The 142,039-nt window shown below is 43.3% G+C and overlaps 10 protein-coding genes and 2 non-coding genes across 16 annotated transcripts; 9 read left to right on the top strand and 3 right to left on the bottom strand.

Moving 5' to 3' along the window:
• The first annotated feature begins 16,952 nt into the window (after positions 1-16,952).
• On the top strand, positions 16,953-21,706 carry LOC140371829 (claudin domain-containing protein 1-like). Its single transcript, XM_072459040.1, has 4 exons — positions 16,953-17,397; positions 18,269-18,376; positions 18,660-18,797; positions 20,051-21,706. Exons 1-4 carry the CDS (start codon positions 17,106-17,108, stop codon positions 20,269-20,271), a joined length of 759 nt encoding a protein of 252 aa, XP_072315141.1. The 5' UTR covers positions 16,953-17,105; the 3' UTR covers positions 20,272-21,706.
• Positions 21,707-21,782: 76 nt separating this feature from the next.
• LOC140371831 (N-acyl-aromatic-L-amino acid amidohydrolase (carboxylate-forming) B-like) lies at positions 21,783-25,452 on the bottom strand. Its single transcript, XM_072459041.1, has 7 exons — positions 25,362-25,452; positions 24,829-25,061; positions 24,063-24,258; positions 23,895-23,988; positions 23,320-23,427; positions 23,137-23,249; positions 21,783-21,995 (listed from the first exon to the last, which is right to left on the bottom strand). Exons 2-7 carry the CDS (start codon positions 25,059-25,061, stop codon positions 21,783-21,785), a joined length of 957 nt encoding a protein of 318 aa, XP_072315142.1. The 5' UTR covers positions 25,362-25,452.
• Positions 25,453-26,744: 1,292 nt separating this feature from the next.
• LOC140371405 (oxysterol-binding protein 1-like) lies at positions 26,745-39,615 on the bottom strand. 3 transcript variants are annotated; one of them, XM_072458519.1, is made up of 17 exons: positions 39,071-39,615; positions 38,271-38,442; positions 37,955-38,163; positions 36,658-36,817; positions 36,383-36,494; positions 35,917-36,100; positions 35,694-35,817; positions 35,529-35,586; positions 35,255-35,416; positions 34,249-34,494; positions 32,850-32,970; positions 32,566-32,669; positions 32,394-32,489; positions 29,482-29,669; positions 28,788-29,029; positions 28,389-28,427; positions 26,745-28,296 (listed from the first exon to the last, which is right to left on the bottom strand). In XM_072458519.1, exons 2-17 carry the CDS (start codon positions 38,405-38,407, stop codon positions 28,154-28,156), a joined length of 2,325 nt encoding a protein of 774 aa, XP_072314620.1. In that variant the 5' UTR covers positions 38,408-38,442; positions 39,071-39,615; the 3' UTR covers positions 26,745-28,153. The 3 variants fall into 3 exon arrangements, with proteins under 3 accessions (XP_072314620.1, XP_072314618.1, XP_072314619.1); XM_072458517.1 differs by lacking the exon at positions 28,389-28,427 and having other exon boundaries at positions 39,071-39,614; XM_072458518.1 differs by lacking the exon at positions 28,389-28,427 and having other exon boundaries at positions 35,529-35,583; positions 39,071-39,614.
• Positions 39,616-39,734: 119 nt separating this feature from the next.
• On the bottom strand, positions 39,735-39,822 carry trnar-ucu (transfer RNA arginine (anticodon UCU)). Its single transcript is given in 2 exon segments — positions 39,735-39,770; positions 39,786-39,822. It is a non-coding gene; the product is annotated as a tRNA-Arg (tRNA).
• A 1,820-nt stretch (positions 39,823-41,642) lies between these two features.
• Positions 41,643-45,799, top strand: coro1b (coronin, actin binding protein, 1B). The gene is made up of 10 exons (XM_072458513.1): positions 41,643-41,871; positions 41,948-42,070; positions 42,270-42,399; positions 43,025-43,206; positions 43,286-43,405; positions 43,526-43,630; positions 43,714-43,859; positions 43,932-43,989; positions 44,067-44,396; positions 44,748-45,799. The coding sequence occupies exons 1-10, from the start codon at positions 41,671-41,673 to the stop codon at positions 44,868-44,870; spliced, it is 1,518 nt and encodes a 505-aa protein (XP_072314614.1). The 5' UTR covers positions 41,643-41,670; the 3' UTR covers positions 44,871-45,799.
• A 1,360-nt stretch (positions 45,800-47,159) lies between these two features.
• Positions 47,160-47,925, top strand: LOC140371402 (uncharacterized). Its single transcript, XM_072458514.1, has one exon. The coding sequence runs from the start codon at positions 47,163-47,165 to the stop codon at positions 47,787-47,789; it is 627 nt and encodes a 208-aa protein (XP_072314615.1). The 5' UTR covers positions 47,160-47,162; the 3' UTR covers positions 47,790-47,925.
• A 1,890-nt stretch (positions 47,926-49,815) lies between these two features.
• Positions 49,816-49,887, top strand: trnaa-cgc (transfer RNA alanine (anticodon CGC)). Its single transcript has one exon. It is a non-coding gene; the product is annotated as a tRNA-Ala (tRNA).
• A 271-nt stretch (positions 49,888-50,158) lies between these two features.
• Positions 50,159-58,459, top strand: dtx4a (deltex 4, E3 ubiquitin ligase a). Its single transcript, XM_072458650.1, has 9 exons — positions 50,159-50,312; positions 50,496-50,710; positions 51,786-52,965; positions 55,713-55,774; positions 55,896-56,057; positions 56,144-56,205; positions 56,587-56,907; positions 56,994-57,083; positions 57,168-58,459. The coding sequence occupies exons 2-9, from the start codon at positions 50,503-50,505 to the stop codon at positions 57,396-57,398; spliced, it is 2,316 nt and encodes a 771-aa protein (XP_072314751.1). The 5' UTR covers positions 50,159-50,312; positions 50,496-50,502; the 3' UTR covers positions 57,399-58,459.
• A 2,548-nt stretch (positions 58,460-61,007) lies between these two features.
• On the top strand, positions 61,008-62,678 carry msantd1 (Myb/SANT-like DNA-binding domain containing 1). Its single transcript, XM_072459244.1, has 3 exons — positions 61,008-61,663; positions 61,742-62,035; positions 62,207-62,678. Exons 1-3 carry the CDS (start codon positions 61,278-61,280, stop codon positions 62,496-62,498), a joined length of 972 nt encoding a protein of 323 aa, XP_072315345.1. The 5' UTR covers positions 61,008-61,277; the 3' UTR covers positions 62,499-62,678.
• A 1,902-nt stretch (positions 62,679-64,580) lies between these two features.
• On the top strand, positions 64,581-96,200 carry rgs12a (regulator of G protein signaling 12a). Of its 3 annotated transcripts, XM_072458593.1 has the most exons (17): positions 64,581-66,350; positions 67,178-67,270; positions 81,346-81,367; positions 83,031-83,191; positions 83,825-83,917; positions 84,158-84,301; positions 85,571-85,753; positions 85,833-85,980; positions 86,090-86,187; positions 86,429-86,614; positions 86,885-86,958; positions 87,059-87,185; positions 87,627-87,726; positions 87,824-87,882; positions 88,133-88,241; positions 88,594-89,103; positions 95,905-96,200. In XM_072458593.1, the coding sequence occupies exons 1-17, from the start codon at positions 64,581-64,583 to the stop codon at positions 96,192-96,194; spliced, it is 4,167 nt and encodes a 1,388-aa protein (XP_072314694.1). In that variant the 3' UTR covers positions 96,195-96,200. The 3 variants fall into 3 exon arrangements, with proteins under 3 accessions (XP_072314694.1, XP_072314696.1, XP_072314695.1); XM_072458595.1 differs by lacking the exons at positions 64,581-66,350; positions 67,178-67,270 and adding an exon at positions 72,219-72,481; XM_072458594.1 differs by lacking the exons at positions 64,581-66,350; positions 67,178-67,270 and adding an exon at positions 78,748-78,894.
• Positions 96,201-98,823: 2,623 nt separating this feature from the next.
• Positions 98,824-116,777, top strand: LOC140372166 (hepatocyte growth factor activator). The gene is made up of 14 exons (XM_072459447.1): positions 98,824-98,943; positions 99,138-99,186; positions 99,310-99,403; positions 106,842-106,915; positions 107,627-107,764; positions 108,232-108,363; positions 109,355-109,465; positions 109,760-109,934; positions 111,277-111,374; positions 112,658-112,907; positions 113,357-113,496; positions 113,773-113,913; positions 114,736-114,878; positions 116,553-116,777. The coding sequence occupies exons 1-14, from the start codon at positions 98,824-98,826 to the stop codon at positions 116,721-116,723; spliced, it is 1,836 nt and encodes a 611-aa protein (XP_072315548.1). The 3' UTR covers positions 116,724-116,777.
• A 446-nt stretch (positions 116,778-117,223) lies between these two features.
• LOC140371904 (protein Dok-7-like) lies at positions 117,224-136,713 on the top strand. Its single transcript, XM_072459139.1, has 12 exons — positions 117,224-117,426; positions 117,526-117,571; positions 118,362-118,592; positions 120,802-121,002; positions 125,266-125,385; positions 128,671-128,769; positions 128,850-129,739; positions 131,156-131,204; positions 132,539-132,621; positions 132,742-132,811; positions 134,310-134,489; positions 135,737-136,713. The coding sequence occupies exons 1-12, from the start codon at positions 117,373-117,375 to the stop codon at positions 135,871-135,873; spliced, it is 2,160 nt and encodes a 719-aa protein (XP_072315240.1). The 5' UTR covers positions 117,224-117,372; the 3' UTR covers positions 135,874-136,713.
• The last annotated feature ends 5,326 nt before the right edge of the window (positions 136,714-142,039 follow it).

The following is a 142,039-nucleotide window of genomic DNA, read 5'->3' as shown; positions in this document are numbered from 1 at the left end:
ACGGCAGCCCCTACCACAACAACAGCTGCTCCCACAACCACCACAGCAGCCCCAACCACAACAACAGCTGCTCCAACAACAACTACTGCAGCCCCTACCACAACAACAGCTGCTCACACAACCACCACAGCAGCCCCAACCACAACAACAGCTGCTCCAACAACAACTACTGTGGCCCCAACAACAACCACAGCTGCTCCAACAACAACTACTGCAGCCCCAACCACAACAACAGCTGCTCCTACAACCACCACAGCAGCCCCAGCCACAACAACAGCCGCTCCTACAACCACCACAGCAGCCCCAACCACAACAACAGCTGCTCCAACAACAACCACGGCAGCCCCTACCACAACAACAGCTGCTCCCACAACCACCACAGCAGCCCCAACCACAACAACAGCTGCTCCCACAACCACCACAGCTGCCCCAACCACAACAACAGCTGCTCCCACAACCACCACATTAGCCCCAACCACAACAACAGCTGCTCCCACAACCACCACAGCAGCCCCAACCACAACAACAGCTGCTCCCACAACCACCACAGCTGCCCCAAACACAACAACAGCTGCTCCCACAACCACCACATTAGCCCCAACCACAACAACAGCTGCTCCCACAACCACCACAGCTGCCCCAACCACAACAACAGCTGCTCCCACAACCACCACAGCAGCCCCAACCACAACAACAGCTGCTCCTACAACCACCACAGCTGCCCCAACCACAACAATAGCTGCTCCCACAACCACCACAGCTGCCCCAACCACAACAACAGCTGCTCCCACAACCACCACAGCAGCCCCCACCACAACAACAGCAACTCCCACAACCACCACAGCAGCCCCCACCACAACAACAGCTGCTCCCACAACCACCACAGCAGCTCCCACCACAACAACAGCTGCTCCCACAACCACCACAGCAGCCCCAACCACAACAACAGCTGCTCCCACAACCACCACAGCAGCCCCCACCACAACAACAGCTGCTCCCACAACCACCACAGCAGCTCCCACCACAACAACAGCTGCTCCCACAACCACCACAGCAGCCCCAACCACAACAACAGCTGCTCCTACAACCACCACTGCAGCCCCAACCACAACAACAGCTGCTCCAACAACAACTACTGTAGCACCAACAACCACCACAGCAGCCCCAACCACAACAACAGCTGCTCCAACAACAACCACAGCAGCCCCAACCACAACAACAGCTGCTCCCATAACCACCACAGCAGCCCCAACCACAACAACAGCTGCTCCCACAACCACCACTGCAGCTCCAACCACAACAACAGCTGCACCCACAACCACCACAGCTGCCCCAACCACAACAACAGCTGCTCCCACAACCACCACAGCAGCCCCAACCACAACAACAGCTGCTGCTCCAACAACAACTACAGTTGCCCCAACCACAACAGCTGCTCCAACTACAACTACTGTAGCTCCAACAACAACAACAGCTGCTCCCACAACCACCACAGCAGCCCCCACCACAACAACAGCAACTCCCACAACCACCACAGCAGCCCCAACCACAACAACAGCTGCTCCCACAACCAACACTGCAGCCCCAACCACAACAACAGCTGCTCCCACAACCACCACAGCAGCCCCTACCACAACAACAGCTGCTCCCACAACCACCACAGCAGTCCCAACCACAACAACAGCTGCTCCAACAACAACTACTGTAGCCCCAACAACCACCACAGCAGCCCCAACCACAACAACAGCTGGTCCAACAACAACCACAGCCGCCCCAACCACAACAACAGCTGCTCCCATAACAACCACTGCAGCTCCAACCACAACAACAGCTGCACCCACAACCACCACAGCTGCCCCAACCACAACAACAGCTGCTCCCACAACCACCACAGCTGCCCCAACCACAACAGCTGCTCCAACAACAACTACTGTATCTCCAACAACAACCACAGCTAATCCCACAACCACCACAGCAGCCCCAACCACAACAACAGCTGCTCCCACAACAACCACAGCAGCCCCAACCACAACAACAGCTGCTCCCACAACCACCACAGCAGCCCCAACCACAACAACAGCTGCTCCCACAACCACCACAGCTGCCCCAACCACAACAACAGCTGCTCCCACAACCACCACAGCTGCCCCAACCACAACAACAGCTGCTCCTACAACCACCACTGCAGCCCCAACCACAACAACAGCTGCTCCAACAACAACTACTGTAGCACCAACAACCACCACAGCAGCCCCAACCACTACAACAGCTGCTCCAACAACAACCACAGCAGCCCCAACCACAACAACAGCTGCTCCCACAACCACCACAGCTGCCCCAACCACAACAACAGCTGCTCCCACAACCACCACAGCTGCCCCAACCACAACAACAGCTGCTCCTACAACCACCACTGCAGCCCCAACCACAACAACAGCTGCTCCAACAACAACTACTGTAGCACCAACAACCACCACAGCAGCCCCAACCACAACAACAGCTGCTCCAACAACAACCACAGCAGCCCCAACCACAACAACAGCTGCTCCCATAACCACCACAGCAGCCCCAACCACAACAACAGCTGCTCCCACAACCACCACTGCAGCTCCAACCACAACAACAGCTGCACCCACAACCACCACAGCTGCCCCAACCACAACAACAGCTGCTCCCACAACCACCACAGCAGCCCCAACCACAACAACAGCTGCTGCTCCAACAACAACTACAGTTGCCCCAACCACAACAGCTGCTCCAACTACAACTACTGTAGCTCCAACAACAACAACAGCTGCTCCCACAACCACCACAGCAGCCCCCACCACAACAACAGCAACTCCCACAACCACCACAGCAGCCCCAACCACAACAACAGCTGCTCCCACAACCACCACTGCAGCCCCAACCACAACAACAGCTGCTCCCACAACCACCACAGCAGCCCCTACCACAACAACAGCTGCTCCCACAACCACCACAGCAGTCCCAACCACAACAACAGCTGCTCCAACAACAACTACTGTAGCCCCAACAACCACCACAGCAGCCCCAACCACAACAACAGCTGGTCCAACAACAACCACAGCCGCCCCAACCACAACAACAGCTGCTCCCATAACAACCACTGCAGCTCCAACCACAACAACAGCTGCACCCACAACCACCACAGCTGCCCCAACCACAACAACAGCTGCTCCCACAACCACCACAGCTGCCCCAACCACAACAGCTGCTCCAACAACAACTACTGTATCTCCAACAACAACCACAGCTAATCCCACAACCACCACAGCAGCCCCAACCACAACAACAGCTGCTCCCACAACAACCACAGCAGCCCCAACCACAACAACAGCTGCTCCCACAACCACCACAGCAGCCCCAACCACAACAACAGCTGCTCCCACAACCACCACAGCTGCCCCAACCACAACAACAGCTGCTCCCACAACCACCACAGCTGCCCCAACCACAACAACAGCTGCTCCTACAACCACCACTGCAGCCCCAACCACAACAACAGCTGCTCCAACAACAACTACTGTAGCACCAACAACCACCACAGCAGCCCCAACCACTACAACAGCTGCTCCAACAACAACCACAGCAGCCCCAACCACAACAACAGCTGCTCCCATAACCACCATAGCAGCCCCAACCACAACAACAGCTGCTCCCACAACCACCACTGCAGCTCCAACCACAACAACAGCTGCACCCACAACCACCACAGCTGCCCCAACCACAACAACAGCTGCTCCCACAACCACCACAGCAGCCCCAACCACAACAACAGCTGCTGCTCCAACAACAACTACAGTTGCCCCAACCACAACAACAGCTGCTCCAACTACAACTACTGTAGCTCCAACAACAACAACAGCTGCTCCCACAACCACCACAGCAGCCCCCACCACAACAACAGCAACTCCCACAACCACCACAGCAGCCCCAACCACAACAACAGCTGCTCCCACAACCACCACAGCAGCCCCCACCACAACAACAGCTGCTCCCACAACCACCACAGCAGCCCCCACCACAACAACAGCTGCTCCAACAACAACTACTGTAGCCCCAACAACAACCACAGCTGCTCCTACAACCACCACAGCAGCCCCAACAACAACCACAGCTGCTCCCACAACCACCACAGCAGCCCCAACACCAACCACAGCTGCTCCTACAACCACCACAACTGCCTCCCCAATCACAACATTCAAAGTTAAGGGAACGTTGAAATTTGAACCCTTTGTAGCAGAATTATTAGACCCTAACACCAAAGAACACAAAGATCTTACATCCAAAGTTAATAGAAACGTAAGTAGCAAGCATTTTAAAATGTAATCCCTAACTTTAATTTAATAATAATATTGGTTTTTCTTTTCAGTGTAAAGAAAAACTCGACGAATCCTTTAGCATTCCAGGTTCTACTTGTAGTGCAAACCGTTTTAGGTAAGATTTTTCTAATCTGTATTTTATTTTTATTTTTTCAAATATTAGGTAGATTAACCAATTTTTTTCATGTCTTTAATTGCACATTGCACAGTAGACGTAGGCTTTTATAATAATTCACATGACTTTGGTTGATGTTTTTGAATACAGTCGTTCTTCACAACAAATCAGAGCCAGTGCCACTGACGTAGATATGACAGTTCAATTTCCACCTTCAGCGTCAAGTCCTCCATCAAGTTCTCTTCTTGCTCAATCTCTCGAGAAAGGGAATAGCACTTTTGGACAAATTGTTGGTATGTATAGCAAAATCAGCGTAAACCAAAAATCTCACAGTTTAATGAGTTACCTTTTTTTTCAGCCACTCCCGTAGTAATTACTACTACAACTACAACAACAACAACAACAACAACTACTACTACAACCACGGCATCTCCCACATCAACCACAGGTGACATAATTTACTCATTATTTTATTATTGATTACATAAAAAATATTTAAAAAATACTTAACCATTGAATAAATCTCCTAAAATACATTATGTGTTGCAGCTTCAAGTGGAGGAAAGCTCAAGATCAGCTTTGTCAATACATTTTTTGCCATATTTTTTTCTTATGTACTGTCACGTCTTTTGAATCTGACATGATCCACTGGCCTCGCCGACCACCACCAATCACTTACATGTCACAGTCAAATGGCAATGTAGGTAAAGTGTGTTGCCTAAGCACAAAAGGACAGTTTGCGTTACAGCCACTGCTGCACCCAATATTCCCAGCAGTCTCCCATTCTCCCATCCCCTGCTTATCTTCTAAGATCTGACTAAATTGAGCATTTTTAAATCGAGCATTACATCTCAAGTGTGATTTTTGCTGCATACAGCATACAGTAACCATATTGTAATTTATAATTGTAATGTATTCTGTGATGTTTTGTTACATTTGTCAATTAGGTGTTTGTTATTATTTCCAACATACAATGACCAGAATACAGACATTTAATCTTTTTTCTCTGTGTGATTTTTACTACTAACTCTGTGGAGCGTGCCCAGTGCGCACGAGATTTAGTCACTTGCCACTTCCTTATTCTTGTATTTTTGTACTTCACAGCAGCTTTCGACACCATCAGTCATTTCATCCGCCTCTCCCACCTCAAGACCTCCCTAAATATCACCGGCTCCACTCTGTCCTGGCTTCAGTCATACCTCATTAACAGCAATTCATCAGCATCACATTCCCTCCTACTCCAATGAGCCACTGTCACAATGATCCCTAATGTTTCGATTCTTGACCAACTCCAAATTAAATCTGTACATTTCCCCACTTGGCAGTATTATCTGCTGTAACGGCCTCCTTTTTCCCTGTTACGACGACGACGACGACGACGACGACATACAGCTCTACGTCTCCACTTCATCCATGAACACAACCCACTCAACTGCCATTGACATAAAAACCTGAAGCCACACAATTTCTTCAAACTAAACAGTGATTATAATCGTTGGTCCAAAAACCCTCACAAATCCACCTCTAGTTTCTTACTACCACAACTCAGAGAATGCTCCGTCCTCACCACCTTCAGCAAAACCTCAAAACATAGCAAAAGATGTTGATTCAACATTCCTTCATGGTCAAAGTTGTTAATTTTGGTTTAGAGTGAAAAGTCAATGTTAATTCAATGTTGAATCATAGTTGATTAGTTGATTTAACATAATATTTTAGGGTTGCAATACCAACATTAATTCAACATTGTTTCAATGATGATACATGACCCTGAGGTTCTGCCGGTGCAAAAAGACGGGAAATCTTCACTTGTCACATGACCTAAAATGTATCTTAACAGCTCAGCCTCAGACGCTCAATGAGAGTCGACAGCCACATCTCAGAGTCCTGAGATTTAAGTTCAATGGGATCAAATGTTAGCTGTATTGGGAGGTGTTTTAATACCAATTAAAGTTTTAGTGTAAATAATTTTGTGTGTGTGTGTAACGTTTTAGCTAATGCTAATGCTAAATGCTTAGCATTTTAACTGACTTCTCTGGCTTTAGTCCTGGTTTAATCAGTTTAGGTTTGGTCTAGGTTTAGCGCAGTCACTAACCTTAGTTTGGTACTAGTTTAGTTTTAATTACCTTGGCATTATATTGGACCAGGAGGTCTCATTTTATGTTAATTTTTTTTTTTACTATCGTAATGAAACTTATTTTACCCTTGAAGCCTGCAAACGTTTGGTAATGCCTTATACATAAGTGCATCGGCCAAATGTCTGAAATCATTGGATACTGTATATATTGTGGGAGGTATACCCATCACTGTGAACCACTTTGCCAAGGCTGGATGGCCTTCTTTGGGTGCCAGGAGGTTTACACATTGGACGCTTTTAGTGTATAAAGTAATATGTGGCTGTGCACCTTCCAACTTGTGTGCTCTGGAGCAGAGAGCGGATTGTCATTATGCCCTGCGCTCACATGGTTTATTGGTTTGTTTGCTCCTCGCATGAGGACTTTTCACAATGCTGCTGCTGCAGCAGCACTTTGAACTCTTTTCAGACTGAATTGAGATTGTGTGACATGGTCTCAATCAGGGATTTTCGTTTGATTTAGATTAGATTGTCTTTCTAAATCTCTTTTAAATATGTAATGTTTTAAAATGTGTGTGCTGTTATATCTTTACTCTGCCCTAGGTTACACTGGAAAAAAGGATTCGATCTCAATGGGTTCTTACCTGGTTAAATAAAGGTTAATAATGAATAAAGTTTTTTTTTAAATGTCTAGAACCCTTTTTATTTCTGCGGGGACTCATAGATTGAAGTAGTTCTAGCCAAGGGAAGTCTAAGTCTGCCCTAAGTCTGCTGTGGCACAGTTATGGTGCTTTTTGAAATAACTTTACTAGACAGTGCTTTCAACACTACACTGCTTTAATTACAATGAAGTCACAATTCTCTTTTCCTCTCCAGCTGCTGGTCATGACGGCACAAGAACAGTTCCTATCCCTCTGCCATGGACTCAACACCTGCCACTTTCACAATTATTCAAACCAAACCGATAACCATTCATTGCCCTGTTCATTTCTGACCATCTGTAAATTGTGTATATATTCAGACAAAGTCTATTTTATTTTATTTGTAAATTTTAAATATTTTGCTAATATTAATTAACTGTTCTACATTGCACCTAAATGCCAATGCAAGTTTCTAGTTTGTGAATTCTGTTCACTGACAAACCCCTTTCTGATTCTGATTATGTATATTAATATCATATAGCATGAAACCACTTTGGAAAAATCAAGTAAAGTCGAGAGCAGTACATCTGTGTAAGACTACTACATCAGTGTACTACATCTTTGTAATTGTACCGAATTGTGTAAGTACTAATTTCGTTAATTGTGAAAGTGTATAAGCTGTGGAAAGGTGAAAATGTGCTGAAAGTATTCAACACACCAATGAAAGTGAATGGAAAAAGTACACATACTTTTACTTTTACAAGTACTTCAAAAAGTAAAAGATGTTCACAGTCACATAGAGCCATGAATCTCCTGGTGCTACATGAAACAGTCTTTGCACAAGTGCAAGAAGTGCATTCATATTGCCAACTATTTTAATGATTTTTTTATAAACAAAATAGAGGACATAAAATTCAAATGCCCCCTGCTGTGAATTATCAGACTCTTTCAATTACAAAAAATTATACAATGTTGAAAAAGAGCTGTGGTTTTGTGTTCAAAGCCATCACTATAAATTAAATGGAAAAGCTTCACCTGAGTATAAAATGTGATACTTCTAAGCAAATTATTAGAGGCCATGTTTGAGCAAATACAGAACTATTTTACAAGCAACAGTCTTAACTCAGACAACCAGCATGGATATTCAACAGCCACAGCACTGGCAGCTCTTTCTGATGAGTGGCTAAATGAAATAGACAAAAACAGCTGGTTGGTGTGGTCTACATTGATTTCAGTGCCGCTTTTGATGTGATTGACCACAGACTTAGTAACCTGACTGCATACGGCTTTAGTAGCTCTGCAGTATGTTGAATGAAGAGCTATCTTGCGGATCAACAGCAATGTGCAATGTGTTCTTTTTGTAAGTAAGTACATTTTATTTGTATAGCACCTTTCACAAACAGAAGTCACAAAGTGCTTCACAAAAACACAGAATAAAATAATAAAAACACAGAGAACTTACAGTGAGCATTACACATACAACAATATACAGTCAAATGAGTCCCTAAAGCAAATGTAATTAAATGGCCTGACTGAATAAAAAAATTTGAGCTGACCCTTAAAAGCAACAACAGAGTCCAGTGACCGTAGGGAGAGCGGAAGATCATTCCAGAGTCTGGGCAATACTTTGCTTGTCCCATAGGGTTAAAATTGTTCTTTCAGTTTTTTAAATTTCCTTGCTAATAATTTAGAGAATTTTGATCCCCTCTCATAATATCTTTGTTTCGTAAAGGGCATTTTCTTAACGGCTTCTCTGATCTTTGTAATGTACTGTAGCATCTGAGTATTCCTCTTCTTGGACGAATGAGGGATTACACCGACTTCACATTCAAAACTTTGTTCAAAAGCTTTTCGGTTTGAACTCATCATTGCAGCTCTCCTTTTGTGTTTGCCTCTGTTTGATGTGGTGAGTTTTTGATGTTCTATGTCACTTGAATGTGTTTCTTGTAAATATATAATGTGATTGAATGTGTGATTGGGTTCAATATGCTGTTAATGTTAAAGGAGGCCATTAGTTGGTTGTATTGATTCTGTCATTGTTAATCTTTTTTATAAAGCTCTCTGGTCAAACACGACAAAAGGATTACAGAAACACAGAACAGATGAAAAGATAACAACAACAACAAAAGGGTTCATGCCACCGAACCCAAAACCTCATTTATAAGGTTTTGGGCAGGCAGGAAGTCCATTCCTAATGAAGCCCCCCCCCCAAAAAGCTCCTGGAACCAACCCTCACAGAGAACTGCATGCAATACCTCCCCAGACCACCACGCTTCTCCGCCACCGTCTACATGTATTTTTCCATTTTCCCACAAATCCAATTTCCCACAAATCCAATCTCCCACATTTTGCACTCCGATAGGGCGGATGCAAATAGGCACAGAAAATATGTACAGAGCAGACTGCCAACATGGAGCTTAAAGTCAAATAGAGTCACAATCATCAGTTTCTTCAAATCAACAGAAATGTATTACCATGTGACCACAACTTGAACTCACACAACCCACAATTTGTGTTTTGCCTTTTCCTGAGGAGCGCCTCTGCCTCTCCCGGTGTTTTGATCATGTGTTTTTTTTACCTTCAAAAGTCTCCAGAAGTGTCACTGGGAACGGAAACCTTTGTCTGTGTTTGTCTTTGTAAATATGTTATGTCTGTGAGTTTTATTTATTAGTGTTTCATCATTAATTTATTGTATTTATTTTTTATTTGGTTGAAAAATAATTGTAAATAAAGTACCAGTTTGTGACGAAAAAGTGAAAAATATGTTGAAAATGATTGCCAATTGCTTTTAAATCTCCTTTTCACTCACAAAACGTGGAGCTAGGCGCTGTGAGAGATAAGTGGAAAAAACAAGGGAGGTAATGCTTCAGGAGTTAAAGCCTCGGCGGAAAATAGGTCTTCTTACAAGCTAAGGAGGTTAATGCTAGCTCGGCTTCAGAGGGGAGGAGATGGCAGGCGTGTCACTGAGGTGGAACAACGTGTTTCAGACAATACGGATGAGTTGTGGGAGCTGAGAGCCGAGGTGAATAAACGCTATGAAGAGCAACATGGAGGGAAAAAAGAGAAGATAGACATTATATATTAGCAAGAAACCCATTAAAGTGATAAAGAACATCGAGTTTGAATATAAAGACAAAGATAGCAGATATGCACTGGTTAAAGAACAATTATTGGAAAGGTTTTTACAAACATTTGGATACAGCTGTGGGCGATATGCGTGTCTAAATCTCACGCATAGCCTCCTTGATAAGTTGACAGCTATGGGCCAGTTTTCTGTCATCAACAGAAGGGAGGGCTCTGGGCTTATAGTTTGTGAGAAGCCGGAGCCCACTCCACACAGAGGCCGGGTTGTTGTTTGAGAACTGCTTCTTCAGACGTGTATTGTAACGGGTTCTAGCTCTTGACACCTCCTTGCTAAATCCGTACTTTGCATCTTTGTAGCGTTCTCTGTCGCCCGCCCTGTGCGCTGCCTCCTTCTGCCGCCTCAACTGTCTCAGTTTTGGGTGTGAACCAGGGTTTGTCATTGTTGAAGGTGACTCTGGTGTATAATGCAGTCCTCACAGAATCGAATGTATGACGTCACAGTGTCCGTGTACTCATCAAACTATCTGTGGCAGCTCTTAAAACCTCCCAGTGTGTAAAGTCCAAACACACACGCAGCTCCTCCACGGCCTCATTGGTCCACCTTTTAGAAGTCCACACTACAGGTTTGGAGAGCTTCTGCCTCTGTCTGTACATGGGGATGATGTGAACTATGGCGTGGTCCGACGAGCCCAGTCCGGCTCGGGCCACGGCGCGGAAAGTACAATACGTTAAAATGTAAAACAAGACGGTATAGATTAAGGGCCAATTAAGAACGAAGGTTAAAATATAACACTGCTCCCTCCAGCAAGATGCACGTCCTCTCTCTCCCAAGTCGACTGCTGTCAGTGGACAACCTAAACACACCAGCACCAGCAGCAGCAGCAGCAGCAGCACCAGCATCACCAGCACCAGCAGCACCAGCAGCACCAGCATCACCAGCACCAGCAGCACCAGCAGCACCAGTATCACCAGCACCAGCAGCACCAGCAGCACCAGCATCACCAGAACCAGCACCAGCAGCAGCAGCAGCAGCACCAGCACCAGCAGCACCAGCATCACCAGCACCAGCAGCAGCACCAGCATCACCAGCATCACCAGCATCACCAGCACCAGCAGCAGCAGCAGCACCAGCACCAGCACCAGCATCACCAGCAGCAGCAGCAGCAGCAGCAGCAGCAGCAGCACCAGCAGCAGCAGCAGCAGCACCAGCACCAGCACCAGCATCACCAGCAGCAGCAGCAGCAGCAGCAGCAGCAGCAGCAGCAGCAGCACCAGCACCAGCAGCACCAGCAGCAGCAGCAGCAGCACCAGCACCAGCAGCAGCACCAGCAGCACCAGCATCACCAGCAGCAGCAGCAGCAGCACCAGCATCACCAGCACCAGCAGCAGCAGCAGCAGCAGCAGCACCAGCAGCAGCAGCAGCAGCTAGATATAATTGTAACCAAACAAGACCAAATTCAATAATCATCTACAATCCCCCCCTAAATTTGCAGAACAGCTGTCACATGTGCTGTGTGCTGTCACGTGTGTTGTGTGCTGTCACGTGTGCTGTCACGTGTGCTGTCACGTGTGCTGTGTGCTGTCACGTGTGCTGTCACGTGTGTTGTGTGCTGTCACGTGTGCTGTCACGTGTGTTGTGTGCTGTCACGTGTGCTGTCACGTGTGCTGTCACGTGTGCTGTGTGCTGTCACGTGTGCTGTAACGCGTGCTCTCACGTGTGCTGTCACGTGTGCTGTCACGTGTGCTGTCACGTGTGCTGTCACGTGTGCTGTGTGCTGTCACGTGTGCTGTAACGCGTGCTGTGTGCTGTCACGTGTGCTGTAACGCGTGCTCTCACGTGTGCTGTCACGTGTGCTGTAAGGCGTGCTCTCACGTGTGCTGTCACGTGTGCTGTGTGCTGTCACGTGTGCTGTGTGCTGTCACGTGTGCTGTCACGTGTGCTGTGTGCTGTCACGTGTGCTGTAACGCGTGCTCTCACGTGTGCTGTCACGTGTGCTGTAACGCGTGCTCTCACGTATAATGTCACGTGTGCTGTCACGTGTGCTGTCACGTGTGCTCTCACGTGTGCTGTCACGTGTGCTGTCACGTGTGCTGTGTGCTGTCACGTGTGCTGTCACGTGTGCTGTGTGCTGTCACGTGTGCTGTGTGCTGTCACGTGTGCTGTCACGTGTGCTGTCACATATGCTGTCACTTGTACTGTCACGTGTGCTGTCACGTGTGCTGTGTGCTGTCACGTGTGCTGTCACGTGTGTTGTCACGTGTGCTGTAACGTGTGCTGTGTGCTGTCACGTGTGCTGTCACGTGTGTTGTCACGTGTGCTGTAACGTGTGCTGTGTGCTGTCACGTGTGCTGTCACGTGTGCTGTAACGTGTGCTCTCACGTGTGCTGTCACGTGTGCTGTCACATGTGCTGTCACGTGTGCTGTGTGCTGTCACGTGTGCTGTCACGTGTGCTGTGTGCTGTCACGTGTGCTGTCACGTGTGCTGTGTGCTGTCACATGTGCTGTCACATGTGCTGTAACTTGTGCTGTCACGTGTGCTGTGTGCTGTCACGTGTGCTGTCACGTGTGCTGTCACGTGTGCTGTAACGTGTGCTCTCACGTGTGCTGTCACGTGTGCTGGGTGCTGTCACATGTGCTGTGTGCTGTCACGTGTGCTGTCACGTGTGCTGTCACGTGTGTTGTCACGTGTGTTGTGTGCTGTCACGTGTGTTGTGTGCTGTCACATGTGCTGTGTGCTGTCACCTGTGCTGTGTGCTGTCACCTGTGCTGTGTGCTGTCACATGTGCTGTGTGCTGTCACGTGTGCTGTCACGTGTGCTGTCACGTGTGTTGTCACGTGTGTTGTGTGCTGTCACGTGTGCTGTGTGCTGTCACGTGTGCTGTCACGTGTGCTGTAACGTGTGCTCTCACGTGTGCTGTCACGTGTGCTGTGTGCTGTCACATGTGCTGTGTGCTGTCACATGTGCTGTGTGCTGTCACGTGTGCTGTCACGTGTGCTGTGTGCTGTCACGTGTGCTGTCACGTGTGTTGTCACGTGTGTTGTGTGCTGTCACGTGTGTTGTGTGCTGTCACGTGTGCTGTCACTTGTGCTGTGTGCTGTCACGTGTGTTGTGTGCTGTCACGTGTGCTGTCACGTGTGCTGTCACGTGTGTTGTGTGCTGTCACGTGTGCTGTGTGCTGTCACGTGTGCTGTGTGCTGTCACATGTGCTGTGTGCTGTCACGTGTGCTGTCACGTGTGCTGTCACGTGTGTTGTCACGTGTGTTGTGTGTTGTCACGTGTGCTGTGTGCTGTCACATGTGCTGTGTGCTGTCACATGTGCTGTGTGCTGTCACGTGTGCTGTCACGTGTGCTGTGTGCTGTCACGTGTGCTGTCACGTGTGTTGTCACGTGTGTTGTGTGTTGTCACGTGTGTTGTGTGCTGTCACGTGTGCTGTCACGTGTGTTGTGTGCTGTCACGTGTGCTGTCACGTGTGCTGTGTGCTGTCACGTGTGTTGTGTGCTGTCACGTGTGCTGTCACGTGTGCTGTCACGTGTGCTGTGTGCTGTCACGTGTGTTGTGTGCTGTCACGTGTGCTGTCACGTGTGTTGTGTGCTGTAACGTGTGCTGTCACGTGTGCTGTCACGTGTGCTGTCACGTGTGCTGTCACGTGTGTTGTGTGCTGTAACGTGTGCTCTCACGTGTGCTGTCACGTGTGCTGTGTGCTGTCACGTGTGGTAGTCACGTCTGTACCATACCTGCAAATCAAAATTTTAAATATGATTTCAGAGAAGGTTATTATGATCACAGATCTAATAGAATAGAAAAAGAACAGAAGCACAAATGTGTCAAACAAACTAGAGGCCACAGATCTGCATCTGTAGTAATAATATAAAATAATAATAATTGACCTTTATGCAGGAATGTAGCAAGAATCTCTTCTTCAGGGGAGTCCTGGCCCCTATTGTACATGTTTTTAGTGGTAGAGGAAACCTTTGCAGACACAGGAAGAACATGCAAACAAGCTGTAACGCGTGCTCTCAAGTGTGCTGTCACGTGTGCTGTAAGGCGTGCTCTCACGTGTGCTGTCACGTGTGCTGTGTGCTGTCACGTGTGCTCTCACGTGTGCTGTCACGTGTGCTGTAACGCGTGCTCTCACGTATAATGTCACGTGTGCTGTCATGTGTGCTCTCACGTGTGCTGTCACGTGTGCTGTCACGTGTGCTGTGTGCTGTCACGTGTGCTGTCACGTGTGCTGTGTGCTGTCACGTGTGCTGTGTGCTGTCACGTGTGCTGTCACGTGCTGTCACTTGTACTGTCACGTGTGCTGTGTGCTGTCACGTGTGCTGTGTGCTGTCACGTGTGCTGTCACGTGTGTTGTCACGTGTGCTGTAACGTGTGCTGTGTGCTGTCACGTGTGCTGTCACGTGTGCTGTCACGTGTGCTGTGTGCTGTCACGTGTGCTGTCACGTGTGCTGTCACGTGTGCTGTGTGCTGTCACGTGTGCTGTGTGCTGTCACGTGTGCTGTCACGTGTGTTGTCACGTGTGCTGTAACGTGTGCTGTGTGCTGTCACGTGTGCTGTCACGTGTGCTGTCACGTGTGCTGTGTGCTGTCACGTGTGTTGTGTGCTGTCACGTGTGCTGTCACGTGTGTTGTGTGCTGTCACGTGTGTTGTGTGCTGTCACGTGTGCTGTGTGCTGTCACATGTGCTGTGTGCTGTCACGTGTGCTGTGTGCTGTCACATGTGCTGTGTGCTGTCACGTGTGCTGTCACGTGTGTTGTCACGTGTGTTGTGTGCTGTCACGTGTGCTGTGTGCTGTCACGTGTGCTGTCACGTGTGCTGTAACGTGTGCTCTCACGTGTGCTGTCACGTGTGCTGTGTGCTGTCACATGTGCTGTGTGCTGTCACGTGTGCTGTCACGTGTGCTGTGTGCTGTCACGTGTGCTGTCACGTGTGTTGTCACGTGTGTTGTGTGCTGTCACATGTGCTGTGTGCTGTCACATGTGCTGTGTGCTGTCACGTGTGCTGTCACGTGTGCTGTGTGCTGTCACGTGTGCTGTCACGTGTGTTGTCACGTGTGTTGTGTGCTGTCACGTGTGTTGTGTGCTGTCACGTGTGCTGTCACGTGTGCTGTGTGCTGTCACGTGTGTTGTGTGCTGTCACGTGTGCTGTCACGTGTGTTGTGTGCTGTCACGTGTGTTGTGTGCTGTCACGTGTGCTGTGTGCTGTCACGTGTGCTGTGTGCTGTCACATGTGCTGTGTGCTGTCACGTGTGCTGTCACGTGTGCTGTCACGTGTGTTGTCACGTGTGTTGTGTGTTGTCACGTGTGCTGTCACATGTGCTGTGTGCTGTCACATGTGCTGTGTGCTGTCACGTGTGCTGTCACGTGTGCTGTGTGCTGTCACGTGTGCTGTCACGTGTGCTGTCACGTGTGTTGTGTGTTGTCACGTGTGTTGTGTGCTGTCACGTGTGCTGTCACGTGTGTTGTGTGCTGTCACGTGTGCTGTCACGTGTGCTGTCACGTGTGCTGTGTGCTGTCACGTGTGTTGTGTGCTGTCACGTGTGCTGTCACGTGTGCTGTCACGTGTGCTGTGTGCTGTCACGTGTGTTGTGTGCTGTCACGTGTGCTGTCACGTGTGTTGTGTGCTGTAACGTGTGCTCTCACGTGTGCTGTCACGTGTGTTGTGTGCTGTCACGTGTGCTGTCACGTGTACTGTCACGTGTTCTGTCACGTGTGTTGTGTGCTGTAACGTGTGCTCTCACGTGTGCTGTCACGTGTGCTGTGTGCTGTCACGTGTGGTAGTCACGTCTGTACCATACCTGCAAATCAAAATTTTAAATATGATTTCAGAGAAGGTTATTATGATCACAGATCTAATAGAATAGAAAAAGAACAGAAGCACAAATGTGTCAAACAAACTAGAGGCCACAGATCTGCATCTGTAGTAATAATATAAAATAATAATAATTGACCTTTATGCAGGAATGTAGCAAGAATCTCTTCTTCAGGGGAGTCCTGGCCCCTATTGTACATGTTTTTAGTGGTAGAGGAAACCTTTGCAGACACAGGAAGAACATGCAAACTCCTCACAGAAGTGCCCCAGGCAAACAGAGGCCCTTCTTGTTGTGAGGCAACCACCGTACACTGTGTTGTGTAATTATTATAATTACTGTTTTTATTATTATAATTATCATTATCATTATTATTATTATCATCATCATTATTATTGTTGTTGTTATTCTTATTATTTATTATTATCATGCTATTATTATCTCTTGGGTTGTACATCCGGGCTACATCTCCATCGGGAGCTTCACATGATTCTTGTTGTTATCTGTAAAAATAGATGGTCTCTAAGTTACAAAAATGGCTTTGACGTTGGCGGAACCGGAAGAGGAAAACACAAGGATTAGTGTGATCCCGAGATCCTGGAAGTAGTACCAGCTTCAGCGCTGGCATGGATCTATAACATGAATTAAAATAGCCCGAGTCATATAAAACTTTGTTGCGTTTGAAACCCCCCCCCCCGGCGCCTCGTGCTGGTGCAGAACAGAGCGCGTGTGTGCGGACAAAGCGGCGCGATCTGTTGCGGGGCTGTGAGCGCCCACCACCACCATCTGTGGAAGTGGGACAGGGGAACAGATGGTGCCCGCGAGCCGCCGGGACCGTCGGGCTTCAGCGCGCACACGACGCTCCGCGATGAAGAGGAGTCCGATCGTCATTTGTCCGTCAAGTTGCGGTGTATTTGCCCGCGTGTGGCCCATGACAACGCCACTTTGAAGACGAAGCGGGCTCGTGTTTGGCTCAATATTGCGACTTCAGTAATAATCCCCCCCCAGTCTGGACGCGCCATTGGCTGGATGAATAATGGTTGACAACCGCTTCGCCACCGCTCTGGTCATTGCCTGCGTGCTCAGCCTGCTGGCCACCGTGTATCTGTCGGTGGCCATCGGGACGCAGCACTGGTACCAGTACAGCAGCCCCCCGGTGCGCGGCGAGGCCAACGCGTCCGACCTGCGCTCGCTCTACGAGGAGTTCATGGACGGGGAGTTCGACGAGAAAACCTACAGCGACACGCTTTTCCGCCTCAACGGGACCGTGGGCCTTTGGTGGCGCTGCGTGTCGGTGCCGGCCAACGCGCAGTGGTACAAGGAGCCAGGTAACCGGGGGCAACAGGCGTGCAGAGGACGCGCGGGGTCTCGTGTCGCAAAGTAACGCAAATAATTTCTGTGCAATTTATTTCTGTGCAGTTTATTTCTGTGCAATTTATTTCTGTGCAATTTATTTCTCTGCAGTTTATTTCTGTGCAATTTATTTTTGTGCAGTTTATTTCCGTGCAATTTATTTCTGTGCAATTTATTTCTGTGCAATTTATTTCTGTGCAGTTTATTTTTGTGCAGTTTATTTCTGTGCAGTTTATTTCTGTGCAGTTTATTTCTGTGCAATTTATTTTTGTGCAGTTTATTTCCGTGCAATTTATTTCTGTGCAATTTATTTCCGTGCAATTTATTTCTGTGCAATTTATTTCTGTGCAGTTTATTTCCCGAGTAGCTTATTCCACAGTAATAAATGCATTACACCATGATGTCACTGCCAACACATGCAGTTCACACAGCCCCAGTCATGCACAGACTGGTGGGTGGAGTGTGTTGCCCAAGGACATAAGGATAGGCTTAAAGGACATTGGATTGAGCTGCCAATGGTATTTCCTTATTAGTACTATCTTGTCTTACACTAGCTGTTTTTATTTTATTTTATCTTTAGTTTTCCCCTCCATTCCTTGAAATTTCCCCATGTGTGGACAATAAAGGAATATCTTATCTTATATCTTATCTTATCTTAAATGAGATAATCAATTCAGTAGATGTGGTTCTTAGGTAATCCTATACATTAATGTGGAAGTTAAAACATAATGGGTGAAGTAGTAGAGTAAGAATATGTTGTGAAATCAAACAATTAGAAAATACAGTACAATTGGGCTGTTTACATGCCACACAACTCAGATATGTTCTTGATATGACCTCTTTCAGATCCTAAGTTTGTTCTGGAGTGCCGAAGCTTCACTCTATCTCACCAGTTTATACCCAAGTACAAAGAGCCGGGCAATCACAACAGTGGAGAAGACCTGCTGCGTACCTGTAAGTTTGTCATATTTTATTATAATAAACTATCTAGCCACTTAAAGAATAGTATTGGTGAACTAGAGAGACCTTATCAAACTAAATGACTGTATGTTTCCTGGTTGAATAAAGGTTAAAAACGTTTTTCACAGTTTTAATCTGCAAAGAAGGAGATATTGCTAATTGACAGACATGTATCTACCTGCGTTGCATCAATGAAATTTCCCCATGTGGGACAATGAAGGAATATCTTATCTTATCTTATCTTATGTAACATTTTGCTTGTGCTTCTGCTGTGTAGACCTGTGGAGGTGCCAGTTCCTGCTTCCTCTGGTGTCTCTAGGTCTGATCGTGTTGGCAGCGCTTATTGGGTTCTGCGCCTGTCTGTGTCGCAGCCTCACTCCCACCTTGGCCATAGGAGTGTTTCACTTAATCGCCGGTAAGACCAGTTTTGAAGCAAACTAGTTTTTTAATCCTTTTTTTTTCATGTACAATGGGACATAATGGCTTGTGGACACTTGATGTGGTTAAACCACACATACAATAGCAAAACAAATACTCAACAATCAAAACTTAAGCATAAAGCATTGTATTGAAGCATAATACATTGTTTTTCTTTATTTGTCTACCAGAAGCCCACTTCTGGTAGACAAATAAAGAGAACAAATCAAAGATTGCCCGCTTCACTCCACCACAAAAAGCCCACGACCATTTCTGACTGTGACACGGCCGTGTCACGGCTGTGTCACGACTGTGTAGTTGGAGATGGAGGTCCCTTGTCACTGGCTTTGTTGTTCAGTATGACGAGGAGTATGTACGAGCCAAATTTCATTTCATAAAGATTTTCAAGGGGGACTGGGACATCACTACACCTTCAGCTATCCATGGGTTCCAGAATGATGAGAAGTTAGACCCGTTGCCATAGCAATTAACATTTTGAATGGGAAAAAAGTCCTCAAGATATGGCATAAAACAGGATCTTAAATCCATGGATACTGGGGCACAGGCCCCTCTAATTAATTCCTACATTTGTTGTAAAAATCTGAAGTACGTCTAACGCTCAGAGGTTATTTCTTGTAATCTGGTGGATTTTAGATTAATTAATCCAAATGCCTTATTTTAACCTACATATAGGCTTTTACTTGTAGTCTATTATAACAACTTTTCTTATTAAATAGCTGTTTTAATCTGTGTTTTACACATCTTTACGCAGCTGATCACTGGTGTCCATTTCTAGTGTCAGTAGTTCCTAGTGTTCCCCAGCCCTCTGTTGCCTCCCTTTGCACCTTCAGAGAAAGGTGCAGGGCATCTCAGTGCAGCCTCCAGGTCTGCAGATTCATACTATTGGAAGCTTGAGTTCAGTCTGCAGCTTCACCCTGTGGACTGTAGTTAGAGCCTGCAGAGTCCACACTAAAGCCTCACATGTTAAGTTGCTTTTAACTGGTAATACATGTGAACTATTGAGAGAAATTTGTGGATTCACGCGCTTTCATACATTTTAAAGTATTTATCAACACAAATATGAGGCGGATCATCAAAAAATATAAAATGATTAAAAGTGTGGGCTTTGTAGAACATCTGTATGGACTCTAAACTCTAAACACTCTAAAAAGTGGTTTTCTAGATATTCCTAAGAAAACGTTTTTAAATGAGTAAAAGACTAAATTCATATTGGTGTTTTGTGTTCGTCAGGTCTGTGCACCCTGGCCACGGTGTGCTGCTATCTGGCCGGCATGGACCTTCTTCACAGGGTGTCCATGCTCCCAGATAAGGTTGACGGCTCCTTGGGCTGGTCCCTGTATTTGGCCCTCATCTCCTCCCCCCTCCACATGATGTCCGCTGCTCTGTTGGTGTGGGCCGCCCGAAGCCACAGTCAGAACTACTACCGCATGAGCGCCTACCGGGTCGCATAGCTCGCTTCTCACACAGCGTCCCTTTGTCTGACTTAATACCACGCTTCCGCACCAAGATGTAAATGAAAATGATGTCAGAGCAGCGAGATGTGGGTTAATCTCTGCGTTGTACCCCCCCTGATGGATTAAAATGCATGTTGAGCACTCGAAATAACGACACTAGAGTTAGTGTACTAAAGAATACGTCTGGATCAGCATAAGCCTTAATCATTTCGATTACTGTTAAAGTTCAGTTGATTCTGCTCTGTTCTCCAAAGGGAATTGTATACATCTGTCAGGCCTATAACACACTTATTATTTTGTGGGACATGCCATTTTTTTTTTTGTGCTACCAAACTGTGTACGTCGATTGTTCCTAGTCATTTGTTTTTTGTCATTTCAATGTGATGTAATGTTGTAGCCGCCATTCGTCACTGACACATTTAGGCCTGTGACATCACACCCCTTGCATTATTCATATGCACAGACCACGCCCCTTCTCCGCGCTCCCCTTAAATCTTCTTCGACTGTGGCCGGACGGAGTTTATTTACTGATTGCTCCGTCAGAGAGTATTCTAAACTGCTCTTCTTATTCGTAGTTGGTCCTGGCACTTTGAATATTACGGGAGTGAAAGCTGGACTAAATGGGCTCATAACACGGAATCACTATTTGGTGTGTGCGGCGCTAAAGACATAGACACAGAGTCACTAATGATGAGCAGTTTGTCATATTTTAGTTGGCAGTTTATAGTTGGCCTGAACACTTTACTTTGCATAAATACCGGGCAAGTTGGTCTGATGAAAGCCTGAGCAATGCTTGATGACAAACACACCCAATGTTGTTTTTGGCCATCTAGAACTGCTTGAGAAGTTTTTAAGAACAGGGATGGTCAGTGGAATCCGGGAGTGGTTTTAGTTCCGCAGCTCAACAATGTCTACGTGCAGTTCTGTTGTTGGCAAACTTGTTTTGTCATTGTTTGCTTATTATTTTAACCTTTGCTTGTGTCGCTTTTTATACTTATTTTAGCGTTGCAAATTAGTGTATGCGTTATTTGTACTTGGTGTTTATTATATCAAAAGATCAGTGTACAGATCACGAATAATTTGTTTATTTGGATAAAAAAATACAGTCTAATCCAGTCAGCTTAGTATGAATGTACTTTAAAGGCCATATTGCGAAACGCTTCCTTTGCACTTAAATTATTTTTGAATATATACCGTGAATATTTCTCTAGTTGCGTAGTGAATTTCTATTTTTGACCCCAATGGTTATATTTATATGAAGGAATATCTCAAAAAATGTTTTTTATTCTAGTTTATGGGATGTTATTTTACATAATAATAAAGCCATCATGTATTCAGTTTGTGACAATCCAAATGTAATGCTTTTTGTGAATGTTGTATGAATATGTGGACAAGAAAACCCATTATTAAAGTATGCAATGAGACTGGTTCATTTCAAACTTTGTAAAAATTTAATTGCAGTCTTTGGTTTTTGACAACTGTTTTACCACCTCAGAATTACATTTTTATTATCTCTTGTTGCTGAGGTCCCGATGCGCTTGAACAGCAGTAATAGTTACACAACTCCTTCTTGACAAAGAGAAAGCAATACCCTTTTCATAGTAGGCACATTCATTTATGAAGAAAGGATAAAGAGCTTCACTTCCATTGTAAAGGATAGTTTCACCTGAGAAAGTCTGGAAAACAGGGTCCCCAGGATTCAGAAGGCAGAAGTCCTTGTCCTGAAAAGCAAACGCTCTTATTAGGTACTTCATAAAGAATGAATATATATGTCAGGTACACTAAACGTCTTAATGAAGGCTATGAGCAAATGTGAGCAGAAAGTAGACATTAGATCTACTGTGTAATGATTGTTACAGTGCCCACCAAACTCTGCGATAAGTGCTTTACAAAAATGAAAGCCCAAAATCATATTTTACGCACAGCCCAAGAAGCTACAAATCCCCAGGACTATAGTAAATGTAACTTAACATAATGGCAAATGAAAGAAATAACATAGCAAGCAACATTTTGAGGAAACATTGTTTCCATGTCAAAAGACAACTTGGATTCCAGTTTATCTTTAATTTTTAAATGTATTTTTCTCACAGTCTGTAGTAACTACACTTGAGCTTCCTGCACCTCAGTGAGCACAAATGCTAATTACTGCAGTTTGATGGGAAGCAATTAAAGTCTGTTTGTACAAGATGAATAGAATTAAATGCATATGTGGCAAATCTCTGTGCTCTTTACAATGGCATCGCCTGGTGAAACTGGTAATAATAGAGATGTCTCAGACTGATACCAAAACACAGCCAGCCAAAACATTCTAATGAGTAAGAAAAACAAATGCCCAAATTCTTTAATGACAATAGGTAGATTAGATGGACAAAAGAGCACATCAGGGAGATCAATCAATCAAAAAGTGTCTATTTATAGAATCTTTCTACGTCATAAGCAATCATGTGCATATTTAAAAGATCTAAAATAACTAAGCAATCTTTTGTGTGTGGGTATGTATCATTCAAATAACAGAAGACTTCCTGGCGACAGTCTCCAAAATAATAATACAATTATTTAGTCTGTTCTTCAGTTATGAAACTTAATTGACATTGAAGGAAAATCCCCATGTTTAATAAATGTAAAAGGTATGTAATGAGTGTGTAATGAGTGATCAGATGAGAGAACTATGTAAAGACCTTAACTGTAATTACAGTTCAGCCTAAATATTTTAACTGTAAGACATGCCATTGTTCTAATGTAGAAGTATTATGCGAGTAATCCAGAGGTCAATGTGTTGTACCCTACAGAGAATACAACTTTGAAATGTTTTCATTTGTATTGTTGTCTTGGATTTAAAGGGTTTGTTTTAAATGAACTCACCTGAAGTTCAGGATGAATGGCTGCTATAATATCATGAGTGTTACAGTCACGTGGATAGTCCACATGTTTAACCAGAGTGAAGACATTTACAAGTCCTCCTTCAAAAACTGTCCCTGAAACAGGAATGAAAGGGTCAAAGGTCCAGAAAATCTCACATTTACAATGTTTATGCAGTTGTTTTACCCGAGTTAAATAAATGGACCCATTGGAGCATGTGCTGAACTGCATTCTTCATTGTTGTGTAGGTATTGGACCTCACTACTCCATGGGGCTGAGGGCCGATTTCTATTGCTGTAAACACACACACAAGTGTATAAGACAAAATAATAGAACTACAAGTTTTCTCATTCTCACTTCATGGACAGGCCATGTCTCATGTTCAGCTCAGAACCTCCAGAATGTGAGGCTCACTGAGCTGCAGAGGCCATTGGGGGCAGAGGGCCATTTTAAGTTTGACTGGATTTAGTTGTAGGAACAACCTAAATGAGAGACACATGTCAGGCCATCATGTCCAATATTTTTGTAATTACAATATTACAATTGTTATCACTAAAAGCTATATTTGATTTGAACATGTTGACTTGGTATCTGGACTTTGATACATTTCAATTGCAGAGCTTTTACAATATTATGTCTAAGGTTCCAATTCAGTCAGTCAATGAATGCTGTGAGGACACACAGGTTTTCTATTTAGTATTAGCAGTGTGTAGTTTCATGACATCTGTGTAAAAAACAGAGAAAAGGAAAAGGACACAAACCAAAACCATGTTTTCCTACAGAATCCAGAGAGTAAGACTCGTCCGGTGGCAGATCAAAATGAATGTATCTCATTGGTACATCAGGAATACACCGCTGCAATTGAGACACAAGAAGTCATGACCTACAACAACTACAACACATTTTCACTACTATCTCCATTCACTTGCCTGTAGGTATTTGAATATGTGCATAGAAATCCAATCTGAGTGTGAAAATGTGATGAAACAGAGCCCTATATTGGCCGTGGTGTTGTGGAGGTCACACACAAGGTCCACAGAGTCTGCACTGCCTTTTGGACCAAGCAGAGCATTGAGTTCCCGGGACCGGATCACTTCAAATGGAGCACTATTGGATAAGGGAGAGCTGGAGGAAAACACAATGAAAGAACGTCATCGCTTTACAGTTACTGCTGATACTACTACTACTACTACAATACAAAAGCAGGGATGTCATTGTGATATTTGTCACAATCACCACAGCATTGAGAGGCCAATCATATTTAACACACGCAGATGTTTGTTCTAATATAGCAGGGTTTAAAGTCTAATCCCTAATAGAAATGATCAGGTTTGAAATGGATATGGATAACTGGACATTCATTTAAGTGTCACAACACAACTTAGAGCTCTAAACTAAGAAATATTAGACCTAAATGTGGTGCTTCTTTTCTGATGGTTTATGCCAAATTCAGTTTACCATTCAGAAAGCTCTAATCACATACTTAGAAGAGTGAACCAATTTTTGTTGTATGTAATGTAATTGAAAGTAAAATAAGGATGTAACTGTTTGGTGTCAGAAATTATGAATAATTGAAAAAGCATGATAATTCTCTCAGAATAATTGCAAATAAAATAATATATCTAGGGACATGACCTTCCTTTGGCGACCTTTGTCTCAGGACATTAGGGGTTGTATGAAAGGTCACGATCTTACTTGAGAGCATCCTGTGAGAAGCAGCGGTTCAGATCCACCTCGATGTATCTGAGGCACTGCTGCGCAGCTCGAGGGTTGGACAACACGAGCATGGGCTGGTGTCCATCTTCCTCCCGCTTGCTCTTCAACAGCTCTTTGATTAAATAGACTCCTGACAGTTCGTTCCCGTGGGTTCCTCCGCACACGGCCACGCGGGACAGCTTCGGCAGCAACACCACCTCCTGTGAGTCCATCTGGGACAGGGAGAGAGAAGAGTTTCAGATGAATGAGTCCCAAATGAAGATGGGCTGTGATCTGTCCCTGTAATCAGTTTTATTGGACTAAAAAGATGTCTCTCCTAAGCGTTCATGGAGAGGACTCTGTGTCAAATTAAGTGCTTTTTCTTGGCAACATTCAGTAGTCAAAGGAAGTACCAACTTTGAGTACATTTTGCAGGCCGTTTGCGAGGTTGCCTTCTGTACTTATTATAATTTGTATGTAAAACGCTGAAGCCAACACTGCAACAAGAGAGCTATTGATTTGCGAAACCTTACCTCTCAGACTCCTGGCTCTCTCTCTGCAGTTTGGGATTCTTTCCAGATGTGCAAGTGACAATTTTAAAGCCTAAATGTAAGAAATGTGATTATTTGCGTCAAAAATCGGTTCAGAAATGATGCCGTTTATAGTTCAGCAGGTTTTACCTCATCCTCTACACCGAGTCAGCACTCCTCTCCTCCCCGGGACCCTCCTGCCCTCCACTGCACTGCGCTGCACAGTTGTTTGTTGTACAAGAAGGGTGTGTCTCCACTTCCAAACGGAGCCCCAGGTCAGCCCCCTCCCCTGCTGCCATCTCTAGCCCATCTCTCCACCAACAGTGTAACAGTGTGTATGGGATGGTAGGTTCCAGTGGAGCCTATAGAAATTTGACTAAAAATACATTTGCTGGCATGACACAGCAAGCGAGGCGCCTTTTATGTGGGGAAGAAAGAGCTCTTCTGGCAGCGAGGTGAAAGCAAAACACATTTCGATTTATTCAATTTTGTGTCTTTGCCTTTTTTTTATAACGCAATATTGCATTTTTGCGGAAGCTCATTGTATTCATTCAAAAAAAAAAAAAATATTATCGTTTACTATTATCGTAAGTATTATATATAACGAGATAATTATCTCGTACATTTTTATTTAACAAGTTATTACATTTTAAGGTTTACAAAAGTAATGAAATGTTTGTTGTATAACCAAGTTGGATCATCATTTTATGACTGCGACACATTTAGGCATCCAGAAGATAAATAGTACAAGCCTGTGCTGCCGGTTTAACAAGCACAAGGAAAGAAAAGGAAAGAAAAGGCAGCGCTGCCAGCAATGAGCTACAATTAGGCTCTATTAAAAGAACAGTATGTTAATAGAAAAGATGATGTTTGATAACAACTGTTTAACATTATTATAGTCGGTACGGCAAATCCCTTTTGACTCAAGGAACAGTGGTGGAGCAAGTACTCTGTAAAGCACAAGGGCAAAGAATGACTCGAGTCAAAGGAAAATTACATACAAAAGTAAAACGTATTTCACACGGATTCTGCGAAATATTAAAATGTCAAATGTAGTTATCTTGATTAAAAATTGTGCTTATTTTTGGTCAGTAGAAGTAACTGAATTGATTTATTAGATTTCCTCGATTTATTTTATATTTCTTTCACATTAGTCAAAGCTGGGACTTAAACTCCAAACGTTTTGGTAGGTTGTCTCCATGTATGTACTAAAAACTATATATTTTTTCTACTTTTCAGCAGAACATACAGATGCCTGCTCTCAAAAGCAATAAAGTTAAAACAAGAAGTACTTAAGTAAAGTACAGATACCTAAAAGCTGTTACTTTCCACCACTGTTAAAGACCTGAGAATTTGTGTTTACCCATTTCTATGCATAATCCATAGTTCTCTACAATTGTCTTACCTTTTTTATTTATTCTTCATTTTAAGTACACTTACAAACAAAATCCGGACACACATACACTCATCCGCTCCTGCTTTTTGGTGTCAAAATGCACTTGCATAACTCAAAACTTTACTGTGGTGTGACAATCATTTCGCATGTCCATGTAACACGTAACACACAAACCACACCAGGAATCCCACTGTAAAAGCCTGAAGCATTATTTCATGGGAGCGTCAACTCCTCGACAGTTCCAGAAGAGTTGACCCTCTACAATTGCACCTTTTCTTCACAATGTACATTTGTGTGATGTCAAATAAAACAGCCTTTGCATCGTTCTTGTGGCTAAGGCAAAGAAAAGGCTATCAAGATTAAAAAAACAACATATTCTAACATAGTAATTTCATTTTTTTCTGAGGCCTTGATAAAATAAGGTATAATATAATAAAACACAAATGAATGAGGGTCAACCAGTAGGAAAATAGATTTTAAAAACACACACACCCAACTCCAATTGGAAGGTTCTGGAAGTGCAGATATGCGTCATACAAACTTGTCCAACCTTCAATTCATTAAATTAAGACACAAAATCAAAGAGCAACGTGACAGTTGCTAAAGTCTTGAAGGCCACTGGCTGACAATAGTATGCAAGTGTTATGATAATAGTGTCCAACATCAAGAAAGACATACAAAGAGAACTAGGCTAAGGAAATGACAGTTTGGTGAATGGTTCAGTCGAACGTGGAACATGTTGCCCGTACACAGTATTCTAGACTTAACACACGCAATTAAATATCTATTTAAATTATTAGTTTGGCCAAAGGTTAATAAAAAAACACTTTTCACCATCTCAATAAACTTAATTCACTTGTAACTTGATTAGGATTAAACAAACGCTTTTATAATTTTATTTTGTGTGCATGTGTATATTCTTTGAATGGAAATGACTTCACTTTCCACCATAATCTCTTCATTGAAGTGGGCCTCTAAACTAGAGATAGAATTAGAATATAAATCCATTCATCACAATATAATTAGAATCAACATAAGAACAAACATGTGGGCGACAACAGGGTCGACACGCAGACAACAGTGAAAGACACAGACTCTTTGTCTGAGAAACGTGAACAAAAACCAAGAAAGAGCTTGAAACTGAAATGTCACTGTTGTTCCAGCAAAATACAGTTCAGACAAACTCTCAGATGTGCAGCAGCAAAAAGGAGGTGGAGCATAAGACACTGTGGAAGAGTATGGAATAGACGAGGAGAGGCCTGCAGTTACAGTTTGTTTTCTTCCGTGTGGATGGACCAGCAGTGGTGAGGTCCTGCCTTTAAGACGGCCGCCCCGGGGAGCTCTATTGTTAGCTTCCATGTCTAGTCTCTCGTGGGCACTTAGCGCAAAGTGGCTGAGGTCAAAATATTTCAGGGCATCCCTCCCAGCTGTTGCGCTCCTTAGCCTCCCAGTAGCCTCCTTTGTAGATATGAACCGGCTCACCGTTAACGGGGTCGTCGCATCGATCAAACCAAAGTGCGTTGTAGTTGTCGTGAGGGGCGTCTGAAAGAAGACAGTGTTCAGTTACTAAATACAGGCACAGACAAGGGTTTATTAAAAGGATGAATTGATGAGTGAAAGCGAGAGGTACTTGCATTTCAAAGATGTATCATTTAACAAGTCCTCATCGATAGCTTTAGGGAAAAAGGGACCAAAGACAACATTTTTTACCCCTTAGATTTAAAACACACCCCGAGAAAGTAAAGGGCTGCGCAATATTGGGAATCGAGACCCTTTTAAACATATTTGAAGTATGTGCTGTACATGAAGCGTATCGGCATCAATCCCAACAGTCACAGTAACACATTCTTTAAGGCAAAGTGAGCGAAGCGTGTTGCTCAAGGACACAGCACAGCATGGAATTAATGCCAATGCCGAAACTGACTGAGGTGCTACCCCCAATATTGTGTTTGATAACCAAATAACTGCTTTACATGATATTGTGCAGCCCTGTCAGAAAGAGTGTACAGCTGAAGGGCCTCTATTGTACTCACGCTCGCCCTCGTCTGACTGGCTGGCTGTGCGCTGGCTCACTGCCTCCCTCTCTCGCTCGCGCCGGGCACTGCGCTGTTTCTCCTCCAGCCGCTGTTTCTCGGAGTTGGCCTCGTCCCAGCGGCCGTCCTCCATCAGGCGCTGGTCGGGACGGCGCCTGCTGTCGCTGGGTGCCACTCCATCTTCCATCTCGTTCAGGGTGAGCGCCAAAGAAGTGAAGTAGTACATGGTCTCGGCTCCGTCACTGCCAACAAGCGACACCCCGACACGACATGAGAATACAAGCCCTGACGCAATTACACCCGGGTCCAACAAGTACATACTAGTAATGCTGAAGAATACTGTAATGTCAAACTATTTTAGTAGGGTGATACTTGAGGTGTACAAGAGGCTACAAAAATCCAGTACACAAGGAAATATTTCAATCTTTCATGACTACTTTTATAATATTGACCTTTTTCAATATAATTTTGCAGCATCATCACAAGGAAAGTACCTAATGTGCTTTTAAAAGGTAATTTACTTCCTTTAATGTAATTTCTTCATCAATCAATAGTTGGAATGACAAACTTGAACTTCCAGTGCATGCCTAAACCGTGCTGCTCGTCAGACATTGGCATGCTTTGTGTTGAATCTCTAATAATGGTCCTCTATACGCACATTGTGACAGTGTGAATGCTTTCAAAATAAACATACGGCAGTGGGTTCCGCCTCCAGAGTTCTCGGGCTTTCAGTGTTTGGTAAACAGTTTTCTGTTTCCCCTCAGCGCCGTTCTCTCCTCCGCGACTACTCTGCATAACTCTGGAAAACTCCATCTTCTCGTCCCAAGTCCCAGACAGCACGTAGTGGGCCTTTCCGTCTTTGTCCGTGACCACACCGGTCACCTGAACACAACAGGGCACATCACGTCTGCACTTCCTTTCAGGACACAATCAGGACACATTTATGACACATTTATAGGCAGAGCACTTGAGGTTCTGATCCATGTAATAGAGCGTTGCATTATAGAGTAGTGCAGGGGTCACCACGGTCACCCACGGGCACCTGGGTGCCCTTTGGGCCTCTCTCAGTCACCCGCTTGGACCTACATTTAGAACAGCTCAGCCAGAATGTTTTTGTTTCACCAAAAACACTGTTAGGCCTGTTTATATGAGAGCTGGATATGTAGGGATGGCAACAGATGAGATGACCAGCTCCACTTTTTATTTTTTCAAAATACATCCAGTATTTAGTACTAGTTACGGGCCGCTAGAAAAGCGAAGGTGACGCATCCTAAATGTGCGTGCGACCAGAGCGGGAAAAAGACGTGTTTGGATCAGCAATGTTTTAATTTTTAGACTAGCAAAAAGACAAATAATGCAATATTCCTTTAAGAATGTCAGAAGAAGGCGGTTACAGAGAGCAGCGGAGGAGGAGCTGTCAGACCAGGCCCAACCCACAACTCAACCAGGTCTAACTCATGCAGGGCTAATGTTTAAATCAGGACTCACCCAGGACTGAACCAGGTCCAACCCAAACCAGGACTTACCCTGAACCAGGACTTATCCAAACCAGGACTTATCCAAACCAGGACTTATCCAAACCAGGACTTATCCAAACCAGGACTTATCCAAATCAGGACTTATCCAAACCAGCTCTAAACCAAACCAGGACTGAACCAGGTCTAACCCAAACCAGGACTTATCCAAACCAGGACTTATCCAAACCAGGACTTATCCAAACCAGGACTTATCCAAACCAGGTCTTACCCAGGACTGAACCAGGCCTAACCCAAACCAGGACTTACCCAGGACTGAACCAGGCCTAACCCAAACCAGGACTTATCCAAACCAGGACTTATCCAAACCAGGTCTTACCCAGGACTGAACCAGGCCTAACCCAAACCAGGACTTATCCAAACCAGGACTTATCCAAACCAGGTCTTACCCAGGACTGAACCAGGCCTAACCCAAACCAGGACTTATCCAAACCAGGACTTATCCAAACCAGGTCTTACCCAGGACTGAACCAGGCCTAACCCAAACCAGGACTTACCCAGGACTGAACCAGGTCTAACCCAACCAGGACTTATCCAAACCAGGACTTATCCAAACCAGGACTTATCCAAACCAGGTCTTACCCAGGACTGAACCAGGCCTAACCCAAACCAGGACTTACCCAGGACTGAACCAGGCCTAACCCAAACCAGGACTTATCCAAACCAGGACTTATCCAAACCAGGACTTATCCAAACCAGGACTTACCCAGGACTGAACCAGGCCTGACCCAAACCAGGACTTACCCAGGACTGAACCAGGCCTAACCCAAACCAGGACTTATCCAAACCAGGACTTATCCAAACCAGGTCTTACCCAGGACTGAACCAGGCCTAACCCAAACCAGGACTTACCCAGGACTGAACCAGGCCTAACCCAAACCAGGACTTATCCAAACCAGGACTTATCCAAACCAGGACTTATCCAAACCAGGACTTACCCAGGACTGAACCAGGCCTGACCCAAACCAGGACTTACCCAGGACTGAACCAGGCCTAACCCAAACCAGGACTTACCCAGGACTGAACCAGGCCTGACCCAAACCAGGACTTACCCAGGACTGAACCAGGCCTAACCCAAACCAGGACTTACCCAGGACTGAACCAGGCCTAACCCAAACCAGGACTTATCCAAACCAGGACTTATCCAAACCAGGACTTATCCAAACCAGGACTTATCCAAACCAGGACTTATCCAAACCAGGACTTATCCAAACCAGGACTTACCCAGGACTGAACCAGGCCTAACCCAAACCAGGACTTACCCAGGACTGAACCAGGCCTAACCCAAACCAGGACTTATCCAAACCAGGACTTATCCAAACCAGGACTTACCCAGGACTGAACCAGGCCTAACCCAAACCAGGACTTGCCCAAACCAGGACTGAACCAGGTCTAAACAAAGCCACGGGAGAAGAAACTGTTGGAATGATGAAATCTTCTATAATTGTCTTTTATTTGCTTTGAGCCTTTGCTTATATTTTGACAATTACATTAATTTACTAATTGAATGAGTTAGAAATATATTTAATAAAAAGTCATATTCTTTTAAACTGTTGTGTTCTTATCACTCACTGGTTTAAAATATGAATTAAGATCGGCTTTTCAAATTCAAAAATACACAATACACACAAATAAATGCCCCACACATGCACATTTATCAAATAGTGACTCACAGTTTAATAGTTATGTAATTTGGTTATGAACATAATTATAGGCCCATTTAGTCTAATTGAACAGGTAGACCAAGCCCGTGCTCATAAAGTAGCCCTTGACCCTAACAAGGTCACTGACCCCTGGAGTAGTGTTTGACTTGAATCCTACAGAGAAGATGTATAAATAATAATAATAATAATAATAATAATAATAATAATAATAATAATAATAATAATAAGGGTTGTGGAAGCCTCTCAAAGCATTAGACTGTCGCACGCAGACCGTCACGTCACCAACTCTCGCACGCACACCACATTTATATTGATGAAGGTGGTAAAGTGCCTAAGGACTTAAGGACAAAGCTTGGTCATGGCGGAAATCGAACCTCTGACCTTTGTTTTGGTGGACGAGTGCTCACCTTTCTGGCCACGTCTCTGGAAAAGTAACTGTAAGGGGCAAACTTCAGATGGCACCGGTCTCCAGTCGTGTGGTTTACAACATCTATTTCTCCAGACTGTGGGAGAAATGGTCAGATTAGACAACAAAACCTCTGAGTGAAATGTGAAAAATGATTTGGAACTGCCGTTTACCTGGTCAATCCATAGTTTTCCTACGATAATATTATGCACTGTTGTAGTTACTTTTTTCCACGTGTAGTGATTGTTGCCCTTTTCAAAAATTGCATGAATTGTTCCTGTAAATAGAAGATAGAACAGGGTGTACCTTTTTGTTATTGTAGCAGTCACAATTCTTTTAAGCCAAGACTAACAGAACAATGTGACTCATTTAAGCATTTATACGTTCACAGGTTTCACAGCATTATACGTCACTAGTTAGTCCTTTATTGATTTATTATTACAGTTTTGCGACCTACCCAATGGCATAATGGACAGATATTTGCCCCTAAACTTGCTGGCCACTGTGATTTCCTGCCTCAGTGTCCAACCTCGATCAGAAATGGCATGATGAGCAGCCGCAGGTGGGTGGTGGCTCACCTGGTAAGAAAAACATTGTTGACATACTGTAACTCACGCATGGGAACAATAAATCACAAAGACAAAACCGACAGATCATCGTGCTAATACTGCCATCTATTGATCGAACCACTGAAGTTCAGTTCAGTTCCCTTCAACTGCCGGAGAACAAAACTAAAGTAATACATCTTTGATATTAAAAGAACACACTGTTTTTACCATTTTGACCACCGTTATATCATGTTAGAAAGATACTCTGCTGGGTTTTATACCCAGGAAAATACCCAGGAATAAGATGTATAATAAGTTTCTCTCAAAAGAGGTTATGCTTTTGTTGGCACCAGCTTGTTTTCTTATATTGCAATTGTGATTACTTCTGGTTCTGGTTTGAAAAGTGACACAATGTAGGATGAATGTGTTTAAATAGTTGCCATTGTCATTTAATAGCGAAGAAGCCAAAAGGTATTTATTTATTAACCTTTATTTAACCCTTTGAAATCCAAACCTCTTTTTCAAGGGTGACCTGGGCGAAAGTAAAAATTGCCAAAATGGTTATAACATCTTGAAATGATTAGACATGTCGTCGAATTAGTAAATTCTTGGTTGACTTTTGTGTATCAAAAAGTTGGTGAAGTTGGTTAAGTGATCTGACCATGTTTCTGACCCAAAGCACATTCAGAAGATGTATTTATAAGGTCACAATTCACTCCAGCAACAAACTTCTTACTGCTGTAGTCCACACATATCCTTATAATCCTTCAAATCAATAAAATAAGTAAACCAGTATAAATAAATTAAAGTTTACAGCCCTTGAAAAGACAGTGTCACTATTATTTAACCTTATGTTGATTGGTAACATTTCTTCTAACAGGGAGAGCCTGTGTTTTTGTTGGATGGTTATCATGTCTTAATTGCAAACTGACAAAAGATTGACAGGTTGGTTGAGAAAACATTTGAATTAACGTCAGAGCATGGTTACTGCGGGGACAGCATTGTTTGTTTGTGTGTAGACGAGGACTGATCTAGTGTAAAGTTAGTAGGTAGATCGACAGAGTTTTCATTTTATGTCCATTATAATAATACAAATAACTTGGAAATGGTCAAATCAAGTCAAAAGAGCCACAACTATAAATTACAATGAGTGACACAAACACATAATTTCACTGGATGACCTCTTCAAAAAGGGAACTGAGGATCCCATAAAACTGCAGAGTCAAGTGATTCTAGAGAGCACTTCCTTCCTACATGTAGAGTTTGTGGGTTTCACTTCCTCTGTGCCTGCCTCGGCCTGTGTCTCACCTGCTCGCACAGAGAGCGGTAGCCGTAGTCTCTCCTGCGGTCCAGCTCGTAGGTCTCTCCCAGCAGAGGGTTGAAGGGCTTTCCTGTGCGGTGAACTGTAGTCGAGTATGAGGACACGGAGAACGCTGCGACATAACACATCTGCTCCAAAGAGCTGTGGCTCTTAGCTGCTTTATCCAACAAGTCGTAATACTCAAGATCCTCCGACAACCGTTGCAACATGGAAATGGGCTCATTAAAGTTAACCTGAAAAATATACATTTTAAGATATTTTTTCACAATTCAAGCGGTACTTATTTTTCATAATAAACAAAGACAGGTGAAAACACCCTTTACATTGACCCTCCTTTAGGGTTGTTAAGTATCAATACCCAGACACTACTTGATACTAAAACTAGAATCAAAACTAGTTACCAATTTGAAACAGTATCAATACTACAAAGAAAATACCAAATCTTGAATAGTATAATCATATTTAGAATTTCATATTTAGTCTTGGTCTATATCAGAATTAGTCAAAGACTAAATAGCAATATTAGAAAATACAATTCTTTTGGGTAAAAAAAATAAATTCTTTTGGCATTTTAAACTACATTTATTTAGGTTAATACCAATTTTATGGATATAATAATACATAGTGAGAATTTGCTATTGAATAATACCATTCATTATTTGCAGTACAATGTATAATTAGTATTTATTAGTATTCACAATAGGATGATTTATGCTTTAGCACAGAGTCACAATTCCAAACAAATCAGATTATTTGTATTATTATTACAGGTTTCCCTATCAACAACAGGTTTAACGACACATTTATCATTCCAGTCCAGAATGCTGCCGGACCAGTATTGTGGACTGATTGTTTGAACTGTACTAGCGTCACAGAAAACCAGCAATTGTCTTTTCATCTTATTATCATCAGTTGGACGTCAAATAGCATCTATTTTTTACATTTTACAGAGCTACCGGTTGGACTAAACAAATACACGATTGCAATACTTACAGGCATGGGAATTTTCGAGAGCTCTTTGCCAATGCAGTTTTTCATTATGCTCCAGAGGTTGAGGGAGTAGTTTGGTTTGTCTGGGATGCGGGTCCTCCTCTTCTTCAAAGGCACCAGTTCCTGCGATGGTTCCTGGCTCATTGTTAGAGGTTCCTCGTTGAGCTGCGAAATACAGTGACACTAATAATTAAATACAAAATAGATACGCTTCATGCCATACAGTGGATCTCAGGGAAAACAATAACGGAGGGGACATTTAAGTACAGGTACTGACCGACTGATCGTCTCCACCCATTTCACTGTTGAACCCGCTTACTGTGCTGCTTGATCTTCTGAAAAGAGAAATAAATTAGAATAATAAAAAAGGCACACACGAAGAACAGCAAATATATAAAAGAGTTGTGGTAAATAAAACAAAGATTGGACACCAAGCACTGACTTGTGGAAGTGGGGGTCAGCTGGTACAGTGATAAACTCTGGTGCTTCTTCCATGGCGTCAAAAAACTCATTATCGTCATCCTCGTCGCTGGCTTCACCCTTTCCTTGCCCTGGTCCAGCTGAACCTAAATGAATCAACTTATCATTTCCCTTTCTTTTTATTGTAGTGAGCTAATATCAAAAGGGGATTGTGCTCGTAAGTAAGGATGAAGAGTGTATTTTACTTTTATTGTCCGCAGTTGCATTGGCCTGCGCTGCTCCTCTGAACGCGCGCTCTAAATTATTATGTTGCTTCGCCAATGTCTCCAAAGTCTCCTCCAGCCTCATGCGCTGCTCCCGCTCGGCTTGCAGCGCCTTCTGCCACCGTTTGCTGTGAGCCTGTGCCAGCGCCAGGAAGTCCCGGCAGGCCTAAGGGTCAAAGTTCATTACGATTCTGTTATAGTTTTGTTTTAGTCTTAGTATCATTCTTTTTTGTCTTTTTCTAGTTTTAGTCAAAATATTTGCCATTTTAGTCAGTCGTTTCTGATTTTTGTGTATCATTTATTCAAGTAAGTTAGCAAAAACATAAGGAAATATTTTAGTCGACAAAATCAACCCAAGTCAAAGATTGAAAATGTGACTATAGCGTTATTTATAGAGCACCAACAAGTCTGTACAATGTAATGTTTTTGTGGAGAAGTTCAAACTTACATTAATCATTGCATTTGAGGTGATTCGGAACAGAGTAGCCCTTTCTGTCACCTGCCGAATCTTGTCCCCTGCTTCTCCAGTCAAACGCAAACTATCCAGTTCTGACAATGATCTGCAAAACACACAGAATTGTAATTGTTATATAAATTCTGTTAATAACTTCATTACAATTTGTATATTTATTCACATTATGCAGCATGCTGGGTGTGGTGAAAGGCTAGGCTGGGACAGGTGTGCCAGATGAAAGGCTGAGAGATAGAAAGTACAATGCTGACCTCTGGAGGGCAGATCCGTGCTTTGAAATCAGGTCATTGCAGGTGCTCAGATCCTCCACTTTGCTTCCTAATGTCCTGAGAGCGGCCTGCACCTCGGAGTTCTGTGCTCCCTGTCCAGGCAGTGAGTGAGATGGTGGGGAGAAGTCGTCCCCAGAATCATCTGAAAAAGAAGAGAACAATTATATTAAACTGTTTTTGCACGTATTGTATATTATGTAGTAGAGAAGCAGCCTAGAAAAGTATAAAAAAGGTACAAAACAGAAGAACGTTTACAATAATACGCAAAGAACCATTAGAGCAAATGCATTTCACAGTCAGATTGTTATGGTGCTAAAGAAACACATCCCTTTAGCATAATAAATCACATAAAATAATATAATAAATCACAATAAATCAGTGTTTTGATATAAATAGTACATTTTATTTAACCAAAAATAGAAGAATCCATAAGTTTTGATGAGATAATAAGATAATATAATAAAATAAATAAAATATAGTAAACACTGACCTTTAAACTTCTTCTGTGTTCTAATTCTATATTTGATCACAAGGATGTGGTCAGAAGGAACATACAGTACATTTCATCTGAAGTGTTTCTAAATGAATGAATTAATTAATGAATACACATTAGACATTAGGGATGTACTAAAGTTAAATATTTTATTATAATATAAAAATATTTACAATATATACTAATATTTGGTGATACAGTATTGATATTGTGGGCTTGTATTATTGTATTATTTTGTGAAAGCGCTACAATTATGTCGCTTGTTTAGAGACATATTGATTTTTGATTATTAAAATGAGTGTATTTCATATTAAAATACGTATGACAGGTTCTCATATTTTCCTAATTACTACATGGTTTGGTGGAATAGCACCTGTGGTTCACCATCAGTTAAACTACAGTTTGTGAAGAAACATTGACAAATATAAGGTTAAATGTACAGAAGTAGAGCCGAGTTCTAAAAAAATCCCTTGACATTCCATCAAAAACAAAGACGGTTCAAACAATCATTTAACAAAATACAGGTGTTATCAGGTATTATTACTTGTTATAACTGAATTGTTATAGCCTTGAATTATTCATCGCACACTGTCAATGAGAATTACAACATCAGAATGACAAAAGCTTTATTGCCATTGTCAGTGAACAAACTCACAACTCACTGTGCTTCGGTACACATGGATAAGATAGGGTATTAGAAAAACATTAACCTTTGTTCAAATATAAATACAAATATACAGCATGGACAGAACAAGCCACGCCATTTGCAGTGTTATTACGACATACCGGACTCCTGCTGCAGATGAGCCGCCTTGGCTTTGGCCAGTTCCAGCGCTGTGATCCATCGTTGCCGCTCCACCTCACAGCTGGCTTTGAGATGGTACGTTTGCGCACCACCATTGGAGATGACAAAGTTACAGGCATCGTCCACAGTTATTGTTGCAGTGGCAAGATTGATTGTACCCCTACACGTATGCCCCATCTCTGCTTGGGTCCTTTAGAGAAACAGCATAAGATTGAATTATATTATTTCCAATTGAGGGAATATTTGTACAAGTAAATTGAATCAAATCAAACCACCAAACTCTGTAGGATATCTTACCTGTAGTACGATAACAAGCCATTGCTCAGGACAAACCACCTCCTCTGATAACCCTTGATGTAATTTGTCCACTTGAAAACCCATCCTTTGTATGTGTCACCAGCAGGCGTTGGAGTGGGGGCTTTGGGATCGGACATTGCAGCCCCCGAATGGAAGGACCCAACTTATTACACTTAAAAGTTTGAAAACAAAACACGTTTAACTGATGCAGTTAAACTGAAATGAAGTAATAAGTAACTCTACTGAACAGTGTCAATGGCCGCAAATTACTGTGCTGTTAGAAATGATATTGATCTTTCTGTGAACTAGGAAAGGTTCAAAGGTTGACTGAGAAATCTACAGAAAATTCCGTATAGAATTCAGCCTTATTAAATCTCAATATTAAAAGGCTAGTAAACATTAACTTAATATTTGCCAGGTAAAGATGGTTAAAGAAAACAATGTAATAACGTCATTTTGGTAATACAGCAGTATTAATAATATGAAACGTTAGATGACAGCTGAAGAAATTAGACTAACCAGGGGCATTACATCCTTCAAACAATCCCAGGTAGTGTAAAATATGTTTAATTTGATCAAAAATCCAAGTATTATGAGCTGTCCGAAGGTAGCACTTTGGGTCAATGTGTCCACAGTGAAGCAAAATGTCAACCAAAAGTAAAATAAGCTGAAGTACAAATAACACATTACATATTTGAGGAAGTACTGTAGTAGACAACCTCTTATTATAGAAAAGTTTGGGTTTGGGGATGAAAAGAGGTGAGTTTTTCAAAAGCTAATAGCTAGCATAACATACTTACCTTGACGTGTCCAAAATGTAGAGCCAGGCAATCAGACACCGGGGAAGTCACAGCTAACTTTGACACCCATATGATGCAGAAGCTAACAGTTAGCAAGCTAACCGAGAGGTATACCGCTACCCAGACAGTCTATTAAAACCAGGACACTGGTTAAAAGCATGCAATATGTGTAAATGAATATGCCTCCAACACATCTCATGTATGCTCTGTAATGGTCGAGTGCATTGTCATTCTACAGCTGCGTACTGAAGCTAACGTTCGGTGGCTACAGCTCATGCTAATGATAGCTAATGCTAATGCTAGCTGGTTACACCCGGCGCAGCACCATTTGCTGTCGGCTAGAAACACAGAGCAATTTGTTTTTCATTTTCCCTTCCTCCTGCCTCCGGTCATATCAGTCAATTCATCGATTAGATTGCCATTCTAAATGTTAGTATCTACTACCGAGAAGAGAGAATAGAAAGGAACTAAGTGCATTATTACAGAATCATGAACTGATATTCCACTACCACCTCTACCGATGTCCCCTGTCAGAAATGACTCGTGTGTCACATCCGTTTAGTTAGGAATGAACAAACGTTTTAAGTTTTTGATCAGGCCCAAGAATTGATGAGTTTGTTTTCTTTCCAAGATACGCAAAATGATTGCGATAACTTCGAAAATGCGACTCCGGTGGGACTCGAACCCACAACCTTTGAATGACTCAGTTCATACCTAGAAGTCCAATGCGCTATCCATTGCGCCACGGAGCCAGCTGTTGTTGTGACAGAATTTAATGTTTAAATAACATTCGCAGCTAATAATGTAATAATGTTTTGTTTTTTGTTTTTAATTTACTCAAAAAATATCAAGAAAAACCTTACATGTATATTTGAAGTTTTTGATGCCTATCGTGTAAGTCAACAAAAGTACCACAAGATGGCGCCGGTACCCCACTTATCTAACACCGGTTCCGCTCAAATGAAAAAATAAAAGCATGTTCTTTTTCAATAAAACAGTACGCATCGCCCTTTACTGTTGCCACTAAAATGACCAGTAACCATAGATCCATGCCAGTAACACTCTTACAACATCATTATGGTAGACAACGTGTGCACATATCTTTTTGAGATAACAGCGGACGTATTTGAAACGCAGTTGGCTGAAACCACACAATCTATTCTGTATGCATAAAGGAGGCTCGCGCTGAGTCTGACGTTTTTTTGTAAAGCTCGCGACGCTTATGTTTCGGACTGTTTTCATAGGTGCCCTGATTTCCGGTTCGCGAATAAATGAAAGCGCTGTACTCTCTTGTCCCCTCCTAGTCTTTGACGCATCCATCTCGCTCCGGGCGGAAGTGTCTGGGACTCCCGTTACATCCATCTACTCCATCCGAAACTATCGTCGGCATCTCCCCCGCCACCATCGGCAGCTTGACTATTCTTTTCCTCCGCCCATCGCCTTGGATAAAGCGCCATGGACAGTGCATGCGTTATCAGGTCAGTCTTCCGCCACACTGGGCATTTTACCATCTAGCGCCGAACAACGGGACCAGGAATAGGCTGTAATTTTACAATCGCACACGTTTTTTTTTTATCATCATTGTCTTTTGCCGCAGGTCTGTGTTTTCGCCATGAACGCGTGCTTGGACACAGAGGATTAAGTTTCTGTTGCTGGCGGTGGATTATTTGATTGGCCTTCTCCTGTCGCGAGCCTTTGGTGATCCATTTTCCAATTAAGAAGGTCTGCGCTCAAAAAACAGTCAAGGTAATTTAGCCCGTGCTGCTAATAGACAGTTTATTACCAAGTCGTTCCCCCTTTGTTACACTGCTTTTACGCACCGTGAGCCCATCTCTTTGTTAGGTCATAGGCTGTTCTTCTTGTACACTACTGTAGGCCTATGGGAATGTGGATCTGTCAAAGCATTTACATATTATTTTATTTGGTGTGGTTCTTGAAACCTCATTGCAAATAAGTAAAGGTGAGAATGCACTACACCTTTCAATTATAGTGAACTGCAGATCAAATTCGTGGCTGTGTTGTGCTTTGACAAGTGCAACATAGGTGATTTCCACATAGTTTCTCGGCTCTCTGCTCCAGCTTTGTGCCCAGCCCCCCTTCCACATGACTGCTGCAGAATGTTTTGGACTCCAGCAGATCATGCCCTTTTGTCCACTTGAGCCCTGCTTTACTCCTCTATACCGGCTCTCACGCAGAAGTAACTTGAAAGCTCCCCTGTTTTGATCTGGCAATTTAAGGATGCTGGAGGAGGCCCGCTCGATGTAGTGTGGGAAAGCAGGATCTGTCTGGATTCAGTGGTTTGACACGGCAGCGACTCACTTTTAGTTAAGTTAGTGTTTTTTCAGCATAGAAAGTTTGAAAGATGTCCATACAAAATGTCTCATGGCGCTCAGATTCTGTTAATCTTATGATTTTGTACTTCTATCTACATTATTATTATTACTACCCTTTGCAACATTGTCAGATAATCATTGCATTTATTGTACCATGATATAGATATATATATATATATATATTTTTTGTATCATGAGTCGCAATTTTCTGCTGAGTCTTCTTGCAGTTGCATTTTAAATAATCATTCACTGATTTGCTTTTCAGCCATGTCCTTTCGGAGAGTTGTCAGACAGAGCAAATTCCGACATGTCTTTGCCCAAGCGTGGAAAACGGAGCACTGCCTCGATGACGTGCGAGTGTCCCGCGTTACATGGGACAGTCCTCTTTGTGCAGTTAACCCCAAATTCATTGCTGTTATCATAGAGGCAGGAGGAGGGGGCACCTTTCTTGTTGTCCCGCTTAGCAAGGTATTGTACTCTTATATTACATATTATTCTATACGTATGTTATCAGACTGCAGAATGACGTTTGTTGTTTTCACAGAGTGGCAGAATCGATCAGTCTTGGCCAACTGTATGTGGCCATCATGCTCCTGTGCTGGACATTCAGTGGTCGCCTCATGATGACAATATCATTGCAAGTGCCTCCGAGGATAACACGGTGAAGGTTGGTTGTCCTGTGGTTTCCTTTTCCTGCCATTATAGCCTCTATCTACTTTATGTGACACAATTAGCGGATTTTCTATGACTACTGCTGTCACTATTGCAGTAGAGGGTGATACTCAGCCTGACTACAGTGAATTAACATATTGCTTGACGTATTTGACTATTGAGCATAAACAAATATGTGCCCTGCTGTGTTCTAGGTGTGGCAGATCCCAGATGGTGGACTAACCAAGCCCATGACCGAGGCCATAGTGACTCTAGAAGGACACAGTAAAAGAGTAGGGATCATAGCATGGCACCCCGCTGCCTTGAACATCCTCCTTTCTGCAGGTAATATTCAATACAATATAACTTCCTCGTGGGGGGGGGGAACAATGGAAAATGAACACTTACAAACACTGTTTACATGTATTTGCAGAAATAATTATGCAAGTTACTGATCAATATAAATCCTGTTTTTTAATGTTATTTTTTTCATGTCATGTCATGCTCATGAAGCACATGCACTTGTTGAATAAAGACATAGAGATGTATTTTGAGGGAGAGTTGATGAAGAGGTCTTTTCTTACTGTGATGGTGTTCAATGACAGACACTACAGATACTACTGCATTATACACGTACGGCATGTATCACCTTCCCAGCAGTTTATGTCATGTAATGTAAGTTTAAACGAGGATCAGATTATCCTGAAAAATAATTACACTTTGCCTCTAGCGGTTTATTTGAAATTTAAAGTGTGATTTGGAATTGCCTATTGATGGTTTTGATGTATTATATTTCTGTTCTTTAGACGCATTACCTATTCATTACATTCAAAATCTAGTTGAGCCTTAGACAGTAGCAATAATTTTTACAATAACATACACATTAGCAGCATTTATTTGTTAAAATTATCATCAAAACCCACTATTGCACTAATGTACCTAATATATTTTTCCCTTTTCCTCATTGTAGGCTGTGATAATGTGGTTTGTGTTTGGAACGTGGGCACGGGCGAGCTTGTTTACCAGCTGAATGACGCGCACCCAGACCTCATCTACAGTGTCTGCTGGAACAAGGACGGAAGTGCAGTCTGTAGCGTCTGCAAGGACAAGGCATTGCGCATCATCGACCCACGGAGGGGCACTGTGCTTAAGGTTATTTCAATTTGATGCCTAGTTTTGTAATTCTAATGTGGGTATCCAGTCATCTAAAATCAATCTTTATTCCCACAAGGTGAAGGAGAAGGTGCACGAGGGCACCAGGCCCATGAGAGCCGTGTTTCTTGCCAATGGGAAGATCCTGACCACTGGCTTTAGCCGAATGAGTGAGAGACAGGTGGCATTGTGGGATACGGTACGTCCCATATACTGTAAATGTTTATAATTGTTTTATTTTTGACTATTATGCTAATTGTATAGCGACAGCTTTTCTTCAGTTCCACTGTCTACAAATACAGTTGTTATTTATACACAGAAAGACCTCTCTGAGCCGATGGCCGTGCAGGAGATGGACTCCAGTAATGGAGTACTATTACCTTTTTATGACCCAGACACAAACATGGTCTACCTCTGTGGAAAGGTATAGCCTCTTTACAATGCAATACATGCAAATGTATGTATGACATAGACCCTAATCTATGTATGTATTTGTTTTACTTATAGGGGGACAGCACCATCCGATATTTTGAGATAACAGATGAATCTCCATATGTTCACTTTCTGAGCTTGTACAGCAGCAAAGAGCCTCAGAAAGGAGCAGGTTTTCTTTGTAAAAGAGGTGTAGATGTCAACAAGTGCGAAATTGCCAGGTAAATACCGGTACAAATGTATTTTATATGTTGTCAATACAAACATAATAAACTCAAACTCTGAATTGTTAGGTTTTACAAATTGCATGAAAGAAAGGTGGAACCCATCTCCATGACTGTGCCACGAAAGGTAAGCATTATTAGAACATTCATCACACAAATTGACACAGGGGTTTCCCATTTACATGAGTTTTTTTGTCCCATTAGTCCGACCTGTTCCAGAGCGACCTGTACCCGGACACTGCCAGTCTGGAGCCGGCCCTTTTAGCAGAGGAATGGATCGCCGGGCAGGATGCTCCTCCACTCCTCGTCTCGCTGAGTGGAGGGTACAGCACCCCTTCATCAAAACATGGCCGGGACACCTTGAGAGTAAAGCCCAAACTGGTCTCACAAGACTCTGGGACTGGGACGACCACACCCTCGACACCCAGCAGCACCATTTCTACTACTGCTGCCAAGGAACACAAAACTGAAGAGACGCACCACTCCAGGGCAGCAAGAGAAACGGACGGAAACGGCGAACGACCCAAGAAAGAGGTGATGAGGACATACAAACACATCCATGGTAGAATTTACATTCACTAATTCAATTGAAGTGAAACTAGTCAGGCCGAACATTATGACCCCTACAGGTGAATTACATAGGGACCTGTTAATGAATAGAATATGTGACCCAACACAAAGGGACCATGGGGCCTTCTGGTTAGTGGTTAATGAAAATACACAATGCATCATAGTTTTAGCACATGGACTGGTGGTCCTGATATGTAGCTTGATAAATGTGTGTATTTACCCTTGAAATTACAACATTTACTTGACTAAAAACATTTCCATGCATCGTCCTTTCATGTTTGCCTGTTATTTATAATTCTTTATCTTTCATCGTAGGAGGACCTCTTGAACGAGTTACTAGCTGAAATGAAGGCGCTGCGTGCAGTTGTTCTGGCACAAAACCAGAGAATTGAGTTGCTTGAAAGGCAGCTCGCCCGGATCGAAGATGGAGATGTATGAAAACTCCTCCAAAAAAGACCATGGCCTTACTTGTGTCCTTCCAACTGCGCAAGTGAAATAGTAGCGTAGGCTCCTGGCAAAGGTTAATATGAAGAAAATAAAGCCTCAATATCTTATTGTAACAGTTTAGGAATATTGTAGCAGCAAATATGGTGTAGTGTAGCTTAACGCTAAATCCATTAATTAATTTTTGAAGGGCTTTTGAAGGACGTTTCAAGGCACTGTTGCCACACTAATGCACTAAAACATTGATCTAAAACAAAATGAGAATAAAAGTGAGTATTTAATTAACAATTAGGGCTAACTAATCAGGTAGTAAAGCTGCTGTGATGTTCATTGTATACCTTTTTTTTTTTTACTACAATGCCATGTAAGAGGTCAAATGTAGGCTATCTTCTGTTCATGCATCATGACAGTCGGGTCTGTGTAATGGAAGTTGAAAATGTCGAAGTGAAATGTGTGTGTTGTATTTGAGTGTAGTCTTAAAGTAATGGAAAAAGGTAGCACTTGTGTTTCAATACCTCATGTTTTAGAGATGCTCTTCTCTGGGACATTTTTTAAGTATATTAGCTTTAGCTGGTATTTGTCATTCCTGTCTCATTTTTTTTTTCATTTTTTCTCCAAGGACCATTCTGTACTTTATGCTAAACGATGCAATAACTCGTTTGAAATGACAGTCTGTTCTTTTACACTATATCCTAATGCAACTATTCATCATTGCAAATTGTGTAAAACGAGAGGATTTTAAGCTGTTGTGATTGCGTTTTGAAGATGGGGAGGTTACAAACTATAGCAGGCCATTATGGTACATTCCTTATTAACTTACCTCTTTCTTGTAATCATACTGTACACTAAATTTGGTTGAAGCCAGTAGCACATCAGTAGGACCACACTGTGTGAACCCAATAAACCATAATTATCTCTTTGTAGTTTGGCTTGATTTCTATATATGAACTTCTTAAGAGACCAAAAAAGTTGTGTATTTCAATAAAACCATCGGAAGAGCAGTGTGAAATTGTTTATCTTAAATTAAAAGCTGATACAAATTTAGAGAAATATATATATATACATACATATATATATATATATATATATATAGCTTGTATTCATTGAATCATAAACTAGAAAGTTGCTACAGTTTAGGTGCAAATACTTGATGCATGACATGTCTCGTTTCTCTCTACTAAACCTAAAACAGGAAGCAGGTTGGACTGAGGTCACTTTATAAAAAATCATATTTTGTTTAAGCAACATTTAAGTAAGACATGTGTTGTACATTCAAGGAAGCAGTGCTTTGTGTTGTATTTTGACTTATTTCATCAATATCCACAACTTGGTTATTTGTTATATATATTTTAACACTTACAGATTTAATAAAACGTGCAAAGGCAGAAAACGACTGAAGCCAATTCTACTTCCTCATTTTCACGGCCCACCCAGTCCCCTTTGATCATTTTGTGCTTTCTCACTTCTGTACCGACAGCTCACACAATCACACCATCTCTCACTTTACAACAGTACAGTTAAAACGGCTGCCGAGGCAACTGCTGTAAAACATACAGTTCATTGCGGCGTGAAATCTCACTTGGGTAAGTTTTATTTCTTATTTATATTATTTTAATGTTTTTGTATATTTAATTGTAAAGCCTACATTTTTATTAATGTGTCTTAATGATGATGATGTAAATAAATGACAAATATGTGTGAAAACTGTAGACTTTGTAAACTTTATCATCAAGATAATTGTCTAAAAAGCCTTCTGAAACATTGTAATTAGCATGTCAAACTGATGCTGAATAACTCTGACAGGAAACCATAGCTGCCTACAAGCTTCCTGCCGCTGCCTGTATCTCGTGCAAGCAAGGTTTAAGTTTTTCCTGTAACAGGTTGCTTCTAGGTTAATGTAAGTAACACATTTTTAACATACATTTTCATTGCATTGCATATTCCTGTCAATTCTTAATTGTTAATATTTTTGTTCTATCGTTTTATAGGCTACTTAAGCATTTTTAGTTCCTGACCAAGTGATATCAATGGATGAAAGTTGTTAGTTCAAAAAGCTTGTGTGAAAGAGAAGAATCAAAATATAACATGATGATATATGGTATCCTTAACAAATCTTTATTTATGCACCTAGTTTAATTTATTTAATATGTAGATTTCCATTTCATATGAGCTTTGGTGGTGTAAAATGTACAAATTGTTTCCGTATTTGGACATTGCATTCATTAGGCTATTGACTATTCAGACTATTCAGATGTTTTTTTTCTTTATTCAATTTCAGAACCAAAAATGACTGAAAAAGGGACATTCGAAGATGCCACACAATCTCACCCAACTTTTGTGGCTCTAAGTTTCTTCCTGGCTGCACTTATCATCCTGCTGTTTTTCCTGTACAAGTACTTAAACAAAGAGGCCAATGGAAAATATACTGTACAGCGCATTGTCTATAGAGAAGGGGGGTTGAGGGATAGGGCCAGAGAGGCAACAGTTGCCCTGGGAAACCGCCTGGGAATCCAGCTGTGGCCGCAAAGTGAAACAGATCCGGATGAAGCGAATGAAGAGGGTGAGGAAGAGAGACAGGAGAGTTCAAATGGAGATGATTGCAGCGATGAAGATGACTCCGTGAAGGTTAACATGCAGGAAAGTGATAGTTCAGCTGGACTTCACAACGCAAAGAGGAGTTCTGAGCCCAATTCAGTGGACAGCTCAGATGAGGAGGAACAACCTCTGGTCAAACATGAAGCAGAGCCAAAGGAAGAGGCAGGGAAGGCAGAGGAGCCAGCTGCAGATGAAGCACAGGAAGACAACAGGGAGACAAGTGGACCAATGGTCATCAACCTCAACCCGTTTGCAGGGAGTGTCCACTGGTCCGAAGAAGCTGGAGATAAAGATTCTGATGATGTAACAGAACTGTAAGAGAAAAGCAGACTGGACCAAACCAGAGGCATAAACCTGCATTTTGTTTTTCCAGAAAGAAGACAACAGGCTTTAGGCCTATTAGCATGCAGCTCTATGTTTAGAGCACGAGGCTCACTTGTTTCTTCTTTACTTTCAGAAAAAATGGTTTTACTGCCAAACGTTTTACTTGTTCGTTTAAAGTAGGCTTGCTATTACCCTATGTCTGACAAACTACAAAAACAACAACTGTCTATGTTAAATTTTGTTTCTAAATGTGATATGCTAAAGAAAGATGAAAAAGATTATAAAAAGGTTTGTTGTGTATTCTTGCGTCACATCTAGCTATGAAATGTATTAGGTTTGGATTCCATAATGCACTGGAAATATAATATGTACATATGCATGTATGTACACATGCACTCATGCACTCAGGCACACATGCACCCATGCACTCATGCACTCAGGCACCCATGCACCCATGCACTCAGGCACACATGCACCCATGCACCCATGCACTCAGGCACACATGCACCCATGCACTCAGGCACTCAGGCACACATGCACACATGCACCCATCCACTCAGGCACACATGCACATACGCACTCAGGCACACATGCACCCATGCACTCAGGCACTTAGGCACACATGCACCCATGCACTCAGGCACACATGCACATACGCACTCAGGCACACATGCACCCATGCACTCATGCACTCAGGCACACATGCACCCATGCACTCAGGTACTCAGGCGCTCAGGCACTCAGGCACACATGCACCCATGCACTCAGGCACTCAGGCACACATGCACATACGCACTCAGGCACACATGCACCCATGCACTCAGGCACTCAGGCACTCAGGCACTCAGGCACACATGCACACATGCACCCATCCACTCAGGCACACATGCACATACGCACTCAGGCACACATGCACCCATGCACTCAGGCACACATGCACCCATGCACTCAGGCACTCAGGCACACATGCACATACGCACTCAGGCACACATGCACCCATGCACTCAGGCACTCAGGCACTCAGGCACTCAGGCACACATGCACACATGCACCCATCCACTCAGGCACACATGCACATACGCACTCAGGCACACATGCACCCATGCACTCAGGCACACATGCACCCATGCACTCAGGCACTCAGGCACACATGCACCCATGCACTCAGGCACACATGCACTCAGGCACTCAGGCACACATGCACACATGCACCCATCCACTCAGGCACACATGCACCCATGCACCCATGCACTCAGGCACACATGCACCCATGCACTCATGCACAAACGCACCCATGCACTCAGGCACACATACGCACACATGCCATCAGGCACACATGCATCCCCATGCACATACGCACACATGCAATCAGGCACACATGCACCCCCATGCACATACGCATACATGCACAGATGCACACATTTACCCATGTACATGCACTCAGGCACATATGCACTCTAAAATCACAGTGTTGTGTACCAATGAAGCAATCTGGGAGGCCATAATGTGAGCCAGCACCCACTGGAAGCTGGTACCTCTCACGGCCCTCTTTGGACCCCTCAATCTGCTCCAAAGTGAACCAATCGAAACGTGCCTCAAAGTTCCACCTGGGGCCCAAGAGCCTGGCCCCAGCAGCCACAGTTGTCTACCGCTCCGGGTACAGTAGGCTACACAGAGGAAACACTTAAAAGGATTAAAATAACAAATACGAAATATTTTGAGTAGAAGCTCTGAAAACCCTGAAATAGCCAAAAAAAAATGTAGAAATAGTAATACTAGGACATGAATAGATAAATAGAAATAGTAAATAAATAAAGTAAATACAATCAATTAAACAGAAATTTAAAAAGTTTTCTTTTAGAAGAATATGTTTTCTGCCGTCCTTCCACCGACAGACGCTCCCACGACAATGGATATTATTATATTTCCGTGTATCTGATAGACTGAATATCGTCCTGGAGAAAAACACTGTTGTTAAAGCACTGTTGTTAAAGAACTGTTGCTCCATTGAAGCTTCTACGGGGATGTAGCTCAGTGGTAGAGCGCATGCTTCGCATGTATGAGGCCCCGGGTTCAATCCCCGGCATCTCCACTGTTTTTTCACCCGCTACTCAGTAAAACTGGACAGACTCTGAGTTAGTTACGACGTTGTTTTCAAATTTTCCCTGTTAATGTCAACAGTGACTGACTTAAATATAGTCAAGCCTTGATTACTGGTTTAACGCATTTTATATAGCTGAATTATAGGCTACATTTGTTTTAAACTTAGCCTAAATCCCTATACCCACCAAACTCCCAGAATTACATTATTCTCAAATGACTGCTTAATCTCAATCCAACTTGATAGTCGGGAAAAATGGTTTCAGTAGACGTCACTCATCTGCATAGGGAGTCGAAGATATGCTACCAGCATCCAGGAGGCTGTTCGGCTCTGTGGAAGGCGCAGGATCCTCTGTCTGCTCAAAGACACGCTCTGATAGCAGCCTATCCAACAAACTACCTAGCTAAAGATGGAAGGTAAGGTTTGCATGCATTGATGCATTTGTCTGTGCAAATAGTGGACACTTTGGAGCTGCAAAGAGCCCAAGATAGATGCAGCATCACGGTGTGAATGGATGCACGGACGTGACGGAGGGGGATTGTTTAAAGAGCATACCTACTTTTAGCGTTTTCAGTTTTCCTACCGTTTCACTCTTGCAGGAGTAGGATGTTACTAGCGCCCGCTGTAGTGGTATGGGAATGGCTAAACGAGCACGGACGCTGGCGGCCCTACAGCCCCGCGGTCTGTCACCACATCGAGGCGGTGATCCGGAGCGACCCGCGCTGTGTTAGTGTGGTCCTCGGACAGGTGGACTCTCGCCTCTCACCCTACATCATCGACCTGCAGTCCATGCACCAGTTCCGACAAGACACAGGTGAGAGGAGACAACAAGGCCCTGTGGAGGCCTGCTTAGCTTCATGTTATGATGCTTGCTATATTGTATTCAAGTGTAGCCTGACATTTGATGTAGGGTCCTCACAGTAATGACTAATAGTCCTCATACCAGCCGAGTGGAATCAACATTATTGCGCTTTTTGCTTAAAAAATCATTTAAACTATTATATCTCCGATTATGTTCTGAGTGCAGCCTGTGACAGTGGCTCTATTTATGTTGTTATGGGTGAATACTGCTGCAACAGGATGTACAGCAAATATTATGTTTAATCTGAAACGACAGAAACCCCTATATATGTACTATATATGATGCAGCTTTCTACTATCACTTGTGCTCTGGCATTCTGTGGGTCAGAGAAGCAGCATAGATGCATATTGCACACTATATTGCACACATATTGACTAAAATCTTTGTTGGCCTACATAAGAATAAGGGGCGCTCAGACCTCCCAAAGACATTGCAATGGTCGGTATTGTCCCATAGAAGGCTCAGTTGAGGATCTGATGAAAAGGTAACAGTGAGGATCGTGATCATGTGAAACTAACCATTGGATTAGTACCATTTGTATTGGCCTATAAATTATTACCTCAAGAATGTCCTTTTTATTTGAACTGACAACGAACGCACAAACAGTTTGCGTCTTGCGTTATTAAAAAAAACATTCAGTTACATTTACATTTAGTTACCTTTACATTTTACCTTTCAAATTTTCCAGAATTTAAAGTAAATTTGTGATATTTCACTGTCATTAGAATATTTATTTTCCAAGTGGGTGGCCAATGAACTTTTTTCGACATTCATGGAGTGGTCTGGGAAAGCAAATGGCACCAGTGTTGAGCCTGTTGAGTGCTAGCCAATCAGAATTCAGATCACCCTCTGCTGTTACCAACGGCAACCTGTTTGCCCAAACTCTTAGCAGGCAAGACATGTTGAATTTTGAATTTAATTTATTTAAATATAACAAATAAAACAACAGTAGAAATATTGGGCAAATTGTTTTTGTTAATACTAATCACAATATAATGACTAAACACGCAGTATATTTTTTGGTCAGGTACCCTCCGGCCGGTACGACGCAATCTCTACGACCCCACCTCTGCCCCAGGGCAGAGCTGGCTGTGGGAGTGGGAAAACGACGCCGGGAGTTGGACTGCGTTCGACACTGAGGTGGGCATTGCCATCCAGGCTGCTCGGGACCGGCAGCAGCCCTGGCTGGACCTGGCTCCACTAGGATTTTCCTACCTCATTGACTTTGAAAATATGACCCAAATCAATGGGCAAACGCAACGCTGCCGGCGTATCCAGCGGCGCTCAGATTTGGCCTACCCCATGGTGTCTGGACCACTGCCAAAATCGCACCAGGCCTGGGGACCCACATCCATGTCAGGTCCTGGGGGTCTGCTGGGTGTAGATGTGTCCGGTATGGGGATGAGGATGAACAGCAGTGGAAATGGCAGCGCTTACCCCAGTGGGGCACTCCCTGCCTCAGCCATCACCTCTTTGGGACAGCCTTGTGCCTGCCAGCAGTGTATGATGGTGCTGGGTGTAAAGCCAGGGGCTTTGTCTTCTTTCTCCACTATGTCCTCTGTACAGACTCTGGGAAGAAGACCACCACAGACAAAGCTGCCTCTCCCTGCCATCAGTCCCAAAGTTCACAGTTACTCTGTTCCTGGAGGGTCGTACTCCCTAACACTCCCTCGGCCTCTGACACTGCAGCGGACACTGCCCTCACACAGGACTTCTGTGGTGGGAGCCATGGGGGGCTACAGTGTGGGGGGTATGGGTGGTCCGAGTTTTGTGGGTGCCAGTGGTGTAGGCAGCAGTTATGGTTTTGGAGGAGGTTATGGCCACTCTCTGTCTCTCCTTGGTTCAGCGACTGCAGCTCTGTCCATTTCCTCCAGTCGACCCCCTCCACCCTCACTGCCCCCTCCAGTCCCTCCACCCTCCTCCCTCACCTCTTCATCCACTGCCCCAAACCCCACTCACCCCTCCATCTCCTCAGTGCTCTCAGTGTCTTGTCCCGCACCATCCTCCTCTTCTGGTCCAACTCTCATCTCGACTGTGTCCGCCACTTGCGCGCCCTCACCCTCCGCCCGGGTCCTGGGACCTGTGTCTTTGTCTGGGACACCTGCTTGTGCTGCCCCTCTTCCTCCTCGCTCCAGTCTTGCTGGACTTAGCCGACCGGCACTGCAGAGGATTGCCATGGCCCAGTCCCGTGCCCTTATTGCCTCTGGGTGAGTACTAAGCTAATTCAGTCACCTTTACCCCTTTTCCTCCAAGCTGGGGCTATTGCCGGTTCCAGACTGGTGCCCGTTTCAGAACCGACTCTGCCGTTTTCCACTGAAAAAATGCTGGCTCCTGAAAGAGCTTGGCAAGAAATGAGAACCGGTTCCTATGGAGTATTAAACATAAAAGTTACAAATGATAGTGAGCGCTTTAGAAAATAAACGAAACAAATGCTACTGTTAGCTAGTAAATAGTGCGTTGCTATGGCAGTAGACACAAGCCCTTATTTGGTGGGAAACGGCCCAAAGCCCTGAACCAGCACCTTTGTGGAAAAGGGGTTTAGGAGCACTAAAAATTAACAGCATGTACGGTAACAATAATGAACATAACTCTGATCAAAATGACATGATGATTATTGATCTGTCTTAACTCCGATGTTCAAAACTAAATGATAATTATGCCATAATATTTGTGTTTTTTGCCTATTCACGTAACACCGCTAACAGATATCCAGATGGTAGCACCTGCTGTAGAATCTCCTCCTTCACTGATCTTGTCATCTCTCTACTTCCTCATGCACAAATGCCAAAGCACTTTCTGCAAAGTCGCCCTGTCATTATGTTGCTGTTGTTGCCACAAAAGTTATGTTGTAGTAGTCATAACTGACACCACATGGCAATGCTGATGCAATTTGGGGAAACCTCTTGCAAAGTTTTGCAGATTTTTTTTTTATTTAAAAAGTTTTGAAAAAAGTTTTTTACCAAATGGTGTTTGGTTTACAAGCAGTGAAAGGCAGCAGATGGCTTCTGAGTGAAGTCTTGAAGATTAAAGTTGTGACGAAAGTCGCCATTGGTCCAAGCACCTGCTGGTACTACTTTTACAGGAGCTTTGATTTTATTTCATCATTGTGAAAAGGCAACATCTAAATACCATTGACACTTTTCAATGGTCTTTATTATTAATGTAAATCTAGTTATATTGAGATGTCAGCTTTTAGTTGACATATGTTGACATAGCCTTTCCGTCCCCTGTCTCCAAATGGGGCCACACTAATGCTGTTAGATTAGTCAGGATCAGGGAAACCTGTAACGTGACTCGCTGGCACTCTATTCTCCACTTCTTTTCCTATCCAATCCTCAGCCATCATTTCACAGCCAAATTACTGATCAGGCCCAATATTAACTAAAGCAGTGGACAACCAGACAAGCCATAAATAGCACAACAAATCTTTATCTTACACACAATTGTGTGTGTGTAACACACACTCACACATATTAAAACATTAACACATTGTCAGCTCAGTCATGGTGGCAAACGTGCCCCAAATTAAATATTTTCAAATGTATCAAGTGATCGTGACACCTCAAAAGGCAGAAAATCTATATCAACATTATAGCTATTAGCTAACATGACCATTAGGACTCATGATGTGACTAGCTTCAATACACAAGCAGAAAACTGCATAATAAATGATTAGACAAAAATGTAAGAACATATTTAAATTTCAATAAAAGTACTTTTGGGAAAATAACTGCAATGTTCTATATCTATAGCAATAGACTCTCCAGCTGTATTGCCTCCTATAATACAGATATTCATGGAGGGGAGGTCCCACTCTGACGGTAATTACAATATACTGACATACATACTGCATAGTCCATCATGTAGGGAGACGTGCACCTGTCTGTCAGCCGTATGGTAGCTCAGATTTGTGACGTTGCACCTCACAGGTAATCCCTGGCCTCCAACTCTATTTGGTCAACAGATGGAAACAGGTGGATTAAGCCTATAAAAGGGAGGGTGACGTGGACGTAGCACAGACTGATGCAGACAAAGTGCCACAGACAGAAGCCACTACTTCTGGGATTATAGAATATTTACCTTTTATTTTGGGATCTTATAAAGTGGGAACAATGACTGTGATTAAGACAGGCAGACCGTAAGTACTCAATAATACACAATGTTGTGATGTTTAATGCTGTAGATCATTGAATTGGAAGTATATTAAGATCAAAATTTTGTCTGAAATAACATTGTCAATGACTATTTTCACTATAGGGTAAATTAGGAAACTAGTTTTGATTGGGGAAAAGAAGTTAACACGAGTATACAGTTGTTTATTCCTTATTATTATAAAGTCATGAACATCAACACAACATAAAACAAAATGGTAGTGAATTGTGATTTATGTTATTCAATACTTACACTAGTTTTCTTTTTTTTTATCATAAAAATAAGTGTTAGAGAATTATCCTGAATATATGTTTACATTTGATAATGTTTGCAATTTGATTTAAGTATTGGGGCATCATATAGAGAAGGGGTGGGCAATTATTTCCCCTCCGAGGGTCATATTTGAATCCAGGCATGTGGCAGAGGGATCATTGGTGTAACAAATGCTCTGTAAAGTATAGGGTGTTGAATCTATTATTTAAGTAATTTCATGTAACCTTTATTAAGGACACAAGTACAGACACATTACATAGGTGATATTGTTGCGGGGTGCAGATTAAAGAAGAAAGAGGGCCACATCTGGCCCTTGGGGCCACAAATGCCCAGGTCTGATATAGAGGCTAATGAGTTGGTTTCATGACACATCATAATCTGGTGCTTTAGAGGTGAATAACATAAGGTGAACTCCCTGCTGCTGTGCTTGTTTACAGGTGACTCATTAGGTTGTCAATGTGGGCTAAGTCTTTCCCAGTCACATGTCACACACCTTGTGTATTTATAGACCTTGTTTTGTATTTTCCAGAGTACCAACAGTTCCAGTCAAGAACCTCAATGGATCCAGCCCTGTGCATCCCGCTTTGGCTGGTAAGGCAAATGTTCATTGTAATAATTTAACATAACTGACATGAAGCTGAAAACACAGGCGTAAATACAGCTTTAAAGTTGTAAACATGTTCTCACTTACACCCTCTGCTGGTGAAAACAGGAATCACAGGCATCCTAATGAGTGCAGCTGGACTTCCTGTCTGTCTGACCCGGCCGCCTAAACTGGTACTTCATCCTCCCCCCGTCAGCAAGAGCGACATCAAACCAGTGCCGGGCCTGGGCCACTGCTGCCGCAAGACCACCAAGAAGCAGGCTCGCAAAGGTGGGTCATCCTGGGAGGGCATCTGTGAAAATGCTGCTCGAGGCATTGATGAAAAATGATAATTTTGTGTATCTCTGTTGTTTTAGGAAAGACACCAGAGGAAGTGGTGAAGCGGTATCTCCAGAAAGTCCGCAATCCTCCTGAAGAAGTATGTTTATATTTGAAATTTGAGTGATCAACTGTCAATTTTGGATTGTTGTCATAGTGTAGTCTTTCTCAAGCTAGATACTGAACAGTTACGCCGGGATTACATCCAATGTAGTGGGTGCAGTTGGGGAAACCACAGCAGTCTGGAGAGGTTTATTGATATTTAGATGAGTGTTTTCATGTAAACCCATGTGAACCTGCGCTGCTTTGGTCCACAGCACACTGCTGTGTTAGAGGCAGCTCCCAAATAAACCTGCCTCATAATGAGTGTAAAGAAGGCGCGAGGGCATTCAGTAGAGACACCGTTTACTGTTGTTATTGGAGTTAACAGAAAGTGATGGTGATTATATAGAAAAGATTTGAAGCAGTCTTGTCTCCCAAGGACTGCACTATCTGCATGGAGGCCCTGTCCGGACCCTCGGGCTACAAAGGTCCCGGTGTTGGGGGAATATCCCGTGCCGAGTCGGTGGGCCGCCTGACACAGTGTGGTCACCAGTACCACCTCCAGTGCCTCGTCGCCATGTACAATAACGGGAACAAAGATGGCAGCCTGCAGTGTCCCACCTGCAAGACCATCTACGGCGTGAAGACAGGCAACCAGCCCCCCGGCAAGATGGAGTACCACGTTATTCCTCACTCGCTACCAGGACACCCAGACTGCAAAACGATCCGGATCATTTACAACATTCCTCCGGGCATACAGGTGACAGCTTGTAACTATACAGTATTTAACGGCAGAAATGTGTGCCCGTTGAATTAACTCCAGTTTCTTTATTTTCTTGAACACAGGGCCCCGAGCACCCAAATCCAGGCAAACCCTTCACTGCACGTGGCTTTCCCAGACACTGCTACCTCCCTGACAGCGAGAAGGGACGCAAGGTCATTATGATTGAAAATGAATCCAATTGTCGGATATGTGCTTGAGGCCTTAAGGAATCTGAATTTGGATTTGTCTGTTGCCAGGTTTTGAGGTTGCTGTTGGTGGCATGGGACCGTCGCCTCATCTTCTCTGTCGGGACGTCCAGCACCACAGGGGAGTCCGACACGGTCATCTGGAACGAGGTGCACCACAAGACCGAATTTGGCTCCAATCTCACCGGCCACGGCTACCCCGACGCCGGCCACTTGGACAACGTGCTGGAGGAGCTCAAAGCCCAGGGCATCACGGAGGAGGAGTGCCTGCCCAGAGACTGAGGAGCGACTGAGGAGCGACTTGAGGAGAGTGAAGAATGTCAGACACAAAATCCTGCTTGGGAGTTCTTCTTGTGACTGCACGAGACGGCTCAACGTTGTGGGAGTCTAGATGCAGTAACAGTATCTGGACATTTGAGACTACTGTGCACATAGAAGTCAGTGTTAGATCACAAAACAGGAAAACTGTGAGGCCAATATAAAAGAATGTACCTTGAGAAGTGTTTGCTGCTGCTATGAGGATACAAAACAGTGATCGAGTCATGCTAACAGTGGAATTTGTATGGTTTTTGTTTGTTTTTCTAGACAAATTTCACAGACGAACTACGGTATAATTAAGTGTAAATCTGGATATTTGAGCATGGGTATTTGCTGACCTCTAGTGGTAATTTTCCAAAACAGCATTCCTTTTTAGCTTTGAATTGCTTTGTTGTATTTTGACTATTTGATAAACAGTACAGTAGTTATTTTATAAGTCATTTTTACACTTCTGTTTAACATGTGTTTTTTTTATTGTGCCGGTCCATTGCATTTTGTGTGTGGCGTGACAGAAGAGACTTTGAAAAGCTGCTACTTGCACCACAGTATGCCTGACATTTTATAATTATACATATTTGCCATAACCATATCATAGAACCTTTTTGGGACAATTTACTAACATTCCACCCTCATAACAAGGGTACATTTACAAGATTGAAAGCTTTTACTGTCTTCACGAGTAAGCATTGTAGTATTTATGACATAATTACTTTTCTCATTATAGGAGGAAATATCCTTAAAAGTATACAAGTGGACAGCCCAGCTAAGCTTAGATTTGCACAGCTCCTTTCGACTTTCTAAAGTAAACTATTTATGTTTAGACACAGTCCATCTTAAAAAAAACATCAGTATTATTTTTTTGTTGATCAGGGCAAGTGCAAAAGACTTTAAAAGGGTTTAGTAATAAGATTAACATATTTTGACATTCTAAAGTTTGCCATTTTAAGCATTTATATCACTGTATATGCATTGTACTGTATATGTTTTATGTGCACAAGTTTGCATTAAACATTTTTCAAAATAAATGAACATGATAATACTTTTATGGCACATACGTGAATAAAGTATTTGGGGCCTTAGCTCTCCCTGAGACACAGGAGGTGAATGATCACTTTATCTGTGGATTAGTCTGTCTCATGGATTACTCCACTGGATGACAACCAGCCAATGAACACTAATGAAAAAGTATAATGAACACTAATGAAAAAGTATATTTTGATTTTGATAAATAATTAAAATATTATTATATAGACTCAATAAGAGCACTGTAGTAGCCTAAATGTGGGTTTGGTGCTACATTTGGGTGCAATAAATGGCCATGGATATGCTAGAGATGTTCTTTTTTACTTGATTCATTTTTACGATCATCTTTCTGACCTAACAATCAGTGCAGCAGATCTGTTTAATGTGACAGATGTGATGATTGGCAGTTCAGATCAACAGGTTTATGTGAACGTGACGTGCACACGTCATGGTGCACGTGCATGAGGAGCAGATGGGTAAAGTTGAGTTAAGCCCCCCAACAACAGCAGGTGATTTGCATTATACCTGTCCTCATCCGAGCGGGCAGTCAGGCCACAGTTATACTTTGTTTTAGAACTGGGCAATGATTAATCGCATGCTTGAATCACAAGGTCAATAAATAATATGTAAGCTTTTTATTTCCCTCTCTCTCAATAAATACCTTTTTATTTGACCGTGTAGGCCTAAATATGTTGTAGAATTTTCTCAGTATTGTGCTATTTTGACTTGATTATTTTCATTGCATCTGGGACCAATTATTACCATGTAGTCTAAAATCCAAATAATGACAATAGGCTCAGTATTGTTTTTTTCTATATTCAAATTTTTAAGGATTTAAAATATTCTTCACTTAAAAGTAATCCTTTAGTCCTGTTTATCTTCGGCTCCTTTTGCTCAATATGAAGAGTGTGTGTGTGTGTGTTATGTGTGTGCGTGTGTGTGTTATGTGTGTGTGTGTGTGTGTGTGTGTGTTATGTGTGTGCGTGTGTGTGTGTGTGTGTGTGTGTGTCTGTGTGTGTGTGTCTGAGTGTGTGTGTGTCTGAGTGTGTGTGTCTGTGTGTGTGTGTGTGTGTGGTATGTGTGTGTGTGTGTGGTATGTGTGTGTGTGTGTGTGTGTTATGTGTGTGTGTGTGTTATGTGTGTGTGTGTGTGTGTCTGAGTGTGTGTGTGTGTGTGTCTGTGTGTGTGTGTGGTATGTGTGTGTGTGTGTGGTATGTGTGTGTGTGTGTGTGTGTGTGTGTGGTATGTGTGTGTGTGTGGTATGTGTGTGTGTGTGTGTGGTATGTGTGTGTGTGTGTGTGTGTGTGTGTGTGTGGTATGTGTGTGTGTGTGTGTGTGTGTGTGGTATGTGTGTGTGTGTGTGTGTGGTATGTGTGTGTGTGTGTGTGTGTGGTATGTGTGTGTGGTATGTGTGTGTCTGTGTGTGGTATGTGTGTGTGTGTGTGGTATGTGTGTGTGTGTGTGTGTGTGTGTGTGGTATGTGTGTGTGTGTGGTATGTGTGTGTGTGTGTGGTATGTGTGTGTGTGTGTGTGTGTGTGTGTGGTATGTGTGTGTGTGTGTGTGTGTGTGGTATGTGTGTGTGGTATGTGTGTGTGTGTGTGTGTGTGTGGTATGTGTGTGTGTGTGTGTGTGTGTGTGTGGTATGTGTGTGTGTGTGTGTGGTATGTGTGTGTGGTATGTGTGTGTGTGTGTGTGTGTGTGGTATGTGTGTGTGTGTGTGTGTGTGTGTGTGGTATGTGTGTGTGTGTGTGTGTGTGGTATGTGTGTGTGGTATGTGTGTGTGTGTGTGTGTGTGTGGTATGTGTGTGTGTGTGTGTGTGTGTGTGTGGTATGTGTGTGTGTGTGTGTGTGTGGTATGTGTGTGTGGTATGTGTGTGTGGTATGTGTGTGTGTGTGTGTGTGTGTGTGTGGTATGTGTGTGTGTGTGTGTGTGTGTGTGGTATGTGTGTGTGTGTTTCATGGATTAAAATCAGATTTAAACTACAGGCTCTGTGATTTAAAACGATTTGATTTTTTCTATAGCTCAACAATTGTACATTTGTATTTATTACTCAATTTGCCAGAGGTTTCAGTCTGATGAAAAACTGTGACCGTTGCCATAGCATAGCAGTAACTGGGGCCAGTTACCTCTTAACTACAGGGCTGACACATGCCTGGGTCCGACCAGATAATGTTAGGCAAAACATTACAAACTGAAAAAGCTCCTCGTGTCTTAATGTGCGTGAGCGCGTGCGTGGTGGTCGTAAACTACAAACCCCCACAATAAACACTCAGCAACCGACTCCACCGCTTTCCAGCTCCGAACAGTCACCTCATCACACTGTTCCAGAAAAAGAATCCCCTCCCTCCATCTTCCTCACTGAGCAAAGATGAGCTTTGTATTATTAAAAGCTTTTAAATAGAGCAGTAACTTGGCTGACTACCAAATAGGCTGCCTTGTTGCCTTGGAAACGCATACCCGTGGTTTTATTTCCCCCTCTCTCTCCCTCTCTCTCTGCTCATGTTTCAAAACTGTCAGCAATAATCTGCTCACACGCGCCGCCTTTCAGCTAAAAGCTTTTTGTGTGTGCCGCGGTGGACAGAGAGAGGGGAGAGGAGAGGACGGCGACAGGGGGCGTGCGTTTGGGGCACGGGGGGGGAGAGGAGCACAGTCCCGCCCTCCCCGTTGCCTTGGAAACTTGATGTCACGGTGACATCAGAGAGCATTAAAAGCTTTTAACCGGTTTCCTCCAGCCCTAGGCCCCATTTTGAGTCCTCTTTCAGCGAGACTAGGGGGTGGGGGCGCGGCGAGCTTGCAGGGCTGTGCGTGCAATGCTTTTATGGCTCAGGATCTGACTGCAGACAGACAGGCAGCCCTCAGTGCTGTAAAAGGCTTTCAAATCCAGCCGGTTAAGATAGAAGCCATGCAAGCCGCACAGCCTTCCCAGCAGCCCAAGATGAGCCTCGCAAACATGGCTGCAGCAGAGGACTTCAGCTACTTACTGCCAGGAAGCAGTGAGAAGCACAGGAGGGCCCCCAACTGGACTGATGGGGAAATGAAGGCTCTCCTATTCGTGTGGGAGGAATTCCACCACGAGCTGAAGAGCAGCAAGAGAAACGCCAAGGTCTATGAGAAGATGTCCCAGAGGTTCTTCCAGCTGACAGGAGAGCAGCGCTTCAAAGAGGAGATCAAGATGAAAATCACTAACATGTCTTTCCAGTACAGGTGAGAGTTCGGAGGTGGGCTCACGGATACAATTATGTTGTTTCTATTTGTTATGAATATGTCCCTTTTTCCCCCCAGGAGACTAAAAGCAACACATGCCGACAATGGAGAGGTACCAGACTGGCCCTACTACAAGACCATCGAGAATATTCTTAATAAACCGGTGGAAAATGGCAGAATAAGCAATATGGAGTTCAACGCAGCGGCGATGGCAGGGCCCTCCACATCCTCCCCGGGGGACCCACTGGTGCTCCACACAGAAGACGGCATTGTGGACTTCCTGCCCGAGTACACTGGCTCCTCAGACGAGATGGAGATCAAGCAGGAGCTGGAGTCTCTCAGCTCGGACAGCGAGCTCATACAAGCCTCCAGGTAATGACAGGCTGGTTACGACTGATCAAGATCTTTCAATCAACGTGATGTTTTGTAGCTAACAGGTTATGACACAATTACAGAGTTATTATTGAAGTTATTATTTAAGTCTACCTAATTTATAATGTGTTTATCCATCATATATCAGATTTGGCTTTATGTTTTCTGCAGCTTACAGTCTTCAGGTAAAAAACGCCGGACGGACAAAAAGCAGCTGCATTTGAAGAGGAAGAAAGTGCGACTGATGCAGTGCATGCTTCAGGAGCAGCGGAGGTCCAGTCGAGCCCTGGAGGAGATGTGCAGAGAGGTCCGGCGAGCTCTGCACCAACAGAACCTGGTCCAGGTCCAGTGTCTTCAGATGCAAGAGCGCATGATGAACCTGATGGAGAGAATGATCCAGCTCCCGTCTGCCTCGTCGTCATCGTCGTCGCACACCAAACCCCACGACCCCGCTAACGTCTGAAGTGAGACAGAGCGTGTTCAAAGTGAACTCGATAGTATTTCTATTATTTTTTAAACCTTTATAGTTTTATCAGGGCGTTTTACGAGAAGCATGTTGTAACACATACGTAGACTCTTCATTCAATCCACAAATCAACAGAGGGCATTTTGTGTACATTAAAATATCACTGTGACCAATGAATCCTTTTAGTTTTTTTTTTTAATGTAACGTTTCTGATGGAGGGTTTGACACCTGCTTTTCTCCATGGAGATGTTATTGTTGTTCCTCGAATGTTCCACAGAAAACTTTCCCACCCCATGGAATCCAACACCAGGCCAAGATAAATTATACAAATGCATGTTTTCACCTGAAGTACATAGCTTCTATGGCCAAATGTTACTAGTAGTATGTTACTTGTGTCTTACAAAAGCCTGCAGATGCGTGCTGACCGAGCGGCTTATGAGCTTATGGTTAAACTGGGCCACTTTTGAAAATGTATTTATGTGAAATGACTTATTTTATACAATAGACTATATGTTTTTAAACACACATTCAGAAGATGTCATATTTTCTATCCATGAACTTTTTTTTTTTTTTATAAACAAACAGGTCTGTAGCCTACTTAAAGAGCCCATTTTAAGAGGATTGGGAGAAAATGAGGATTAATGTCCGTTTTGTAATGTCACTTAGCCTTCTACAGACAAAAGCGTGCACCCAAACCAAAACACTCTACGTGCCTTCTTTTTTTTAAAAATTCTTTTAAACAGCAACAAGTGATTCTAGCTGTGGAATTGTGTTATCAGCCTTTTTTCGGGGCACCACGACGACCCCATTAGCTGTTCAGTTGGCTGTAGATAACCACCTGTGACTCTACGCCTCTGACCCATGTGGCCCTCAAAGGAGCCGTTGCAGCCCTTTGACCAGAGAGCTATTATTTACACACAGAACCAGCAGGAAGTGTTTAAATAATAGCCTGCTGCAGACTCACAGCCCGGAGCATGACATTCTACAGACACACTTTCGAAACTCTTAACGGTAAGGCTTTTACTTTTATTTTTATGAGAATATTTAAAGCTTATTACTTGTGGCACACATTAAAAGTTTGCACTGCTATATTTAAATTTTTTATCCATAGTTGTTCATAGATATTCATATACATACATCTGCTAAAATATTGCATCATATAGACATTTATTTCATAGCTGCAAATTAAATCATTTTAAACCACTGATTTAAAAATTGTCTTACTTTACAGCCGTCAACAATAGCCAATGGCAGGAGTGCATTTGTTTGAACGGGAGACAAAGGGAGGGCGCTGGTTGGTCGGGGGCGGGTGTCACGTGACGGCAGAGACGTTACGCTGTCATGGTGACCGTGAAAGACGCTTTGTTCCTCGTGTAAACGGAGAGGCGGTGTCATATGGGAAAAACCAAATCACGGCAATTAAACTTTAGGCTTTCGCGTGTTAAATAATGTGAAAATGTGAGCGTTTGGAGTAATGTCGACCTGAACCGGATGTTTGTGTTGATTTAAGGAAGTTTCTCCCTCTCAAAACGGTAATATAACGTTACAACTTTGTCCTCATGTCGCTAGTTTCTTTAAGATGTGTGGGTTAGTTAAGTGGGTTAGTTAAAGCATCTGTAAGTAAAGTTAACTGTGACATTTAGGACGCAAGGAAAGAGAGAAAAACACGCTTTAAGTCAGAGATCCGACAAGAAAAATGCTTTATAGTAAGAAATAAGTATACTTTTTGTATTTGAACATGTTGAATGTGTGTGACGGGGCAGCTGGCTCTGTGGGTGGAGGGGTGAATCTGATTAGAACGGGACAAAAAGCACTTTGTCTTTTTGACAGATAATTGGCAAATTTATTTATGTCAATGGAAATTTACTTCACACAAAGAAATCTGTTTATTGTATTTTGTGTTGCAGGTTAACGATACAAAAGAGCTCAAATTTAAACCTAATTATAGTTACTTTTATGGCACACCAATAATAAAGATGTAACACAGAGAATGTCTCAAACATGCCGTCGTGCTACTTGTTTGTGATTGTGTGCGTTCTGTCTGTGTTTCAGAATGACAACAACACGCCAAGTAGAAAAATGAGGATCCAAGGACAGCCTGAAGGTGCAAGAAGGCGCCTGGATTTAAGTTTAGTGGGTGAGCTGAGGCGTGTGGAGGTCAGCCGCGGCCGGGCTGGATATGGCTTCACTATCGCAGGACAGCGCCCGTGTGTGATGAGTGGGATTTTAAAGGGAAGCCCTGCTGACCTGGTGGGACTCAAACAAGGGGATCGAATAATGGCCATCGATGGGACGGACGTTTCAGCCGCCCCTCATGAGACTGTGGTACAGCAGATAGGAAGCTCCCGGGGGCCTCTGAGGCTGGTGGTTCACACTGATGGTCGCATAATTGAAAATCCTATTCTTGCGGATGAAAGGTTTGGCCAGAAAGGGGGCGCCTTCCAGAGAGCGGGTGTTCTCCGTACCATCTCAGACGATACGAACAACTCCTCTTTTAATCAAGCCACCAGTTTCAGACAGAGGCCTTTGTCAGAGCCGGACATGTCGCAGTGGTCACTACAGTGGAGTGCCTTTGCTCAGCAGGACATAGACGAGCTCTCCAGGTCAGAGGACACAGACTCTGTTTTCACTGACACAGAGGAAGTCAATCCAGACTGGAGTGTTTTGAACATGACTTTGGTGGTGGGATACCTGAGCTCCACTGAGCTCATTCTCAACACTTCAGACACTGAGGACTGTCTCAAAGCTATTCTGGAGCGGATACGACAGTTGGGAACAGAGCAGGACACTCACACTTTGGTGATGATGAAGATCATGTTTGACTGTATTCGACTCTGTGACGATGCAGGCGCTGTACTGGCAGCTTTTCCAGCTGAGAATCTGGTTTTAGGAGCAGTATGTGCTGAAGACGCGCGTTTCTTTTGCTTGGTGACCACAGCACACGTTATAAATGGCCAGGTGCCAGAGGACTGTCCCTTAAGGGCTTCTTGTCATGTTTTCTTCATTGACCCAGAGCTGAGCAGCCACCAGGACCACACGGGCATCGCTGAACGGTTTGGCTTGAGCTGCACTGCAGACCCAGACGCTGCTGGCTGCCTGGAGTTCCCCCACACGCCGTCAGATGTACTGCACTTTGTCACAGTGCTGTTCAGTGACATGGGAGACGCCGTGGAGAGGCTCCGGGCCAAGCTGGACTCTGAGGCCCAGCAGCAGGTCTTTGCCAGTGCTACCAGTGATAAACATGGCAGTGCAAGCAGCAATGGGGACAGCGGGATAGGGAATAGTTCACCTCCTGAACAAAGAGCAGATAGGGATTTCCCATCTACGGTGAAAAGCCCCCCTGGGTCCCACCTCCCCAGCTGTCCCTGGGATTATCCTGTGTCTGAAGACCTCACCCCAATAAATCCTTCCAAGAATGAGCCCAAACATAATCTTGAGAGCCATACACGCACACATTCCCTTTCAGAGTCTCTTCCTGGCCCCGATGGTCTGACAAGTTTCTACGGGGGACCCCCACCCAGGCTGGAGTTCCAGTTCAAGCCTCCACCTCCTCCACTGCCACTCACCAAAAAAACAAACTTCTTTGCAGACCCTCTTCGGAGGAGTCAGAGGTGGTTTTTGAAGCCCAAAGGGTCCAGGGCAGTGAATGATGAGAACGAAGCTCAAGTGGTCAACCCCTGGTCTAGTGTCACTTTAGGGTCAGGTCCCTCCAACATGCCGCCTCCTATGGGCCAAGTCCCTCCTGACCAGTATCAGTCAGCTGACCCTATGATGCTGCCGCCGCAGGAGGAGTGGACCAAGCGCTTTCTGGAGCAAAGAGACAAACAAAACAAGTGCACTCACAAAACTGTAAGTGACTTTTTATTTCCATTATTCATTATTCCATGTTCAGTGAAAACTACACATTTCACATATTAAAGATATATGAATATTCAATATTTGTAAAACACATGATTTAACACTATGCATGCTGCTCAAACGTCAATACAAAGATCAGTTTTCCGCTTGTTCAACACAGGAAGTATTAAAAGGGTCAGCACAAGTTATCTGGACACTATGGGTCATTTGTAAGGCTTTTCTATGGCTCCTGAAATGACCCGCAAGAGCACTGCCTTTAAACTGGTGAGTGTGAAATGAAACACCTGCTTTAAAACAATGACGTCCTGGTCAAAGCTGAATGTTGCTCTCCTGTTTGCCCACAAGATGTCCCTGTGTACCCAGAGAGCCCAGAGAAACCCACTCTGAAGTCAGGCAGAGCTTGTGTCATGCTGCAATAATGATCTGACACAGTTATTCTTAAATGTTTGGGGACATTGTGATCCAAGCGTCTTCTGAAAACAGAGAATAGTTCATCTTTTGCTCTATCTTAGGAGGTGAACACACAATCACATATTTCTCTTTTAAATCTAGATAACGTGCTCTACTTGGCCCATTGCCCTTTTCACAAAATCCTCCCAATCACCACCAGAAAGAAAAGGCCAAATCTATTTTCTACTGTAGCCCAATGCGTTCATATGTTGCCTATTTAAAAAAAGCCTTTCCATTGTCTTGACTTGCTTTTGCATTATTGTATTAACCAGTTACCCAATTTATTCATAAATCCAAGGCAGCTGATTTTAGACATTTGACTCTATTATGGCCTTTTTTTTATAAATCATTCTCTTATGTTCTTTCAGGGCTCCCGGTTTTGGGCAAGGGGTGCAGTCCGTGCCTCCAAACGACGCTCGTCAAAACGTCTCAGTCTCGCAAGATCCTTGGACGACCTTGAGGTAACGAGCGAGTTTGTTCTTACCGCGGGAGTCAGGAGGAAGTTGATCTCATGCAATTATAACTCGCCAGGTTTTTGCAGTCGGTGTGGGTAGATGACAAAAAGCTTGCCAAAACAAAAGGTTTGGACTGACTGTAGTGTTGGCTCCTTTTCATAAAACCCTGGCTCCACATTCTTCATCTCATTTTAACATCTCATTTCCGCTCTCGTTGGACTAAAGGGGTCCCAACAAAGTGGTCTTTGTGCCGGGGCCTGCGTGTCCCTGTTTGTTTGCTCGCACTAATGAGTCTGGTCGCAACAACTCCACTCCCTTAATAAGCCCTTTATGCCACTGTACTTCACTCGCACGCGCACACACACACAACCACATTTCTGCCCATTCATGCGTGCCATGATTGTTCTGAATGCGCATTTTAAACATGTGGGACAATGTAAACCGAAATGGGCCGGACCGTATTGTGTATCCGTGAATTAGTCGGAGCCGCAGCGGGACACGCCCCAGACCTCACATTGTAAATTATATGAATAAAGAGTCTTGGAGTTGTGCAAAACGCTCCCAATTTCGAGCCCAATCTTGCTGGAATTACAGTTTTGTGTAAAATGGTGAGAGATTCTTTTTATCCTCGCTTCCTGTCAAAACAAACCCACACACGGCGCTGTCAGATGATTGGAGAGGATGTTTGACAGAATTTTTAAGCTTCCTCGCTTTGGTTATAATTTTCTCTCCGCTGTGAAATAAATGATTGCACCAGTTTCGTCACTAATAAAAAAACAAGACAGCTGTTTTTAAAAGTGTCCCGCTCAGACGCCGCTCACTGGGAGAAATGGAGATAATGTGTCAAACTTGTTCTCTGGAAAACAGCCCCATCTGCTCATGAGTGCGTGGTCAATCATGTATTTCTCTGTCGTTTTCCGGTGGCGTTTTAGTGTTTGTTTCCACCAGAGCAATTTCATTTTCTTTGGATGATTTGACTTGTGGCACAGGGGATTAGAATGCTGCTGATTGGGCCAAGTATTATGCACAAGTGGCAGGTTTAGAGAACAAGCAAACGCATTTTTTTACCATTCATTCAATCCGAGCGTGAATAAGTTTGTGTCACGTAACATTACATGTCGTATCATAAGGCCTATGACACCAAAACATGCTGAGATTACCTGCGTTGCACCAATGAAATTTCCCCATGTGGGACAATAAAGGAATATCTTATCTTATCTTAGATTTCATCCCACCCACTCCGCCTGTTAGTTTTCTTGCTAATTTCTCCAGTCATGTCATCAAATATGGTTTTACAGCAACATAAACCTAACCAAACGTGATCTGTGAATGATTTATTTTTGCTCATACTAAACAAGCAGCTTTACTATTACTATATGTGTATTATATGTCAAACAAACCACTGCACATTTGCATGGAGGCAAACAATACAGAGGCTATTGCCCTACACCCATCAGTAATATCTCTTGTGTTGTTGGCTAACCTAATATGAGCCCTGGATGAGATTTAAGCCATGACGTGCTCCCCCCCCCCCCTCTGAGCATGTATGAAATGTTACTGTTGTCAGTGGTAATACAGTGTTCTATTTCAAGGCTGAACATTGGTCTGGCTTTGTGGATAGAGATCATAGTGCTCACTTCTCTGCTGCTGTAGACCCGAGCCCATCCAATGGCATTAGCAATTATGTCCGTGTAAAGAGTTTGACATGTGGGTTTACTGTGGCAATGAGGACTGTTTATGTAACCACTGGGGTTCTATGGCTATAATGTTCTATGGCTATAATGTTCTATGGTGATAATGTTCTATGGCTATAATGTTCTATGGATATAATGTTCTATGGATATAATGTTCTATGGATATAATGTTCTATGGCGATAATGTTCTATGGCTATAATGTTCTATGGCTATAATGTTCTATGGCTATAATGTTCTATGGATATAATGTTCTATGGATATAATGTTCTATGGCTATAATGTTCTATGGATATAATGTTCTATGGATATAATGTTCTATGGCGATAATGTTCTATGGCTATAATGTTCTATGGATATAATGTTCTATGGCTATAATGTTCTATGGTGATAATGTTCTATGGCTATAATGTTCTATGACTATAATGTTCTATGGCTATAATGTTCTATGACTATAATGTTCTATGGATATAATGTTCTATGGCTATAATGTTCTATGACTATAATGTTCTATGACTATAATGTTCTATGGATATAATGTTCTATGGATATAATGTTCTATGGATATAATGTTCTATGGCTATAATGTTCTATGGCGATAATGTTCTATGGATATAATGTTCTATGGATATAATGTTCTATGGCTATAATGTTCTATGGCTATAATGTTCTATGGATATAATGTTCTATGGCTATAATGTTCTATGGATATAATGTTCTATGGCTATAATGTTCTATGGATATAATGTTCTATGACTATAATGTTCTATGGCTATAATGTTCTATGGATATAATGTTCTATGGCTATAATGTTCTATGGCTATAATGTTCTATGGATATAATGTTCTATGGCTATAATGTTCTATGGATATAATGTTCTATGGCTATAACGTTCTATGGATATAATGTTCTATGGATATAATGTTCTATGGCTATAATGTGTCAGATTTTGTGGTAGGTTGGGTAATATGGATTTTCAGATTCTCCCAATTAATTATTTGAGGAAGATTACACACTTTAAGTTTCTTTTTATTGTTTTATATTGCTTTATATTGTCACATTCATGTGCATAACTGATGAAAATAGGGTGTTTATTTTACCATTATTATTAGTATTATCTTGTCTTACGCTAGCTGATTTTATTTTATTTTATCTTTATTTTCCCCCTCCATTCCTTATTAGGAAATGAGAGGTTCTGTCTATAAGAGTTTTTGTTTATAAGAGTTTTGTTTATAAGAGTTCTTCTATTAAGAGTGTTTTTTAACTTCCTATAAGTTATCTGTCCTTTTCCTCTGTATCTACCTGCGTTGAAACAATGAAATTTTCCCATGTGTAGACAATAAAGGAACATTTTATTTTATCTTATCTTTATAAAATATGATGGCAACAGTTTCCTTATGATAATCTCATTTTATATTGATCTCTTTTTTTCATACATGCACTCTTTGTTTTGTACCTAAGATTGTGTGGTAATGTACATTCTGAAGCATTTCTTCCATAGACTGTTGCCGTGTGACAGATGATGCTAAACCAAGCTTGTTATTTCTTACCTAGGCTCCTCTTCCCACGCAGTAAAGACCAACCACATGTAGCTTCTGTGTCTTTCTAGTTGAGTGGCGATGCAAATTGAGCTAATTCATTTACTGGGTGCTATCTAGTGAAGTGTATTGATCTTTCCTAGGGCTTTGTTGTTACCCCCCACACCACCACCGCCTATTATTTTTGTTGACAAATTAGCTTCCCTCTTTATCTTGTTGCCAATGCTACAAGCTATTTCTGTTTTATCCACGTGAGGCAACTGCTTTTTTATATTTCAAACGGATGCTGGCAGATGACTGAGCTCAAGTATTAACAGGCTGCTGTTTGCACTAATATATATTTATGAGAACTAAGGCTGCATAGCATAAAGCCACTATCATATACTGCAGCGGCGCCATGTATGTTTACTGGTGGAGGGTCTGTCTATCTTTCAATTATATAAATTACAGAAATGTCATCACCAAAATACTAGTCAGCTGCTTGTTTTGAGTTGTTTTTTTTAATATAATATAATAATTAATATCATTTGTGGAGCTTTCTAGGCAAATAGGCCTGTCACAATAACACATTTATTGACTATTACTACTACTTTATTTCACTGACACATTAACCCTGATGCAGGAGAATCCCGGCAAACTCATTTCTAAAAGTAACAATATCATAAAAACATAAGCTGCGATATTAAACATTTGTGCATTTAATGAGTCATAAATAAATAAATGAATTATTCAATACTCTGCAGCTTAATGTAGTACAACGTTCCCTTCTTGTGCATAGAAAAGGTGCAGACAAGAAAATTGAGCCCAATCCATCTACAATACATTTACCAATTATTTGTATGTCGCTATCGGGACAAACTTGTAGGCAAAACGACAGTAGCTGCACAAAGAAAAGCAGGTTTTGGACCCTCCAGCAGGAAACGTATGCACTGCCTGTCCAATTAAAAAGTAACAGGACCGCCTTTAGCTTTGATTACAGCACCCATTCGCTGTGGCATAGTTTCAATAACCTTCTGCAATATTAAAAGTGTTATTTCCATCCAGTGTTGCATTATTCCTCACACAGATCTTGTATTGATGATGTGAGAGAGTGACCGCTGCACAAATCCTTCTCCAGCTCGCCCCAAACACTCTCACTGGGGTTCAGATCTGTAGTACACTAGTCTCTGCTTCTCTTTAGATGTTTTCTCTGCTCAATGCCAATGATTTTACCCTTTTCAAACACACCAACATCTTAACCATGACCACGGGATTCGTCTTTCCACATGGTTGTTTCAGAAAGGAGCAGTTTCAGCTGCATCAGTCGGGTTTAAATACCGTGCTGCGGCTGAAAGATCATCACCCATGCAGTAATTATCCAGTAGGAGGACAGGCAGTGTATATAGGACCTGTTTAAGTGAATGTATTGTCTGCGTTTAATGAGAGCATGAAGTCAAGTCATTTTTTTCAACCACACTGGCTTTTAAGCGCCACTGTTTTTGAACTTCCCTGCTCCGTGAATGCGCCGCAGCCCCGGTAATAGATACGTCCTGTGGGTGTTAACATGCAGCCGAATGAAGGCATGAATCTGTAGAGACATGGGGAGATGAGGAGGGAGGAATTTCCAGCAGCTCGGAGAAAGAAAGTGAGAGAGAGAGAGAGAGGGACAGGACAGGAGCGCTGGTGAAACACGCAGGCGGCAGAGCGACCGGCCGCCGCTCCACACTCCGAGAGAGAGAGGAAGCATTTGAACTCCCAGTAGCTGTCAGGATTTTGGGCTCTCCTCTGCACGCTCGCCTCCACCTCCTCCTCCTCCACCTCCTCCTCTTCTTCCTCACCCCCCTCAGCTGAGTCGTGTGCGTCTCCTCTCCACTGCAAACAGACAGCAAAGGTAGCACGAGGACCTGGCGAATGGACCCCTTTACGCTCCTCTCCAGGCGCTGAGGACGAGCCAAAAACAACAGCAGCCGCTCTGCCATACATGGAGCAAACTTTAACTCTCAAAACTGTAAGTCGCGAATTGGACGATGCTGTCTTCTTTCCTGTCTTATTACTTTTTACCCCGCTCTTTTTTGGGCTTCGCATGTAGATCCATTTAAAAGCCTTCGAGAAACTAAACAGTGGTTAGTTTGTGTGGTCTATTAGAGGAATGTTTTGACCGGTGCCAGCTGAAAACTCAGATGAGATGAAACACTGCACCACTGTTAAATTAACTTTAAATCAACTGTTTTGTGCTTTTAAACATTTGATGACAATGCAATAGAAGGTGCGCTTGTAACTTGATTTGTAGGTTTCAGTGTTTTTTGACATTGGAGTGCACTGAGCCAGCTCTGATAAGCGGACCGCGCGTGTAAAGGAGAGTTGTTGCTTTCCAGTCGCTCCGCACGAGCCGCAGTTAAGTTTGAACTTGAAATGACTGCCTGTGGTCGCGCCTCGCCTCTGTTGGTTTTGCGCGGACATGTTCTCGCACAGATTTATCAGAAGACTATTCTTGCTCATAGTCAAAATAACCCATTTCACGCTCCACCGCCCCCACCGTGCATGATCAGCCTGAAGACTTCAAAAATGAGAACTATATATATACAAAAACTGTGATGTGTCTTCTCGGATTTGGGTGTAATGAGAAGATGAAGCGTAATACGGCGTTTCTGGGGGATTTAGCAGGAGAGGCAGAGGAACACGACACACTTTTATCCTGACATCACATGGCCTGCGCTGGAGCGTGGGTGGACAGTTGTGCTCACCGAACGTGTCCTCGGGGGCGAGTGTTTTGAAGATGCAACGGCACAAGCAGTCAGCATTCTCCAAATGTCTCTGCCCTGAGTCCCTCTGACTTCTCTCTTAAACAAGATGTCTGAGAGGAGAGTTGCAGCGCTTCAAACGTGCAAAACAGCGATTAGGGGGAATTTTGAACTCCCGATGAACTTTTGTGATGTGAATTGCTTCGTTTTAAGTTGGAGCTCGTCCCGACAACACCGTAACATTTTCTGTGATTTCTTCAGACCAGTAAATATAGTGAGTTGGTCTCGTACAAAGCTGCCAGTTCATTATCCTTTCTGGCTAAATGTATTAAATCCAAACAGTGATGATTATCAAGTTGTAATTTCAGTGAACACGCAGTAAATCACAAACATTCTCCACAACCTTTAATCTGTTGTTAATTCATAAAAGGTTTTTTGTGTGATCCTACTGCATTTATACAGCCAAAACAAAGACAATTGCATTATAATAAAAGTAAATTTGCCTGCTCAGTTACGCACTCCAGAGATTTTGTGGAATCTTTTCCCTTGTATTTCCTTTTAACAAATCACCAGATGTGGCCTGTGGTTGCTGATCTTGCATGTTAACCATAATGTAGCCATGGAAAATATTGCTCGTCTCCATGTTGCACTGAATTACAGCATCTTTCACCTTGTGGCGCCGTCGAATATATCTTTAATCAGCCTCACAGCTAATCACGTGATCCCTGTTGATTGATTATTGAAACCGTTGGAATTGGAAAGTGTGTGGATCGAATACCTCTGGAGATGATTAATTTCCATTCACGGTTTTCCTTCCTTGTTGTATTATTAATCGCTTCTGCTCAGAGGAAAGTACTGTACATAAGGGTGTGGATGGATTTACTCATACTTCTTCACGCCTGGTGCTCTGAACCCGCCTGAAAATGAGCTTAACCACTCCCATTGACAAAGATAACTGAGTATTTGAGAAAGGAAAGGAAACGTTGCTGATATCATTATGGCCTTGTGAAGACGCCAAGGACATGGCACTGCAGAACTTGGAAACATTAAGACGACAGCCAAATGAGTCTTTCATGGAGAGATTTCATTGGTCCTCAGCGTTTTCCCCTCTGCTTTGAGCTGGAATTCTATTTCCTATAGAAAATGTATATAAGCTGTGTGTTTTAATAATCAGTACTCCTATCTGCTAAAATAAATAAATAAATAATCTTTTAAGAAGGCATCAATATGGAGGATTCATTTATAGAAAGCAGAACTTTTCCTGAATAGCTTTATAATGGTCTGGTTTATTATTATTTGTGCTGGAAATGACATTGCATTGTTTTCCATTTTATAAATGTTCACTCTTATTTGAGCCTTTTATACTTGGTTCATTCTGTGACATCCATTTCTTGTTTTAGCATTGTTTTCCTGCTGCCATAAGATCATTCCAAAGGTATTTTTAAAATATCCCAGATACAGATATTTAGTTTTAAAGTCAAGTGTTAATGATTGAATTAATTAATTACTTTATTTATCTCAAAATTCATGAACAGTCAGATAATCCCCAAACACATGATAATGATGGGCTCTGAATATTAATGTGAAATAGAGTAAATGTTTTTCCAACCGAATTCCTTTTGATATATATGAGCATTTTCCTTCGAGCTTGAAGGTTTAACAGTTATTACAACACTATTTACCGAAAATAAGTGTGAGATTGTTCTACAAAATGAACGTTGCTATAAATTGCTTCTTGCAGCAACAAACCCATTTTTGGTGGTCCATTCTAAGAAATGACTCTCAGTACCATGAACCTTTTGTACAACCCTACATCTTTACCATTGTGACTTAAGACAACCCTGAGGTGCGTCCTGTCAGAGTGCTAAGTTACCTGCTTAAATTACCAGCAATAGTATATTCATATAGCATGTCGTAATGGTTCAAATGCAGCACGCATCGCATGACGACAGAGATACATTTGGTTCACATGATCATACTCTTTCTATAGCCTCTGCAGTGAACATGTCCTCATTGTCCACTGAAACAAAAGCTGAGGCTAGAAGGCATGAACTGTAGCCAAAGTGCAACCCCCTGTTGACTGGGCTCATGTTCCCTCATCTCAAAAAGATTTAAAATGTGAACAGGAAGTCGACACTTAACGCATGGTGGAAAGGTATTTTCTGTCCCATTAGGTTTTCTTGATGACCAAAACACGTTGCTTCTGTTTTACTGCAACCGTACAATGAAATCTAGGGAAAATGCGCCTTCTCTTTTGGGGTGTTGGGTTTCAGGTTGGAAAGTCCATTTGTGTCCTTTATGGATAAGGGGATCTGCAGAGCCAGGGTGTGGTGGCGTCTTGTGCGGTGCACCCACCTCGGCCCCGCAGGCTCGTTCTGTGATAATAAATTGGGAGGGAGGAGCTGTGGTCTCCAACTCTGCGTTTTCCCTCTGAACTTTGCGTCTATATTGAGAGCTTCAGCTGTGCTCTGTAAATCTGTTTTATTTTAGGCCTTTTACGTGTTGTGTTCACAGCGATGTTAACAGTTTAATTTGTGAAAGTGGCCTGCAAAGCAATAAAGGAATATCTTATCTTAACTTCAGTTTATTGTGCTTTGTTTGTACTGGAACTTGTGAAGTAATGTCTTTGCTTTGTCTTGGATGCTTTTGAAAGAAAAGTAAAAAAGAAAGACACAGACAAGGATTGGGTCGAGCGTAGATGACTTAATTCAGTATTTTGACTTTTGTCTTTTCATATGCCTCTTTGTATGTCCAAGTATTGATTTGTATTGCAGGTGTAGTAGGGAACAAATTGACTGTGTGACCATGAGGAAAGGTAAACATGTCTCTTCAATGGAATGTATGTACTGCTGAAGTCCCGGCTGAACACAACCTGCCCAGGATAGTATTATAGTAAAACCTCCATAATCCAGGCGGGACAGAGCCGTACCCATCTGCTACTTTAACTGTTCGGAGTCGGGGCAGATTAGCGGTGATCAGGGAGATTACCAGATGAAACACAGTGGCAGTGTGTTAATGGCCTCTGTTTGAATGCTAATGACACTGCTCTGTGGAAACTAATGAGGGCAGCTCTTTGTTTTTGGAGGGATTACACTTGTGAAGCACTTGAGCACAAGTCTGGACCGTTTCCTCCAACTACAATCCATCTCTCCACTTTACATCACGGCTCAGGAACAAACCAAAAAGCACAATTTGAATAGTTGCGGTCAGGTCAAAAGGATGCATTTATTTAGGATGTTATATCATCTGTAAATAACTGCTGATCTTGTGGTTCAGACCTCTTCTGGTTTTCTCGATCCTTTCAAGATCCCTTGTGTTGTTGTTGTTGCTGCTTTTTCAGTCTTCTCTTTAACTGGACTTATATACCAAGATGGTTCTGGTTCTGGTTCTGGTTCTGGGTCTGGGTCTGTTACGTTTTCAGACCTGGTTCAGCCGTTTTCCACTAAAAAATGCTGGCTCCTGGTTCCAAAAAAATGGTTCTCACTCTGCACCAGTTACAGCTGGGCTAGAAATGACTAGTTTCAGTGGAATGCTAAGGATAACGTTACATTATAGTTCGCACGTGCTCAAATTAAATACTGCAGAAATAAAGTACACAGTTGAAATACAGCATAAAGTTGAGGGTCGGGTCAGTTCGGAGAAAAACAATCAAATGGTAAAGATTTGCTGATGAATGTAAATATGTGTTGCTATGGCGACAAATAATAGCCCTATTTGGTGGGAAATTGTGCTGGCACAGCTCAGAACCGGGAACAGCACCAGCCCAGAACCAACACCTTGTGGAAAAAGGGTAAAAAAAAAAAAGGTCCTTGTTGCACATCAATATTTCTTTGATAAAGTGCAAAAAAAGATGATGTTTTGCTGTTCTACAAATTATGAGCAAGTTTGGTACAACAAACATCTATTAAAACGATAATTTTAGAAGTTGTTAGAGTACAAAAGTATGAGAGCCTCTCTTTAGTCTTAATTCGTTGTAAGTGAGTGAGCTATATTTACTCTTTGAATATGATAAAAACATGTTCTCTGTAGTTGCCTTGCTGCCGTCAATCTTTAGACACAATGGAGATAATGTGACTAGATCGATCTAATTATGTTTGTTTACTTCGTTCCTTCTGAAGCATCATACGCTGACCACAGGAGATCTTTGCTCTGCACACTTAGCGTTTCAATCTCGTTTGACCTCTTGTCTACACTTGACAGTGCATAAATGTACTGACTTCTGCAATTTTCTAAATTATCACCAGACTCTTGGTTTGCCTCGGAAATGCATGTCTTTTCCATCTTATCAGCTGCCGCACCCTTGCCCTCTCCCTCAGAGGAAGTGTCTCCATGCTTGGCTTTTTCTTGATGTTATTTCCAGCGAATAGTTTGTCCTTTGCAGTAGATGGGGCGCTGCGATTATTTTCCATCATCTCTGGAGATCGCTTAGCAAAGGACTTGACATGCAATTAGTTGTCTTGTGACAAGCGCTTCTTATTGACGCTGCAAAGCCTGTCAAGAAATGTTATACAAATTGATTGAATCAAGTGGCTGGAAAGTGCATGTGAAACTTATTCTGTTGAACACAGCAGTGGGATTGCCTTACCATGACACCAAACTATTTGCTAGAGGCATCTCAGAGGAGAACGCCTTAACATGTTCACAGGCATCAGCGAGGTCAAAGGGCAAAGAGAAAGACAGACCTCCAGGGAGAGAAACATGTGTCTTCATGCTCCAGTTTTGAACTTTAGATGCAGGAAGTTTGCATTAAAGCAGATGCATACGCACAGAAACTCTCACTTATAAACTAAACATTGTCAGCGTACGTTTAGTATTAGGAAATGGTTCTTTAACAATTCATCTTGTTTTAATTGTCATTGTTCCAAATATTTTAAAGAGAATTTAGTAACTTTTTCTCTATCAGTTCATTTCAACATTTTTGTCTTGCATTAAAGTGTCAAATCCGAGCACGATTTCACCTGATTTGATCAAGTATTTGATCAATGTCTCCCACTATTTCTATCAAAAACATGAAAAATGAAGTCCAGATAATGGAACCGAATTCTGCAAAACGACTAAAAGCAAATTATTGCTGGGTTTTGCCAAGAACAGCGGATAAATGCCAAGATAAAAATGTTCTTTTTCTGCTCCAAGTGTGAAAAGAAAACACCAGTTGACACTTTGTGACTAGAGGTGTGAGATTGGTGGCCTTTGTGACAATTAGAATCAGGCTAGTTAGGCCAGTGAGCTCGCAAACTTTATGATTATTTTAAGTCCATATGGTTTCAATCCATGCAGTTTTTTCCTCAAGTGGAAACAAGAGGGGAACAGTGTGGTTTTGGGGGTAATGGATGGGGATTAATCATCTGATTCCTTTTGCTGTGGCATATGCTCCAAGTATTGTCATCGGGGTTGTCATAGTAACAGTTGTAGAGTAAGGAAATCTTTCTTTCCTCTGCCCCCTCCTCTCCGCCTCGTACCTTCAGATCTCACCCTCCTTCTTTACTCCGACTTGTACAGACACGGTTTGCAGAGTTTTGGGTGGGGAATATTCAGGTATGCGTTAGGACACACACATGTGCACACACACACACACACACACACACACATATTTGCTCTGTGCGCTGCGGCTGGAGCAGTCTAGGCAACAATGAGTCTCAAAAAGAGACTTTCTTTCAAAAGGATGTGGAACTTCGGCTCCGTAAGTAAACTCCGGCCTGTTGGCCCGTTGTCTGAGGCGGGAGCGGCTTTTGTTCACTCAGCTGTTCTTCTCATTACTCCGGTCTTTCTCACTTGTCTTTTCCCACTCTCAACAGCTGTTTGGACCGCAGTACCTGGATACTGTGTTTCCGGGGACTTGGGCTATGAGAATGTTTAAGTCTTTCTGTTCTAGTCAAACGTTTGTGGACGTGAATCTGAGACATTGGCCTAGAAACCAAAAGAGTTTCTGTAGAAATAGAACGTGGTCTTGAAAATGTGACTGGCTGACTGACATGGACATTGTGGTTTCGTCTGTTGACTTATTGCGGTAACGATTGTTTTTGTGGCACAGTCTGGCTTTGAGAGTGATGTCAGAGTTCAGACCATGGAGGCTGTACATGTTCCAACTTGATTTCTGATTTCCTTTGTTTCCGATAGTGAAACAGTCGCGGTTGCCATTGTAAAGCCCCATGTAACGGATGAAAGCCAGTCTTATTGTGCTGCCCGTGACTCGTGTCCCCCCAGGAAGCCTGTGTGGAGGTGACATTCGGCCTGGCTCGTCTCTACAGCTCATTGTACACTGCCTGATTGTGAGAAAGTCATTACGAGTTAGAAAACACCGGTTTGTGTGTGTGGTCCAGCCTCATGAATACTACGGCCTGTGTGTTTGACACTGACCCAGTGCCCTGACCAGGTACAGCCTGGCCAGGGTGTATTGCACTTGTGATTCTAAGTATGGTACCTTATTTCACACCATAGCATGTCACAATCAACATTTTTCACATATTTTGAATAGTATTTGATATAAATTACAACGTTTTACTGTACTTAAAAATTTCAAAAACATAACTTCTTATACTCTGTTACAATGGTGGTAGATTACGTTTAATTATCGGTAGTTACACAATAGCGTATGTGTCAACAGCCCATTTCAAAGCTACTTTTATAGACTGAACATTCCTGCTTTTATACATCGTCATATATTGTGTAAGTCTTGCATTGCAAAGGTCCGTCACCCAACTTTATTTACCCGCAACTTGCTGATAAATCTTTGAAAAACACATTTTTTTGTCCACAACATGAGCCAATGTTCAGTCTGACCTCTCAGTCGACAATGGGGTTTTAGGTTTGTGGTCAGCCTGTTTTTAGACCTGAAAGGACCGACGCAATGAGTTCAACCCCCTGATTATTGTACACAGACAGGCCACCTCAGAGGGCCCTCTGCTTTTTGGGTGTTCACTCTGTGGAGCTTTGAGAGTTGTAAAGAGGTAGTGACACGCAATTAGTGGTCAGCGTCTAATACATCTTTACATGTGGGGACTCCCGAAATGGAACAAAGTGGCAGGTCAACAGAGCGCATGACTCCCGGCTCACTCCCGGGCTCCATCATGTAAAAAAAACCAACAACATTTGTGTTAACGATGTACTCGAGTAGAAGCACCCTGACACACTGTTTAATAAATTATAAATGGACTCGATATTGTCTGCAGAAATACATCATAATGTGTTATTGTGACAAGCCGAGTTAGTTTTGCAATGTTGCTGAAAAAGAAACAGAAAGGGATTCACTTTTGAGTTGACTTTTTTGTTTGGATTATACTTTACCACCAAATATATGCTTCAGTAATGAGCATTCCTCAAAACATGTACTAATATATTGCCTGTGTTAAAGCATATTTGCTCAAATTATTCAAGGTTCATGGAAGGTTGATATGTCCAGACTTGTTCTTTGGGCCATTAATGGTGAATAAAAACCTTTTAACTCAATAATAGCAATAGCAAATATGCCATTTTTGTTATGCTTTGATTTCAGCAGTCTGCTTAATGCCTTAATGAAGACTTTTACATTCAAGGCAAAATTTTAAAATGTATTTCTTAAAAAACTTCTTCAAATAAATCCTCCAACGCTGCGACTTTCAGCTGAACCAGTTCTCATTTTATCGGAAGCTTTATATCTTCCCTGTTAGATCCTGTTACACTTCACTTCTGAGATCTGACATAGTTGCTTTATTAAACCCTCAGACATGGACTAAAATGACATTGTGTCAACGCCGTGTGTGGGTGTGTTTGCCTCCAACATTACATTACCAAATTTATGCGGCAGGATTAGCACGTCAAAGCTGGACCGTTACGCCTATGATGGCTTCTCAAGGGCTCTTTCCCTAACGACCCTGGTCTTTTGGCTGGAGCAGTAGTTGCGGGGGGGGGTCTGTCCTCAGCAGAGGTGTGAACAGCTGCATGTGGTAAAAGGGCAGCGGTTCCACCCACTCCCCCCCCAAATGAACGACCCCCTGGCCCCGTGCTGCGCTCAGAACACAACTGTATGAAGGAGCGCAGAGCGGGCCGGGGGGGACGCCTGAAGAGATACTGCCACAGAGCCAGGATTTTATTTTGCATGTTGGAGGTCATGAGGGAAAGCTTCTCACACATGTCTCTCTTTGTTCTCTTTCAGTCCGCTGCGTCTTCAGATGGCGGTGAGTACGACGTTCTGTTTCAAACATTGCATGTCAAATACACGGTCTCGTACCCGGTGGTGGAAGAAGTACTCGGTTGTGTTACTGAAGTATATAAGTACAGATACAGGAGCACAGAAATCCTACAGGAATAGTATCATGTTAAAAATCTACTTAAGAGTATTGAAGTATCTGCTAAAAAAGTATTTAACATAGATTTTGAGAACTATTTAAGAGTCAAATGTGGGACTTTGATCAAGAATTGTGCACATTTTTGGTCGACTGAATGGATTTCAATTTATCTGGGACTTGAACTCGAAACCTCTAGAAGAAAAAGTGCTGAAAAAGCCAAAAATCCTTGCATTTTTTAAATTTCAGTTTAAAAAAGATGTAGTCGAAAGTAAACATAAGTAAAATGATAAAGTATCCACTGTAAATAAGTACAGTCTATACTTTTTGTGACAGTTCCCCTTTGTGAGCCGTCATATTCTGGTGTAGTAGACCAACTAATGGAGCTACTAAATCCAAACATGTGAAGCTAGCCATTCATTATTGTTAGTTATAAGTTATGATTCATGGTTGAAACCTGTTTTAACTCACATTTAACCGGCCAGACAGCCCTCCCCTTTTCAACAGTCCCAGATAATGTGGCTGGATGTGTCCTCCTTCACAAAGCTGTTTGTAGAGCGTCAGTCTCTAGTCTGTGAGTTTGCATGCCGTCTGATGATGACCTCCCCCCTTGTTAAGCACCAATATTTGCTAAAAGGGTCATCACCAGCACAACTACTGCTACAGCTTTATGCACGCAGGCCGGACTCACACTCTGGAGCCATTTCGTTACCCTGAGCTGCTCTCAATGTGGCCAACAACACAATTCAAAGCTACGGATGATGCACTCAAATAAAGCTATTCCACGCTCAATAACAGTGAGGGTCATACGAAGGCCAGAGGTGATGTCATACACTATTTACAGCCATTATTGCGCCGCGTCCATCTTGGGAGTCTCCATTAAATGTCACGCATCACTGTAGCGAACTCGCCGTCGCGCTTTTCCACGGTTGGCCATTATTAAACCCGGTGACCCTTTGCAGAGCGCCGCGAGACGGGGACGCTATTGTTGAAAATACCACTGAGATCCTTTTGTTTTGTGTTGTTTTCTGGCACTCGTGCGGTGGGCCACAGTCCTAAAGTGGCCATCTGTTGCGGTGGTGGCAGGTACAGAGGAGGTCCACACCAAACTAGTGCTGTTGTGTTTAGCCGTGGTACTGACTTATGTATTCTGTAGTCTAGTGATGTTTTGAGAGTCTTTTCTCCTTCAAACCCCATAATGTTTGTTGTATATTTTTCTCTGCACTCAAACACAATTCCAGTTCTGTTTTCAAAGTGCAGAGAATATACAATTGTGTCGTTGTCTAGCCCTGTGATTTATTTTCCATTAGTGCAAATTCAGGTAAAAATGTGAAGGGTCCTCTCTGATTAATCAATAATATATTTGCTGTTTTTCTTCTACGCTATTAGTCCGTCCCCCTCGTGCCAAAGAAGAGTGCAGATGAGGCCTTCTGCTCTTTTACCAAAGGAAGCATAAATATTCAGAGACGCAGTCACTGGAGGCGGTCCCTCTGGCACAAATTACCCTTTAACTTCAAAGCCCCCCTAACCTTTGCCTTTGCCCTCTTTCCTGCAGATTATGGTGGGGTCCAGTTGCAGGGATGCTGCAGCCAGAGCAGCCTGAACAGTAATGGCAGTCTTCCAGGAGCAGGAAGCCACCAAGAGCGGCGCGTGGCCAGCTGGGCCACCTGCTTTGAGCGCCTCCTCCAAGATCCTGTTGGTGTGCGGTACTTCTCGGTAAGTTTATGGAAAAATAGGCCTAAAAGTGCTCTCAGAACCTATTCTTATGTTCTGTGTTCCTTTTATTCCCTCTATTTAACCCAGGGAAACGGGTGAAAGAAATGAAAGCTTTTTGGTATTGTTCCCAACTTAAGAGGCTATAGTCCTACAAATATACAACAAAAAGAGCACATGGCTTGAATATTTACTGAAGTGAAATGTGTGGCTCTTAATACATAACACGCAGCTTCTGTTCGCATTAAAGTTCACTTCAATATTTTTAAAACAACACAAAAAGGTCAATATCGACGGGGGAATCTAATGCATGAAACTATTTGACTCAAGCAAGCGAGTTTGGCGAAGGTAAAGCACCGTTTCAGATTTTCAGCACAAATGTAAAATGTGGGTGCCTCCCACATAAAAGATGTCTTTGAATTTGGCCCTTTGAAAGCATCACCATTAACTTCTAAAACCTCCTCACCGTCTCTAACAGTGATCTGCAGTAGCCAACATGTTCCTCTGCCTACGCTTACACACAGTTTGTTCACAGCGTTGCACATCATTTCCTTCAAGAACTATACATGTAAAGTATTTGTTCGTATATCGTAGCAAGTAACATTTGTACCGCTTTTTGTTTTCTTTTTTTAACAGGAATTTCTCAAGAAAGAATTCAGTGAGGAGAATATCTTGTTCTGGCAGGCCTGTGAATACTTCAGTCATGTCCCTGCAGCGGATAAGAAGCAGGTGAGTGGATACGTGCAAGCTACATCCAGTGACTTAGTGCGGTTACTTAAGTTGTGATCACCTTTGACTCATCACCTGCTGAGACATCCACTTCTCATCAGGTAAAACGCCGTGATCCTTTTAGCTTCACCCGCACAAGCTCCTTATTGTACGCTCATCTAGTTAATGAATTGACTTTACGGCGCAGACGTGGAGTCAGCACGCGGTCACTCAAACGGTTACTCTCCTTCCCCCCCGCAGCTGTCCCAGAGAGCCGGCGAGATCTACAACAGCTTCCTGTCGAGCAAAGCCACCATGCCGGTCAACATCGACAGCCAGGCGCAGCTGGCGGACGACGTTCTCACCTCGCCGCAGCCGGAGATGTTCAAAACGCAGCAGCTTCAGGTGACCAGTGTGAAAAGGATGTCGGATTGTTGCTTTGTTGCTCTGTTTGTTATGAGACGGGGCTTTTCCCGAAGTTTAGAAATCAACCAATGTCCAAATCCTACAGGGCAGGTCATCACAGCTTTAACCTCACAATGTATTGCAGTATTTGTATTGCAGTGTTGTTTGGAGGTTTATTGTTGTAGGAAGGAACACGTTTCATGACTTTAAAGTATTGTTTCCCCACTTTGACATGCACAGATTATAGGCTGTCCAACATCAAATTGAAGTCGCAATTTGAAGACTTGGTAAACCAATATACCGTATTTTATTGTATAGTATAAATTGCACCAGCCAAAAAATGCACAATAGAGAAGAAAAAAGCATATATAAGTTGCACTGGAGTATGAAATGCAGTTGCAAGTGTGAAAATAACAAATAATATCACGTATAAGTCGCTCCGGAATAGAAGTATAAATATACGGTAAGTATAAGTCACACTATGAAAACAGGTGCGACTTATAGTTTGGAAAATACGGTAGTTTAGACTGCTATAAGAAAAATATGGGATTCTTGTAAAAGTTTAGAAGTTAATATTTCAGTCTTCTCTAACTTTCAAATGTTTTTTATGAACTGAATCCTGATTTGTAAACATAAATAGCAAAATTATCACTTTTTATAGATTTTTTCCCCAAACTCGTGCAGTCCTACTCAGAGTAAATCTTATGTGTTTACCATTTTCAGGCTTAAAAGTCTATCAGCTTTTCCTACACCTTATCATTCTGAAACAATATTGCCTTGTACTGTTTCTGCGTCGGCCAGAATCAAAGACCACCTGCAACACGACCGGCGCCGGTGGTCTCCTTCCTTACTCCTTCATTACACTGTTTTGATCCGTGTCGGAGCCGCAGATCAATCTCAGTTCTCGCGTACGGTCGGGGCTCCTCGCTGCAGTGGGGGGCCTCCGTTCCCATCCGTCACTTAGCGCCAGCATATGGCCGTTTTTTCGGGTGGCCATCTGGGTCTGTTTACGAAAAGGGCTCCGAGGCTTCACCAAAGAGACACAAACACAAACTGGCGCACGCCCCCTCACTGCCATGTACAGACTCCCGACGTGCATTTAAGATCGCCGTCTTTTTCCAGGCGCGCACGTGTCGGAACGGTAGCTGCAGTGACACCTGTCATAACACCAGATGTGACCGAGTGTTAACACCCGCTTCCCGACTCGCCGGACCCTTTTTAATGCGCCGCCTTTTACTGTAACCGCCGCGTCGTTTTCCCGCCCCGCAGATCTTCAACCTGATGAAGTTCGACAGCTATTCCCGCTTCCTCAAGTCCTCGCTGTACCAGGAGTGCGTGCGGTCAGAGATGGACGGTCTGCCCCTGCCGGACCCGTACCAAATCCCCTGCAGCCCGGCGCCCTCCAAGCACAGCGCCAGCTCGGACCGCTCCTCGCTGTCCACTCCCAAAAAGGTATTTGCCCCTGGAAAAATCACTCCCGGCTACACGTTGATCGTTTGCGCGGTGATAAGGTTTTTTCTCTCGCACTAAGGAGGTCAGAAAGCAGAGGTCGGGGAGGTCACTGACTGAGGACGGCAGTGAGAGCGCGGATAAGAAAAGGGGCATTTTCTTCTCGTGGTCCCGGAATAGGAGTTTCGGGAAGGGTCCAAAGAAGAAGGACATCAGCGACATTAACCTGGGTGAGTAGCTTTTGTCTTTGAGTACTACACGAGGCACGTTTGGTCAGATTTAAATAAATTTGTTATGGTTTTCTTTCTCGCTTTGATCGTTTTTTGGTATGTTTCTTAGACCACTGGGGCAGCAATGGCCGGAGGGAGTCCCAGGGCTCTTTGTCTTCTGGTACAAGCTTAGAGATGGCCACTTCCTGTTCCACCAGCAAGCTTGAGGTAAGCTATCTCTAGTTGGATCACCATGGCAACTGACTGGTGAACTTCAGATAATAAAGGCATTATTATTATTTGTCTTTTGCGTGCCCACTCGTTTTTGTTTATAGCATACAGTTCGGTTACATGGGAGGCTGGAGAAAGTAGACGTAATTACAGCTCGGGACCTTAAGTGCTGTCGCCCGCCGTCTTTCTCCGACCTTTTCCGTCACCTTTGACCTCTGTTTTTATTGTTGTTACGCAGTCGGAAAACCGTCACTCTGTGTGGGAACGGTCGCCCAAGCAGTGCAGCGTGATGCTTCCCGACGGCTCCAGCTCCTCCATCACACTTCGGCCCGGAGCGTCTATCAGGGACGTCCTGCACGATCTCTGTCAGAACATCGGGGTCAACATCGCGGCGGTGGATCTCTTCCTGGTGGGCGGAGAGAAGGTAAACGAGGGGGAGGGGCAAGAGCACCTCAACATTCGGGCATTGATTAAAAGGCAGAAAATGTGATTTAATTAGTGCCTTGAAAGAGGAGAGAGCGTTAAACAGAGCTACAAATAATGTCATTTATGTTTCTGACAATACTGCATTCTCTTATTTAATGAAGAAAGAAACATAATGGTGTAAAACAAGTCGCTTGAGAGGCTTTTACATCTTTTTCTTGACTCTTTTACATATTTGTCTGTCTGATTTTGTCCCTATTTTCTCCCCCAGCCTTTAGTTTTAGACCAGGACTGCATGACCCTCAGCTCCAGAGACCTGCGCATTGAAAAGCGGACATTATTTAGGTATTTTTTTGATCCGCCAGACATTATGTCACAACGTCTGTCCACCCCGACGCGTCCCTTTTCATCTTCTCTTTGTTTTTGCTCCGTCTTTGTGATTTAGGTTGGACCTAGTTCCCATAAACCGTTCCGTGGGGTTGAAAGCCAAGCCCACTAAACCAGTCACCGAGGTCCTGCGTCCTGTTGTGGCCAAATACGGTCTCCACCTCAACGAACTTGTGGCCAAAATAGTAAGTCTTTCCCCAGTGGCTTGTAATGCCTTAATCTCTTCTGAAGCGTGTGTGTGTGTCCGGGGAGCAAAGAGTGACCTGTGTGACAGCGGCTCAGGGCGGAGTGCTCTGGTCAGAGTTTGGGAGGCGACCGCATCCTTTTCCATCTCTGCACAGTGGTTAGCGCACTGACTCAGCCCAGCCTCAGAAAACACTGCAGAAGGCTGTGATTATGCATGACGACACTCTTCAAACATGCCCACTTTTTTACTTCTGCCCCTAAATCCTTGCCAGATGATATTTTGGTCCTGTGGCTTTCTAGGGATTATAACTATGGCATAAACGAGTAAAGCCGGACAAGAAATGTTTTAGGAATTAAGGTCAAAATAACCCTGTTTTGTGACAGTGATGGTAAAAGAATGTTATTTTTTTTAACCGTGTGCAAAATCTGTATGTTTTTAGAGTGGGGAAACGGAGCCATTGGACTTGGGCGCTCCCATTTCAAGCCTGGATGGTTTGCGTGTTGTTTTGGAGCGAGCGGATCCAGCGGCCTCAGGGAAAGGTACAAGACAGACATGCTAATAACATTCCCTAAGTCGACTCTTTGCCTTTGTCTTATCTATTTCTAAACCTAATTAATCTCTGTGCCTTCCTCACAGATAAAGCCAAGTCCTCCTCTCTCAAGAGCCACCCTCCCACCAGGAGCCTCTCTGCCACTGTAAGTACTTCACTCTAATGTTTTCAGTTCAGAATGGGTTTCTTGTGGCTTTTCTGCTTCTGCTTTTTGGTCGGTGTTTCTTGATTTATTGATTTAGTCACATACAAATAGTCATAGACAGATGGAGCGTCTTTAGATCCTGTCTCTTTGCTCAGTAGGGTGCATGGCAGCTCATGCTCAGCCCCCCCCACACACACACACATATCCCTCCAGCCCCTAACGGAGTGCATTGTGATTGTTGCATCTGCAGGGAGATGACAGGTCAACACCAAAGGACTTTGCTCTGAGAGCTGGACCTGACTCCGGACTCCCAGGCGAAAAGAGAAAACAGAAAAAGATTAATTTAGATGAAGCCGAAGGTAAATTTCACTTTTTCATTCTTCTACTTCTTTTGGTGAATTTTGTAGCTTTGCTTTGCTTTATGACTAAAGGGAGTCATTTGTAGCTTTATAATGGTTGTTTTGTCTTGCTGCATGAAAACCTGACTAACTGCTTTCTAACGGTGCACCTCTGTTTGAGAACCCCCTGAGTCTCAAATAAAGATTGTTGCTCAAACACCTTTACTTTATAGCATGAAAATGAATAATGTTTATGCTAATATGTTCATGACTAATGTCCACCTACTTCAGTATTTGTGCTTTTTAAATATGATTTGTTTGTGTGTTCATTGTACTAAAGTGGAACTGTATTCTCTCCTCTGCTCGGCCGCAGAATTCTTCGAGCTGCTAAGCCGTGCACAAAGCTCCCGAGCCAACGACCAGCGCGGCCTCCTGAATAAAGACGACCTGGTGCTCCCCGACTTCCTGCGCCTCACATCCGACCTGTCCTGCTCCACTCCGGAGTCCGCCAAACCGCACCGAGAGAACGGCGTCCCGTCCCGGGCGCCCCTCTCCTCGCGCTCCGAGAGCCTGGACTCGTCCCTTAGCTCGAGCGCCAACGGACTCTCGCGGCGGTGCCTGATGCCCCCCCGCCACATGTTCGGCACGCACCTATCCCCCATCCCGCGGCCCTCGGACTTGCGGTCGGGCCTGCGCACGGTGGAAGAGGACGCGCCCGCCGACCTGACGCTGGTGGGAGAGGGCGACATCAGTAGCCCCAATAGCACCCTGCTGCCCCCCTCTCCGTCCGCCCTGTCGTCCTTCAATTGCAGTCTCCCCGAGGCCAATTTCACTCCTCCCCCGCCCTGCTCCAAGCCCGACGCAGAGGGAAAAGCCACTTCAGGTACTACGACGGTGTAACAAACTGTGCGTGTGTGCTGCATGCGTGTAACTCCTCAAACACTGACAGATGCACTTTAAAAAGAAAAAAAAGAAACAGTATCATGACCGTATCTATTTTCTGTTTGACATAGAACGTGTGATACATTTACTTCGAAACGCTACTGACGTGTGAATAGTGTCATGTGTATTTTGTGAAAACGTGGACTAGTTTGAGGGACAGAAGAAGATAAGTCGGCTGTGTGACTAATGCAGGGGTTTGTCAGAGAGGTTAGACATGTACAAATATTTTTATATCGCGTTGTGTCGTGCTGTGGCGTCTAAACCGCCCACGTTTATACAACTGTTTAGCAAAAAAAATAAAGGCCAGATTATCGGACGGACGCCATAAACGGCCCCGAGAGCGATCGCGGTGCTTCTCCGTCCCGCCTCCTCTGGTTAAGTGCAATTCAACCCCGTCAGGGCCGCCACACGTTCCCTTTACAAAACGCACGGTCGGGGTTTAAACGGTGTCAAGCCGCCGCGGTGAGAATAATGAGTCGTTTATGTACAAGTGCTGCTTAGTGCGAGTGACATTGTTGAATTGTCTGTCATCCTCTATCTGAGTGATTCACCCTTCTTCTGTAGATGCCTGTTTTTAGACGATCATCACTGCCAATGAACTCTGTACCTGTGACTGAGGAGATCTAATAAATGTTAGAACTTGAATTTACTCTTGTTTGTCTTTTTACAAACTGTGATTGGATTCCTGCCATTTTAAAATCATGACGTGTCGCTCCATCTCTCCCCGTGTTGGATGTTCTGTCTTGTGTCTTCTTCTTCTTCTTCTTCTTCTTCTTCTTCTTCTTCTTCTTCTTCTTCTTCTTCTTCTTCTTCTTCTTCTTCTTCTTCTTCTTCTTCTTCTTCTTCTTCTTCTTCTTCTTCTTCTTCTTCTTCTTCTTCTTCTTCTTCTTCTTCTTCGTCTTCTTCTTCTTCTTCTTCTTCTTCTTCTTCTTCTTCTTCTTCTTCTTCTTCTTCTTCTTCTTCTTCTTCTTCTTCTTCTTCTTCTTCTTCTTCTTCTTCTTCTTCTTCTTCTTCTCTCTTCTTCTTCTCTCTTCTTCTTCTCTCTTCTTCTTCTCTCTTCTTCTTCTCTCTTCTTAGTCCTCCTCTTCCTCCTCTTCTTCTTCCTTCCCCTCCTCCTCTTCTTCCTCCTTCCCCTCCTCCTCTCCTCTTCTTCCTTCCCCTCCTCCTCTCCTCTTCTTCTTCCTCCCCCTCCTCTTCCTCTTCTTCCTCCTCCTCTTCTTCTTCCTCCTCTTCTTCTTCCTCCTCTTCCTCCTCTTCTTCCTCCTCTTCCTCCTCCTCTTCTTCTTCCTCCCCCTCCTCCTCTTCTTCTTCCTCTCTTCTTATTCCTCCTCCTCCCCCACTTCCCTGGCTTCCACTCGTTTGTACTGTTCTGTGTGAGCGCTTGTTACCTGCTGCTGCTGCTGCTGCTGCTGCTGCTGCTGCTGCATGTGCTGCTGCTGCTGCTGCTGCTGCTGCTGCATGTGCTGCTGCATGTGCTGCTGCATGTGCTGCTGCTGCTGCTGCTGCTGCATGTGCTCATGCTGCTGCTGCTGCTGCTCATGCTGCTGCATGTGCTGCTGCTGCTGCTGCTGCTGCATGTGCTCATGCTGCTGCTGCTGCTCATGCTGCTGCTGCTGCTGCTCATGCTGCTGCTGCTGCTGCTGCTGCTGCTGCTGCTGCTGCATGTGCTCATGCTGCTGCTGCTGCTCATGCTGCTGCTGCTCATGCTGCTGCATGTGCTGCTGCTGCTGCTGCATGTGCTCATGCTGCTGTTGCTGCTGTTGCTGCTCATGCTGCTCATGCTGCTCATGCTGCTGCTGCATGTGCTGCTGCTGCTGCTCATGCTGCTGCATGTGCTGCTGCTGCTGCTGCTGCTGCATCTGCTGCTGCTGCATGTGCTGCTGCTGCTGCTGCTGCTGCATGTGCTGCTGCATGTGCTGCTGCATGTGCTGCTGCATGTGCTGCTGCTGCTGCTGCTGCTGCTGCTGCTGCTGCTGCTGCTGCTGCTGCTGCTGCTGCTGCTGCTGCTGCTGCTGCTGCTGCTGTGGGTTTGTTTAAACATTGTCTTCGCTGCTCTCACACGCCGCATGCTTTTTAATGGTGTTGTTTGGAGCTGTTGTCTGTCGCCGTGGATATCTGGGGGTCTGTCCTGTGTAGTTTCTGTGTTACTGTTGGGAGTCTTTCCTTTTTGGTCCATTATAGCCCGTGTTCCCATGACATTTGTGCCGTAAATAGTGACATATTTTCCTGTTTCTATATGTGTGTGTTCGAGTTCATTTACGTGGAGGATTTAAACACTAGTTTGAAGGGATCACAAAGTCAAGATGAATGGTTTGAGGTGTAGTTTTTAAGTTGTACACACAATAATAGTACTTTCTTACTACTCTTATACTTCTTATATACTCTCTTAGAATAGTTCTTATTAAGTTCAAGATCATTCAAAAACTGTTCAGAAAAGGTCAAATTTAGTAGTTTCCGTAAAGTAGTCACGATAATCAAATATCACACTCTTTTTAAGATAAGATCATCCTTATCTTACTCTTTTTATACAACTGATAACAACAATAGATGTTTTCTATGAAGTAATAGTATTCATAGTACTAATAAGAGTTGTGATATAGATCTCATTCTAAACTATTTGGACTTAAGTCATTACTTCAGTATTAGTACTTGTTCAAATTAGTTTCTAGTTTCAATGCTATTTCAGCAACAATTAGTGTCTCAATATACATTTTTGACATCGCTTCAAGGAAGAGTATCCAATAAAACTACAGTTTACATGTATTTATTGGTGGTTGGTCTAAAGTTCTGTATAAAGAAGTAGAGGAGGCCTGAAGTGCTCAGGGAGACATAGTGACACTAACTTTCCTTTTCTTGAACCTTTATGTGATCTAAATCCACACATTTGCAGATCGCCACACAAGACGATGCTGTGGAGAATCACTTCTGGTTGCTAAGTGCATTAGGCTGATTCTTCCCACCACTGGGCGTCATGGAAACCTTATCCTCAGAGTTGACTGAGATAGAAACTGTCACTACTGCTTCTCATCTATCCACCGACCCTCCTCCCTCTGTCCTTTCCTCTTTCCTCCTCTCTCCCTCTCTGCTCTCCTCTTTCCGCTCTCCCTCTTTCCTCTTCTCTCTCCCTCTCTGCTCTCCTCTTTCCTCTCCCTCTTTCCTCTTATCTCTCCCTCTCTGCTCCCCTCTTTCCTTTCTCCCTCTTTCCTCTTATCTCTCCCTCTCTGCTCTCCTCTTTCCTCTTCTCTCTCCCTCTTTCCTCTTCTCTCTCCCTCTCTGCTCTCCTCTTTCCTCTCCCTCTTTCCTCTTATCTCTCCCTCTCTGCTCCCCTCTTTCCTTTCTCCCTCTTTCCTCTTATCTCTCCCTCTCTGCTCTCCTCTTTCCTCTTCTCTCTCCCTCTTTCCTCTTCTCTCTCCCTCTCTGCTCTCCCTCTTTCCTCTCTACCTCTTACCTATCCCTCTTTCTTCTCCTCTCTCTCTCTCCATTTCCTCCCCCTCTCTTCTCTCGCTCTCTCCTCGCATCTCTCTCCTTTCTCCTCTCCTTCTACTCTCCTCTCCCTCTTTTGTCTCCTCTCTCCCGCTCTCTTCCATCCCCTCTCTCCATCTCCTCCCCCCTCTTATCTCTCTAGTCTCCCTCTCTCTTTTCTCCTCTCCTCTCTCCCTCTTCTCTCTCCCTCCTTCATCTCCACTCTTTTCTCCTCTCCCCCTCTTCTCTCTCCCTCCTTCATTTCATCTCTCCTCTCTCTTCTCTCCTCTCGCCCTCTTCTCTCCCTCTCATCTCCTCTCTCATTTCATCTCTCCTCTCTCCCTCTCTCCCCTCTCCTCTCTCCCTCTTTGCCTGCACCCTGTTCCAAAATAGAAACGAAGAAGAAAAAAAAGATGATACAGTGCGCTCTATATTTTTTAACACCACTTTATCCAAGAACAAGAAGTGAAAATGCAATAATAAAATTAACACGCCTCCAAGTTTTTTTTTTTAAATAAAGTTCTTGTATCAGAACTCGTCGAGACTAGAGAAGAGATCCAGACAGTCAAGCAAAGAGCTCAATTGCGTTTCTAATTTTGGCCCGTGTCAATCTTTGTGCGCCACATGTTCGTGCTGAACTAACGCCCCCTGCTGGGAATAAACAGATCGCCATAAATCTATTCAGACAAGCCTAACATTAAAACACGTGCACTGTCTTGTCTTTCATCACATATTCTGCGTGTTAATAAATCACGCACACCATTCCGCACCATCTTATTAGGCCTCCTCATGCAAAAATGTGTGATCCAATTACTGCAGCCTTTTGGGTAATGATTCTGCATTCTCCTTGCCGCGCGTTGCTTGTCCTTTTGCATTTGTTTGGGCAGATTGGGTGCAAATGAGCTCCTGATTAGGCTGTGCAAATTAAAAACCAGGCCGACTTCAAGTGCTGGTCCAAATGGAAGAGGGCCACGTGCGCGTTTTAATCACGGCGGTAATCAAATCTCACCTTCTGGCTAATGAAAGAAACGAGCGGCTGTCGCTGTAGTGCGCGGTTACGCCACTAGAGGGAGACATTACACAGTGTACTCTCCACAATCGCTTGACGCTGATTTATTATTATACGTTTTATTTACCTGCCGCGTTTGATTAAGCTGTGTCTTTTGACTTTTATCATGTGTTTATGTCAGAGAAATTCTATTTATATCAACCTATTTTTTTCTCAGTGGATTTTGAGGAAAGCAGAAAAGATTAAAGGCTCTTAAGGGTAAATGGAGTCTTATCTTGGCTGTTATGGTTCAGAGAGTTGGAGTGGCTTCACCTGTGGCCGCTTTGCCGTGGTCTTTGTTGTGTCTTGGCTGATCTTGAGCCAGTCTTATCATCCATCTGTTCGAGCTGCTGAGTGCACGCAGATCTCTGGCAAAAGACCCACAAAAAAACAACCAAAGTCGAATCTGTTTCCTTCTTGGCTGCTGCACGCTCAAGTTTAATGGACATTTTTGTTGACTCCTGGAGCTTTTTGTCCACATGGAGAAGATCTACCAAGACAAATTATAGATAGAGGGATAGAGTCTGTGCTGGAAATAAAGACTGTTTAGTTTTAATTTGAAAGGTTTTCTTTAATCAGGGAGAATTTGCACATAAACATCCACCAGCACAAAAAAGGCTAAATATTTTGGCCTTGAAGTTTCTCATTTCCACTAGTCAACAAGTTCAAATTTAAAAAAAATCTAAATATTACAGATGTGCCCTTCTGTTGACTTTGCATTATTTCTTACTTAGCTGCAAATTAAACAAATCAAGGAAAATTAAAATGCTCTACAAATGAATTAAAAAAAACTGCTCCTTTTCATATTTTTCAAACAAGTGCATCATTTGGCTTCACAAGACTAAGCTCCGTGTTGCATCAGAGCTCTGTGCATCATCAGACTTTACTACATGTCCAAACACTGTCCAGGCGGCTAAACTCTCGCACAGAACAGCATTTGAAGTTCATTTTTGGGATGTTGCAGGCTCGTATTTGGTGACATTCGCCTGTAAAAGGGGGTCAGCTGTTGGGTTTCTCGCGTTGTGTTTATGTGTCTGCTGAACACTGAATCACTCTGCTCAGCTTGTGGCGGATCAAGAGCTGCGTTTGAGTCACCGGGCCCCTGTGTTTAGAGCCAGCGTGGTCACAGAGTTCACAGATGATGCTGGTGAAAATGTTTAAACGTGTGTGTGTGTCTTTAGTCTATGTGGAGAGCTTGTGCGTAGCAGAATATATTTACACTAAATACGTGTGGGAGATGCAACAAACTGTGACGCCTATGATGTTAAGTTTTAGTCACAAACCTTGATGACTTCACTGGCATTGTAGTTTTGTGCAATTTGTCTGTTACGCAACTTTTTACAATTGTCCACAGGAAGTTGTTGTTCGTGCGCCCACACAAAGAGTGGCAGAGTGTCCACTTTGAACACCAACTGCTCAATATGCAGATCTGTCCAAGTGGTGTCTGTCAGTGGAAAGGAATACTGTATCAATTCCCTGAAAGAATCGAAATGAATAAAACCTTTATTATAAGTTATTATAATTAAAGGTGCGTTCACACTCGCATTGCATTGAAAATAGGGACTTAACTTAGTCTAAATCTGGGAATAAACTAGACTAAAACAGGACCAAAACCAAGTCTGGATCGTGATTAAACTGGGCTCACATCCCAAAACGCACCCTTAGAAGTACTTTTAACTATCCATCCATTTTCTACCGCTTGTTCCCTTTCGGGGTCGCGGGTGACTGGAGCCTATACCAGTGACTTTGGGCCTTAGGCGGGGCACACCCTGGACAGTGGCCAACTCGTCGCAGGGTTAACACATAGATATAGACATTACAGACAATTATTCACTCTCACATTCGTTCACTAGGGCCAATTTAGAGTCACCAATTTTGCCTAGCACAGTACTTTTAACTAGTTCAGATATATTTACAATACTCCAGTGGCTGAAATGTTGAATTTACCAAAAGGGTTCTTGGGTAACAATACTTGAGGACAGATTTGTGTTTGTTTTTATTTTTGGTGGCTTCTGCGTTCATATTAAATATAAAAATAGGAGTTTAGTTAGTAACTGCCGACTGTAGTTCATAAGCAAAGACAGAAAGTAATATGTATTTAGAATATGGACATTTTGAGTAAGAGTACTGCACTCTGATTGAAGAGAATATGTCTATAGGAATGAACTAAGTATGATTCCCGAAGCATAACACACGATTTCCCTCTGACTTGAATCCCTTGTTTCTCCACAGACTGTACGCCGGACACGACCTCGAACTCGAAGTCACCTGTCATCAAAGTGGACCTGCCCCAGACGGTCCAGGAGGTGATGGACGTGGAGGGCGTTCACCTGGAGGAGGGCGCGGCCGAGTCGGCGTCCCAGGGCGAGGAGTCCGAGCTGAGCTTGAGTTTCCAGGGCTACGTGGCCGAACTTCGCCAATGCCAGAGCAAAATGAGGAGCGTCCAGATGCCCCCGAACGGCCGAATCCCCCCGGAGGGTCAGGACTGCAAGACAGAACTGTACAAGGCCACAATCGTCTAAATGCAACAACAAAAAACTATACTAATGCACTTTTTAAAGCCAATGGCACTGTTTTCTGAATCTACGAGCTGCATGTAAAAAAAAAGCAGAACATTTTCACTCCAAAAATTAATATTAGAGTATTTGGTGTTGTATATTTGTTACAGATTCTGGTGTCTACATTTTTAGTATTGGGTGTAATTGTAATAGTAATGATTTGTTTTTGATATTGTTTGGTAATTGTATGAGCCAGAGTAAGACAAGAACAACCACAGAAGAAGCTTGAAATGTGTGTTTTATATTTTTGCTAAATAGATTTTAATAAGGCATACTTTATAGATAATCGTGTATAAATTATGTACAATACACCTCTATGCAGTACAACTCCAACTACAAATCAGTTCTACCTGCAAGTGTAAATACAGTTACCTGGACAGTTAAACAGAACAGGACAATAAAGTGCGTATGTCTAAGTTGTAGGTTGGTGGTGGGTTAAGATCAAAAGGTTTAGATCAGGGGTGTCCAAACTTTTTTCACCGAGGGCCGCATTTTGAAACTTATATGGAGCAGAGGGCCACAAACAACCCGACAATGTTGAATTTGAAAGTGAATACTTAAAAATGTTGCATTTGGCATTGTTCGATGAGCATCCACACCTTTAATTAGACTTGGAACATTAATAATAGGTTGTTATCACATAAAAATGCTTGAATTTTTCCAATTTTACAGTAAAAAGTACCGGTACTACATTTTGTCGTTTGGACCAACTTAGCAGGAAATCGGAGGGCCAACAAAAACTGGTCTGCTTGCTGCATTTGGCCCCCGGGCCGTCGTTTGGACATGCCTGGTTTAGATTGGGTGTCTTTAGATTATGTTCTTCCAAACATATGTATTCTCACACATTCTGGCCACGTTAGAGCTCACAATCAGATGAAAGGTTTGTTCTCTCTGTCTGCTCTGATCCAACGTGGGCCTTGCTTCCAAACATATTTTATTTTATTCTTAAAGAGGCATTACGTAACATGCTTGTCTCCATGGAAATTGTGTGTGCTTTGCTTTGGAATGTTCCACACTATGGCGTTAAACTCATTTCTCTTTGATTTATTTTCCCTGCTCAAAGATGCCCTGGAAAACATGCATTCTTACTGCGAGCATGGTCACGTGATCTGAAACTTGCCACCTGCTTGTCTCCATGGAGATAGATGAGTTTAATGCTACACTACGGAAAATTCCAGGCAAAGCAATAACTTGTTTTTTTTCTTATAGAGTATGCCTTATGACAGCATGGTACACATTTTGTTGGTTTATTTAAGTTGGACTCATGAAGGATTCAAAATTTCTTGGATATTTAACTATTTTCTTGATATTTTATGTCTTATAAATTCATGTCGGTGCCTTTGTTGCCTGTACTTCCTGTTTCTGTGGTCGCAGGCGGTTCAAATTGTCATTCATTAAAGAGCTTCAATGGTTGTAACTTAAACAAACCTCATTAAGTCTCATACTTTGTGAGTTCAGTTATTAACCGCGAGTTCACCTTGTAAAACGCCCCATGTTCACACTCCTGCATTCCTGTAAGTGTGTCAGGTACTGTCCAGTGGTGCAGAGTAACAAAGTACTGTAAGTCATTCTTAAGGTATCTGTACTAAAATGTTACTGTGAATACCTTTTGCTTTTACTTCACTACATATACTTTCTACTCTTACTTTTAACTGGACTGAAAGTGCAATAAGGTTTGAGACACCTGAAAAAATGTAATCTATAGTGACATCTTGCTAATAATACTGAGTTAAAGCCTGGGTTTTGAGCAAATTCAATTAAATAGATCAAAATAAGTTGGAAAATTAAGTTATTGACTATTTTCGTTGGCCAAAAAAGGCTCTATTCTTTATTTGACACTTCAACAGTTCTTAAATTCTGTGTGAATTTAAGCACTTTTACATTTCTACTCAAGAAACATGTCTGAACTTTCCTTGTATTCTTGAGCAGATCTTTGTATGTGAGCACTTGCTGTATTGTCAATAATTAACAATAATCCTGCTTCAGTTGAGTTTGTTCTGCCTCTGCCCTGCACGTGCTGCGGGCCTGAGCCTCCTGGTATTTTTAGCAGCACATCTGAAGTGAGCTTATTACAGCTGGTGAAAATGAGAGGCTAGATTAAGGTTTGTCTTGACACAGCATGTCACTACTGGAATGCTGACAACTTTCAGCCCTGGTGGTGGTTAACCAGGGGCCTTAAATTAGCACCACACTCTCCAAAGCGGGGCCATTTCCTTTCCATCATTGATTACAAATCCTTGGATCAGGTACAAAAAAGAAAAAAGAAAAGAAAACACATGTGCACATTGTAATTTCACTTTTCTTCCTGCAAATTGTCATAATCCTGGCTTACTCCATGTTTCAATAAGTGTGCATCCTTTTCCATAAGGCCTGGGTAGTGTTGGGGTTATACCTGCTGTGTACATCAGGGTGGTTGCCCCGGGACAGCACGCAGAGGGAGGAGGAAAGGATCTCCCCCTCATTAGTGTCCCGCCTCCACTTTGGGGGAAAAAACCTCTCTCCTCAGAGTCTGACCGCGGCTCGGCTCCGGAGCACAGCCGCGGCGTAAAGGTGCGCGCCGGGCGGGAAGATGCCTCAGCGCGGACGAGCCTAAATGACGCAGCGGGTTTGCACAATACCGCACGATATCGTTGTCCGGGACGGGATCAAACTTGCAGAGTTCCCCAAGTCTCTCATGACCACGCGCCGGCACAGCGCGCTCAAAGCCACAGACGTAACGTGACGGGCGTAAAAGCGCGCAGCTCCGGGACGCGTCTCTGAAAAGCTGCAAGGTTTCCAGCATGCTTCACCTGACTCTGCTGCTTCTGAACCTGATGGACGCGCACGCGGTGAGTTTCACATGAACCTCAGTGTTTCATTATAATACAGATTAAGATAAAGATTAACTCAAGTTTGGTTGTGCTTCAGCGTTTGTTGACGTCCAGCTCAAAAGAGGAACTGAGTCCAAACCGCAAAGGTCAGTTATTGAAGACTATTTTTTTACACATGGATAATTTTTTTTGTCTGTATCTCTGTCAAGTTTGAATGAGTAGTTTTTTGACATCATCGTGAAGAAAACATGTGATTCTGTTTGTGGCAGTTTTGACCACATCAGGGGAAGAGTGTAAATTCCCATTTCGTCAGGGAGGACGCATTCATCACCACTGCATCACTGTGCTGTCCTCAAGGCCGTGGTGAGTCCTTCAGTCTGCACTTTGTCACTGATCTATGCCTAATTCAATAACTGTCTTCGTCACCGCGGTGTCAGTGAAGCAGTTTTGTTCAATGAAAGTCACACACGTTTTCTACACCAGCTCATGTCAGGCACAGACTAATCATAGACAATGATATAAAGGGTTGAATTTCTGAAGTCTTGAAAACACAAATAGCTCCATGAAATCTCCAGTAAATATCAAACTTTCGAGACATGGAGACAGAATTAGCTTGTTGATTAATACAATGATGATTTGTAATTCAAGCGACACAAAGCAGTTCATTAGTTTCAGTTTTTTAAATAGCTTTTTTAAAATCAGTTTATCAGAATCAGAAAGGGTTTATTACCAACTAGATAATATGCAAAAGCTGAAGCCATTACGAGTGTCTGCGTTCTTGCGTAAAAGTACAATATGTGTGTAAGAGTACTACATGTGTGTAAGTAGTACTGGTGGTACTACTTAAGATAAAAAGTCAGGTTTGATAGACAAAAAAATTACATTAAAGCTAAAGAATAAAGTCTAAAGAATAAAGTCTAAAGAATAAAGCCTAAAGAATAAAGCCTAAAGAATAAAGCCTAAAGAATAAAGCCTAAAGAATAAAGTCTAAAGAATAAAGTCTAAAGAATAAAGTCTAAAGAATAAAGTCTAAAGAATAAAGTCTAAAGAATAAAGCCTAAAGAATAAAGTCTAAAGAATAAAGCCTAAAGAATAAAGTCTAAAGAATAAAGCCTAAAGAATAAAGCCTAAAGAATAAAGTCTAAAGAATAAAGCCTAAAGAATAAAGTCTAAAGAATAAAGTCTAAAGAATAAAGCCTAAAGAATAAAGTCTAAAGAATAAAGCCTAAAGAATAAAGTCTAAAGAATAAAGTCTAAAGAATAAAGTCTAAAGAATAAAGCCTAAAGAATAAAGTCTAAAGAATAAAGTCTAAAGAATAAAGTCTAAAGAATAAAGCCTAAAGAATAAAGTCTAAAGAATAAAGCCTAAAGAATAAAGCCTAAAGAATAAAGTCTAAAGAATAAAGTCTAAAGAATAAAGTCTAAAGAATAAAGCCTAAAGAATAAAGCCTAAAGAATAAAGCCTAAAGAATAAAGTCTAGGCCTCACCTCCACGCACAGTTTGGGCTCTGGAACCCATCTCCTCGAGAGGGGCTGGACGCTCCACTTCTCTGGTGTTGCCCGCGGGGAGAGGCGGCGGGCTGGTGTGGGCTTGCTGATAGCCCCTCAGCTCAGCCGCCACGTGTTGGAGTTTACCCCGGTGAATGAGAGGGTCGCGTCCCTCCGCCTTCGGGTGGGGGACAGGTCTCTCACTGTTGTGGCGGCCTACGGGCCGAACAGCAGTGCAGAGTACCCGGCCTTCTTGGAGTCCTTGGGAGGGGTACTGGACAGTGCACCGACCGGGGACTCCGTTGTTCTACTGGGGGACTTCAACGCCCACGTGGGCAATGACAGTGACACCTGGAGAGGGGTGATCGGGAAGAACGGCTTCCCCGATCTGAACCCGAGCGGTGTTCAGTTATTGGACTTCTGTGCTAGCCACGGATTGTCCATAACGAACACCATGTTCAAGCACAAGGGTGTCCATCAGTGCACGTGGCACCAGGACACCCTAGGCCGGAGGTCAATGATCGACTTTGTTGTCGTGTCATCAGACCTCCGGCCGCGTGTCTTGGACACTCGGGTGAAGAGAGGGGCAGAGTTGTCAACCGATCACCACCTGGTGGTGAGTTGGATCCGCTGGCGGAGGAGGAAGCCGGACAGACTTGGCAGACCCAAGCGCATTGTGAGGGTCTGTTGGGAACGTCTAGTGGAGCCCTCTGTCAGTAGGGTATTCAACTCGCACCTCCGGGAGAGCTTCTCCCATGTCCCGGGGGAGGTTGGGGACATTGAGTCCGAGTGGACCATGTTCTCCGCCTCCATTGTTGATGCGGCTGCTCGGAGCTGTGGTCGCAAGGTCTCCGGTGCCTGTCGTGGCGGCAACCCCCGAACCCGGTGGTGGACACCGGAAGTAAGGGATGCCGTCAGACTAAAGAAGGAGGCCTATCAGGCCACTCTGGCTTGTAGGTCTCCGGAGGTCATCGACGGGTATCGGCAGGCCAAGCGAGCCGCGGCTCGTGCTGTCGCAGAGGCAAAAACCCGGGCCTGGGAGGAGTTCGGGGAGGCCATGGAGGAGGACTATCGGTCGGCACCAAAGAAATTCTGGCAAACCGTCCGGCGCCTCAGGAAGGGGAAGCAGTGTCTCACAAACACCGTTTACGGTGCGGGTGGAGGCCTGCTGACCTCGACTGGGGATGTCGTCGGACGGTGGAAGGAATACTTTGAGGATCTCCTTAATCCCTCAGTCACGTCTTCTGAAGAGGAAGTAGAGAACGGGGACTCGGAGGCTGGCTCATCCATCACCCAAGCTGAAGTCACTGAGGTTGTCCGCAAACTCCTCGGTGGCAGGGCTCCGGGGGTGGATGAGATCCGCCCTGAGTACCTAAAGTATCTGGATGTTGTAGGACTGTCTTGGTTGACACGTCTCTGCAACATCGCGTGGCGTTCGGGGACCGTGCCTCTGGACTGGCAGACCGGGGTGGTGGTCCCTCTGTTCAAGAAGGGGGACCGGAGGGTGTGTTCCAACTACAGAGGGATCACACTCCTCAGCCTCCCAGGTAAGGTCTATTCCAAGGTACTGGAGAGGAGAATCCGACCGATAGTCGAACCTCGGATTCAGGAGGAGCAGAGTGGTTTTCGTCCCGGTCGTGGAACACTGGACCAGCTCTATACCCTCCATCGGGTGCTCGAGGGTTCATGGGAGTTTGCCCAACCAGTCCACATGTGCTTTGTGGATCTGGAGAAGGCTTTTGACCGTGTCCCTCGGGGTGTCCTTTGGGGGGTGCTCCGGGAGTACGGGGTCCGGGGCCCTTTGCTCAGGGCTGTCCGGTCCCTATATGACCGGAGCAGGAGCTGTGTTCGCATTGCCGGCAGTAAGTCAGACCTGTTCCCAGTGCATGTTGGACTCCGCCAGGGCTGCCCTGTGTCACCGGTTCTGTTCATAATTTTTATGGACAGAATTTCTAGGCGCAGTCAGGGGTCGGAGGGGGTCCGGTTTGGGGACCACAGGATCTCATCTCTGCTGTTTGCAGACGATGTTGTCCTGATGGCTCCATCAAACCCGGACCTGCAACATGCACTGGGACGGTTTGCAGCCGAGTGTGAAGCGGCTGGGATGAGAATCAGCACCTCCAAATCCGAGGCCATGGTTCTCGACCGGAAAAAGGTGGCTTGCCCTCTCCAGGTGGGTGGGGTGTCCTTGCCCCAAGTGGAGGAGTTCAAGTATCTCGGGGTCTTGTTCACGAGTGAGGGAAGGATGGAGCGTGAGATCGACAGGCGGATCGGTGCAGCGGCTGCAGTGATGCAGTCGCTGCATCGGACCGTTGTGGTAAAGAGGGAGCTGAGCCGAAAGGCAAAGCTCTCTATTTACCGGTCGGTCTACGTTCCTACCCTCACCTATGGTCATGAGCTTTGGGTAGTGACCGAAAGAACAAGATCGCGGATACAAGCGGTCGAAATGAGTTTCCTCCGCCGGGTGGCTGGGCGCTCCCTTAGAGATAAGGTGAGGAGCTCGGCCACACGGGGGGAGCTCGGAGTAGAGCCGCTGCTCCTCCACGTCGAGAGGAGCCAGCTGAGGTGGCTCGGGCATCTGTTCCGGATGCCTCCTGGGCGCCTCCCTCGGGAGGTGTTTCAGGCATGTCCCACCGGGAAGAGGCCCCGGGGAAGACCCAGGACACGCTGGAGAGACTATGTCTCTCGGCTGGCCTGGGAACGCCTCGGGATCCCCCCGGAGGAGTTAGAGGAAGTGTCTGGGGAGAAGGAAGTCTGGGAGTCCCTGCTCAGACTGCTGCCCCCGCGACCCGGCCCCGGATAAAGCGGCAGAAGATGGATGGATGGATGGAATAAAGTCTAAAGAATAAAGTCTAAAGAATAAAGTCTAAAGAATAAAGCCTAAAGAATAAAGTCTAAAGAATAAAGCCTAAAGAATAAAGTCTAAAGAATAAAGTCTAAAGAATAAAGTCTAAAGATAAAGTCTAAAGAATAAAGTCTAAAGAATAAAGCCTAAAGAATAAAGTCTAAAGAATAAAGTCTAAAGAGTAAAGCCTAAAGAATAAAGTCTAAAGAATAAAGTCTAAAGAATAAAGTCTAAAGAATAAAGCCTAAAGAATAAAGCCTAAAGAATAAAGTCTAAAGAATAAAGTCTAAAGAGTAAAGTCTAAAGAATAAAGTCTAAAGAATAAAGTCTAAAGAATAAAGCCTAAAGAATAAAGTCTAAAGAATAAAGTCTAAAGAGTAAAGCCTAAAGAATAAAGTCTAAAGAATAAAGTCTAAAGAATAAAGTCTAAAGAATAAAGCCTAAAGAATAAAGCCTAAAGAATAATAATTCTAATGCCCCATTCATTTCAATGGGAAAAAAGCACTAATACTTTTGAAAATACTGCAAAAAGTACAAGTTGTTCAATTGTCAAAAGTAATAACGATCGTAATGAGGTATAACTTGTTGAAATCGGTTAAAGCGTTAAGGAGTTGCAGAATTCACAAATAGGAACTTGTCTTGGTGATTCGCCGCAACATAAAACAATGAACAATGAATAAGTCAATGCCTCGAACAAATTTGAATTGTAACAGAAAACAAATTAAAAAAAAAAAACTGTGGCAAATAAATTATGACTAGTTTTCTTTTAAATTGAACAAAGAGGCAAAATTCACCATGGATTCATTCTTGGCAGGAAACCAAATACATATCATGACAAATCATTTTGATCTCGTGCCAAATACGTTTAAATCAGTTTAAGCCGACTCCCAATGCGAGGAGAAAAAACACTAGGAAATTATAGGATAACGGAGGGATACAGGAAGGCGTGTCGCGATCATTTGTTGCACGAATAATAGTCATTTAGTGCAGAGTAACAGGGCGCAGTCAGGTAAATCTAATTATAGTTCTTGATGAGGGATTCATGCAACAGACAAGAAGATGAAGTGATTTGAGCTGGAATATTAACCCTTTCAAATGCTCTGTCATCGAAATGTTAATACATCTGGGAAGAAGGCGACTGGAGGCAAGAAGATCATCCATGAACTAACATCGGATGCAAACAATTAAAAGTCTTTATAACAAAAAATAACTTATAACAAATATCAGTTAGTTTGCTTCTTTATCAAAAAGGATGGAAAACACACTATTTTCTTTCTTTTTTCCCTTCAATTTGTAAAAAGTTTAAACCATAGAACGGACACAAAACAGGACCAGAGAGCTAAATGAAAACCAACATTACAAATTGACACCGATTACAAAACAAAGGAAACACAATCATGACACAGATCAATTAAAATAAGAGTCCAGAGTTGGTCAAATTTGTCCTTTTCTAAATTAAATGTTAGTTTTTACATTTCTCTTATGTCCGTTACGATGTTCGTCCAGTCCTTGATCGTCGGCGATGTTTGTGTCGACCATTTTGTTGTGATGGCCTTTTTTCCCGCTGACAAAAGTACATTCCAGAGGTATTCATTGTGTCCATGGCAGGAGTTTTGAGGCCCAAATACGGAAAACATACTATTTTCTAGCCTCAAATTAGGATCTGAGCTTGACAAAAGGCATCATTTGTGGTTATTTGTAGGATTTTGCCCTCATTACGTCATAAGGCGCTGGTACAGCTGGCAGCCCGGTGTAAACGCTCTCTCGTCTTTCTCACACTTATTGTGCTTTATCTCCTATATTTTGTAAATATAGTTAGTATATTTTTTCTATTTTACTGTACGATAGGGACACGCGCTGGAATAGTTTTTTAATTCAACTGTTTTTGACTCTTTCGGCTGGATTTGAGCGTTTTTCGTTGCGTTCGTTGCGTTGTTGTGACGTGAGCTAGCTCTGAGCGAGCCCACCAGCCCCCCCCCCCGCGCCCTCCGGCCGCGCTAAAGTACGGCGTGTCGTCGGTACACGTTTATATACACGTTTATATGAAAGAGGAACTTCACGAACGATCGGGACACGCACTGGAATCGCTTTAAATTAACTTGTTTTGACTTTATTCGGCTGGATTGAGTGTTTTCGTCGTGTCGTGGCGATGTGTCTTGGCTCTGAGTCCCCCGGCTCCGGCCCCGCCCCCCGGCTCCGGCCCCGCCCCCCGGCTCCGGCCCCGCCCCCCGGCTCGTACCGCGTTTCCACAAAGGAGGAACTCATGAAACTGCGGAGAACTGTCGTCTTACCCGGAGATCGTCACGTTATCCCGTCGCAATACTGACCTAACCTAATACTGATGTGCAATTCTGTCATATGTGCAATTACTGTGAAATTCATGTGCAATCTATGTGCTGTCGTGACACATATTCATGTGCAATTACTGTCGGGATCACATGCAATGGTATTTATGTATTTATTTGTCTATGGGAGTTTTTATTTATTTATAGGAGATCTTCTACTGAAAGTGTTTTTCAGACTTCCTATAAGTGATCTGTTCTTCTGTATCTACCTCTGGATCTACCTGCGTTGCACCAAATGAAATTTCCCCATGTGGGACAATAAAGGAATATCTTATCTTATCTTATCTTATCTTATTAAAAAGGCTCAATATCTGTCATAATCTCCATTTAAAATTAACACTTAATATTAAACACAATAGTAAATGTGTTTAAATCAGGCTCTGACATCACTCACATGTATCTGAGTGTTTTTACGTGCCAAAACCACCTTCATATTTTGTTACATTCTGTGGTTAATCCCAATTTCTCCATTGAAATCACATTATTCTCACTTCACTTTTGCCACTATTGTTTTTTTTTAATTTAAGATAAGATAAGATAATCCTTTATTGTCCCACATGGGGAAATTCCATTGACGAAATGTTAAAGGGTCTATACAACCAGATACTTGGCTGTTCTAACCCGACTCTAGACCAGTGACCAGTGTCGTTGTGCTTTTGTGCAAGACACTGTCCCCATGAAGTGTGTCTGGACAGTCTGTCGTTGGCGCAGAATGAAAGCAACGTCTTGTCTACATCAGGTCCAACTGTCGCGAGCGAAACTAACAATCTTGCAGCATTTTGTAACCGACAATGTCAATCTAAAGCCTTTGTTGTCAAGCAGTTCTCACATTACTCAATGCTGGATTTGCGCAAACGATTTCCCTTGAATTACATGACATATTTATTAGATTTCAAATAAATAGTTGAGATGTTAGACACAAATTGCAGCAAGTTGAAGCAGGCCATCCTTTGTATATACATGGTCAAATACACATACTTATACTGTAATACTACTCTGGATGTATTACAGTATGAGTTTGAAGCGTGAGGTCATTGTCACTTAGGTCATTATTCTGTTGCAGGGTGCAGGGAATCCACTAAAATAGTCAAGTGAATAATCATTTAATTTGTATTTTTTTCAGGTGCTCTCTGACTCATAATTTTGACCGGGACAGGAAATATGGCTTTTGTGTTCAAGAGCGGAATGATCCAGAAGGTAACAGTTATAAAGGCGAGACGAGACCCGTTTGTCTTGGTCACTTTGTTTTCTCACATGGAAACACCAATATTCTTCAATCTGCGCCTGAATATGCTCGTTTACGCTTTCATTTATCAACTTGCAGTCATAGATTTATATGCGACATTGTAAAAGTATGTTTTTCTCACACACAGACACAGAGATCTTTTGAGTTAAAGATTTTAACTCAAAAGAATGAGGCAAAACTTTTTTTCTACCAATTTTCAGTTAGATCTAGTTTGCTCAAAATGAAATCAGATTTGGTTGCAATATGTCGACTGAATTAAGTTAAAATGAAACCTGGCTCTGTTCATTTTTAGGGTTCAAGATAAGATAAAATAAGATAATCCTTTATTGTCCACAATTGGGGAAATTTCATTGTTGCAACGCAGGCAGATACAGAGGAAAAGGACAGATAACTTCTTAATAGAAGAAACTTATAAACAAGTGTGTTTTTATAAGAGTTTTGTAAGTTTACGTAAGTTTAAGTTTTAGTTGTAAGTTTACAATATATATATACCAATTTTACACATCAAATATCACATTTGTATAAGAAAATATCACATAATGAAAGACATGTAATACTTTTTGTTACATTCATGTCCTTAAACTACAGCTGAAGCTTCACGTCGACATGTTTACACGTGTTTACTCGCCGTAAACACACTCACATTACATTTTGTTTTGCAGTTCTCCACAATTCCAGACGGACCCTCGACCCGTGCCTGTCCGGCCCCTGTCAGAACAACGGCTCGTGCTCGGCATTTGGACGTCAGGAGTTTGAGTGCTCCTGTCCCGAGAGCCACGGCGGCCGGCGGTGCGAGCAGAGTAGGTGTTTCAGAGCGTCTGGACGGGTCAGGCTGCGGGACCCTCTATTCACCCACTTTCCACCGTTGTTTTTCTGTGACTTTACGACAATCTGCGCGCCACATGCTTCTCAGAGTCTGTTCACAGTTATGAAATGAAAATCATATACAGTTTGATTGGTTAACATTCCTCTGAGTTTGAACATTTTTCTGCATTTTCACAGCATCCTCCAAAGACAAATAAAGATTCAACCATTTACTCTTGTCAATGTAGCAAAACATACATAATATTTGAAATCTGGTGCGAAACTCAGTCACACATTCGCCTAAATCTTTGCATTGTCTGCATTTTACAATTGTCATGCTTTTGAGTTTGAAAAGCATTGTCATGTCATTTATGTGGGTCCCACTGGGGGTTTTTCTTCACCTCTCCTGTTTCAAATCACAGTCTTTTATGTTTTTTTTCTCCCCCCGTCTGCTCCTTTTCAGAGAACTGCTACGAAACCGTACACCTACGCTATTATGACACCGGAGAGTCTTGGGGACGAATTCACCTCCGCAATGTGGAGCAGTGCACATGTGTGGCGGGGGAAATAAGCTGTGAAAGGGTGTACTACACAGGTCAGCTCCGACGTGATTGTTTGTTTGTCTTTGGGGATTGGCGTGAAACAGGTATTTTCACGCGACGAAAGAAGCCCTGTTATAAAAAGCGTGTAAAAAAAAGAAAAGAAAAAGAAAAGCCACAACTTCATTCACTTTTCACACGCCTCATAAACTCCCCTCCTTAGTAACAGTCCCACATCACCTCACAGAAGCCATCCATGCCCAACCCTTTCTTTGATCGCGGCTCCTTAGCGACAGGAGTAACATGCTTTGGAAGAAAAGCCCGATTAAGTGACTCACGGTGAGTCAGAAGTGGTGCTGAGGACGCGCCCCGCCGGTCCTCGAGGTGTTCTCACTGCGCCGGTGGGACGATCACGGGCTTTTAACGCGGGCTTTTGATGGTGTCACGCTCCCCGGACTGTTCGGTATCAGCGTGACAGGGGATGGTATCTGCAGAAAGCGAGGTTGCAGCTCTTCAGACACGCACAGGCGGACAAATGTGTGATTTTTCATTCATACTCCAGGTCTAAAAAGCGCTTTAGAAATACATACATCCCTGCCTAGACTGTGAGGACTAAATATACATGTGCATACAACTGATGTAAATAAGAGTGTTTACTTTACCATTATTATTATTATTATTTGTCTTATGCCGGCTATTTTTATTTTTATTTTCTTCCCTCCATTTAAGATATGAGAGTACCTGTCTACAGGAGTTTTGTTAATAAGAGTTTTTGTTTTTGTTTATAAGAGTTCTTCTATTAAGAGTGTTTTTAAAAAAAAACTTCCTATAAGTTATCTGTCCTTTCCTCCTGTATCTACTGCGTTGTAACACCAAAATTTCCCCATGTGTGGACAATAAAGGAATATCTTATCTTATCTTCTCTTATATAAGCTGATGTAAATAGATATCTAAAACATCTTGTTACACAGGCATCAGTGCCAGACATGTCAAACACAGGAACATGACAAAATTGAATATTAAAACTGACATGCCTTGTGTTTTCAGCGTGTCGTTCCAATCCTTGTCAGAATGAAGGTTTGTGTCGATTGATCACTTCCACCGGAAAAAAAGTGTGCTACTGTCAAAGAGGGTACAGCGGACACGACTGCAGCTTGGGTGAGGAATGGTCTCTGCTGTAAATATAGAATAATAATAACATATGACTTCATAGTTGCATCAGTGTAGAGTAGTGTGTACGCCTTGTTCGTAACACTGTTCGATTAACAAGTGAAGACATGAGCCTGTGAAGTCGTGCAGCTGTGGTTGTTAACACAAACAGAAGAACAAGCTCTGACACAGTCTATTGCAAATGGAGGAAAAGTAATTACGTTGCAATTGATCAGTGTCTTCTTTATTAGTTTACATCAGGGCCGTGCTGCTGAATGTGGTGTGACAGTGTGGTTTGTGCAGAGCCTCAGACGGAGTGCTACAGCAGGCGGGGCGCGGGCTACAGGGGCCTGGCGGGCACCACGCGTTCCGGGGCCCTCTGTCTGCCCTGGGACTCGGACCTGCTGTACAACGAGCTGCACGTGGGCACGGTGGTCGCCTCGTCGCTCAGAGGCCTGGGGCGGCACGCCTACTGCAGGTCGGTGCTCATGACAACTCAAGTGCTTCTGAAACGTGCCGACCGTAACGTGGTTTAGGAATCGTTTGTCCGACTTCATAAGAAGGATTTAGATTATATTAACACACATTTGACTTTGATGAAGTATCCCGATAATGATATTTAGACTATATTATGTTTTATGATATGTCAGTCCTGCTTTTCTCCATTGTTTAGTCTTGCTTTAGTCTTGTTTTTTATTTAGTTCAGTTTTGTTTTAGTTCTTGGAGAAGAAAGGTTTTAGTCTTACATTAGTTCTTGTTTTGTGTCTGGTTTAATCCTGCTTTAGTACTGTTTTAATCTTGCTTTAGTCCATGTTTGTTTCTGGTTAAATTCTGTTTTGGTCTTATTTTTGTCCTGTCACAGTCTTGCTTTAGTCCTAGTTTATCCCTGTTTAATGCTGTTTTAGTCCTGTTTAAGTCGTTGTTTTGCCTCTGGTTTAATCCTGTTTTAGTCTTGCTTTAGTTCTGTTTTAGTCCTGCTTTGTCTCTGGTTTAGCCCTGTTTCAGTCTCGCTTGTCAATAAAATTACCCACAAAAGTAAAGAAATATCACATTATATAAACAATTATAACAAAACTAGATTTTTTACCAGAAACAATACTCACTATTTGATACATTTTTCGATATATCGCCCACCTTTACTTACCAACCCCGAATCTTACAGCAAGACAACATGCAGCGTGATTTTTGGCATCAGTGCAAAACAGTCTCCACTTTAGCCAAAAGGACGTTAAAAAAGTAAAACACGATAGAACAGAACGATAAGCTGCAGTAAAAACATTCATCATTTCACAGTGTCAGAATACTTACATTTTATATTTAGCATTTTAAATCTCATTAATCAAACATATAGCCTAACAGAAAACTCCTGATGATTCGTGAGCTCTATTGGCTTACATTTGAGACTTAATTTAGGCAGTTTAAGCTCAATCCTAACTTTTTAAACTTGAAATCAGCATTTTTAGACTTTAAAACATGTGAACAATTTACCTAATGACGAGCTACATTTATGGCAAACTGTGAATTTAGACGTATCTCTGTGTATTTGCGCCTGCTGTCTTCAGTTCTCGGTGTTGCTATGGTAACTTTCCTTACAAAGAGACCCAATGGCACATATCCTAAAACATCCCAGACATCAGAGAGCGAGATCCAGCTTTATCCACACACTGTAAATAAGGTCAAAGACAATGAAAGCAGCTCTTTGATCATTTCTGTTGCTCCGCATAAGCTCCTTAAACACACAGAAATGGCCCGTGCAAAGTCCCGGATGATGCACGGTCTTCACACAGAGCTGCTCCTCTCACTTGGCTCTCCATCTGCAGGAACCCAGATGGGGATAAGATGCCGTGGTGCTACACTCTGAGCGACGGCGCCATCTCCTGGGAGTTCTGCAGCGTGCCCTCCTGCTTCCAGCCTGTCTGTGAGTGTGGAAATGCTCTGCGCCTCATGTTTTGTAGGAAGTGCATAGGTATAAACAGATATGGAACTGTTGACAAGACTGGAGTACGTGCCATCTGGGTTACATTTAGCTGGCAGAGTTAATTGAAATGTTTAGCATGGGTTGATGTAGTGACATATGGACAACACTTGTCTGTAAAGTTTGCAGCGAGACATTCCGAGTCGAATCTGGTGTTTGATTGTGTTAGAAGCAGATTTTTGAGATCATAAGTTGTTTATTGTTTAGTTCAGGGTGAAAATAATCCTAAAGCAACGAGGAGAATTTGCAGAATGGCACTTTCATTTAATGTGTGTTTAATTTAATGTGTGTTCTCTACTGAATTTATTGCATCTGTTTCTTCCAAGTTCAGATATTTTGGTTCTGTCTGGCGATTGTAAAGTGAGGTTGTGCAACTAATCAAATTTTAATTATAATAACATGTTATTTGTCAACTCAATTACAAAAAAAGTGTTAAAAAAACCAACACTATTTTATCCTGAATTAAATGAACGCTCCTCTCCCTCAAATCCTCTACATTTACTGTGTTATTATTGACTAAAGTATCACAAAACAGACCCGACTAACCACCATTAACACAATGATTACATTTGCAGAGGAAATACATGAGTGCGTGAGTGGTGAAGTCGTTGTCTTCTTGGCACTTGTCGCGGTGTGAGAACTTGCATCACTTCACCACTCTCGCAGTTTGCACCACGTTGTGAGCGACACTAAAAATATGCAAGAGCTCGCTTACAACAACTTCAGTTTTAATTAGATATCAGAATTTGTGGAAAAAGTCAAAACCGAGATGCTTGGGCTTGAGTCACGGTCCTTCAGAAAGTGGAGCGTGGTTTTTGTGGTTTTTTAAGGAGGTGGGCTCAACGAGATCGGGGGACGAAGGCTTGAGTCAGGCTGATTCAACGTGTCAGGTGCGGCCAAATGTTAATGCAGTGAGTGGGCCCTGGCACAGGCGGGCCCCCCGGTCATGACGCCAACGGGATGCACACAATGCACCCGCTCCTGCATCTGCTCCTCACCAACATAGGATTTGCAGCAAAAACACTATCACCCTTCAGACAGGCCTGTGTTAGCGTTCCAAGGCGAATTGTGATAGCAATTTGAATGAAAATCGCTAAAAGCTGCAAGAAAACACTATCTTCCATGGTAGACTCAGCCAGCAGCGAGCTTGCAAATGTTGGATAAGTAGTAGCTGATCACAATTCATAGCCTGCATGTCAGATAATCGCTTTATTTCTCTCTTGCAGCTGCTTCGCGGGGCATCACGAGAATAATCATGAACGTCGATAAGCGGCGGAAGCCTAAAAAGGCCCAGTGCGGGAAGAAGCATAAGAAGCGCCTGTCGATCGCCACGGCCCGCATCATGGGGGGCACGTCGGCGCTGCCCGGGACGCACCCCTGGATCGTCGCCATCTACATCGGACAGAGCGGGTTCTGCGCCGGGACGCTCGTCTCCTCCTGCTGGGTCGTCTCTGCGGCGCACTGCTTCTTCCGCAAGTACGAACCACGCAACGGAGCAAAGTTTCAATAGAATGCACGATCGGAATTGACATGAAATGACAACAAAGGCATTCTTTATGCTTGTTGTTGGTCGTTTTACATGGTGCCCCTTGCAGTAGAAGTATAGTTCACCTGGCATGCGGTTTAAAGACTTTGACCCCTTCAGCTTTATGAACAGGCTATATTTAGACAAGCATTCAGTTGGAGGGAAACCTAAAAGCATGTCACGCACCCACATGCCCTTTACATAAGAATGCATACATTTCCTTGTCATGCCCGGTCTTGTTGTTTAAGGTCAAAGAGTCTCATATAAAGTTATCATAATGTAATAAGACGTTAATAACATTGTCTTCTAAGAGTGGGAGAGTGTCTATGTTTCACCTTTGGCTGCGATTGCTGAACGCAGCCTTTGTCATTCACGTTTCTGTTTGTTCATCCTCTTACAGCCCGTTGAAGTCCCAGATCCGCGTGGTGTTCGGACAGCACCGATTCAACGTCACGGACGCCAACACCAAAGTCTTCGGAGTGGACGAGTACATCTTCCCCAAACAGTTCTCCGTGTTCAACCCCACGCTGCACGACATCGGTAATTACTTGAACACTTGCACAAATGCGGTGAGTCATACAAACTTGGAGACCTCTTGTCCACTTTGAGAAACCGCAAGGCCCACTCAAGAGGGGTGTCCGTGCGCACAGCTGTGGATCCCGACAGCTGTGCCCCCCCACCCCCCCAAGCCAACAGATGCACACATCAACACACACAGTCATAGAGCAGTGAGGCGTTTTCGTGGGCCAAAGGAGTCTCGGAGTCTAGCACTTGCCATTTAATATGTTTTTTTTTGTTTTTCCATATTTGTCTCAGTTTTGATCAAGTTGAAGAAGCAAGACGGACGCTGCGTGAGGAAAACCCCCTTCATTCGCCCCATCTGCCTCCCGGACAAAGGCATGACCTTCCCTGACAACTACTGCTGCATGATCAGCGGCTGGGGATACATACGTGAGAGTGAGTGATGACGCGGCCCCAACGGAACTTAAACATCACGTTCAAACCTCCCACAGAGATGGCATTTAAGTGTCCTTTTTAAAACAAAGAATCCGTTATTTTTGCTGATTGCAATAACGTGAGTGAGTGGATTGAAAAAATAAAACAAACAAACTTCTTATTATCCGCCACAGAAATCAACCACAGACTTAGAAACTGCTTTGTTTTGTGTTTCTTGGATTGGGTGATTATTGGCAAAGAAGCATTACAATGAAAATATATTACAATTTTAAGTGTGGCAAAAAAAACAAAAACGAACCCTTAAAGTGCTTCTGAAGTTTTCTGCTTCTGAAGTTTTCATATTTGTCTAATTAGTATTTAGTTTGGTGTGATATTGCCTGTCAGTCAAGTTGCAGTTTGTGAAGAAAATGTAAAAATGAAATTGGCCTTTACAAGAATAGAGCTGAGTTCTAACAGAATCCCTCTGTGATGTCATCAATAAGCGACATTCTATAAAAAATGCAACTTAAACAACATTTAAACATGTTTCTAACAGTTTAACAAGCATTTAACAAAATAAAGCAGTTATCAGGTATTATAATTTGGCAAATCTATTATATGGATTTTGGCCCTTGTTTACCACACGGTTGCTAGGTAACAGTTATACCTCTACCTATGTCACATCTACTGCTCACGAACTAACATGTAACATTATAAACATCACCAAAATAAATCAAACTGTGGATATATCGTACACATGAGCATGTTAGTAAATGTGTGGTCTGACCTGTATGACTAGGTGGTAATAGTGGTCGCTGTGGTAACGGGGCTGTTTCTTGTCAGAGGCTGAGGGCTACTCCAGTTTACAGGAGGCCGGCGTCAAGCTCATCTCCCACGAATCCTGCAGAAAACCTGAAGTCTACGGCAACCACCTCACGTCCGACATGCTCTGTGCCGGGCTCAACGGCTGCGCTGATGCCTGCCAGGTAAGTCCAGTACAGTCCACTGATCCGACACACCTTTTAGAGTCGCCAAATTGCATTGACATAACAACAGCAATTGTTTAAAAGGATAATGACAGTCTATCTAATATTTACAGACTGTTTCCTGGCCTAAGTGTTTGTGGTCAGCAAAAGGAAGAGAATACTACCTACTCCTGTTACATTTGAATTTGGATCATAATTTACAGACACAAAAATCTCTTGCTGACCCCGTCCTATAACTAATTGACCATTGACCGTCCTTTGCAAATTGAAGCGTGTCCGCCTGTCCATCTGAGGGAGTCAGATTGCTCCTTTACTCTGGAACTCCTCAAGGTTTCTACTTTTTCCCAAAGATGTTTGGTGGTATTTCCTTACCGAGAAGAATGGTCTAAGGACAGGGGACGCTGGGACATTATGTCTAAGGACAGGGGATGCTGGGACATTTGTCTAAGGACAGGGGATGCTGGGACATTTGTCTAAGGACAGGGGACGCTGGGATATTTGTCTAAGGACAGGGGATGCTGGGACATTTGTCTAAGGACAGGGGATTCTGGGACATTTGTCTAAGGACAGGGGACGCTGGGACATTTGTCTAAGGACAGGGGACGCTGGGATATTTGTCTAAGGACAGGGGACGCTGGGACATTTGTCTAAGGACAGGGGACGCTGGGATATTTGTCTAAGGACAGGGGATGCTGGGACATTTGTCTAAGGACAGGGGACGCTGGGACATTATGTCTAAGGACAGGGGATGCTGGGACATTTGTCTAAGGACAGGGGACGCTGGGACATTTGTCTAAGGACAGGGGACGCTGGGACATTATGTCTAAGGACAGGGGATGCTGGGACATTTGTCTAAGGACAGGGGACGCTGGGACATTTGTCTAAGGACAGGGGACGCTGGGACATTATGTCTAAGGACAGGGGACGCTGGGACATTTGTCTAAGGACAGGGGACGCTGGGACATTTGTCTAAGGACAGGGGACGCTGGGACATTTGTCTAAGGACAGGGGACGCTGGGACATTATGTCTAAGGACAGGGGATGCTGGGACATTTGTCTAAGGACAGGGGACGCTGGGACATTTGTCTAAGGACAGGGGACGCTGGGACATTATGTCTAAGAACAGGGGATGCTGGGACATTTGTCTAAGGACAGGGGACGCTGGGACATTTGTCTAAGGACAGGGGACGCTGGGACATTTGTCTAAGGACAGGGGACGCTGGGACATTATGTCTAAGGACAGGGGACGCTGGGACATTTGTCTAAGGACAGGGGACGCTGGGACATTATGTCTAAGGACAGGGGACGCTGGAACATTGCCAAGTCCCCATGAACATTGTTTCATCTGTTCTCACTTTCGCCCTCCGAGTCAACTACTGTTATGATTCCAGGTGTAACAAAAATAAATTGAATTGAATTGAATTGAACAAAGAAAGGTTGGTAAACTTGATTGAGCATAAGAGTCTAATGCTGTGGAACTTAGGAGGAAGACTTTACAGTCCACTCACACGAGATGCTCTATTAAACATTCACTCTTGAATTAAATGCCAAGGGGTAAGGGTAAATCTTAATGAATAGCTCATGTTTTGTGTGTGAGTCAGCTGTTTGTACTTTGATCACTGTATGTAAGTTTACTTATGTGCAGGCGGCGAACTCATCTGTGGTTTTCCCCAGGGCGACTCCGGGGGGCCCCTGGCTTGTGCAAAGGGTGATGTCAGCTTCCTGTATGGGATCATCAGCTGGGGGGACGGCTGTGGGCGCACTAACAAACCAGGAGTCTACACTAAAGTGATCAACTACATGGACTGGATCAATTCAGTCATCGGCCGGAAAACCAATACTTGATGAACAGACTTTAAGAGACTCTAGCTTTTATTCAATTGATTGTACTATAATATTTGACTGTATTTACAATGTTATCTAATTTATCATTTTTATACTGTGAATAAATAAACTATGACATTATTTTACAAATCGGTATGGTTATTTGTTTGAAAAAAACTTGCTGACTTAATACATTTAAATCAGTCATAAAACTAACTTCCAGTTAAACTAAAGAGCGTTTACATTTTTAAAAGAAAGGTTCATTTTATAGGGCTAATTAAAATATGTGATATGATATGTTACACTGAGAGTATTTTAAATCGTTTTTTTAATATGTACAACTTAAAGTATTAATACTTTGTTATTTTTAAAAAATAAATATATTATTTTTCTTAGTTATTATAAGCCAATAGTTTGCGAACAAAGCAGCAGAATCTTGCCATATTGTGTCCATCAGCGGCAGCAGCAGGTGTCCTGGGACGGCCCAGGTGGCGTTGTGACGTCAGTGGGTGGACAGTCCATGGGACAGACAAACAAACTGCCTGTCATACCGTTTTCCATGTGCAGAGCTGGGGGCGAGTTTGCGCCTCGCGAACCAAGAGCGCAGCTATTTTGAAAGTGACCCTCAGTCAGGCAGCGCCTCTGCAGCTGTCAGGAACCATGACTGAAGATGACGGATTCTGTGGTCGTGGAGGGATATGCCAGACTCAGAGACGGGAAAAAGGTTCATATCCACTTTAGAAATGTCGATGGATTTGGAACAATTAAGTTTACTCAGTTTAATCAGAACTGAAGGTTTGTGCGCTTTTGTTTTTTTCCGCAGTGGAAAACTAGATGGATCGTTCTCCGCAAGCCATCGCCTGTTGCAGGTAAATCTGTCTCATTATTGTGCGCGTCAACAAAGTTTGTTTGCCATTTATTCCAAGTGCTGAGCACGTGCTGCAGGCCGCTGTGGCGTAAACAAGCGCGCGCGGACGCCGCTGCGTCACTATGCGTCTTTATTTCTGAGTCTTGTAAGGATGTGGTTTTATGTTTTGGGACAGATCTGTCTTTTCTATGATCGAAGTCTTCAGAATGTGTTATTTTAGTGGCCAATTTGGCAAAAGAGGACAGTGAATAATGCTGAAGGTCTACGCATTTCCATCCCAGAATGAAAGAGGTTTTGGCCTCTATAATAAAGTGTGTGGTGCAGTGGAGAGGTCTGTGTAGCTCCAGAGCTCCACATTCCTCACAGGTCTGACTGAGGCTGTGCATCTTTGATGTGGCTGTTATCACAGCTGCCTGTGCTCATGCCTCAGCTATGCGCATTAAGAAGCGTGTGAAGGAGAGACCAGCACTCACCCCTGTTTGGTCAGTTGACACTGAATGTTGCCAAAAGTGCCAAACATCCTGATGACCTGCCATTACATTTCAATTACACTTTATCAAACGTTCAAATTGGAACTAGAACTACAATCTGCTTGTAATTTTTATAACTCAGGGTTCCAGAGGCTACAGCTGCACAGGACTGTCTGTCAGCAGTGTGTGAGGTTGTGCAACTAACTCTGCTTCCTGCAGACAGACGATGAGTGCTTGTCCCAGTCAAGTTTATTTCCCATGCCATGTCCTTCTTACAGAATGTACAGTAAATGTGTAGATTCACCTTTTGGATTTCCACAGATTGCCTTGTGCTGCTGGTTTATAAAGACAAATCTGAGCGGGCCCAGGGGAACAGAGATCGGGCCAGTGTGACCCTGGAGGAGATCTGTGGTGTGGAGACGGGACAGTGTTTTGAGGGCGTAGCCTTCACTCTGACCATCCTGTGCCTGAATCAGTGTTCTCTGCTGGGCTTCGACTCCAAAGAGGCTCTGCTGGGCTGGGAGGCCCGGCTCAGATACAGCCTGGGGGAAGGTTAGACGCACACAGCACCTCTCATGCCACTCTGCTTTGTACCTGACAGCGCTGCTCCGTGTGGTGCAAGCTCCTCAACCAGATTAGGTTATGATATCTCACAGTGGAAGTAACAGAAAAAACAACTCCAAAATATGAGGATTTATATATGTGCCTGTTTTCCCTCCAATCTATGAATGATAATCTGCACATAAACAGCCACAGTGGAGAGGCTTGATTTATGAACACCTTAAAGCTGATCATTAGTTCTTAGCCTGTCTCTGTGGATATACAGCTTGACTCATGATTTATTTAAGCACAAGGGAACAGTAGGCCAACTCTAAAGATAAAGTATTACATAAAACAATTCCCAAAACCCAGTGAAGGAAAATAAATCATAAAGAAAAAACAACAAAAACATTGCCAAGTTGTTAAAGTTGATGAAAATGTCCTTTTGTAACGGCATTTAAATTACAAAGGGGTATTTTTAACAGTAAACTTAAGATCGTTTTGTGATTTGAGATAAACAAACCATAGTGGATTGTAGTTAAAGATCGTAGTTGGAGGCAATGGTCCAAACAAATGTGAAAGCCGATCGAATGTGGGCCAGAGGGGCATTTGGAGAGGCAGAGGACATGGGTTAAAGACATTGCTTTGCTGTGTTTTGTCAGCGCGCTCCTTGAGTACACAATATGTTTGAAAAGGGCCCTCGGCGTCTGTGTGTGGTCTCTGACTATGGAGCGGGGCCAACAGTGGACATGTCACCTGCCCGCGCGGGCCCCGAGCCACTGTCCACACGGCTTTTATTGGGCTTTGTCACACCAAATAAATCTCAGCTGCACCTGAGGGATGACAAGGGCCACATGGCAGAGTTTTCCTCACCGCTGCCTCCCAATAGTGTCGCCTGGTTTTGTTCGGGCTGATTTACCTCATCGCATTCGTTTTTTTCCATGTTCTTTGTCTCACAAGTTTAAGTTTAATATGAGATAAAAAACACTATAATAATTAAGTCATCTCTATGAGGTTCAAGCAAATATCCATACTCATATTCAGTCTTCAGGCTTAATGTGTAATATTATAAACAGTAACAGCTGAACTGCACTGAAATGATGTGTATTTGTTTGGATTACATGATCATTTATGGCATTGGGAGAACAAGAGACCTGCTTAGTGTGCACATGGGTGTTTTGCTCTTCAAGTTTAATTAGCCGCAACCCTCCTCAGTCTAAGACAAAGAAGTGTGATTGCTTTTGGCTTTAATTCAGAAAACGCCCAGGGATTTCCCTCCAGTTGTATGCAGCTGTTTGTACGTGTCAATCCAGCCGACAATTTGTAACTTTATATTCTTTTTAAACATCTATTCAGCTCCCAACTCTGCTGTTTGCCACTCGACTCGACAAATGACAAAACACTGCATATCAGACAGGAGATTATGAATGGAACAAATACTGCCAAACTTAATCCTCAATGATCAGACAGGATTCATTAACAAACGACAAACGCAAGACAACACAAGACGATCCTTACACATAATGAGGCAAATACAAAAACAACAAAATAAAGCTGTAATAATTAGTTTGGAGGCTGAGAATGATTTGATTCTGTAAGATGGCCATATTTAAGTGCTATACACATTTCAAATCGATGAGTTAATTATAAAAAATAATGGGGCAGGGCTGTGCCTGGTCACCCCTCCTGTTTGCTTTGCATTTGGAACCATGGCCCAATTTATTAGACAATCAAAAACAATTCACGGTGTTACAATTGATGGGACGGAACATAAAATACCTTGCTATGCAGATGATGTTCTATTATATTTGACCAAACCAGAAATTTAAATGACATATGGAATCTCTTAGATATTTAGAGACCTGTTAACAACAAAAAATGATACCCCTCTTTTTACTACTGTAAAAAAGGTCTTGAAAAAGATAAGATAAGATAACCTTGTAACCTTGTCCCCTGCTTCAGTTTAAATCAAAGGATTGAAACTATAAAAAGGAATGTTTTGCCTAGATTTCTCTATCTGTTCCAAACTCTTCCACTTTCCATCCCCAACTGGCAATCACAAGATTTATATGGCAAGGAAAGTATCCAATTCAAAGCTTTAGAGCTATCAAAAGAAAAAGGAGATTGCACATAATATGGTGTAAAATGATGTATTTAGTCCGTAGTGCCGTGTACAATTTGCAGTGGAAAGTCATAAATAGCTTCTCGGCGCTCTCCTCAGTCCACAGATTCTGTGTGGCTGTTTTACCTGGGACCAAGTTGGAGACTGGACCTGCCACTCTTCACCTGTGCAACAACCTGCTGGCTCTGGCTCGGGACGTCCCACCGGTCATCATCGGCCACTGGAACCTCCCCGACCTGCGCCGCTATGGACCAGTGCCCAACGGATTTGTGTTTGAGGGAGGCACCAGATGTGGATACTGTAAGTTTAAAACTGATGCAGCTTAAACATATTTTGTCATATCTTCATTCATAGGATAGATGGGTGAAGTGGGTAAAGCAGGATTCATTTCCAAATTAACTATAACGTAAATTAATGTCCCAGGAGTTAGGTTCTCCACTAGAGCAAAGAAAAGGTACAAACATAAGTTGCCCAGTCATTTCAAATACTTTTGGTTTTCGTGTAGGACTGGGCACGTAATCATATTTGAATGAAGTTTATTGAGTTAATTCCAGTCATTTCTAATTGTCAGTGATCAGCTTGGCTCTTTTGACTCGCGTCGACAGCCAATTTGTGGTTTGGAGCAGAGTTGTGACTTTGGGGGAATAAATTGGATTGTTTCTTGTGAAAAAAAGCAGTGTTGTTTATTGTTCATGAATTATGAAAATAGTCATTGTTCAATATGAGGGTGAAAATTATAATCTCTTTGTCACTAGTTTAGTAACAACTGTACTTTCACTGCGTTCTTATCAACTCGTGGCAGAAATGTGTGTCAAAAGTAAAATAGAGTGACGTTTCTGTTCATATTATCGCTAATTAGAGCAGTGGACGTGGGAGCTGTGTTTTTGTGTCTTTCTCAAATAAATGAAATCATCACAGCCAGAGAGATGAATCACTCGTGGCTTTGAGTCAATAGTGAAAGAGAAGCTCGGAGGAACAGACTGTCCTTGTAAAATAATGTAACTGTGTCCGAGGGAATAAAGTAGGCATCCAAAATGATCATTGTGTTGTTTTGGTAGAACCAGTCCAAACCAACACGGGCCATAACAAATATCGATGCGATTAGAGTTGCAATTTATGTATTAAATAGGACTAAATCAACATTAAACCAGATAAAATGTACTGAAAAAACTGTATAAATTATTTCCAGATAAAAAATCGCATCAATACAAGGGGATATTTGCATGGAATATTATTTACTTGCTATTTTCTTGTTGTCTAGTTCATTATTATTGTGATATATTGTGCTGCTCAAAAGTACAACATTAATCTCACAGGCACAATTTGATTCTTTCCACCCATTAAAATATCAATGCTTGGAGGCTTGTCTCCTATCTGCTTTGTTGAGTTATGTTGAGTTTTAAATGATTTATTATTATTAAAAACTTCCTGTCAGTTAAGCCAGCTCCCAAGAGCCATGAATCATTTATGTCCGTCAAAAGATTCATGGAGTAACAAAATGAGAATACAGAATCATCTAACAGCCGCCGGGATAATATTTGAATCTTCTTTGAAATCTTTAATGGTTTGTCATTTCACACTTTTCGAGAAGTTTCAGTCATTAAAAATGCCTCTCCCTTTTCTGACATCGGGTCCAGTTTATGCGACGTTCCTCCACTTTCTCTCACATCCCACATCTGGACTCTCGGCGTTTATGAAGCACATAAACAACATTCTAGCTTGTGCTATTTGAAGATTTCCCATTTTGCAGATAGTACCATGCAGTTGTATCTCCCAATGTCCTTGTGGCGGAAAAAAAAATATGTGTTATAAACTTTTATGAGGTAGCCGAAGGATGAATTATTACAGCTGCTCCACTGCTGGGTCTCAGTGTTTTTTTGATTTGATTTCATATTTTTGATTAGGTTTCATCGTTAACGGTCGACAGGCACTGCATTTATAGACATTATTCTTTTTACTTGATATACATAAGAGCATTAAATCAATAAACAGTACATATTTATGCAGAAGCAACAGGTGGAGCACTAAACCAGTCAGTTGTATGTCATATTCATGTGCATGCAACTGATGTAATAAGAGTGTTTTGTTTTGTTTACTTACTTACCATTAGTATTAGTATTATTTAGTCTTATGCTTTTATTTTATTTTGTTTTATTTTGTTTTATTTTCATTTTCATTTTCATTTTCATTTTCATTTTCATTTTCATTTTCATTTTCATTTTCATTTTTATTTTCATTTTCATTTTCATTTTCATTTTCATTTTCATTTTCATTTTCATTTTCATTTTCATTTTCATTTTCATTTTCATTTTTATCTTTTTTATCTTTTTATCTTTTTATCTTTATCTTTATCTTTTTATTTTATGTTATTTATTTATCTTTTTTCCTCCATTCCCTATTAAGATATGAGAGGAGTTTTGTTAATAAGAGTTTTTTGTTTTGTTTATAAGAGTTCTTCTATTAGTAGAAAAAGCTTCAGTTGTAGTCATCTGGACTCAGTTTGAAAAAATAGACGTTTCGACTCATCCAAGAGTCATTGTCAATAAAAGAATTTAGATCGAGAACTCCGATATTAATACTGTTCTGTGGTAAGACCCGCCCATTGGGAGGAGCCTTCCTGAAGTAGAAAGAGTTGTTTGTTTCAACAGAAACTCCCCCCTTGTATCTACCGAGCTAGCCTATTCAGAATCTTAATGGGCTATTAGAATCCTCTTTGTCTTTGTGAGACCCTGGCTCAACCACCCTTAGTACCTGATTAGCATCTAAATGTCCTGGTCCTGGTCCTCTACCTTTCCAGGGGTTCAGTAACCCATTATAAATAACAGGAAGATTAAACCTTAGCCCTCCATTTCTGTTTAAAGAAGGTCTTTCTTTTTTAACAAAAATAGCTTCCTTGACTCCTCTTTCAAACCATCTTTTCTCCCTGCTTAAAACCTTCACATCACCGTCTTCAAACGAGTGATTAGAGGCTTCAAGATGGAGATGCACGGCACTCTGTGGTCCTGAACTTGTATTTCTTCTGTGCTGATAAAGCCTCTTGTGTAGCCTCTTGTGTAGCCTCTTGTGTAAACAACTCTTTCTACTTCAGGAAGGCTCCGCCCAATGGGTGGGTCTTACCACAGAACAGTATTAATATCGGAGTTCTCGATCTAAATTCTTTTATTGACAATGACTCTTGGATGAGAGTCGAAACGTCTATTTTTTCAAACTGAGTCCAGATGACTACAACTGAAGCTTTTTCTACTATGGAACACGCCTGGACGAATGAGGGATTACACCGACATAGTTCTTCTATTAAAATAAACTTCCTATAAGTTATCTGTCCTTTCCCTCTATATCTACTGCGTTATAACACCGAAACTTCCCCATGTGTTGACATAAAAGGAATATCTTATCTTGAACTGTCTAAATTTGAGGTAAAAGGAGTGATAGTTTTCGCTCTGAAGGGTATTTAAAGGGACATGACCGCTGGATTTGAGAGAGACGTGTGCTACAAATAAGTGGCTGTGATTGTTTCCTGCTGCGCTCTGTGGAAAACATGCACAGTTGTCCTGCACGACCTGAACGAAAGCTTGGCGTCACGTGTCATCTCAAGACACGTTGACCATGTTCCAGCTTTCTGTTACGGAGGACGCGTCAACATTCCATATATATGTCGAGCTCTATTGTTAATTTACTTGATATGGCAATGATATGTAATCGTTCCTGCGCTCCATCTGAAACTATGCAGATCAACGACTAATGCAATGATGAAAAATGATTGTCTGGACGATGGACGGACTCTAAAAGCATGAACGAATAATGCACATTTATAATACATGTGATTTGCTGACGCAAATGTTATTGCCTGGGTGCGAATAGTGTCGATTGGTTCTTACACTTCCCACTTGCCCAGCACCTCTTGGCACTTCACAGATGGAATCAGAGAAGTTATTTTTCATTTTCCGCCCAGACTAATGACTTAACTCACCGCCTGTTGTGCGCCGTGCGTCTCTCTGGGGGTCTTTATGTTCCTTTTGTGGGGCACCTGAGGCTCGACCGAACCCCGCCATTCCTAAAAACTGACGCAAATGAGTTTCCTGCAATTAAACCGTATGCGAACTGCTAAGAAAATAAATGACAATGCATCATTTAGTTGGATCAGACACACTTTGCGTCTGACCTTTTGACCCGGGCAGTCCTGGGAATAATATATGCACTGTCAGGAGATCTGTGACGTCGTGACCTCCGCTCTTCACGCGGTTTATTCGTGGAATCTGATTTTGAACAAAGACGATGACAGCTTCTCGTTTTCCTGTGTCAACCGTGGCCATTTTCACCTGTTGTCCTAAAATATTTACGCCTCATACAAGTCTCACGAGGAAGAGATATGTGTATTTATACGGCGCCTTTCATGCACCGATTAGAGACAACTCTGCTTTCAATCCACCGGTCAATTCACTTTCAATACATTACCATCTGTCTCATTCCTATCACTATCTGGTCGGTCAAAGTGCTACCGACACCTGACCTATCTATACTTTTATACTTCTAAATGACACTATTCCTGTATTTCTTTTCCAGGGGCTGGAGTGTTTCTTGTTGCGTCCGGAGAAAGTGAGCAGATCAGTTTCCTGTTCGACTGCGTGGTCCGCGGCGTCTCTCCCACCAGAGGCCCATTTGGACTCAAGCCAGTTCTGCCAGGTCTGTACCTCCACACTCGCTCGCTCGCTCACTCGATCACTCGCTCGATCACTCACATCAGCAGGACTTAGAATAGGGAACAGTTAATAGCCTGTAGCCGGGTTCGCAAACAACTCAGACTTGCCTTCTAAGTACTATTTTGTGTTGCTCCTGGGCTGTCTTATAATAATCGGATGGCTTCCTGGAATTAGCCCATTTTAGGTCGAGTTAGTCAGAGGATTTGTGTGCTTTGATGTGCCGAAATTATGACTGACAGCTGTTTTATGTAATTGGTTAACCTTTGGACACGATTTCAGCCCGACGTCCTCAGCCTGACTTAGGTGTACTGAGTTTAGATTAAGCCTTTCGGTCACTGTCAGTACCTGCACCTGGAGTATATGACATTATTGTGTAAATTTAGCCGAAGTTTAACAACACTAAGGGCAGAACAATATGGCGCACATTTTTAAAAGTCACATTAATGTTCTACTATGTGACAGATTTGGCCCGTGAATGTAACTTGTATTTGTGCATCAGAACGAGGGGGTAAATTGTTGTCTAACCGATCAAAATAATGAGGATCCTGTCCACCCTCTTTGTCCTGTTATGGCGCAGCCTGACAGCATGTGGTCGGTTTGTTGCTGAAAATAAGGTTATTATCTGATGCATCATTCACTGACATTTCAATCATGTTAACGATGTTACATGATGACGGTACATTAGGACTGCTTTTACTGTAAATTAAATCAAACTTTTCTTTTTGGTAATTTAGGTAAATTTGCTGACAATAAATCAACCAAGCCAATGTACTTCATTTGTTAAGCCGTATTAAAGGGACGAGTTGCATCAATAAAGCCTTTGGCGTAACACAAATCAACAAGCTTAATATGTTCTTAATATTATGTTTTCATTACATGCCGAAAGCAGAATTACTCATAAGGCAGAGAGCATTGGTGTGTGTTTTATGTTGCACCGATGACAATAGACCTTTTCTGATTCTGATAATAAGTCAAATACTAGCACAACTGCATTTTGTTACGTAACAAAGGTGGTATGTTCTTATTAAGAAATCTGACTTTGTGTTAATGCATGAGATTCAGCCAGAGAAACCACATTTACATATGTGAAGAAGCTGAGCAGGCACACAGTCTCCTCCAGGAAACCCTTTGTTTGTCTGTATCCGTCTCCAAGTGTGAAATTTAATCATGTGGCTGTGAACAAAAGTCACTCTGCTCCATATCTATGTGTAACAACGAATAAACCTGATTCTATTACATAACTCACAGAGGCTCGGAAATTGATCTTTATTAGGCTACCCCAAATAAATTGTCTGTTTGCTGTAACCCGAGTCAACATTTTTTAAGTGGGTCGGACGGTAGGCAAATTCTTATTTCTTTTACTTTGAAGGCACAAAAAAAGATCCAAATTTTGTCATTTTTTGAGTCGTAGTGACCACCAGGGGTCAGGCTTCAACAGTCAATGACGGAAAACGTCTCTATCAACCCGATCAAGAGACTAAATCTCACAATTTTAAGATATTTCAATCGACCTTTTGTACGCCACTATCCTTTATTTTGGTAGCGAAGGCGACCGGGAGGAACATGCGGGGGACACGGGCGCCGCCATGTTTGTTGTGATGACGCTGCTGGGCGTGTTTCAATCCCAGAATACATTTGCGTAAGTCAAATTTCACACCCTGACAGAGAAACACATGTCCTATGGAGAGTTCAGTGGCGTCGACAGAGTTAAACCAACTTTTATAAAACAATGTGACGGCTCCCATGCGCGCTCTGCTTTGTTGCAGACGCATGTGGAATACTGAAAATGATGACGCATGGTGTGATATCAGTCGTTTGAGATGAAAGACAGGTTAATCAGCGAGATAAAAATATTCGACACGGCGGTTCAGGAAAGACCGGTCGATGAGTCTGCGAAATAATTGAAAAAATAAAAGATTTTGACTTTTTTTCAACAAAATGCTGATATTTTTTTTTCAGTCGGCTAGTTTCATAGCGGGTCGGTCGGGTTATGGCAAACAGACATATTATTTTGCCTAGCCTTATCGATGTATATTTTCCACAACAGGGTCATAAAAAGGGCTTGAACTTTTAAATAGTTTAGATAAGTAATTGTGTAGTAAATGTGCTGCCAAGGGCTCAAGGAGAGGGTAGTTTGTATTTCATAACCTTATAAATGTAACCAAAACTGTTTTTAATTATTTGTCTGCTCCGCCTGCTGACTACTTTCAACACCATTTCTCCCCACGCTAGCACTTTTAAAGATTTCTCTCACCCGCTCAACGACTTACGATACTTTGCGATACGTAGCTGCAGAGTTGTGCTGCGGAGGTGGATATTCTAGTTTCCACACATCGCGCCGTCCAATCACACGCTGAGCTCATGGCCCTATTATTGTAGCCTGTAGTAGAATAAATAGCTGGGACGATGTCAGGAGGGGGGCGGGGGTCAAAGTCACCGTCCGCACCAGCAGAGAAGCCAAAGCGCGCTAATCACGGCGAGCATGTCTGAAACCTCATCCCCGGATTCCAGCGCCCTCCCCCCTCGCTCTCTGTAGCGCCGCGCTGCTCTGCACACAGCTGATCAACCAAGGCCTTATTTATCATACTTGACTTCGAAAAGTTGCAGCAATCGGTGTTTTGGTAAATGTCAAATTGCTTTCCTCAACATTTGCCTGTGTTTTTGACAGAAATATTAAACACCAGCACCAGTAAGAAGGCTAACAAGGCATTTGCTATAGACAGGACAGCGTTTAATCTAGGCGATGACAACCAAAATCTATAGAACTGGTCTTCAAAGTGTTACGTAAGGTTAAGTGTCGCTACATTTTGCTGTATCATAATATCAAGTCCCCACAATACCTTTTGAATTAACTTAAGCAATGGAAGTTGTTGTTGTTTTGTAACAATGAGGTAGAGGACATTGGTTCCAGTTGTAAAGATCATATGTAAATGACCTTGATGTCAGGGCGTCTTACCAGACGTGTTGCCGTGCTATTTAAAACCGTTGTAGTGGCGCCCAAATACTGCAAGGTGTTTAACCTGTTAAACCCTTTCCTTCTGCTTTCAAAGGCCTGCTGTACGTGTTGCTCTATATTTATATAGAGTACAAAGCACTTTCAAAGGTGTTTCACACTATTTTACCTTCATTCTTTAGAGTCACAAAGGCTAAAAAAGATTGTAAACCATGAATAGAAAAAAATAATACAAAACTAATCAACATAGCCACGGTAGTATCCATTAACATGTCCATGCTTTAACAATGTTGACAATGTTTCTGTTCTTGACAGATCTCAATCAGAATCAGACAAATTCTGAAGAAAAGTTGAACCATGAAACTCAAGAGCTGGAGAAGCGTCTCAGCATGCTCTCTCACAGGAACAGCACAAGTCAGTGTTTTTAATCAAAACTCTTTATTTAGTCATGCTTAGGTTAAACTTGAAGTGAAAACTGCTTCATGTCCCTGCAGTCTCGTCAACCTCCTGCCCCTCTGCTGGAGGAGATGACCGCAGTATCTCTGGTTCGTCCGACACCTCAGACACAAGCCAGTCCGACTGCAGTATTGGCAGCCGACTGGTCATTTGGAGTGACCCAGCAGCCATGGAAAACTCTGGCCAGCTCAGCACAAAGTATCCTCCTCACAGCACAGAGAAGCTCTGCGTGAACCCTGGCGCAACGTCTCGGCCGGTGGTAAAGGTCCCGCGGCAGCTGCAGGAGATTGGCCGGCAGAGCTCGTCAGACAGCGGCATCGCCACTGGCAGCCACTCGTCCTACTCCAGCAGCTTCTCCTCCTACACAGGCAGCATGGACATTCACTCCACCGAGGACGGCTCTGTGCTCACACTGCCTCCACACTTAACTCAAGATCTGCATCCCTGTAGCTGTGCGGCTGCACCGGGACATGTGTACCAGGTGCCCAACTCTGTCAGGTACTTGTACGACACGCCCCGGAGCCTGCTACAGGACGGGCATGTAGGCGCGAATCAGGACAGTGAACCCTCGGACCTGAGCCAGGAGGGGACAGAACACAGCGGGCCCTCAGACCACAGCGGACCCTCAGATCTCAGCGAGCCTTCAGACCACAGTGGGCCCTCAGAGGTCAGTGGATCCTCAGAGGACAGCGGGCCCTCAGAGGATAGCGGGCCCTCAGCAGAGACTGAGACACAGTCCATTACTCCAGAGGAGCAGACTGAGCCCCCTGAGAGTCTGACAGTGACTGAACAAACAGAGCGGAGTCAGAAAAACAAAGTGGCGCCCTCTAGTGACAGTCTGCTCCCTGACCCCTGTAACATCTGCAGCTCCTTCACACCTGTCTACAAAGCCATCATCACTATCTGCTCAACATGCGGCGGGTACAAGGTGAGAGACACACAAATCTCTCACTTATGGTGTGCATATCATTTCATTTCAGAAATCTTAGTATGGCCATCTGTTTGAACCATGTTTCCAGTTTGCACAAAGATCCTCATACTTAACGGAGCAGGTTTTATTGACTTTGTATCATCTGCTGAGCTCCTCGTGTCTGACCTTTGTCTTGTACAGTTGAAGTGATGCTGCTCAGTGTTTGGTGTCAAAGCGACCAACAGGCCCACGGCCATCTGTCCATTCACTCAGCATTCATATTCACATATTCACATATTCACATATTCACTGAAAGCTGCAGTGTGCTAACCTGCAGTATTTTGCAGACTGAAGATGTGACAGTGTTAGTATCAATAAACCACTTACACAGTAAACATAGTCGTTTAGTCTTGTTTTTAAAGGGGACATATAATGCAAAATATAATGCAACTTTTGCTTTTAAACCTTGTTACAACCGTGTTCTCTCATCATTAGTTTACTCAAAGTTCTATTTTGATTGATTCATGCATGTTTTTGTAATCCTGTATTGTCCTGCACCTGAAGCCCAAGTTCCTGTCCCCTATCCTCGCCCACATCCTCATGCTTTGTTGCAATTAGTTGACAAATGATGATACTTCAGTTACAAATATAGAGTTAAAACAAATTTATGTAGCCACTTTTCAAATTTAAAAACATTTAAATGACAATCCACTGCTTGTTACAATGTGACCAAGAAGAGGGTGGGGCTTATCAGTTCTGCAGTTTTGAACAGGAAATCAATGGACCCATTTCTATTACTAAGCCGTTTTTTAAAGATTTTTGGGCCCGCAGGCTTTATTAAACAGGACAAAGAAGGGAGGACATGCACTAAATTGTCACAGTCGGGATTCAAACTCATAACACTGCACTTGGAGTCTGGCATACGTGTGTTGTGCCTTAACCACTCCACCACCGGGCAGCACACTAAGCTGTTTTAGATCAATATTGCAGTTGAACAAAATGATCCATCTGAAACATGCTCTTCAAGTGTGTTTTCGTTTGAACTTGCTCTCCACATGAAGCACAAAACCACTGGAAAACTGCCGAGTGCCTCCACACAATACTGTATCATTGTTACAGCCATTTCAGATCCAGACTTTGCACTTTTATCCCTGCTCCACATTCTCTCCTCAATGACAAAAGAAGTCAGTTGTCCTGTTGTACTGATAGTGATTCAGACTAGAAGCTTGTTTCTACTGTCCAAATACTGTGGCCTGCTTGAGTTGTGCTGCCAAACAGTTCATTATGATGTAATGGTTATGTGCTTACAGCTCCCTGGTGCACATAATCCTAAACTACTTCATCAAAAATCACTGGACTCACTATATTCAATTTATGCCAAGAAATACCAAATACCAAATGCCATAGAAATAAATAAATACAATGTTTTGTCAGGTGTCACCGTGCATTCCTCCAAGTGGAACAGCCACACAGCCATTACCGGGTAAGTCTGATCCATCGTTTAAATGCATGTTCTTTGGAAGTATTTTCATGCATGTTGGCAAAACAAAACCTGCTTCACCGCAGCGGCCACATCTAGTAAATGTAGATGAGTATATTGTCTGTGATGTTGGTATCGCAGCGAGCAGAACAATACAGGCGCGTGGATGGAGCAAGCCCAAGGCAAAGAGCGAAGATTCTCTCTCACCGAAGAAAGGGAGAGACAAGCTCGCCAGTCTCCTCGCCGACATATTAGGCTACTCAAGGAAGGTAGATGCTCATAAATCCAGCTCCTACGAATCTATGAGCCCCGCTTTTGGACTGAGACTCTGCAAATCCAGAGGCGTCCGGGTGCCGGGGATTTACGAAAACTGCGTGAGGTGTGAAGCAGACCGGTGTCCGCCTCTTCCTCGGCCTCCTCCCCCCGTCGTACTTCTGAACTGGAACGCATCCAGTCCTGCCCCGCCCAAACCGTCCGCCCCAGCACCGAGGACAAGCCAAGAGACGGTCACTGTCAAAGGCCTCGATCACAGCCGCGGATCCAAAACAAAGGAGGTCGCCAGTTCAACCCGGAGCGCTGAAGGTAAGGCCCGCGGGACAGTCGAGGCTCGGACACTGCACATCTCTGCCATTCTATTTCTGTTTTCTGGTACGAATCTTCTCTTCATCCTTTTCGAGATCTTTTTCTTGGAGCTTCCTGAAGACTTGTCACATTTTTCATAGCTGCTTTGTTTATCCACCTGCTTCTTCTCTCTGTTTGCGTGTTGTTAAAAAGCATGGTCGTTTTGCATGCCGTTGGTTTGTTTCCTGTCCTTTATCTTGTACTATCATCCATGACTGTGTAAGTAAGTAAGTAGAGCCAAAAATAGTAAGTAGAGCCAAAAATGATTCTCAAATAAATGTACCTCTACTTCAAAACAATATTACTGTAGTAGAAGTACAAAGTAGTGGTCTGTTATTCAAGAAAAAGTAAAAAGTATTTGGGGAAACCACTACTCGAGTATAACGTAACAGTGAGAATGTAACATCTGATTAATAATTTGGAGATATTGTAATTAGATTGACCAAAAAAAAGGATTTCTAAAGAATAAAATGTGTAAAGTTAAGGTGTAAGAAATAGGAAATTATGTTATCAAGCTTTTGTCACTTAATAGACTTATATACTCAATAGAAGGAGAAGTATTGTTTCAATTTAAAACCCTCTACTGCGCACCACTGGTCCACTTCTCTTACAGTGTGTCAGCTGTGCAATGAGGCTATATTTCTACAATCCGTTATTATGATTACTACTTGAGAGAGTGTTTGGTTTCACGGCTCACGCTTTATTGTTTTGACCAGATAAACATCCCTTTGGTAAAGACGAGCGGCGCAGAGCTGATTATGAAGTCATGGAAGCTCGAGCGCTGGAGAAGAGCTCAGAGGTAGATTTAGTCCCCCACAGGATTTGATACATATAATATTAATCTGTAATTTCATGAAACTGTCATGAAGATGTAAAATGACTGATTTTCTGTGGTAATAACCTGATCTGGGGTTTTCAGGGAGAAGAGAAAAGCAAGTATGAGTTAATGGGCAGCTGTGGCCATCAAAGGTTTTTCCAGGAGGCCGAAGGTGAGTTACAATGTTATACTATATAATAATAGTAATACAAAAACATTGAATGCTTATTGTTCTTGTCTTTAGTGAAGCTGCACTAGCTACTGTTTGACTGGTCTCTTGAATTTACCAAATACATTTACCAAGTGCGTAAACCGGCTGCATAATGACTTTGGATAAAAGATGACCACATACAAAATGCAGGACATTGTATTTGTATGTAAGTGAGTCAGGTTACCTCCACCTAACCCACACATATTTTTATGATTCCATGATCCACATGCTCTGATTTAAGGGGACAGATGTCAGGGGTTGTTTGGACATTTTGATCCCAGGTGCTGCCAGCACAGGGCAGCGGAGCCATCACTCATGTACAGCACCCTCACAGCTCAGCTCTTCAGTGTTCACATGACTCCCAGAACCACAAGACGTGTCCTGTTGAAGCCGAGAGTAGCTCTACTATAACTACTGTGCATGTGGCACCTCACACTAGGTCAGCTTTCAACTGCAACTGCCCCTTCACAGTCAGGCTATATCTACATTACTCACATGGTCCTTGTCTGACCGAAGCAGCAGGCCCGTGTCAATCTGTTTACAAAGCACTTTGTACAGTATAGCAGTTCAATTCAGTTCAATTATTTTTTGTAACGCTCAAAATCACAACAGCAGTTGCCTCGAAGCAGCAGTAGCAGACAGACTTTTGATATACTCTGGGTCAACTGAACATTGAAGAATAATGTTCTGCTTTGTATGTGTATCTTCACAGCGTGAAGACCCAAGGCTCTGTTACAGCAGCAGTCTTTAGAACATCCACATAACCAGAGGCAGTGTGTGGCTCTGATCAGTTTGGTGAGAGATGCTGCCAGAGGCTGTTCTGATCTGACAGCTCTAATGGCCCCTGACCAAAGAGCCTCTGCTGCGATTCATAGTTGAAGCCACTCACTTTTACAGTTTGACACAGTCATTTTTCAACAAGAGAAATGCCTTTTACAAAAGTTTTCAAACATTCTTTGGTCACATGTGCCCCAAAGTAATCCTGGCTGTGACAGATTCCCCCCCCAAAATGGAGAACGCGACAGTCCTAAGTGACTTTGTAGGAGCCTGTGATGTGGTGGTGGTTCATGTACTCTACTGTAGGTGAGACTTATGACAGGTGAAGCTTTCAGGGGAATCCTGTTGTCACAAGACATCTATCAAAGGCTGTTAACCAGGCTGACAGTGCACTTTAAGACCGCATTGTGGCTGTAATTTGTTTGACAGTGGATGGAGGCGGGGGACTTATTACCTCAGGTTGACATCTTGTCCAACAAGCAGATGATATATGCTTCTGGCTGCGGTTAAGTGCCATATAGATGTATTTATGTCAGACATGAGCTTCACTTAAAATGGCTGGAATTAATATTTTTGTATCATATTGTATGAGATACTTTGCCTGATGTTGAAACTTAAAACCTTGTGTGAGTTTTTCCAAAAAGCTTTAGATTTAACATGTACCATGTACTTTGACCTTTAGGGAACGTCTTTGTTTTCCCTCCTGACGCAGCAGGAGCAGACAGACTTCGCAGTGATGCAGTGACCTATGTGAACATCCCTGTTAGTCCCACGTCCAAGAAGCAGCTCAACTACATGGAGCTGGAGCTGCAGGAGACGGGCCTCGGGCCCCGGGGGACCGTCCCGCACCTGCCAGCTCAGAGTGAGCAGATACACTTCATGCCACTGCAGAAGATGAAGACATTATCCGCATGAAGAGTAGACAATAAACAAACATGACAGACAATAAACAAACATGACAGACAATAAACAAACATGACAGACAATAAACAAACATGACAGACAATAAACAAACATGACAGATTGATAATAGAGTCAGCATGTTGTCTCAAAGACATAATTCAAAGAGTTCAATTTGCGTGAATGGCACTAGCCCCACTAATTACTTTAAATAGTAACGTTGTAACACATACAGTTTGCATACCTAAGTGCAGCTTAAACATATTGACCTTGAGATACTTGTTCATCATGTGATCCTATCCTAAAGAACGATTATAGCGCCTTGTGTAACTACGGTGTGATTGTGTTATTTGAGTGAGCCTCAGCTGTGCTCGGCTCATGAGACGCTGCACTGGGCTGTAATTGACAGAGGAGGCGCCCATTTGCGTCAGAGCATTCAGAGATACAGACAGAGGTTAATCAAAGGAGTCAGTGCTCATTAAAGTGTCAGCTGGGAGGAGGTGTGGTCATCTTGGCACCGCGCGGGGTCAAAAGTCGGCCTCATTACGGCTGTGGAATCACTGATAGCACTCATCTTCAGAGCGTCATCTGAAACACGGCCGGGGACATTATCTTTGAGTGAGGCTTTTGTGCGTTGCGACGCTCACACCTCATTGTGATTTGATTTCACACGAGGAAAGTATTGCATTATGTTAATAGCACTGTGCTCGGGCCAGCGTTTGGTGCATCAGGAGAATCTTAACACCGGCGAATGAATGATTTGCATATGTTTCAGCTTGGCGCCGCATCTCGGTCACAAATGTTCAGCATTAGTTTGGCAGTGAGGGCAGACACCTCGCCCCCTGCACTCTGTGAGTCTGTTCCGCCTCAGACAGAAGGTCATTCAACTGACAGCCCAACTGCACTTTCTACTCGTCTCATTGTGTGAAATTAATTCATATTTTAACCGCAGTGGACTAGATTTGGAGGCTCCAATGGGCAGATTTCATTGCTTCTGTAACTCCACACACTGCTGGAAGAGTAGGTTATCACAAACTCATGGCACAATCCCAACTCTGTCCGCTTCACATGTATTTTTAGACATTCCATTATTCTCAAAGTTTGAATTCTGAAATGATAGAGTTAGATTGGACAGTTGTACAAAATAGTAAGCACCACTTGACAAATTCTTCGTCACTAGATTATTAATGCTCTTCTCTGTCGTTTCAGAAAAGTGCTCCACTAAATACGCTCAGATCGACATCACGGCGACGGAGACGGCTCACAAAGTGGGCACCCAGCATGCACTGGGCCGGCAGGAGGGGCTGCACACTCTGGAACTGAGACGGAAGGCTACGCCGCACTGAATCTAACCGTCACTCAAAACTGGGAAAACTGGGAAAACTAGAAACCTGAACTTCCTCTTGTTTTTCGTGTTGCTTTTGTACACTATCACCCCACGTTTGTGTCTGGAACAGGATCTTCTCGTGACGGACCCCAGAGCAAACGGACAGTTCAAAGCAGATTTATCCATTTGTTTCACAACACAATCAATGCAAACTTTTTTTTACTTTAGCTTAAGAGACGTCGGCACTTGCTCCACGTACCATAAACCCCCTAAGAAGCCCCCCCCACCGATTCTGAATACATTGCACTCATTTTGTATTCACTTACACTCTTCAAACGGAGCTAATCAGACCCAAATGTATAAACATGAGGAGAACAATCAGCTCTGCACATGTTCACAAAACGTCTCCTGTGCTACAAGACCAGGCTCATTCATGCAACATATATAGATTAGTAATACACATGCTATTTCCGTCTAATCCATGCTGATTATAATGAATTTAATGTAGAAACATCTCTCACAGCAACGGTTTTAGTCGTCATTTTGTTATAATAATGCACATTTTCATCTTACTGTATCTATAACTGATAATATGAACATCTTATATATATATTTAGTGTTACCTCTTCCTTCTAGTTTCATTTTTGTACATATTTTCTTTGAATAGTAAATGTACTGTCAGAGATGTGACATGTCAAAAAAACTGTACAGAAATATGAAAGCCTGTCTCCCGCGGCAAAATATTTCTTTGTAAATTATTTATACTTTTTGGATGTGTGTTCAGTTTGTAAATCTAGTAATGTACGGGACTTTACCCAGGGCATTTGTAAACCTCTTAAATAATAAATGGTAAACTACTGCTTGTATTGATGTGTCAAAAAATGTACAGCCAAGAAGCTTTAGTTTCACTTTCAAGGTTGTTTGTTGGTCTTTCAGCAAAACTCTGGGTTATATTTTGTATTGTTGGAAGAAAAAATTATAAACCAGCTTATCTTTTTCACGTGAAGCAAGGTTAAATATTCTTTATACATGATTCTTTGCTCAAAATATGATATAAAGGGGAAGCTAGTGCAGCCATTTGTGGTCTACTATCTCTAAATGCCTTGATTGTATACCAATACTATATTTATTAGTCAAAAAATATTAAATTATTCTTCATTCTCCTATATTTTGGCCCGTTTTAAAATAGACTATAGTTCTTTTTGTGTCCCAGAATACACTGCGTCACCTGTGAAGCGTGTGTTCTTCAGTGAACATGTGCTTTTATGGTGAGACCTTTGGAGCTGACACATTCAGATGACACGTGTATTTAAACTCTCCCATATGTTCAAATGTCACTATGTAAAAATGTCACAGTGAAATGCATTCACCGTTATCGCTTCACACAAAAGAGCAGACTGAAGAGCAATGACCTGGAGAGAACGCTCAACTCTGCCTTTCATTCTCTGTTGAATTGAGTTGAAGATATCGAGAACTAATGATTAATGGTTCCATAAACCTACTACTAATGCTACTAATGCTACTGTACTGTTGCGCCTTCTTATGCAACATCCTCACCACTGTCATCCTCACCGCCGTCATCTTCACTAACATCATCTTCACCACCGTCATCCTCACCACTGTCATCCTCACCGCTGTCATCTTCACTAACATCATCTTCACCACCATCATCTTCACCACCGTCATCCTCACCACTGTCATCCTCACCGCCGTCATCTTCACTAACATCATCTTCACAACTGTCATTCTCACCACCGTCATCATCTTCACCATCGTCCTCACCACCATCATCCTCACCGCCGTCATCTTCACTAACATCATCTTCACCACCATCATCTTCACCACGTCATCCTCACCACTGTCATTCTCACCACCGCCATCCTCACCACCATCATCCTCACCGCCATCATCCTCACCACCTTCATCTTCACCACCATCATCTTCACAACTGTCATTCTCACCACCGTCATCATCTTCACCATCGTCCTCACCATGCACCATCATCCTCACCGCCGTCATCTTCACTAACATCATCTTCACAACTGTCATTCTCACCACAGTCATCATCTTCACCATCGTCCTCACCACCACCATCCTCACCGCCGTCATCTTCACTAACATCATCCTCACCACCATCATCCTCACCACTGTCATCCTCACCACCGTCATCTTCACTAACATCATCTTCACCACCATCATCCTCACCACCGTCATCTTCACTAACATCATCTTCACCACCATCATCTTCACCACCGTCATCCTCACCACCGTCATTCTCACCACCGCCATCCTCACCACCATCATCCTCACCGCCATCATCCTCACCACCACCACCATCTTCACCACTGTCATTCTCACCACCATCATCCTCACCGCCATCATCCTCACCACCGTCATCCTCACCGCCATCATCTTCACCACTGTCATCCTCACCACCATCATCCTTACCGCCATCATCCTCGCATCATCATCCTCACATCATCCTCACACCATCATCCTCACATCATCATCCTCACACCATCATCCTCACCACCATCATCTTCACCGCCATCATCCTCACCTCCATCATCCTCACCACCATCATCCTCACCGCCATCATCTTCACCACTGTCATCCTCACCGCCGTCATCTTCACTAACATCATCTTCACAACTGTCATTCTCACCACCGTCATCATCTTCACCATCGTCCTCACCACCATCATCCTCACCGCCGTCATCTTCACTAACATCATCTTCACCACCATCATCTTCACCACCATCATCCTCACCACTGTCATCCTCACCACCGTCATCTTCACTAACATCATCTTCACCACCATCATCCTCACCACCGTCATCTTCACTAACATCATCTTCACCACCATCATCTTCACCACCGTCATCCTCACCACTGTCATTCTCACCACCGCTATCCTCACCACCATCATCCTCACCACCGCCATCATCATCACCGCCATCATCCTCACCACCACCATCTTCACCACTGTCATTCTCACTACCGTCATCATCTTCACCATCATCCTCACCACCATCATCCTCACCGCCATCATCCTCACCACCATCATCCTCACCATCATCATCCTCACCGCCATCATCCTCACCACCGTCATCCTCACCGCCATCATCTTCACCACTGTCATCCTCACCACCATCATCCTCACCGCCATCATCCTCACATCATCATCCTCACATCATCCTCACACCATCATCCTCACATCATCATCCTCACACCATCATCTTCACCACCATCATTTTCACCACTGTCATCCTCACCACCATCATCCTCACCGCCATCATCCTCACCACCATCATCCTCACCATCATCATCCTCACCGCCATCATCCTCACCACCGTCATCCTCACCGCCATCATCTTCACCACTGTCATCCTCACCACCATCATCCTCACCGCCATCATCCTCACATCATCATCCTCACATCATCCTCACACCATCATCCTCACATCATCATCCTCACACCATCATCTTCACCACCATCATATTCACCACTGTCATCCTCACCACCATCATCCTCACACCATCATCCTCACATCATCATCCTCACACCATCATCTTCACCACCATCATATTCGCCACTGTCATCCTCACCACCATCATCCTCACCACCATCATCCTCACCGCCATCATCCTCACCACCATCATCTTCTCCATCATCATCCTCACATCATCTTCACACCATCATCCTCACATCATCATCCTCACACCATCATCTTCACCACCATCATATTCACCACTGTCATCTTCACGACCATCATCTTCACCACCATCATCCTCACCACCATCATCTTCACGACCATCATCCTCACCACTGTCATCCTCACCACCGTCATCTTCACTAACATCATCTTCACCACCATCATCCTCACCACCGTCATCTTCACTAACATCATCTTCACCACCATCATCTTCACCACCGTCATCCTCACCACTGTCATTCTCACCACCGCTATCCTCACCACCATCATCCTCACCGCCATCATCATCACCGCCATCATCCTCACCACCACCATCTTCACCACTGTCATTCTCACCACCATCATCCTCACCGCCATCATCCTCACCACCATCATCCTCACCGCCATCATCTTCACCACTGTCATTCTCACTACCGTCATCATCTTCACCATCATCCTCACCACCATCATCCTCACCGCCATCATCCTCACCACCATCATCCTCACCATCATCATCCTCACCGCCATCATCCTCACCACCGTCATCCTCACCGCCATCATCTTCACCACTGTCATCCTCACCACCATCATCCTCACCGCCATCATCTTCACACCATCATCCTCACATCATCATCCTCACACCATCATCTTCACCACCATCATATTCACCACTGTCATCTTCACGACCATCATCTTCACCACCATCATCCTCACCACCATCATCCTCACCACCATCATCTTCACCACCATCATCCTCACCACCATCATCCTCACCACCATCATCCTCACCACCATCATCCTCACCACCATCATCCTCACCGCCATCATCCTCACCACCATTATCTTCTCCATCATCCAACCATTTGCAGTGACCTGATCTTCTATATTAAACCTGTATATCCGTATATATCATGCTTTTGTCTGCTATACAGTTATAATCCATGACACAAATGGCTCATTACTTTATATTTTGTTCTTTTTAAATATCAATACTGATCTAAAGCAAGTTAATAAATGAACGACGCCCACATTTATCACCATCTAAGAACAAACACATTGACAATGAAGTAAGTGCAGAGCAAGAATAAAGATTTCTCAAACATCATGAATCACTTGCGGGCCATTACAACATGCAAATTCTCTTATCTTAAAATTCAGCATAACATAACTTCATATTTGTCGTCACTGCAAAAACATATGGGCATCAGAACGTATGAAATTCAAATATCTAACTGTAAGTTCCATCATTTGTCCGAGAGGTAGACCTGTTCTTTGCCTGTGACGGCTGCTTTTCAGGGACGACTGAAGTTTAATTGTAACATGTCATAAATGAGCTGCTAAGTGCATTAAGATGTCCCGAACGCTGCATATATTACTGCGTTCTAATCCGCGGTGCTGTCCAAAGCACCTCGCAGTACAAGAATTACAATAATGTGAAGTCACTCCTCTGTTCTTGTCACAATCAGACTGGCCTGACACGTCCGACAGATTTTACTGACTTAAAAGCACATCTTAAGAAATGATTTATGTATACGACCTTTTTCATGTTCACGTTTGAAGGTGCCCTATACATATGTGACTTTCCTGGTGGAGGTTTTGCCTGGAATGTTCGACAGTATGGCATTAAACGTATCCATCTAGCTAATTTGGTATTTTATTTGGTCCAAATACTTTTTAAAAACACGCCTTTCCACAGCCATGACCAGTAATGAGCTAGTGACGTCATCTGCTTGTCTCTATGGGGGTTGGATAAGTTTAAAAGCTATTACATCTCTTTTTAGACAAGAATTTCACTTATTTCTTTATCCTTAATGTGTGTTAATGTGTTAATAAACGCATCAGTTGTGTCACATTCACGGTCGGGAACAAACGGTAGGATTTCCCAGCGCTCATCGATCCGCCCATCGTCTTCCCGGTCACATCATGTTGTTATTCATTTCCCTCTTTGTCACTTTTGCCACGATCAATTCCCCACAGCGAGATTAGATTACGGAATCTCAGTGATGCAGCTGTGTTATAGAGGACGTCCCTGCAGATTATCATTGTCCAGCGCGGTTTCCCCGGCGGTGGTCCTCCTGCTGGTGGTCCTCCTGCTGGTGGTCCCCCTGCTGCTGGTGGTCCTCCTGCTGGTGGTCCTCCTGCTGGTGGTCCCCCTGCTGCTGGTGGTCCTCCTGCTGGTGGTGGTCCTACTGCTGATGGTCCTCCTGCTGGTGGTCCCCCTGCTGGTGGTCCTTCTGCTGGTGGTCCTCCTGCTGGTGGTCCTCCTGCTGATGGTCCTCCTGCTGGTGGTCCTCCTGCTGGTGGTCCTCCTCCTGCTGATGGTCTTACTGCTGGTGGTACTCCTGCTGCTGGTCCTCCTGCTGGTGGTCCTCCTCCTGCTGGTGGTCCTCCTGCTGGTGGTCCTCCTGCTGGTGGTCCTCCTGCTGCTGGTGGTCCCACTGCTGTTGGTCCTCCTGCTGGTGGTCCTCCTGCTGGTGGTCCTACTGCTGA

This window comes from Eucyclogobius newberryi, unplaced genomic scaffold (assembly GCF_026437365.1).
Source record: "Eucyclogobius newberryi isolate DKJ021-1_F unplaced genomic scaffold, fEucNew1.0.hap1 SCAF_22, whole genome shotgun sequence".
Taxonomy (NCBI): Eukaryota; Metazoa; Chordata; class Actinopteri; order Gobiiformes; family Gobiidae; genus Eucyclogobius; species Eucyclogobius newberryi.
The sequence above is the reverse complement of the archived record's forward strand: the minus strand, read 5'-3'. Positions and strand labels throughout refer to the sequence as shown.

Coding starts and splice junctions, on each gene's coding strand:
- LOC140371402 (XM_072458514.1), top strand. CDS start 47,163: ATGACTGAAAAAGGGACATTCGAAGATGCCACACAATCTCACCCAACT.
- msantd1 (XM_072459244.1), top strand. CDS start 61,278: ATGGCTCAGGATCTGACTGCAGACAGACAGGCAGCCCTCAGTGCTGTA. Junction 61,664..61,741: donor AACATGTCTTTCCAGTACAG/GTGAGAGTTCGG, acceptor TTTTCCCCCCAG/GAGACTAAAAGCAACACATG. Junction 62,036..62,206: donor GAGCTCATACAAGCCTCCAG/GTAATGACAGGC, acceptor TGTTTTCTGCAG/CTTACAGTCTTCAGGTAAAA.
- coro1b (XM_072458513.1), top strand. CDS start 41,671: ATGTCCTTTCGGAGAGTTGTCAGACAGAGCAAATTCCGACATGTCTTT. Junction 41,872..41,947: donor TTGTTGTCCCGCTTAGCAAG/GTATTGTACTCT, acceptor TTGTTTTCACAG/AGTGGCAGAATCGATCAGTC. Junction 42,071..42,269: donor CCGAGGATAACACGGTGAAG/GTTGGTTGTCCT, acceptor GCTGTGTTCTAG/GTGTGGCAGATCCCAGATGG.
- dtx4a (XM_072458650.1), top strand. CDS start 50,503: ATGTTACTAGCGCCCGCTGTAGTGGTATGGGAATGGCTAAACGAGCAC. Junction 52,966..55,712: donor CGTGCCCTTATTGCCTCTGG/GTGAGTACTAAG, acceptor TGTATTTTCCAG/AGTACCAACAGTTCCAGTCA. Junction 57,084..57,167: donor ACAGCGAGAAGGGACGCAAG/GTCATTATGATT, acceptor GTCTGTTGCCAG/GTTTTGAGGTTGCTGTTGGT.
- LOC140372166 (XM_072459447.1), top strand. CDS start 98,824: ATGACGCAGCGGGTTTGCACAATACCGCACGATATCGTTGTCCGGGAC. Junction 108,364..109,354: donor TGAAAGGGTGTACTACACAG/GTCAGCTCCGAC, acceptor TTGTGTTTTCAG/CGTGTCGTTCCAATCCTTGT. Junction 111,375..112,657: donor CTCCTGCTTCCAGCCTGTCT/GTGAGTGTGGAA, acceptor TCTCTCTTGCAG/CTGCTTCGCGGGGCATCACG.
- LOC140371904 (XM_072459139.1), top strand. CDS start 117,373: ATGACGGATTCTGTGGTCGTGGAGGGATATGCCAGACTCAGAGACGGG. Junction 118,593..120,801: donor CAGATACAGCCTGGGGGAAG/GTTAGACGCACA, acceptor CGCTCTCCTCAG/TCCACAGATTCTGTGTGGCT. Junction 125,386..128,670: donor ACTCAAGCCAGTTCTGCCAG/GTCTGTACCTCC, acceptor TGTTCTTGACAG/ATCTCAATCAGAATCAGACA.
- LOC140371831 (XM_072459041.1), bottom strand. CDS start 25,061: ATGGACTCACAGGAGGTGGTGTTGCTGCCGAAGCTGTCCCGCGTGGCC. Junction 24,259..24,828: donor TTCTCACAGGATGCTCTCAA/GTAAGATCGTGA, acceptor GTTTTCCTCCAG/CTCTCCCTTATCCAATAGTG. Junction 21,996..23,136: donor CCATTCATCCTGAACTTCAG/GTGAGTTCATTT, acceptor TTTGCTTTTCAG/GACAAGGACTTCTGCCTTCT.
- LOC140371829 (XM_072459040.1), top strand. CDS start 17,106: ATGGTTGACAACCGCTTCGCCACCGCTCTGGTCATTGCCTGCGTGCTC. Junction 17,398..18,268: donor GCAGTGGTACAAGGAGCCAG/GTAACCGGGGGC, acceptor GACCTCTTTCAG/ATCCTAAGTTTGTTCTGGAG. Junction 18,798..20,050: donor AGTGTTTCACTTAATCGCCG/GTAAGACCAGTT, acceptor TGTGTTCGTCAG/GTCTGTGCACCCTGGCCACG.
- LOC140371405 (XM_072458519.1), bottom strand. CDS start 38,407: ATGTCCGATCCCAAAGCCCCCACTCCAACGCCTGCTGGTGACACATAC. Junction 36,101..36,382: donor CCTCAAATGCAATGATTAAT/GTAAGTTTGAAC, acceptor TTTGACCCTTAG/GCCTGCCGGGACTTCCTGGC. Junction 28,297..28,388: donor AAATGATACATCTTTGAAAT/GCAAGTACCTCT, acceptor GTCTTCTTTCAG/ACGCCCCTCACGACAACTAC.
- rgs12a (XM_072458593.1), top strand. CDS start 64,581: ATGAGGATCCAAGGACAGCCTGAAGGTGCAAGAAGGCGCCTGGATTTA. Junction 86,188..86,428: donor GTTCCACCAGCAAGCTTGAG/GTAAGCTATCTC, acceptor GTTGTTACGCAG/TCGGAAAACCGTCACTCTGT. Junction 86,959..87,058: donor GAAAAGCGGACATTATTTAG/GTATTTTTTTGA, acceptor TTTGTGATTTAG/GTTGGACCTAGTTCCCATAA.